The sequence below is a fragment of the Lemur catta genome, chromosome 8 (genome assembly GCF_020740605.2).
Source record: "Lemur catta isolate mLemCat1 chromosome 8, mLemCat1.pri, whole genome shotgun sequence".
NCBI classification, from domain to species: Eukaryota; Metazoa; Chordata; class Mammalia; order Primates; family Lemuridae; genus Lemur; species Lemur catta.
Genome location: NC_059135.1, coordinates 18,714,000 through 18,855,867, shown reverse-complemented (window position 1 = coordinate 18,855,867; position 141,868 = coordinate 18,714,000). Strand labels below are relative to the sequence as shown.

The window sequence follows — 141,868 nt, the reverse complement described above, 5'->3', positions numbered from 1 at the left end:
CTCCTCATCCCGTCCGTCCTTCCTGAGCACCACGACGTTGTAAACAGCTTGGCTTGGAGCAGCAGAATTGATCTTGTCTGTCCCCCTCAGTGGCAGATTTAACACCTGGCCCCCAAATTCTTTGACCCTCCTCCTCCTGAGAGGTGGGATCTGTCTCCCCTCGCCTTGAATCTGTCCTTGTACTTGACAAATGACTACAGTAGAAGAGGTGCTGTGCCAGTTTTGGGGCCCAGGCCTTCAGAAACTGGCAGCTCCCACTTCCTGTTCCTTGGTACACTTGCTCCTGGACCCCAGCCACTGTGCCCAGAGGAAGCCAGCAGAGCCTGCGGGGAGGAGAGGCCCACGTGGAGAGGGGCCGACGCTCCAAGCCCACAGCCCTGGCCAAGCTCCCGGCCGACACCAGCACCAGCGTGCCAGCCTGCGGACAGCCATCCCCGACACCCCAGTCAAGCTGCCCCAGCTGACAGGGTCCAGGGCAGAGATGAGCTGCCCCACCAAGCTCTGCCCAGACTGCAGCTACGTAAGCATAATGAATGACCACCGTTCTTTAAGCCACCAAGTCTTGGGGTGATTTGTTATTCATAATAGAAAACTAACTGGCACACCTGGCTCTGGAGGGCAAGCCTTCAAGCCCCCCAGACGGTTGTATGTATTTTTCTGAGAGTAGCACCTGCCCCAAGCATCCTGCAGACTCTTTTCTCTGGCAAAAGACTCTCAGCCCATCTCTCTGAATGAAGATGATGATTAGCAGGAATTTTATTCCTAGAAGCCCACTCACCCTCCTTTCTCATCTCATTTCTCCTTCACAAATTGTTTTTATCTCCCCTCCTAGTTTTACCTCTTCCTCCTTCCAGCAGATCTTCATCTCGACCTCAGGCTCACGCAGCCCCCCAAAGGATTTCACTGCATGTCTTGGTGGCATCTCAGGGTGTGCACGTGCGTGTGCGCGTGTGTGTGTGTGCGCAAGTGTGTGCACGTGTGTGTAGCTGTGTGCAGAACGCGGTGTTGCAAACACTGCAGGAGGTAGTTGAGACGCTGATCGCTCTGATTGCTCACGGTTGTGGTTCCGTTGGAAACCAGCCATTCTTCTTTTAATATACTTTAAAACTAAGGTTAATCTTTTCTTGTTATACCATTCTACATTTTCCAGATTTTCTACAGTGGATATGAATTGTTTTTGTAATGAGGAAAATAAAATGCATTTCCAGTGCTAACGTTCAAGGTTGACAAGAATTCACATTCTGGTGAATTTCCTTCCAGACTTTCATCTGTACACAGATGTCTGTTGGGTATTTCAGATCGTGCCACAAATGCAGTTCTGGGTCTTGACTTTTCCCTGTACTATATAGTTTGAGTCTCTCTCTCAACAAATATTTCCCCAAATCTAATTTTAATGGCTTTATCATGTCCTAGCATATATAGTGTTCTTCATCACGTTCTACATAAGCAAATTATTTATTTATGTATTTAATTTGTTTAGCAGAATTAATGTGACATTTAGATTGTGATATATATATATATATATATATATGCATGTGCGTGTGTCACATCTTTGCACATAAAGCTCTGAATCTTTAAATTTTTGAGGTTTTTTTTTCACTTTGATTCCTAGAAGTGAACATTCCAGGTTATACACTATAAACTTTTGGGAGGTTCTTGATGTGTAGTACAAAATGGCAGAAACCATCTCTTTTGAAATGTATGCTTGGCTTCGGGAACGATCTCCTCATTGTCTGGGCATCTCTGGCCCTTATATTCCCAGGAAAGGACCAGGGATGTAGGAGCCCAAGGGAAGATGAGACCAGGTGAAGATATGGGAGAAAGTATAATATGTAGACAGCAGGAAAAACACCTTAACTTAGTTTATGAATCTTTGAATGGCTCAAGAGACAGTTTTTGTTTCCCAGCCTAATAAGATGAAGGGGGAGAAGGAACCAGCAGTAGTCACATGGGCAGACACTTTCCATACATGGCCTCATTCAGTCCTCACAAAGACGATCACTTATTATTATTCCTATTCCATCTGTGAGGATATGGGCCCCCAGCGGTTAAATAACACATCCAGGGGCTGTCAGCTGGTAAAGGCAGAGCCCAGGTGGGGGCCCAGGACTGCCTGGCCCCTGCAATGTAGGGGAAGGTGAATGGGCTTGTCATTCCTTCCTCTCCCTGACTCCCTGCCCCAGTTTGCTCTTTCTGCGTTTGAATAGGAGGGAAGTAGAGGAAGATAAGCAGCCCCTTCCCCACTGTCTCAAGATAGGGGATGCCATTCCCCAGAAGTTATTGAATCTCTTTCCCTGTAAAATGTCTAAATCTGGGTGAAGCCTCCTACCCCTCCACCCTGCGTAGATGACCCTTGGTGACCCTGCCGGGCAGAGGCTTTCGTGGGTTGCCGGGGCGTCCTCTGTGGCAGTTCTGACCTGCATTCTTCCAGCACATGTTGTCTAGGAGCATAAGCCCCCAGCTAGCGCAAGGCAGGGAAGGGAGCTGCAGGGAGTCTGGCAGATCAAGGAGTATTAATAATGTGGCCACTGGCTGCTAGGCTGTGCTCTGGGGCTGTGGCAGGGGAGGGGCGCGGAGGGCAGCCCAGGGCAGAGGAATGTGCATGCCACTCTGAACCCTGTGTTTAAACCCTAGCATGCCGCAGGAGGATTGCTCCTTAATCAGAGCTTTGTCCAAACCCTCACTCTCCCAGCCACTAAATTGCCTCTCTTACCCCTTCAGATTTCCTTTGTAAGATTTGTCCTCTGGGGAGCCACCCCAGATGGACCCCACGTGGCTCTGTTTAGATGCCTCATTCCATTTGGGTAGCTTCATCTGGAGGTGACATTCAAGCTATTTAAGAACAGTAAGGATGAGTCTAGTCCTAGTCATCTTAAGGGACAGCCAGCTCTGGAGGCCCCCTGCTGGGGCAAGGGTTAACCCTTTAGCTGCTGGACTTGGAGGAGGTCTGAAGGTGCCAGCGGAGAGAGTGGGTGGACAAGGGCACCAATGGGGCTCAGGGTAGTGGCTATTTCCCAAGGGATTCAGAAGTTTTTCAGTATTTTAGGAACTCGTATGGCTGTACCAGTGCATACTGGTATAGCTCAGGCTCTGCCTAGCTGGGGAAAAATGGAGACCTGTCCATGGTTTCTTAGCATCGTTGCAAGTGTTATCTTTCCTGACCCCTCTGTAGACATGGCCACAGGTCCCTCTTCTTCTGCATCTCCACACAGAGCCTCACATCGGTTTCTGGAGTCACGTCCCAGCAGCTGCCACATTCTAGCTCATCAGGGAGGGGCCCAACACGACCCAAAGCCTGTTCCCAGTTCCGCGGGTGTACGGGTCTCCATCTCCAGTTTCCCCCGCGGCATCTGCGCTTCCTGTTTCCCTCAGGGCAGACAGCCAGTCAGAGGTGGCTGGAAAAAAAAAAGATTGGGTTTTGAGGTGGGTTAAATTTGGGTTAAATTCTATGTGGAAATTTTAAGTTAAGACCTGCAGTCCTCAAGAATGGCGTGGCTGACAACACATTCTCTCTTTCCAGTGGATCTGGTCATTCCTCTCTTTCACGGAGGCAAGACATTGACCCCAGATTCCAGAGCTGGCTCCACCAGCACCAGCTGCATGGCCTTAGGTGAGAACTTCCCCTCTCTGGGCTTTGCTTTCCTCCTCTGCAAAACGAGGATTTGGAGAAGCTCATCTCTCAAACCCATTCAATTTCTAACACGCTTCAGTCCCATGGCTCCCTTCCATGGGTGTCAGCCACTCTTTAACCTTGGGCATAATAGTAAGGATAATAGTAGGATACTTGTGAAGGTTAAATAAGTTTGTACTGGTAAAGTGTTTAGAACGTTATCTATTTTTGCTGCCTCTGGTTCTCTGTAGGCTTCATGAAGGCCGGGATCTTACCTTTATTAAGTGATACCCAAAGCTGTGCATCTTAATCTTTAGTTGAGTAACCCTGTGAGCAGGTTGCCATCGGGGTCTCTATCCTATATTAGGAGGAACAGAACTGCCATCCATTGTGGTTTCACTCTGGGCCAGCCCTGTACCAGCCACTGAACATATATTATCTCATTGAATTCTTGCAACAATGGCAAGAGATAAGTATTATTCTCCCCTTGCTTTACTCCTAAGGAAATGGAAGGAGGATTAAAAAAGATAACAGCCACATAGCTAATAAATAATGGATTATGGAGTCACACCCAGGTCTATGGGACTCCAAAGCCCAGGCCAGAGTGAACAAAATGAATTTCTCTGGAAACACAGCTCACTATCAGCCCAGGCTCTCCCCAGGGTGGAAAGCTGCAGGGTAGATACCTGCATTTGGAGCAGGAAGCCATCCCGGGGTGGAAGGGTGAGCATTTCCCTTAAGGCCATCTCCTTCCTCTTTCAAGCCAGGCTCAAGGTTCCAAACCACAAAGGAAGATGAAAGAACCTTGTTGATGAAGTCCTCTACCCTGGGAAGAAGAAGTTTAAAAAATAAAAAAGAACGAAAAGAAAGAATAGAACAGAGGGAGGGGGGAGAGAACAATCCTTAACAAATATTTTCTGTTAATAAATTCCATTTTGCCTCTAAAATGTTTGCCAACTATCTAAGCAGGAAAAATTTTTCACATACCAGGTCAAACCGTCTCCAAAATGCCTCTCCGGTCTGCCTGCCCACAGTCCCTGTTTCCATAGCCCCCAGGGGACAGCCTCTTGTGGACTCTTGCGGTCCTCCCCCAGGAGGACCTGCCTTTTCCATGAAGGAGATTCAGCGGGATTTAGGCATGCTTTCCTCCCAGTCCTGGGAAAAGGCGACCTCGTGGCCCTACAGGTCATTTCGAGTATCCATCTCCCTTTCCTCTCCTCCCTTCCCCTTTCCTCTCTTTCCCTTCCCTCCTCTCTCTATCTCGCTGAATCACAGCGTAGGAAATTGGTTTCTCCTCTGCTCTCTGGCTTCCCTTTGGGGTCCATCCGCCTCTGCCCAGTGAGGAACAACTCTCTCTTACTCTCTCCTCCCTGCTCTCCCTCCATCTCCCTTTTCCATGCGTCCTTCCTCTTTTCCTTTTTCCTCCCTTACTTGGTTTTGTTGGTTGGGAGAAAAGAGGTTCTCGAACCCTTCATGTGTGTAGTCTTCCCATACCTCCAGCCCTCTGCCTTCATGCATAGATGCAACAAATTTTATAGAGGGCTTCCTGGTGGCTTCCAGTTTTGAAAAGTGCATCGGGCCTCAATATTGGGTTTGGAGACAATTCCAACTGGTGCCAAAGACTCGTTCATTTTGTTTTATTGAATTTGCTTAGGAATAAGATCTCTTGAAGGTCCTGCGGGTAGATTTATGCCAAAACATACACCATTCAGGGACTCCTGAAGCCATCTGGGGAATGTCTGGATGAAAAAGAAAAGCATTTGTCAACATCATTCTGCCAAGCTGGGGAGCAAATGTGGATCTAGTTAAAACTAAAATGAGGAAATGAGGCCAGAGGGTTGATTAGCTTTTCCCCTGGTGGACCATCTTTCTACCTCCAGCTCAACTCTTCCCTTCCTGGAACAGAGAGAGGCCACTTCTACCACACGGCCTTCACGGAGCCCGCCTAGGAGAGTGTGCTCTGCTTGTCACAGAAAGAAGCACGCTTGCTGTCCTATGTCAGACCCTGGGCTCGAGTTATTCTTATTTTTCCCTCTGGTGTACTGTGGAGACTGTTGGAGAGGCTGTGATTTCTTATTCTTTGAGGTCATAGAGTCAGAGCCTTTGGGTGGTCAGGACTTCTCTGGGGTCATGATAACCCCTTGAATAGAGGGCCCAGCCTCTATTCAAGATAGCTCTTCCTTCCCCTCCCTTTCCTTAGCCACTGTTTGTTGACGCTCACCATGCTCCCTGCATGGTGCTAGATGCCGAGGATGCAATGATAAATAAGACAGATTCTTGCCTTGATGAAACTTGCTGTCTGGTGAAGGAGACAGATGCAGGGCACCAGTGTGCATCAGTCAGTGTCGGTAGCAACTATGGCAAGAGCCATGTTTACACTTTCCAATATCTTGTGTTTTGTCCCTTGTCATTAAAAGCTTCATTTTAGCCTAAACTCTTTGACCCTGCGATCTTGCTTCTAGCATCTATCCTTATTTATGTGTGTAATAGCACATATGTGCTATTATAATAATATAATAATATAACGTTTGTTTACAACAGCATTACAGTTGTTAATGTAATGTTTGTAATAGCAAATGACTAGAAATACACATCCCAAGAGTCTGTCAACAGGGTATTGGTTAAATACATATGATATATCCATATAATGAAATTCTATTCAGCTATAAAAAGAAAACAAATACGAGGAAGTTCTTTTGTATACACACGTATGAAATCATCTCCAAGAGGCAGTGTTGAGAGAAGACAGCAAAGTAAAGAACAGGGAGTTTCATGTGTTGGCATTTTTGTAAAGAAAAGAGAAAAGAGTATGAACGTGTGTGTTCATGTTCGGTTGTTTATGTACACAATGTCTCCGGAAGGCCACAGGAAAGGGGAGCTCTTCGGCTATGGGACTGTTCACTGAATCCTCGTTTGTACATTTTTGACTTTTAAGCCTGTAGAGTACTTCTTCAAACATTTTAATTTCACTTTTAAAAAGAAGAACAACAGGGAGAGATGAGGTCAGTGGCAAACTGAATGCCCTCTATATGGTGGGCAGCAGCCGTACCGTTGTACCCAATATTAGTGTGGGCTGATGCAGGTTCCATGTTGCCAGGTCTTTTAATTTTTCAAGAAAAGCTGGAAATAATAATATGTTTGAGAAATCTTCCAATTTAAAAATGTTAGCTCAAAGTAAAAAATAAAAAATCAGGCTAAATGAAGCAGGTCTATGAGCTGTGGCTAGTCTGAGCCCATCCATGTGTGACCCTTGCGGTAGGGACTCCAGGATCCCTTAGGAAGCTACTGTCCTTACCTAGGACAGAGGCAGTGAAGGCCACTTAGGTCAGAGGAGCAGGAGGGCAGGGCAGGAGGGGATGGAGTGGAGGCTGTGTGTGTCTGGGGGCCTGGGGCACCGGGCAGGAGGCAGAAACCACAGGATCTGGTGACAGCTGGCCATAGAGGATAAGGGAGAAAGAGGTGGAAGAGCACTCTGGATTTCAGGCTTGAGTGGTTTGTAGGACGGAGTGGTTTACAGGCAAAATGGAAGGAGAATGGCTCGGAAATCGGGGAGACCTGGATTCTTACCCCTCCTCCACCACTTGGAATAAAAGGAAAATTTTAAAAATCATTAAATGTAGATAGTACTAAATGTAGATTGGTACTAAATAAGATAATGGATGTAAAGTGTTTATAGCACTGGAAACATTAGTTGTCACAGACATTTGCTGTTTTTGGTCGCCACCATCCCTTTTCTCTATTTCCTGCTCTACAACCCCACTTTCCTTACGGTCCATGTGATCTCACTTCACCCCCAAGAGGGAGTGGCAGGAAATCAAGTCTGACCAATGAGTGACCCTCACCCTCTTGGCAACAGTGACAGGTTCAGGGGTGGTCATAGGGCCCAGTCAGACCAATCAGAGCCACTGAGAGTCCGTTCTGGCCCTTCCACTGGCCCGGGCGTGCGGTTGGGGTGGGCTCCTGGCTGCTCCAGCCACCGTCTTGCCACCCCCAGGAGACAGAGTATGAGACGGAGCCCGCCAGGCTGAGCAAGCTGAGAGATGCGGAGAGAGAGCTCAGGCCTGGGAAGGAGTTCATGTCCCTGCATCGTGCCTCAACTCCATTCCCGGTGTTTGCACTTACCCTTGAACCAGTACATCCCCTTTTACCTTGGATACATACGCTTAAACAAACAAACAAATGAACAAACACGAGTGTCCATGGACAGGGCACAGGTAATTGCTAAGCAGGCCACCTGGTGTCTGGTGTTCTGGTGTCCTGAGACTCACCAGCTTCCTTAATCCCCTTGCAGACCCTGCGGGGTGGGAGGCGGCGCAATCATTAGCGGCCGAGCGTTCCTAGTGCCCTCCTGCAACACGGTGTGTCAGCATCGTGGGATGCTTCCCAATTAGTGAAAACGTAGACACACAGTGAAGTGGGAGCCCAGGTGAAAACAAAGCGGACAAAGAGGCTGTCCAGAGACAGACAGGAGTGAGGCCGTGGGAGGGAGGTGGGAAATGGATGTTGTTTCTAGATTCCTGTGTGGGGAAAGCTCTGCAGGGAGGCCTGCGATCCCAGGGCACTGAAGCATGCAGGTCACTGCTGGAACTCGGGGTCTCACATCACATAGGCCCTGTGAGCACTGGAACAACCGCCCCCAGCACATGGCACCTGCAGAGGAACATCGAAGGGGCTGACTTTGCTCAGGCAGGAGAGGTGAGTCTGCGCTGTGTGTGAAGTGTGTGTGAAGGTCCGTCTTCCCATCCAAATGGTCAGGGTGGGGCCCAAGTCCTACTCATCTCAGTGACCTTCATAAGAGCACAGCCTGACACACAGAAAGAGCCAGAATAAAATGTGTTCCACAAGAAACAACTGGAAGAATTCAGTGGACTGTTCTCCTCTTCCTGCAAGAGTGCCCCTGAGCAAGTGGGCTAGATTTGGGACTGGGGAGCTCGCGCAAACCCTGACGTGAAGAAGGAAAGTGGACCTGAGGTCCCTCAGAGAGCTGTCAGTCTTCTGGACTGCTTCTCTCGCTGAGAAATGTTGACAGGGCATTGGGGTTAGTTTCCCCGACACAGGGTCTGCTTGTCATGCTTCCCTGCAGCTGCAGGCACGGCGGCCAGCCTGCAAATTAAAGGGCCATGTTTGGAGGGGAGAGACAGTTGGGTGCCTAGTGGCATCTCAGCCCAGCCACCCTGCCTTCAAGGACCAAAAATGATGAACTCTTTGTCTTGCAGCTGCTGAGACCTTTTACTTGCTATCCAGGCTACACCACTTCTAGATGGTTGCCACGTTACAGCTTCCAAATGGTCTGCCCGCTCCAGCCCTCACTCTCCTCCCACATAGATCCTGGATGGTAGTTGGTAGGATGACAGGAACCCAGGTGCCATGGGACCCCAGCAGAGGGCCGCTTCTGTGGGCTCGCTTCCTCGTCTGTGCACTGAGTATGTGGTGCCACATCGTAGAAGGAAGGTAAGGGGGCTTTGACATGCCTGTTGTGGTCCTTCTTTCAGGAGGAACTTGGACCCAGGTTGGGCTCCAAAGCAAATGCTGAGCAGTGGTTCTCAAACTCCAGGGCACGTTACAATTAGAACGTGGGGGAGAGCTTATTGTGAAAGGTAGATTCCTGGACCCAATCCCAGAAATTCTGATTAGGTTTGAGGCAGGGCCTCATAGTCTATATTTTTAAGAAGTACCTTGAGTGCTTCTTAGACCATGCTTTTTTAGACTGTCTCTGACATTCCTGATAACTCTGACATACTGACATTTCCCCAACTGTTGGTCATTTTCTTTGAGTTAGCAAAAAAGTGTTCATGATCGAGCCTGGATTTTGACTTCTCCCCAAGGTGCAGGCTTCAACTTTTTCTCTATGGGACCAGCTAGTAATAATTGCTGGGGTGTTCGTTTGATAGAAAACACACCTGTTCATGCGGTGATTCTCGATTCAGATGTTTGGAGAGAGGTAGAGTGAAACTGCAATATGGAGTCTAAATAGTTTCCTATGAGCAAAACACCTAAATGTTCTAAATAAGACAGCAGTAAAAAGCATGGGTTAACAGCATGTGTTCTGAGGCCAGTTTGCCTAAGTTTCAAATCTAAACTTTTTCACTTTCCAGCCTCGAGACCTGGGGCAAGTTACTTTACTTCTCCTTGTCCCAGTTTCCTTCTGTGAAAATGGGACTGATAATAATGGCACCTGCCTGCGGGGTGTTGCAGGAGGTAAATGAGTTAACAAGTACAATAAGCACTTAGCACGGTGCCTGGTGCTTATAAATAGGAAATATTACCTGTTATTAACAAAGCCGAGGGCACAAACGTTCCTAAGAGGTAGAAACCAAGAGGGAACTGAAAACTAGAAGAGTGAACACGTGGGCTGTCCCTTGTAGTCACTACAGATCAGTGGTGTTGGTGTTAGAACTGGCCCTGTCTACACAGAGGCTTGAGCCTTAACACTGTTCAGGGACAGGAGCCAAAGTCTGGAGCCTGTGGGAGGTGGTGTGTTAGCACTGAGACTTCAACATAAATCCAGGGCCCTGGAAGGACAATGTCCTTTAAAAAATTGTAGAGCGTAAAGAGTCAATCTCTAGCATAGAGAACTGAGAAGAAAGCATGTTTATCTGGAACTGAGCTCTAGCTCAGGAGGGGAAAATGTCACCCTTAAGAATTCAAAACCACCGGCATGAGTCTTTCATGGGGTTGGGGTTTGAATAGATAGTTTCTGCACAACCTAGAAATCCCTAGGCTAAGAAATAACGTAAAATTTGGTCTGGGCCAATTATGCTCTGTTAGAAGCAAACGGTTTAATTATACTGGTTTCTCCAGATTAAAGCCCTGCTGAACATGAGCTCACAATCTGAAATCATGCAACACTTAAGAAAAAACATGAGCAAAAGTCTGCAGGCCCAACAAACAACAGAATTAGACGTTCCGGAACCTTAGAATATATAACTATCAGAGGAGACCATAAACTAAATGTGTTAAAATGATTAATAATATAAAATAAGGCTTCAAAAACATAAATATCTGGAAAATGAATAACATCAGGCAGATTTTAAAAATAAAACAAATAACACCTTTTCTTAGAAATAAAAAAGTACTGATTAATATTTAAAACTCAATGAACAGGCTAAATAGTAGATTACACATAGTTGAGAAAGAATTAGAAAACCTGGAGATAAATCTAGGAAATTATCCAGATGAAGACCAGAGATGAAAACTCTGAAAGAGATATTAGGAGACACGGAGGATGAAATGAGAAAGTCTAACAAATATGTAAGAGGGGTTCCAGAAAAGAAAATTGGGTGAGGATTGATGAAAGATAAAAATGTTTAGATTCAGGTATCACAATAAACCCCAAACTAGATAAATAAAACCAAAGACTCTTTCAGATACACCATATCTAAGGAGCAGAACACCAAAGACAAAGAGAAACTTTATAAAAGAAACCAGAGAGAAAAGACTGAGACCCATTGCAGCTGAGAATACCATGGGAGAAGCCACAGAGACCACGTGAGTGTCAGTGTTCCCAGGACCTGTGACCTAGGAGTGGAGCCCACACAACGAGGGACCTATGGTGGGTCGGAGGCAAGGTAGATTGAGGGCAGAGGCAGAGGCTGAGATCAAGGATGGCTTCAAACGCAGGCCGAGGGTTTGGATTTGGTATAGAAGGCTGCCGGGAGCTCTTGCATTGTTGCAAGGATCCAATGAGACAAGATAAATAGGCTTGTTAACTAAAAAGCAATTTCCAAAGAATTGTTGTGCAGTGACTGAGTGTGGAAATGAACCTATTCTGGGACTCTTTGTTCTCAACTTCAAACTGCTGTTTTTAGTTTTGTTTTTTTTTTTTTCTCCTTTTCTTTCTTCTTTTCTCTTTTTTTTTTAATTAGCACAGTGAGGTTTTGCAATAATCTAAGAGACTTGAGAAAAGTGTTAAATTAGTTTTGAGCAAATGCTTCTTATTTTACTCTGGATTAAGCATCCTGTGTGCAGTGTTGACATTTTTTGGAAATGGCATAAATTATCCCACTTCTTTTGCCCTCTCTATTGCTTGGTCATATTAGACTGACCCTTCTTCCAATTGAGTCAAACAAAGATATTCTTTGGGGTCTGGGAATATCCCTGAAGACTCTTTATATACAGCTTGGTATTTTTATGTGTTCGCTGTTCTTCTGAGCTGTGTTGACAAATGGAAAGTTGGAAAGGACTTGCTCAAGAAACCCCAGTAAAGAATCAGGCTGCAAGGAATGTGAGTGAATTAGCAGAGGCTTGCCCTGGGGAAGTGAGGAGATGGGCTGGGTACCACTCAGCTCACCCCGTCATCCACCCAAAAGCTTTTATCTTGTTGGTCTGGGCATGAGGACACATCTGGTTTGGGGACAGTCAGGGAGATCTTGTTCTTTCAATATGTTTTTATTGAGTAATGACTGTGGACAGTCACTGTAGTCACTGTTCTAGGGACACTACAGTAACCCAGAAAAAGCCCCTGCTCTCTGAGCTTGGACTCTAGCATGAGATGTAGATAAGCAACTATAATGTAGCTCTAAAAGTGCTAGATAAAGGAGGTGGTATAAACACGCAGTGGGGAGACGTAATGTCTGAGGCTCCAGAGGAATAAACAAGAGTCACTGGGGGAAGGAAGTTCAAAGAACTGTGCATTGTTCAATTTTTCTAGGGCACCAAAATGAGAGGTGAACAGTGAGAAATATTGCTGGAAAATCAGGCAGGAGCCAGACCAGAAGGAGTCCTGTAAGCCATAGTTAGAATAACCCTTGATCTTGAAGACTTTGGGGCCTTGAAGGGTTTTATGCAGAAAAGTAACCCGATCAGATTTTCTTTTTAGAAAGCTCGCCCTGGCTGCTGTCTGGGGATTCCACTAGAGGGGAGAAACGGGACGCAGGGAAACCCATCAGGCAGCTGTTTCAGCAACTGCAGGCAGAACCAGGTGGCAGCAGTGGAGGTGGGACAGGGGAAGATTAAAAAGGTGCTTCTGCAGGAGAATTGGTAGGGCTTGGTGATTGAACGTGGGCTTTGAGGGAGAGAGAGGATGCAGGGCAAGTTCAGGGTCCTGGTTCAAGCATTAGGCAGATGATAGGAGGAAGTTCTCTCCTACGTGGAGACAGAGCTATAATCTATGGCGGAGAAGAACAGATACAACTTAAGGAACATTGGGCCAGCGTCACAGGGTTCACCTGCGTGATCTCACAGGGCACACACTCAGCGGGGACTGGGTGAATGCTCTGCTGGCCATCTTGAAATTTGTAATAATTTTGTCTTTGAACTTACGTTTTGTAAGTAAAGACTGGTAGGATGACAGAGCTTGCTCAGGAGCAGAGCAGAGGAGGTATGTGCAATGTGTGTGTCCTCCATTCCTGTTGCTCCATTCACCTAGAGTGTTTGGGGTGCCCATGGGCACTGAATCCCAGTGGACACACGTGCGTGGCAGTTCAGCAAGACTCCAACGGGTACAAGGTATGTGTGTTCTGGAAGCTGGTGGCGTTGTCTCACTGAACAACTAGAGTCCCTGTTCTTTTTCTCTATCAACATGACCAAGACTGAGTAAGTGGGGTGCTGACTGCCCTGAAGAGCCATGCGCTCCATTCAAATCAGAACTTGTTTCACATGCAGAAAGAAGGCAATGGTGTTCTGAGAAACACAACGACCAAGGCAGCCCCTTAGTCCTGTGGCTTCCCTGCATTGGCCCAACGCCCTGTGCTGCAAATGACACAGAAAGGAAGGGAAGCACAGGGCAACGCTTAGCTCCTTCTCCTTTGAGTCCTTCTTTACTCAGCATTTAATTGAAGGCAGATTTTGAAATGAAATACAAAATTAAAAAAGAGAGAAAAAAGAAATTGAAGGTAGAGGGTGTTGGTAGAATGTGCACTTATCAAAGACACTTGAGTTAAATTTGTGCCATGTTTCTGCTCTTTTGGTAAGAATGAGATACATATGCATGGATGAGCTGCAGTATGCAGACTGGGTAATTTCTGTGGTTCTGCATGTGAGTTAAGGTTCTTATATTTGCATTTAAAACTGACATTGCACAATATAAAAATAAACAGTAAAATTCATGCTAGTTTTTTAAAGTTTTAATTTTTCTTTACTTAGAATGACACTAAATGACATTTTTTAGCAAATATAAACACCACGACAGTGGAAATGCAAAGTGGTATAGCCACTTTGGAAGACAGTTTAGCAGTTTCTTGCAAAGCTAAACATAGTCTTAGCATATGATCCAGCAATTGCACTCCTAGGCATTTATCTAAATGAGCAGAAAACTTATGTCCACATGAAAGCCTGCACATGAATCTTTAAAGCAGCTTTATTCATAATTGCCAAAATTTAGAAGTGACCAAGACATCCCTCAGCATCCATTTGTGAATGAATAAAATTGTGGTGCATCCACATGATGGAATATTATTCAGTGATAAAAAGAAATGAGCTATCCGGGCCGGGTGCGGTGGCTCACGCCTGTAATCCTAGCACTCTGGGAAGCTGAGGCGGGAGGATCACTTGAGACCAGGAGTTTGAGGCTGCTGTGAGCTAGGCTGACGCCACTCTAGCCTGGGCAACAGAGCGAGAGTCAGTCTCAAAAATAAAAAGCCAAAACAACAACAACAACAACAACAACAACAAAATAATGAGCTATCTGGCTACAAAAAGACAGGGGGGAACCTTAAATGCATACTGCTTAGTGACGGAAGCCCATTCTTCACTGTAAAGGTTACATTCTGTATGGTTCCAACTATGTGATATTCTGGAAAAGACAAAACTATAGAGTAAGTTAAAAGATCAGTGGTTTCCAGGAGGGTGAGGAAGAGGAGAGAAATGAATAGGTGGAGCACAGGAGATTTTTGGGGTGGTGAAACTCTCTTCTACATGATACTGTAATGACAGATACATGACATCATGTTATTATGTGCAGTCAAATCCTATAGGGTGTACAGCACAAAGAGTGAGTGTTAATGTAAAATTACGAACTTAGTTAATAATAATGAGTCACTATTGGCTCATCAATTGTAACAAATGTACCGCACCAGTGCAAAAGTGCAGAGGGGGTTTAGGGGAGCTCTCTGTACTTTCTGCTCCTTTTCTTCTATTAAAATATACTCTATTAATTAATAAAAAAGAAAGAAGAAATCTTAGTCCCATGCTGTATTGACTTCTGGGAGAGTGGCTAAGACACTGGTGGTGGAGAAAGTGACAACCACTCTAGAAAGTCCTTAGAGTGACCAATGGCCTCTTTTTCTTGGCTTGAGGACCCTGCTTTGTCAACAAAGAGTGGAGTCAGCCAGGACCCAAGCACATGTCAGCTTCTCCTTTGGGCACCGCCTGGATTTCAGGTGGCTGCTGTCAGGGCTGGTGCTCAGGTGTACATTGTCATGCTCACCCCCTGCCCTCTGCCCTATCTTCCTCTTGCCCCTTTTCAGAATTTAGGAATCATGATTTCCCTCCAAATCTACAAGAAATGAGGAGCGACGTTTCTCCTTGGACAACCAAATGATTGTTAGCATTATCAGAAAAGAGACTTTAGTACCATCTCTGCCACTCACTGGGTGACTTTGAACAAGTTGCTTCCCCTCTCTGGGACTCATTTGACCCACGTGTAAAGGGAACATGGTGTGGAGGGAGGCAAGTGGGGTGATTTTCCAAGAGAGCTACCAAAGAACCCCCATGTGTAGAAAGATGGAAACAGGGCTGCTCTGCGTGCAGCCAGGGAAAGGTGGAGAGGGGTAACCCAGAGTCCCAGCCCACCACTCACCTGTTCTCTTGACCCACTCGTGTCCTGGAGCTCTAGAATTTCTAGAAATCCCAGGGTACCGTGGAGCACAGTTTGAGAACCCCTGATTTGATCCACCTCCGTCATTTTATGAATAGAAGGGCAAAGGACTTGCTCAAGGTCATCAAGAGGTTTGTGGTCATGACGGAATTAAGACCCAGGTCTCTTGACATCTGGTTCAGTGCTCTTTCCCCTGGCTGTTTTGCCCTAGTCCTGTTATGGCCACTCTTTGTTTATTGAGTGGGAAACACCCTACAAGCCCAAACATGAGCTCTGCCCTCTGGGAAAGGAAACAGCAGCCCACACACAAATCATTGCCACTGCCCATGCACCCACCAGCGATGCGATCCTGACAGGTTATTTGTGTTTCTAACCAAGTATGAGATTCCTTAGGTCCCTAGGCCTCTGGTAAGCTCTGTCAGGGTCTTGCATGGACCTCTGGCTCAGAGTTTTAGCGATTGTCCTCGGTGCCAGTGCAGCACTTAGTTATGCACAGGCTTCCATCCGTATAGCCCAGCCCTGTCCTGAGTACTGGTCCTAGCTCTTCAACTATATGCTCTGCTCCATAAGCATGCAGTCCCCCCATGCCTAGTTTGGTGTTCTATACACAGTTGGTGCTTAGTTTAAAGTGCTTAGTTACTCATGCTGCTTTTCAAGGCCATTCAACCTGCTTCTGCTCATGAAATGGGAAGAGGAGCAACGTCAGAAGAGAGTTCCAGAGGCAGGCAAGCTTTTGAACCTGTCAGAAAGGTCAGTGCACCACTTCACCCGGCATGGCAAAAGTGAGAAGGAACTAGGCTGGCAGCCAACGCGAGTGTACTACAAATAGCAGCTACAAGTTTGGAACGTTTACTGTGCTAACCCTGCAGGTGCGTGATCTCCGGGAATGCTAAAAACAACCTAGGATGGACTTATTCTTCTCGTTGTGCAGATGAGGCAGCTCAGAGACTCAGACAAGGCAGGGAACTTGGAAAAAGCTTCAGAACTATAATTAGAACCCAGGTCTCACTGATTCCAAAATCCAAGTTCATAATCTCCGTATCAGGATGACCAAGGGCAATATATAATAATTGGGTTTTGAAAGATCTTATGGGTAGTTTAAAAAGCTTGCATATCATATTTTTTGGCAGTCCTCTGCCCATCTTTAACCTTCAGGCCACCTTGCTGTCTCCTCCTCTTGCAGGCTCCTAAAGAATTTAGGACAGCAAATGAAAGGAGTAGAGAATGTAGAGCCGGCAAATTTATAAACCAGACATGTTAACATGGCCCAGAGATCTCCAGGGAAGGGGGAAGAGGGGTGCTGTCTGAGACATTAACACAGCCAGAGATGGGGTCATGAATACAGAAAATCTGCACAGTTTATCCCAAAGGTCTATAAATCAAGAACATTTTGATCCTACTGATCAGTCCCACAGATCCAGACATGATAAGTAAAATCCTTCCAAGTCCACTTGGGTCTCTGAGTATATAGCAGGGTGGTTGCTCAGGGACCCCGGAGTGTGACAGACCTGAGTTTCATTCCCAGATCCAGACCTGTCACTTATTAGCTGAGGGACATGGGGCAAATTATTAATACTTAAGCCTTTGAACTTTAGTTTGTCATCTAGATCTTGGAAATAATAATATCTGCCTCAGAGAGTTGCAAAAATTAAGAGACTCTGGTTCAGTGCTTAGCATAGTATCTGGCATATTATAAGCTTTCAATAATAGTTGCTGTTATTGTGACTATTGTTAATGTTATCCATGTTCAGCTTCTCATCAAGTCAGAGATAATTTTTTTGACAGCCTAGGGTTTGATAGCTCCCTTTAGGGGCTTGGTCCATCCCTGGGCTCAGACTCCAGTGCAGCAGTTAGTTCTTGCTCTGCCTCGGTCTTTGCACCCATGGGGCCTCCCTGAAGGGCCCTGGTGGAAAGACAATTGCGTAGGCTCTTTCCAAAGATAGATTGGCTGGTAGCTCAGAAGCATAATTACCCAGACCCCAGAACCTCTAACCTTCTTGAAAATTCTTGAAACTACCAGAACATTCAAAACCATCAAACCAGTTCTAAAGTTCTTGCTAGCCTGCAGGCAGCAATAGACTCAAAATACTTGAGCTACACTGTTTTATGGAAACTTAGAAATCATCTGATCCAACCTCTTTCCTTTGGATAGAACCACAGATTATTAGAATTGCAAGGCAATAAATAGCTCCGTGAAGGACTGAGAATGAGACCCAGTCGAGACTTTCTCTGGATCTGGTGGTCTGTAGTCCAAAGCGTCCCAGGCTCCCACAGTTTTCTGGCTACTCCAGTGCGTGGCAGTTGTTCCTGCAGCGAGGCCAGCTGGAGCGCAGCCTCCCCCTCTGTTGTCCCTTTGGCCCTACGACTGATGGACTTGTGGCCCTGTTCATCCCAGGGCACAGGAAGCTCCTCAAGGGCAGGGGACACTGTAGCAACTAGAATCTTAAGATCACATACATGTTTTAGCTGGAAGAAACCTTAGAAATGACCTCATTTCACCCCTTTATTCTACAAATGGGAAGGCAGAGGCTCAGTAAGGAAAAGGGTCATGTTTGTGGTTAACAGTTGCACAGTGGCAGAGCCAGCACCAGAGCCTGGAGTTTTCTGACTGCTTCACTTTTCTATGCCGTTGCACTGCACACCTAGCAGGCTGTCAGTATGCTGATGGCTCATCCATTTTTACCCCTAGCTCAGCCTTCTCCCTACAACTTCTGACTTGTAAATTCTACTTCTGACTCAGCATCTCTACTTGCATAAGGAGCAAACATCCCCATGTGTCCAAAATGGAGCTTGGAGAAGATTGAGTGTATGTGAGCGTGCTTGTGTGGTGTCAGGGGAGGGGAGTAAGTGCTCAGCACACGTTAGCTTGCTATGGGCTAGAAACACTGTCTAGCTAGTCCCGGTGGTGCTAATAGATGACACTGGGTGAAAGAAACCCTGTGTGTTCTCTGTAGCAGATGCCAAGGAGCAAAACTGTCATGTTGGGGAAGTTTCAGAACCAGCCCTTCCTCCTGCACAGATACACAGCCAGCAAGCACTGGAACAAGGAAGAACATCAGGATGTCAACAGAGAGAGAGGGGAAAAAAATATACACACACACACACACACACACACACACACACACACACACACACACACATATATTTAGTGTTGGAAACTGCTTTAACTCTCCTATTGTTGATAGGTTAAGACTGCCATGTTCAATTCCACATAGTATAAAACAAACTACTCTGAAAATTTATTAGGCTAGCTGTTATCTGTTATCAGCTGTTTTATTGTGGCCTCTATAGCCCTCTTTCTTAAAATTCTGATTTTCTTTTTTAAGGACTTTATCCTGTTGGAATGGCCTATATGAAAAAACTGCAAAATGTGGCCCTAAAGGAGAGAATGAAGTAATTCATTATACAAGATCGACCGGCAATTGCACGAGCACCTACCAAATACCAATGTCCTCATTGACACTAAGCTCCCCACTCCTGCAAACGCAATCAACAAATTCAATAGCTTCCTAAGTCAGCGGCAGCGGAACAGGGCGAGCCCCCCAATTTGTTACGGCAGGAAATCACACGTCCAGTGTCCTCAACAGCTGTCCCAATTTGTTCAGACGACAACTCAGCAGGAAGGGTCCCATGACGCGCAGTCCTTTCAGGCATCTTTAAGACGGGAGATTGTGTGTCTCATGAGATAATCCCTCCTTCTCTGATTTCCGCAGCTGAGTTTTTTATGTGCTGTGGGAAAATAATTCAATCAGGAACCGTGTCAAGGTCATCCGTGCGGGCCCTCTAACCATCGGTGGGCTGAAGAGGGGCCGTGGGTGGATGAACTTCTCAGAAAGTCCTCGTGGCCTTTATTCGGTTTCTTTTGTGGGTCCTTATGAAATGGAGCGTGTTGGAACAATTGTATTCCAAGTGTTGTGGAATAGAAATTAAGAATAAAACAGAGAGGGCGAAACGGGAAGCAGAAAAGGCTATGAGGTACAATCAATGTCTTCGTAACAGGGAGGTCACACGCGTCACCATCCACTACTACAGTTTTCTTTTGCTGATCATGCTGTCAGGAAGGGCATCCTCCTTCCTGAAGACATTCTCCTTAGCAGCCTCCAGAGATGAAACTGCTGTTTTCCCGGGAGACATACCCCTCCCGGCTAGACGCTAAAGGTGACTGCCTCATGCCCTAACTGTATTCCCACAGGACCCAGCCTCAGCCATGGAAAAGAATGAACGTGGACATTTACCCTTAAGTAGGGAAAAAAAAGAGAGAAAAAAGCCTGAAAGTCTGTTCTAGTTTGAGAGGAAAGGAATTAACAATGGGGGGAGGGAGGAGAGTCTTGCTGTGATATGATGGACATGCAGGAGGTTGTTTACAAGGTATTTCTTAAAAACGATCTTCCAACAAGCTGCTCGTGTATCTGTTGCTGTGTAATAAGCCACCCCAGAGTTTAGTGGCTTCAAGCCAGCGCTAGTTATTAGTTTTCACAGTTCTGTGGGTTTGCTGTGCAGGTTTTCCGTTGGTCTCACAGGGCTCTGCCCGCTGCAGCTGCATGCAGCAGGCAGGTCTGTGGAGCCAGCTGGGCTTCTCTCCCCACGTCGTCTTCTGTCCTCAAGGAAGCTAGCCCACGCCTCTGCACATGGCAGGGGCAGTGTCCCAGGAGAGTGAAAGCAAAACCTACAATGCACGGTCCCTTAAGAACTAGCCCAGAGGGTCACACAATGTTGTTTCTGCTGAACTCTATGGGTCAAAGCCAGTCACAAGGGCAGCCTAGGTTCAAGGGATAGGAAAATGGACTCTGCTTCTCCGTCGGTGCACCTGGAAGTGATGCAGCAAAGGGCAGTGGGCACAGGCACAGGGAAGGTGTGATTCATCAGCAGCCATTACCACAACAACCCACCCCGTAAGACAATATTAGAGTGTTGGAGCCACCAGGGACCAGGACAGGACCCAGAACTCTTATAGTCCAAGGCTCTTCCCACTAAGCCAGTTATTGCAGGCAATTATTAGTTCTCTTTCAACTTCCAGGAGATTCGAGCACATCATGGTGCTAGATGTGGCCTCCGGCACCAGCCTAGTCAAATGTGGACAACTGCCTTATGCCCTGAGCAAACCTGGCCCCTTCCCACCTTTCCCTGAGCTTCCCACACCATTTTTATACACGTCATAGACTCAAAACAGTCTCCCAAATTTTAACAAGTTGGTGAGGAATTTCCATACTCCTTTTTTATTTCCTGCAGAAAAATTGAATAACCGCAAACACCTCACGGAGGAGGACTTGTCTGGGAGAGCAGCCATTTTTAAAGAAGAGTACATGAAGTCACAAACAGTCACAGCTGATCCCCTTTGCAGTGTCACCGTACTTCCCTAACTAGATATTGAAATTCCAGGAAAAATTCACTGTGCATCATGTTCCAGAAACCAGCTTTGCAAATGGTCTTTTCAGATGTGTACATTTTGTGTATTTCAGCTATATAATATATATTTTCCTCCCTCCTCATCCAGCCCCTGCCCCTAGATTTAATTCATCAGCATTGACAAAAAAGCATCTCTATAAAGTACTTAATTTCAGGTGGTGCAGGGCCAAGACAATCCCCCAGGCCCAGTCTCTCCCCTAGGACAGTAGTTTTCAACTGGGGGTGATTTTGTCACCCCCAGAAAAATTTGTCAATGTCTGCAGCACTTTTTATTGTCATGAGTTGGAGGAGAGGTACTGTAAGCCTCTACTGGGTAGGGGCCAGGGGTGCTGCCCAACATCCTACAATACAGCTCGGAAACAAGGAATGATCTGGTCCAAAATGCCACTAGTGCCACTGTTGAGAAACCTGCTTCAGGAGCTTGTAATTATGACACCGGGGATGGCCTGTTTTATGCTCTGTGGAAACACGATTGCAGATCTCTATTTAAAGCATCGTTTCCCTCCGTTCAAATGTGCTCTAAACTATTTAGAAGAAAAGGAACACAGGAGCACATTTCTGGTAGGGGTTAAGTTATGAAACACAGTTTAGAAAAGAGATTATTTTCCATAGTGATTACACATTCATCACAAAGGAGGGACAACTGAGTACGTTAGGACATAATTGCCAGGTAAATATTTTCCTGACTCCAAAGAGATGTCATGGGGTTTTACTCAGGGATGGGAGAGTTCAGATTAGTTGCCACTTTTCTTCATTTTTCTGGTTCTGATCTGGGGGTAGATACAGCCATCATTGACACAGGATCAAGGTTTTTGAGACCCTTCCTCATTGCTAATAGGAAACTAGCTTCTTCCCCCCAAAAGGCCTGGATTGACAGATAAAATGAGACCAGACAAGGTCTGGACTTATCACTTTCTGAAATACGTAGTTCTGGAATCAAGTCCTTTCTCCCAGGATCCTCTCGGTGATTGTGACCAGTGACCAGGGTTGGCCAGGCGGTGGGCACTTTTATCTCATGGGCCCAGGGACTCAAGCTCAGGGAATTTACGTAACTTGCCTAATGACACGCAACTGGCAAGAACTGACACCAAGGCTCTGAAGCCCCATTTTCTCTCTTCTAGATTGGGTTGCTGTTTTACTAACTTGGTATGCTGGAAAGAGCACTGGATTGGGAGTCAAAAATAACACCAAGTTTTCTGTGACTTTGGGCAGGTATTTTAACATCTCTAGACCTAAGTTTCCTCTGCTGTGAATTGGGAGGGCAACGATGTCTGGTGTGCTCATGGGCCTCAAAATGTCCATGATCATGTTGGATCCAGAGCCCTTGCACTAGGCTTCCAAGAATTCCAGCCTCTTCCATCCACTTGGGTGAGTGGTGGCTGCTGGAAGGAGGAGACAAGGCTGCTGCTGAGTGGGTGGGGGTGAGGGAGAGCAGCTCAGGCTCTCCCTGCCCCAGGCCAAAGAGAGGGTGTGGTGTGGGCATGTCGGGGCCACACAGGACAGGGGACAGGTCGGGGTGATTGTAGCAGCAATAGCAGCAGAATCAAGCTACAGAGAAGCTGGACAAAGCAGAGTCCTGAAGAGCATCATCTTGACTCTTCTTTGGTCTGTGCAAAGTGCCATTCATCCATCCACCCATCCATCTATCAATCAAGCTTTCACTGAATCCAAACTCTGCTCCGAGCACATGGTGGAGAGTTAAAGTTAACTAAGATAAGGTGGATCCCTCCCCTCCTGAGGTTTACTAGTGGGTAGAGGTGTGGGCATCGACAATGTGTCTCCCAGCTCTGCCACTTCCTTGGTAAAGTCTTTCACCTCTCTGTGCCTTGATTTCCCTATCTGTAAAGTTGGAAGAATAATAGTGTCCACATTAAAGGGCTGCTCTGAGGATTCAATGAAATAATTTAGGTAAAGCACTTAGCACAAGACCTGGCACAGAATGAGTGTTCCATAAATGTCAGCTATTGCCATTACTGTGAATTGATGAGGCAGATATGTGAATAGCTAATTGTTAGCTGCCCTGGAGCCCTGCCTGGCAGATGGAGCTCATTGAAGGAAGCTGGAGCATTCAGGCACCAAAGAAGAAAGAAAAGATGACCCAAAAAGCCACTATGGCTGGTATATCTTTTTTCTTTCTTCTTCTTCTTCTTTTTTTTTTTTTTGCTTCCACTTGGACAGAAAAATGAACATATAGAAAAGTCCCCAAGAGAGGAGAATTCAGATGCCACTAAGATGTAGGGAGTACTTATGCAAAGCCAAGCAGGTCCACCCTGTGATCTGCTTTGATCTTTAGAACCAGCCTGAGAGATAGGTATTATCACCTGTGAGCTTCCCAGTGCTGCTGTAACAAAGTACCGCAAACTGGGTGGTTTCAGAAAACAGAGATTATATTTTCTCACAGTTCTGCAGCCCAGAGGTCTGAAATCAGTATCACTTGGCCAAAATCAAGGTGTTGGTAGGTGTATTTGTTTGTTAAGGTTGCCATAACAAAGAACCACAGACTGGGTGACTTAAACGACAGAAACGTATTTTCTCACTGTTCTGGAGGCTAGAAGTCCAAGGTCAAGGTGTTGGAGGGGGCGGTTTCTCTTGAGGGCTTTGTCCTTGGCTTGCAGATGACTGCCTTCTCTCTATGCTGTACTCATGTGGTCTTTCTCCTGTCTGTGCATCCCTGGTGTCTCTTCCTTTTTTTTTTTTTTTGAGACAGAATCTTGCTCTGTCACCCTGGGTAGAGTGCAGTGGTGTCATCATAGCTCACTGCAACCTCAAACTCCTAGGGCTCAAGTGATCCTCCTGCTTCAGGCTCCCGAGTAGCTGGGACTACAGGTGTGCACCATGATACCTGGTTAATTTTTCTATTTTTAGTAGAGACGGGGTCTTGCTCTTGCTCAGGCTGATCTCGAACTCTTGAGCTCAAGTGATCCTCCCGCCTCAGCCTCCCAGAGTGCTAGGATTACAGGCATGAGCCATTGTGCCCCTTCCTCTTCCTCTTCTTATAAGGACATCAGTCCTCCTATTGGATCAGGGCACATCCTAACAGCCTCATCTTAACTCAATCCTATCTTTAAAGACCTTATCTCAGCCAGGCACGGCCATATGAATTTGTGGGGTGGGTACAGTTCAGCCTGTAACAGTAGAAACATGCTCCTTTGAGAGGCCCTAGGAAGAACGGATCCACCTCTTGCAGACTCAGGTGACTACAAGCATTCCTTGACTTGTGGCTGCATGTTGGCCTCTGTGGTCACTTTGGCCTCTCCTCTTCTGTCTGTGTAATTTCCCTCTACCTCCCTCTTACAAGGACATTTGTGATGGCATTTAGGGCCCAACAGGATAATCTCAAGATCCTTAACATAATTGCATCTTCAGAGACCCTTTTTCCAAATAAGGTAACATTCACAGGTTTCAGGGATTAGGACATGGAGATCTTTTGGGGGGCCGTTTTTTAGCCCACTACAGCACCCCATTATACAGATGGGAAAACTGAGGTTCTGTAAGATGAGGCAAACTGCTCACTGTTATGGAGAGAAAACAGGGCTCTGAACTCAATCCACTCCTTCCAGTCCACGTCACTGTGCCCCGGATGAAAGCAGGATGAGAGAAAAAGGGGATGAGCTAAAAAGGGGAGCCGGGGACGACAGCTGCTGCAGGGGACCGTGGGACCAGGGACATACCTGTGGTCAAGCACATTGCTATAAGCAGGGAATGTGACATGAGCCGCACATCTGGAGAAGCTGGATTTATTTTGGAAAATGTCTCAGGTGGAAGGGCCAGGCTGCTGGAAGAGCTCTGAGGAGATTAACCTGGGCAGGCCGCCGCTGGGGACGGTGTTTATTCTGTTCAGGAATGAAGCAGTGGGCACGCGAGAACTTGCCGTGTCTTGTTCACACAGATGCCGGCAGGCAACCAGACACGGGAGGGTGGCGGCTGCACAGTGGTTTGGCCCTGGGCGTGCGGGAGGGGACTGGGCCGGGACTCTGACAGGTGCTTTTCTGTATGACGAAGTAGACGCTTGCTATTGATACAAGCGCAGCAGCAGGTCGGTGGCCGGCTCCCTCAGGTTTGCTGGGGACTTTCCCTGTTTAAGCACTGGAAGTTCCATGTCTCAGCAAACCCCTTTCTCCTGGGCAAACAGAGACTGCTGGTTGCCCTCGCTCCAGCACTCATTTGAGTAAAATGAGTGGCCCCCAGTCCATTTCAGATGGCCAGGCCACGGCCACAGCTCTGCCTCCCAGGCAAAGGGAAAGGGCCCGTCTCTGCAAACTGTCCCCAGACAGGCAAGATAAAAAGAGATGCATTCGCTGGGTATGCACCTGGCTGCCCTGACAGAGACTACAAGAAACAATGCCTTAGATGTGATGGAAGATCATTTCTCTTCCACTTAACAGCCTGGGCTCACACAAGTCAGAGCCAGCGTGGCAGTGCCGCAGAGCTAGAGGACCCGAGTTCCTTCCATCTGGTTGCTGCGCAATCTCCAGGGTACCACCCTTCCGCACATGGCCCGCCACGTGCATGTTCCTCACCGTCCCCTGCCTGCCTTCTCGGCTCCCCCATCTGCCGTGTGAAAAATTCCCTATGTTAAGTTTTCCTACTTAAGTATCTAAGGTGGTTTCTGCTTTCCTAATTAGATGCCAACTGGTACAGTCTGTGACCTGAAAATGACAAGAGCTATAGAGAGAAAATGGGCAAAGGAAGGCCACTGACATACGCATGGCAGACACATCTCAAGAAGGGAGGCCAGAGAGAGGAGCACGGGTGTTTGGTGGCTAAATCTGAGACGGGGGAAACATCTTCCCGTGTTGTCCGTGAACAGGTAGCTCAAGCTGCGTGGAGCTGCAGAGTTTAAACCTGGGTCAAGGCTGCAAAGGTGGGAGTGGGCTCAGGCGGTGGCGGGGCTGAGCGGGCTGAGCAGGGAGGTGGTCGTCAGCAGACTGGCGGAGGAAGCAGGCCATGAAGCTAGCAAGCGTCAGCAAGGGGGCAGGCAGTGCAGCAGCCAGGAGACCCACCCCAGATGTTGGGAAGAGTCTGTAAAGAGAGGCAGCAAGAAGCCCTGGATGGGGAGTAGGTCAGCAGGGGTCATCAGCTTAGGTCCCTGTTATGGGCTGAGTTGTGTCCCCCCACATTTGTAGGCTGAAGTCCTAATGTCAGTATCTCAGAATATCACGATACTTGGTGACAGGGTCATTAAGGAGGTGATGAAGTTAAAATGAGGTCATTATGGTGGGCCCTAATCCAATATGACTGGTGTCCTCATAAGAAGAGATTAGGACACAGAAATGTACAGAGGGACTATGATGTGAAGACCATGTGAAGGCACAGGGGGAAGACGGCCATCTACGGGTCAGGGAGAGAGGCCTCAGAAGAGACCAACACTGCCAATTCCTTGATCTCGGACTTTCAGCCTCCAGAACTGTAAGAAAATCAGTTTCTGTTGTTTATGTCCCCTAGTCTGTGCTATTTGTTGCAGCAGCCCAAGCTGACTGATACAGTCCCTTACTTATCACCACACGTTGAATCCTGCCCAGCAAACTTTTCTGGAAGTATTTTGCCTGATCAAACTTTTTTCTTTTTTCTTTTTTTTCTTTCAAATTTTAAGAAAATTAAAAAATGCATAAAAGTATAAAGACTATTAAATCTTCATATCCTTGTTATGCAGAATTAACAACTGTAAAAAAACTTTTCTTGTTTCCAGAGTTTTTGATAAAATAGTTAAAACATTTCGACCATAGTTAAAGTCTCTTTGTCCACAACCTTAAGCTTTTCCTCTTCTCTCCTTTCTCAGGGGCAATCACTCTCAAGGAACTGATATGAATTCTTTCCATCCGTGTGTCTACGAATAATTTGGTGTCGGTTTATGTGGGTTTTTAATGTTTTGCATTCATGATACATGGATTGCATACCTCAGCTCTACACTTCTGAACATTGTGTTTGATATTTCTGAAAGTATAGCAGGCAAACAATAGGACCAGAGATGATGCCACCTGGTCCAGGGACTAGCAGGGCATTAAATAACATCGAATGGAATAGTGACAAAATTATTCCCTGCAGATTAAGTTAAAGAGACGTCTCAGGGTGGACTAAATATTAAACACTTGCTAATTTCTGTCTCTAACAAACAGAAAGTATAGGCTCTTAGCTTTCAGGAAGCAAAGTTATCTGGCTATATTTTCATACCATTGTCATCTTCCATGTATTTATTTTTATAATTACTTTCTATTTAAGGTGAGTGATATTAGTCTTTCATTTATGACACTAGAATAAAACTACCCTATAAACTCAATTTACATGTGAAAAATTAGGTAGATTTAAATTTAAAATCTTAAGCTAATACAGATGGCATGTGGATGTTGAAAACTGGTGAAGGGTATTAACAGACAGGATTTTGGGAAAAACGGGATATGTCCACGGGCAAGTTGATATTTATATTTATTGAGCACTCTGTCTGCCTCTGGTGCTATAGGATACATTCTGTACATTATTCATTATAATCTCATAACAACCCTGAAGAAGGAATGATTAGTCCCCTTTGGCAAATCAGGAAAATGCAGCCCAGGGGGGTGAGGTAAGTGCCTGAGCCCATGTTTGAACTATCTGATCCAAGACTCCTGTATTCGAGCTACGTTTAATGTCTTGAAGCCTTGGCTGTAACGTGAGGCCTAAAGAACACCCGATCTGGAGAATACAAAGGGCCGTCAAAATAAGGCAAGGATGGGAACGGGCTTTGAAACCTGTGACCTGCTGTCCGGGTGCACAGGGATCCATGCTTGAGTTTGAAGCCCCACTATTGCCATCTTGAGACTCTTAATATTTTTTCTTTAATTGTGTTTGCAAGTACAGTCTAGTGGGTCTATGGTACATGCACAGGAGGCTTGGAGTCGGCTCACCTGTGGTCCACCTCCCACTGTCTCCCTGGGATGGGTTCTCCGCAGCCCACTGTGGCCTCCTCCCCAGCAGTGGCAGTCACCCTCTGCCCAGTGTGTTGGTGGGCCACGTTCACTATTAATCCATTCTGGCCTGGGTGCAGGCACAGACGGCTGGAGTCTGGCATGTTCCCTGTAGTCTCTCATCTGAGGTGACATTGACTGTCCCCCCCCAGACTTGCAATGCTGTGGCTTGTTCAGTGGGCAGCTGAGTATGGGCCTCTCACTCTCCCTCCCCCCGGCACCCTGGCACCCCAGCACCAAGGTTGCCATTCCTGGGGGATTGCCCGTCCGCCATGGTTGAGGCTGCGGCTTGCCCATGGGAAGGACGGATTGACTTCCCTGCCTGGGCTCCTCTTCCCATTTTGCTCTGGGCCCCACACATTATGTAGCTGGCCCTGACTGCAGTACAAGTGGAAGGTGGTGCCCAGTGTGTGTGTGCTGTGTGCATCCCCATGGAAAAGCAGGAATACAAAGGGAAAAGCCAGCAGAGATATGGCAGAGCACATGTGGCAGGCCCAGCTCTCCTCTCAAACCCATCAGCGTGCTACAGGCCCCGTGTGTGCATCTGCAAACTGGGGGGTGTAGGCATGGAGTGGAAATGGAAATATACATGCCCACCCACCTGACATTTTCCATGGGACTCCAGACATCACAGCTTCCCCAGAAACCCAATGATGGACCCCAGGGATGCCAGGTTAGGAATTCCTGGACTGGGAGGTCTGGACAGTAAGGAGCAAACAGCCGGGGAAGGCTGAGAGGGTGGGGACAGGCTGAAATTAAGGTCCCAACCAGACAGAAAAGGACAGCTTGGCGCGGTCTGCGAAAGGGCAAAGTGAAGAAGATGGCGGAGTGTGAAGCTTCCTGGGAAACGAGCAGTCAATTAAAAAGCAAAAAAAGAGGAGAGACAAACAAGGTCAGTCCATCCCCATAGAGCAGAGACTGGTGGGTTAGTGGATAAACCGACGCTGAGAGGCTTGGGAGACTGCGGGAAATGGGAGAACTCCCCAGGCGGAGCTGGCTGGTGAGATGTGTGCGCCAACGGCCCCGGGGGACGTACCCACTTCCACCGTGGGCGTGACAGCTGCTAGCCTGGTCTCTGATGGGCCACTGAGAGGCTGCTGGTGCCAGCTGGCCAAAGCTCTGGAAAGAAAGAGTGGGTAGACACTGGCTCCAAAGAAAGCAGCCCCGGGGCCCTGGGGAGAAGTGAGGAGGGAGGCGAGGAACAGAGGCTTGAAGCGAGTGAGGCAACGGACAGCCTGGCCGAACGCTTGAGCTCAGACAAGGCAGCCGGTGCCTGGGGAAGCGAGCAGCCCAGGGATGCCCACGTGGGGGAGCGGGCAGTCACGAGAAGGGCCAGCGGAGAATGGGAACCTCTGATGTTCATAAGGGATGTGACAAATGAATGTTTTCGTTTGTGGGAGAAGACATGTGAAGACTTGTGTTACACATTTCATAATTTAATTGCATAATTTGTACAAAGTTAAAAACCCACACAAAGCAAGACCAAATGTTATTTGTGGACACTGCAATTGAAAAAGAAGACTCTCCAAGGAGTGGACCAGGCCGGACACATGGGTGGAATTATTTTTTCCAGAGCACAGGCCCCCTCGAGAGCCAGAACCCCGGGTCAGGAAGAGTGTTTGGAATCAGCCCTGGGTTTAAATCTGTCCTCTGCCACTCTGAGCACTGTGATTGCAGTTATTTGAGTTATTTAGATTGCAGTTTCATTGTTCATCAAAAGGAGAAAGTAATAGTTGTCGTGCCTGTGCCACAGGGTGGTTTACAGGCTCCTATGGAAAAAATGTGTGTGTAATAGCTTTGTAAGCTGTAAATCACTTCGAATGCAAGACATTAGTTCTTTGCTCGTTTATTTGTTTATTACCAATCCAAGTACTCCCATTATCCCAGCTAAACATAGTGTTTTCACAAAGTTAAACAGAGTCAAAGGACTATAATAATTCAGTGCACTCTGTCCTTCATTTTATTACTGTTATCAGGGAAACATGGGCTGGGCTGGGGTTTTGTCCAGTCATTCTTGTACTTCTTTATTTTATTGGATCCATCATTCATTCAACTCACAGCGACTGAGACCCCGCTGAGGGCCAGACATCCCACCAGTTACCAGGGGAATGAATGCAACTTTGCTTTTCTTGCAGGAGCTCGTGGGCTAGTGAGGGTTTTATGTCCCACCAATACAAAGGAAGGGACTCTCCCCACTTCCATTCACGCTGGAGCTCATCTAAGTTCTGTTTTAATTTTTGCCAAGCCAAAGCATGTTGTCCTCCCCGTCTCCTATTTCTAAAAAGTGATTTGACTTCTGCCTGGTCCACCGCTGGCTTTCTCCCTTTCAGTTTCCCTGAGACGCACCAGTTTTCTGCTTAATGTGTAAATTAACCCCATCCTTGGAAAGACTACCTTTTTTTTTTTTTTTCAGTTTGTCACAGCTATAGAATATGACACCCTCTCCTTGAGCTGCAAACTCCTTAAGGTCAAAAGTCTTATTTCTCCCAAATTACCCTAGACGCTAAATCCCACGGTTCAAAATATGTTGAAGTGCTGGCCATGGGAGTCTGCCATCGCTCTGGGGGAACCCGATACTCAGGAAGGATGCATCAGCATTTCCCCTTAATCTGGCTGCTTCCTTGGGGTGACTTCGCGGGCCAGAGCTGGGGACATGAAAAGCTGAGTCTCAGCTATGGTCGTGCCCTTTGGAGGTTGACCACAGCCAGCTGGAGGAGATCACCGGGGGTTGTAAGAAGTTCTGCCAGGAAGTGGGGGCCATCTGTCCTTGTGGGACATGGGTACTGTGCCAGGGGAGGGTGCCACAGGCTTCTCGTGGCCACACACTGTGGAGCACCATGGAGACTATACCTAGAAGGAGAGGCAAGTCTTGATGCCCCCTCTAAGGTATTTGCTTAAAAAATTAATCTCCTGGTCACATCCCCATGCCACCTCCTCCCCAGTGGACCTCTCACCCCACTCAGCACCTGTCCCCACTCCCTACTGCGGTTGCCTTCTCTCTAATCCCTGCCATTGCACCGCATCTTTCTTGAGCTTTTGTTTTTTCTTTTTTCTAAGCAAAAACCCTCCCGTGTCTGGTACCTTTCCCACGTGTGCTCAGGCCCATCTACCTTTCAGTTTACCCCAGAGGAACAGGGGCTGTTCTGTCCCTGACGACTTCACCTCCCTCTCCTGAGACAGGAGGACAGCTGGCTCCTGGCTCCTCCATGGTCCCTATTCCGTATTAGCATCTCACCACCATCATCGAAGACCTTTTCTTTGTTGTTGTTCTTTATTGTGGTGAAATACACATAACATAAAATTTACCATTTTGCCTATTTTTACTGGAGTTTGGTTTTACATTGTTGAGTTGTAGGAGTTCTGCACATAATGTGGACATGGATCCCTTATCAGATGTATGATTTGCAATTATTTTCTCCCAATCTGTGGGTTGCCTTTGCACTTCCTTGATAACGTCCTTTGATGCACAAAAAATCTTATTCTTGATGAAATCCAGTTTATCTGGTTTTCTTTTGCTGCCTGTTCTTTGAGTGTCATATCCATACACCACGCTCTGCAACATCTGTATCAGTGATCCATCTATTGTTTTGATATACGAAAGCCATACAAAAAGTGATCTCTTGAGAGCTGGGAGTGGGCTCTAGCTCATTCCCTATAATCTCAATCAATACCCTTCTGAAATCAATGCCCCCCAAATCTAAGAGAAAACAATTGCCATCTTTGCAAACGCAGCTTTAAGCTACATCTGCAAGATGCCCTTTTCACCAGATTGTACCCCTCCTCTCTAAAGGCGCTGGATTCACTGCTACCCTCTGACAGCACAGCTGTCCCGTCGGCTTCTAGGTAAGGCTGAAACTTTGCTCCAGCGCCCATCAGCAGCCGTGTCAGCTCCAACCACACTCTGATTACACCCTCTTTACCCTCCCGCTTCCCTGCCTTAAGTCAACTTTTCATGATCCCTGGGATCTGCCCCAAGACACAGCAGCCCAAGGCAATGGTGGTACATGTGGGTTATAGTTCTGGAACTGAAATTCACTAGCCATGCCACATTGTCCAAGTCACTTCCTCTCTCTTTTCTTCTCAGCTCCTTCACAATTGAAGGAGGCCATTGGATCCAATAATCCTCCATTTCCAGCTCTACAGGTTCATGGTAGTGTTTGCTTTGATACACTCATGACTTGTCCAGACGCCGCAACCACCAACCCATTGCAGGGTCTCCCGCACTTGGGATGTTTTCATCCCCTGACTTCCCGCTGTGCCCTTTTCTGCCCATGCCTGGTCCTAGCTCATCTGACCATCCACATATGGAATCTGCCATTCCCTGGACTCATCTCTCAGATGATGGAGTGTTTCTGGAATCTGACTGGGCCCCAAGTTTTGCTCTGTTTGATCATCACAAATTCACTCCCTTTAGTCTGAGCTGACTGTCATGGTTGTAAGGACTCGTTTCGTGTGTCTTTGAAGAACCATTATCACACACTCCACCTTGTCTACTGCAAACATTTTTTTTTAACCCGAGTTCCCATCACTAGCAGATGCTTTCAGAGCTGGATCCGTATCTTCTCAGCTTGTACCCTTTCCAGGCAAGCTTCCAACTGCCTGCACCTGGCTGCCAGGGCAGCTGTGTCCCCTCTGCCGTGTGCATGGCACTGTCCAGTACTGTGGTCTGCAGGATGTGCCCCTTGGCAGCAGCCCTGAGCCAATGACTGGTGGGAGCTGGTGGATAAATGCCCTGGCTCTCTCACCGTTCTAGAAGGATAATCCTGAAGGGTGTGTTCTGTGCTGTTTCCCAGTGTTCACTGGTGGAGGCTGTGGCTGTCCCCAGCGGGCACAGACCTGAGAGGGCGTCCTTTACTGACCGCCTTCCCTGCCTCACTCACTGACGCCTGTCCTGTTGCTGCTGGAATCAACTCCCAAATGAACTGCTCGTCTCAAATCCTTGTCTCAGAGCCTGCTTTCAGGTACTCAAACCAAAACACCATCTCTCCTCCATCTAGCTCCCCAGAGCCGATAACCCAAGTTTATATGCAGAGCTGTGTAGCCTCACCCACTTGCCTCTGGATTCAAGACTCAAAACTTCCAAATATATCTATTTATCTTAGTTTCAGAAGGGAAGGGTGAGGGAAAGGCCAGGCAACCCCTGTCTACCTTTCCCGGGAGTTGTCCTTTCTGCCTTGCAGGGTCTTGCTCAATCACTCTCTTCTTTCTACTGACATCTTTCTTCTGTCTTTAACCTATTGGGGAAAGAATACAACTTTCCTTAAACCTGACCCATGACCTCTTGACCTTCCCTCCACTCCAAGCTTTTCCTCAAATTGTAAATACTTTTCATTTTCATTTTGGCACCACCGACCCATTCCTCCCCCCTTTGTGACCTGGTTCCCACCCGGGCCACTCTGGGGTGCCACGGCAAGGTCATCCCCGGTGCCTCGTGTTCCAAACCCATTAGTCTCTGCTTGTCCTCATCATCATATTTTTCCTGACTCTTTGTCTTTTCCCCACTTCAACCTGCTTGTCAATTAATATCATAAAGCCCTCTTGTGATCACAGTACCCTTCTGCTTAAAATTCTTCGAGAACTCCTACTGTTAAAAGGATAAAACCCATTTTCCTAATTCTTGCATCTTAAGTCGTCTGTGGATGGTCTCTAATGTTCCAGCTTATCTTGCAAACCTTCCACTGTAGGAACTGGTCTACTGATTAGCCTTAAACTATCTAATATCCATTCTTGCCTCTCAGAGTTCCTTTAGTCCAAGATGCCCTCACTTCTTACTTATTCCTCGTGGCTCCACCCAGGGTCATTTCTTACTCATTTGCAAAGACCTTCCCATTTTTATCCAGCCCTGCTTCCTTATCTAAACTCTCGTGGGTGTTTGTTTGTTGCCTTGGCCTATGCTTCCTTCCTTTCCTTTCCTTTTCTTTTTCCTTTCCTTTCCTTTCCCTCCCCTCTCCTCCCCTCCCCTTCCCTCTCCTCCCCTCCCCTTCCCTCTCCTTCCCTTTCCTTTTCTTTTCTTCTCTTTTTTCTTCGTGCTCTGTTGCCTGGGCTAGAATGTAGTGGTGTCATCGTAGCTCAGTGTAACCTCCAACTCCTGGACTCAAGCTATCCTCCTGCCTCAGCCTCCCAAGTAGCTGAGACCACACTTGTGCACCACCACACCCCACTAATTTTTTATGTTTAAGTAGAGACAGTGTCTTGCTATGTTGCTCAGACTGTTCTCAAACTCCTGGCCTCTAGAGATCCTCCCTCCTCAGCCTCCAAAAATTCTGGGATTACAGGCATGAGCCACTGTGCCCAGCCTTACTTTCCTGTTTTTTTCTTCAAGTGTGTGTGCCCTTTCTCTCCACTGAGACAAGGTCTGTGTATAACCATAGACCCCAATGCGTGGCATTCATGTATGTTTGCTGATGTTGACAAAGATGAAATAGAATGTCTAAGTCAGCCCTGAAGAAGTCACATACTTGCCTTCTTGCACCTCTGCCCCTGGCAGATGGAAGACGGAAGACCTTCTCCCGCCAGAGGTGGCTGGCACACAGTGTGGGGTGTTTATCTTTGGAGCCTCCTCCTGCTTCCCACCTGGAGCATCACTCCGGGTCCCACCTTAGGGTTACTCCGGCACAGCCTGGTCTCAGCCTATTGTTTATGACATCCCTCTGGGGACTTGTGGGAAGGGTGAGCCCCAAATTATCTTTCGATAGACATACCCCAAGGCCCCAAGGGGGAAAGCACTTTGTCCAAGGCCACTGTGCTAATACGTGGCAGAGTCAAGACTAGAACTCATGTCTCCTGCATCCTTTGCTTTCTTGCAGGCCTGGGTGAAAATTCAACCTTACCCTACACAAATGGGAGACTGCGCAGTACCTACAGGGAGACTGCAGCTTTGGAGGCACCTGGGCCTGTCACTTACTAACTCCTTGACCTTGGGAGAATCATTTAATTTTTTAAATGCCAGTTTCCTCCTATACAAAAGTGGGCACAATAGCATCTTCTTCTTCTTCTTCTCTTCTCTCTCTCTCTTTTTTTTTTTTTTAGAAACAGGGTCTTACTCTGTTACCCAGGCTGGAGTGATGACAGCTCACTGCAGCCTCCAACTCCTAGGTTCAAGTGATTCTCCTTCCCCAGTAGGTGGGACTACAGGTGCGCACCACAATGCCCATCTATGTTTTCCTTATTTTTTGTAGAGATGGGGTCTCACTATGTTGTCCAGGCTGGTCTCAAACTCCTGGGCTCAAGTGATCCTCCTGACTCAGCCTCCCTAAGTGCTGGGATCACAGGTGTGAGCCACCATGCCCAGCTGAGATTATTTGAATTCTGCACTAAGGACCTCAGTTTCTTTATGTGTAAAAATGAGGGTAATAATGACTGTACTTTCTTCAAAGAATGAAAGGACATAATAGATATATGGTGTTCAGCACAGTGCCCGGCACATGGCGAACCTTCTGCTATTATGGGTGATCCGCACTGGGTCTGGCACATAAAACACTTCCAGAGAACATTAGTTTCCTTCTTTCCTTTGCAAGCAAATACTGTAAACATGATAATTGGAACCACATTTTAACTATTAGAGAGAGAGAGAGAAATGTTTTCTGGGACTTTAGAACAATTTAGGCAACCACTGTTCCTAAATTCCCAACCCTGTTCTGTTATTTGTATTTGAATTTCTCTCTGCATCAACCTGTGAGCAGCCCCGAGATGGGGCCATGTCTATTCATCTTTGCTTTTCCAACAAGTAAAATGGTATCAGGCACATAGTAGGTGACCAGAAATGTTTGCTGAATCATTGTCATACATTGGCTCTTTAGGGAAAAAAAATGAAAGCATTGCATGTAAAAGGCAATGCAAAGTAGCATGAATATTTACTTGGTGGGGTATAAATACAAGATAATAAAATCCTAGAGTGCTTTCTGTTTGTCAGGTGCTGTTCTGAGTACATGATGGTGCATTTAGTTCTGGCCACAAATCCTACAAGGCATGTGCAATTATTGCCCCCATTTTATGGATGAAGACACTGAGGCACAGAGAGGTTAAGAAACTTGCTGCAGGTTCTGTAACTAGAGAGCAGGAGAACAAGATTGGAATTCAGGTGGCTTGGCTGCAAAGCCTGGTCTTTCAACCACTGTTCTGTACGCCCCTTCCCCTCACAATGAAACACTAAATTGGCCTCGGGTGGTCGTGAGGATTAAATGCATGTAAAGCACAATGCCTAGCACACAGTCGATGCCCGATACTATCAGCTCCTTACCAAAAGCGTCCCACCTACTCACATCGCTCAGGCCATCAGAGACTGGGACATGCCAAGTTTGTAAGGCCAGAGGGATTAATTCTGTCAGAAGTGTTTGCAATAATAGAAGGGTTTCCTTTAAAAAGCATTTTTGCTGACTAATTAACTGAATTCCCCTTGCACCTTATACATCCATGTCTGCACATATAATCCACACCATCTGGCGGTCCAGTCCTTTGTGTCGCTATCTGTCTCCCTGACTGGACACAAGAGACCCGATCGTGCCTCATTAATCTTTCCATTTCCTGCCGTGCCTAGGACCGTGCTTGGCGCAAAATGAGCATTCCATAAATAGTTGTGGAATTGTTGTACTCAATTAAATCGTCACAGTGGAAAAACAGGAATGAAATAGCCCATGAAAAAGTAGAAAGCAATCTGTAACATCATAGCGCCAATGATTTAGAAGATTTTATGCCTCCTTTGCATTAGGCAGACAATACACGTGCAGGGGCGAAAAATGAGAAAATACAGGTCTGCAAAGAGGAAAACGTAGACATCACCTGTGATTCCATTGTCAACATTCTAGTTTGTTTCCTCCCACTTAGGTTTTTGTTCATCTCACCCACTGCTGACCTTATACACAGGCAATTTGTGGGGCAGTGGTCCGTGCACGTGACCTGCTTTCTGGCCATCATTCCCTTAACTTTACTGGGTACAGGTTTGAGTTTGCACCCATGTGTGTGGGGGGATCTTTCCTGTTAACATGAAGTGTAGAGAATTTGGAAAATCAAAAAGCTGGGAATAGAAAAGCAAAATAGAACTTAATTCCAGCACCCAGAGTTAATGTCTGAGTCTCTCCATGTTTGGTCTCTCTCCCTCTCTCTGTCTCTCTCTCTCCAAACACACATACACGAACATGAAAATACATACAACAAAACTGACATTATATATAAATATATATATATATATATATATATCCTTCCCAGCTCTCAGAACTGTGAGAAAAAAAGTTCTATTCTTTAGAAGTTACTCACCCTCAGGTATTTTGTTACAGCAGCACAATGAACTAAGACAGATGGAATGTGTAAGAAGAAGGCTGTGAATCCGTGTAGGGGGCAGGTGGTTTTTGGCATCTGTTTGCCTGGCTTCAGATCTACCACCTAATAGCTGTTTTCATCTAAAATAAGGGGCTATTCATAGTGCCTCCTTCATTCATCATCATCATCATCACTCTGTCAAATTAGGGGCCTGGAATCTCAATAACGCCACAAGAGAAGCTGCTTTGGCACCACTCAGGGAATGGCGTGGGTAGTGGTGGTATTCCTACAGCGTAGAACAGTGGTCCTCAAAGTATGTTTCCCAGGTCAGCTGCATCAGCATCACCTGGGAGCTTAGTAGAAATGCAATTTCTCAGGCCCCACCCCAGACCCGTGGAATCAGAAACTGGGGGGCAGGCCCAGCAATCCGCGTTTTAACAAACCTTTCCGGCGACTCTGACACACACTCAAGGCTGAGAACCACTTCTCAGAATGAGGCAGAAAACTGGTTACCTACAGGCTGGGTCAGGCTCCCAGACATTTTTGCTTGGCCTGCATGATGGTAGAACATTTTGAAATTAGGGGTCTGCATTTAAAATTTTGGAGATTTCACATAAAACCTCAGACTTCCAGCTTCTCCACTGGCTGCAGTGGAGTAGTAGCTGCTGCTTGAGACAGAGCCAGGACTCTCCAGTTTGCCACATTCCTGCCACTCCCTGTTATCACACCTGGCAAGCTTTGCTCATTCCCTGTACCTGTGGGGATGCTGCAACACCTGTTAGGAAACTGTTTATTTAGAGAGGGTGCTAGATGTCATGCAATAGAAGCCCTTCCTTGCACAGAGGAGGATGCAGAATGCCAGAGGGGGGGGTGCATGGGTGCACAGAGAGAGATTGGCCATGGAATTAGAGCCTCTCAGAGCCCCTGGTCATGCCGGCCCAGCCCAGGACTCCGATGTTAAGCCACTAGGATATTTTCAAGGGTGAGACTCTGGATGGTGTAGACCACGTCCCTTTCGCCTTGGAGTTTGGGTGTGAGGAGAGGGCTGGTGAGCTGGTGGAGACGTCTGTTGGTGTCCTCTGCTCTTAACCTGAGCGACGGACAGAGGAGGGGGCATGTACAGACAGACAGCAGGCTCTTTCACGCAAGCAGGCATCCCCTGGACACAGCCCCAGCTAAAGCTGCAAGGAACAAAGCCACCCGGGCCCACTGGCTACAGTGATGATGGCAGCAGCTAAATTCACTTAACCCTCAGCAGGCCGATTATTGACTTCACCGGGCTTTATATCAGGACTGCACTCAGCACTGGAGGAGGAGAGCCCAGAGAGGTGAGAGATGGCCCAGGAAACCCTCCTCCTGTAGACTCTGCCCCGGGGCGGGGCAGCCTTGCCAGGCTGAGCGCCTGCCAGCCCCAGACATCATTCCTCCACCTCCCCCCAGACGGCTTCTCTCCGTGACCTTGCCCTTGAAGAACACTGCTCTGACGCCTGACAGTTTCAAGGACTCCCCTCCAGGTATTCTTTTCAGTTCTTTCTTCCTCAGGCTCCCTCCGGTGTAATCCCTCTCCCCCCTTAGGAATGTCTTTCACTAAGCATTGACCCCAGACTCCTAACTCCACTCCACTTTGTGCTGATTATAAAACGGCAGCCACCCCCACCCCCCCCCCCCGACCTGACCCGACCCTCGCTGCCTCCTTTCCCTCGGCCCCTGCGACTGCCAGGATTTGTAGCGGCTCCCCGCCTTGCGCTTGCCTGGCACCAGGGCACCTTTCTGGCATCCTCCTGCAGGAGGGCCGGGGAGGAAGAGCTGGGCATTGGGATGTGGGAAGAAAGGCCGAGCGTCTCTGTCTCCGTGATTCAGAGGGGGAGGGAAGAGAGAGGAAGGGGTGGACATGGGTGGGGGAGGGGGAAGGGAGGGGGAGGAGAAGGGAGAGGAGGGGAAGGGAGAGGAGGGGGAGGAGAGGGGAGAGGAAGCAGTGTTCACTCAAAGGTCAGAGGGAGCGGGAGTGTTGAAAAGCTTGAAGGGTAGAATTATGGGAAATGGTGATTTAACCTAAAGCAGTGGTTTCAAATTTCCTGGACCTTGACCTGCAGTAAGAAACACATTTTACATCACAACACAGCGTGCTGCTGGGTGCTTGCATAGTGCACACATCCTGAGACTCAAGTTTCACATAAAGATACTACGTGTTAAAATATTAAAATACTAATATTTTCTATTATAGTCTTCCTTTTTTCTATATGCTTATATTTTGTTATATAATTATAATAGTTATTAAACACACATAATATTATAACTATTAAAGTGATTTCACAATCCATTCATGGTTCATAAAAATCACAGATTGAAAAACAATGAATATAGGCAGCTGAGAGTCAATTTATTATTGGCTTCTAAATCTGTGAAATGTGGTTAATAAAGAACAATATTTACACATAAAGATAGCGAACAGATACAGTTCTAAGCACTTTTACATACACTATTTTATTCAGTCTTACTAATCTATGAGGTACTATTATTATTTCCATTTTACAAATGAAGAAACAGACACATTGAGAGTTCATATACCTTTGCTCACGCTGGTAAGTGGCACAACCACGATTCGACCCTGGCAGCCTGACACTGGAGCTATGTTCCAATATTTGGCTACTTCTGCTGTCAGAGAAAAACATTGTCCACTGATACTTGTTAAAGCACAGTTAAGGCAGACGTTATTGAGGACAATCGCCATAGGGACCACTGCAGTGAGACCTTGCGGAGGCTGAGAGATTGGACTGAACTCTGAGTATGGCCCAGGTAAGTGGGAATTTCCAGCCAAGGAGCAGGGTGGGAGTCAGTGCCTGGAAAATTACTACGAAGAAACTTCGGAAGTGAGGGGGATTCTGGTGAAATCGACCTAACGGGATTCTTGCTGAAGACAGGCCAGCTGACCAGACACCACCAGGGGGACGGTGGAGGATGAGGAACCTGATCAGATAATGGGAGGTGGTCAGATACTGAGGATGGGGGGGTTCTTGCTAAACTGATGTAGCAGGCTCTTTGCTAAAATTGGATTTTACAAGGAATTGCACAGATGGGCCTAGCAGGAGATTTAGAAGTCTAACTGAAGTTTGGCCAAGCGAAGAATCTTTGTCACTGCACAAGGTGACCTGTGAACGTTTATTGAATCGTTGGTTCAGAGCTTTGAGCTCAGCGCTCCAGGGTCACAAATGACTGGATGCAGCTCCTGCCACTTCAGGGGTGGCTGTCAGTGGTAACAGGGAGCAGATCAGGAACACAGAAGTGCTGGCATGACAGGACCTGAGGAATCACAGAGTGGGGCAGGAATGATCGCTGAAGCCACCTCACTTCAGATGGGAAACTGAGGCCCTGAGACCCCCAGAGCTGCAGGCTGGACCTGGCAGGAACCCAAGGGCTATAGGCAACTAAATCTGTTCTCTTCCCTCCAGTGGCCTCCTTGCAGGGTTGTAGAAAGCTGAGATGGGTCTCCATCATGAGCTCCTGGAAAGAGAAGGGGGCACATGCCCAGTTCTGCCCCGCTGCCCCCAGCATCTGGCCCCACGCCGGGCACACGCTACCTACTGCTGTAGGCATCACTTAGATCATCCATTTTTTCTTTATCGTGTGGTGCCTTGTCATTTCTCTGCTAGGTTTTTCTTGTGTGTGCCATTTAAATCTTGTATTTTAGTTAATTCTCATTGCATTTGATAGCTTCCCAACTGGCTAGAACTGTAAGCACCTTGCGAATGTGGAGTGCCTGCTTTCTTTACTGCCATACGCTCAATTGCTGTGACAGTGCCTGTCTCATAGGTAGCTGTTCGGTGAATGAATGAACACTGGGGAATCAGATCCTCCACTCCCCAGCTGAAGCACTCCTCCTCCAGTCCTAGCTGAGGCTTCGTGCTCAACACGTGTGTTCTTGTCTCCTTCCTTGGCAGCAAGCTCCTGGGTTGGGAGAGGGAGAGCAAGGACCTCAGAGTTATAACTCGATTGAGCCTGTGGCTGCATTTCAGCCTGTACAATAAATAAAACTGCTTGTCGCCAGGCAGGTCTAGGCTTCCTGGGTCACTTGAGATGACTGCATGCTTGCTCTTCCATTCTTCCCCTGCCCTGCATTTCTCCTGCACCTTTGCCCTCTGGATTCTAGGTAGCAAATTGGCTGATTGAAGGAACGGGTGGGTCATTGGAGGGCCTCCTGGGGGAGAAGCCAGATCACATCCCCTCCTCCTCCTCCTCCTCCTCCTCCTCCTTCTCTTCTGCTCCTTCCGCTTCCTGCCATGCATGTGTCATGTGCAGCCAGGCAGCAGGGTGCGTCTCCTCTGTGGCCCCAGCTCCCTGGGGGCAGCCCCTGCCACGGTGCCGGCTCCTGCTGGATGTAGAATGGCCGGATTTCATAAATAAATCTGTGAAATAAATAAACCAGTGAAATCTGAATTGCAGATAAACCGAAGACGTTTTAAATTAAATTTTTGATTATGATAAAATACACATAACATAAATTTTACCATTTTAATCTTTTTAAAGTGTCCAATTCTGTGTGGCACTTAATACATTCTATACTGATTTTTTTTAAATACTAGCAATGATTCGTTATTTATCTGAAATTCAAATTTAACTGCTGTCCTGTATTTTGTGCAACCATGGACAGCCATTGCTCCTGGGCTCTAGAAAAACACCTTCTCCAGTGGTCCCTCCAGCCCAAGGAGGCTTTTCTAGCCCCTCTGTAACCATTTTACTTCATTGAAGTCTCTGACTTAAAGAGCCCCCAGCCCTCCTGCTTCCCTGGCTGGACCCTGACTGATACAGAGGAGGAGAAATATCCACTCCCCAATCACCCAGAGCCCAGATGTCAAAATAAGGTCCTTGAGTGAGCTGAGCCATGCTCCTGTGGCCTCCCTCCTACCCCAGCCCCAGCCCCACCAGCAACCCCTCTCTCCCCAGTAGCTCCTAATCCTCCTCTTCTCGGCAGGCAGGGCAGGCAGGTGTCTGTGTGGCTCTCAGGTGCGCCCCACCCCCTGCCTAGGGTGACTGGTTCCCCCTGGCGGTGTGCCTGGGTCGCCTGGCCGGCCCCTCCTCCTCCCCCATCTGCCTGCCATCCGCCCACCTGCCTGCCTTCCTCAGGGCTCCTGCCTGGCTGAGCCCTTCCTGTCGCACGTCCGGCACGTCCTCTGCGTCTGCAGGCTCTCCTGCTCCCTCCCCGCCCCCTTTCAGACAAGACAAAGGAAAGAAAAGGGTGGCTCTTGTTGCATTCACTACTTTTATTAATGAACACAAGAACAAAAACAGCTGGCCCTGCAAACATTCCTGCTGAGCTGGGGTGCTGTAAAAGGAGACGACGGAATCCTAGCATTTTGGTTTTGGAAGGGCCTTTAGGAGCAAATTAATCTCATTCCCGTTCAATACAGGGGGCCTCTCCCTAAATCACCAAAACCAGAAACACGGCAGGAGGCAGGAGAATCGGGGAGGTTAACAGTTCAGCCGCTGGAATCCAGACAAGAGGTTCCTTTCAGCACCCGACTCAGTCCTTTCCAGGCGAGTGTGTAGTGAGGTGGATCAGCGCAGTGCTACTCCGTGTGTGTGTGTGTGTGTGTGTGTGTGTGTGTTCTGTGCTGCTCTGGGGACTGTGCTACTGCACCACAATGAGATAAGTACAGAGAGGAAGTAAGCATTCAGAAAGTTCTAGAACAATCTGATATTGCTGCACCTTCCAAATGCCTCATTGTTTGTTTTTTTTTTTTTTCCTAGCAACTCATTGTATGTTTGTATTTTACAAAGGTGTCAATCTGTGATGAACTGAGGGGCAGAAATGGGTCCTTCGCTGGAGGTGACTGGAAAAGCTCTGTTGTGGAGCACAGGCCAGGCACTGAGGCTGGGTTTCAAAAGAGGATGAATGTCCTGAGGCGAGTGAGGTCACCTCTGAATCTCAGTGTCTCCTCTGTCAAATGGGGACAATGGTGGCGCCTACCTCCTGGGACTGTTGTGAGAGTTCTACAAGTGCAGCACGCACTCCGAGTTAATTTTCCTACTGCTTCTTGATTTGAGTTGGCTACACCACCGAGACCACTGTCCACCGACACTCTGGCTGAGAACTGTGGGGACACAGCTGCTATTCCCACTCTTTGTTTGCTGTTGTAGTAATTACTGGTGTTAAAGTTCTCTTCTTTCCGCAGCCACAGTTCTACCCCACCCTCTCTCTTGAATCACAGGACGAAACCTTGGGTTTCTTGGTCAGAATTGGGAAGGGGTCTACCTTAAGGATAGCCCAGGGGCCAGGATGGAGCTAAAGAGGGAAGCCAAGGGCAGCTACTGGGGTCTGAAGAGAAGGTATCAAGCCAGGAGAGGGAAGGGGCACAAAGCCAGAGTCACAAAATAGGCACTAAAGTGGGGACTCCAGAGGGCAGCAGAGACGGACCCATGAGGTATACATGAGGGACAACGGGGCTTGGTTCTGACAGGGAGTCGGCCCACATGCAGCTTTCTCTAAAGTGTAGGGCATGCACCTTCCTGCTGTGCTTCCAGAAGGCTGAAGGTGTTCTCTGACCTCTCGCAACCCCTGTGCACACTTTAACACATCTCCCTCGCTCTAGGAAGGCATGTCACATGGTGGAAGGGAGGCATTACCACACCGTGTCAGCAAGCAGGCAAGTCTCCTGGACTCGAACGACACCTTTGGTCCTGGTGGCACTGTTACACCCCGCCCTGTCTCTCCCTTTCCTTTGTAGAATTCTACTGCAATCCTAAATTCACATCATGCTTACAGGCATGCTGGATGTGCTTTAGACCATGTTTTTCTTTTCTTTTTTGAACTTTGAATTACTTGCCAACATTTTCAAATTGGGAGAATTCATGTAAAAGTCTGGAGAACTGATTTTGCTTTGAAAGCCAGCCACTTTGGCTACATTGGACCTTTGTTCGGGCAAGGCCACAATCAGCTGGAGCTGAGCAGGGGCTGCTCCTTCCAGATGGCGCCTGGACTCTCCTCTTGCCACAGTCCCCACTGCTCCCGATTGTCTGGCTCTTGGCTTCTCTAACTTGCTGCTATTCCACTTCCAGTACATATAGACATTTGGGTTTTCAAACCTTTGTCTAAACTTTGGACTCTTGCTGGGTGTGGTGGCTCACACATGTAGTTCCAGCACTTTGAGAGGCTGAGGTGGGAAGATTGTTTGAGCCCTGGAAATCAAGACCAGCCTGGGCAACATAGCAAGACCTAGTCTCTACAAAAAATAAAAAACCATGTGGGTGTGGTGGCACATGCCTGTAGTCCCAGCCACCCAGACTCCCAGACTTTTCTTGAACCTCTTCCCTTTGATGTCTCCCTATAACTCGCACTCATACTCTCGTCATTTCTCTATGGACATGGCCACAGCTTTCTAACTGGCTTCCCTCACTCTCCTTGGTCCCCTTCAAATCCTTTCTCCCAACATGCATCCTTCCTCCCTGAAATGCAGTTTTGTCCATGTCATTTTTCTGCTTAAAACCTCCAGTGCTGCTCCATCGTGTCGACATGAGAGTTCAAGATTCTCGGTGGAACTTAGAGGTTGCTGTGTGACCCAGCAGTTCCCTACTGCTCCCGCTCCATTTCCCAGCATTCCCGTCTTACCCTGGACCTCCCAGGAACACCAAACCACTAGCAGTTGCTGCAGCACCCCAAGCTCTGTCTGCTTCCATGCCTTTGGCCGTGCCATTCCAATGCCTAGAAAGCCCTTCCCAGCCCAGCCAGCATCTATCTGTCCTCTCAGCTCCATGCCTGAGTCTCCACCGCCTCCAGGAAGTCCTTCCATGCGGAGGCAGGAGCCCGGCCACCTCACCCTGAGGTATCCTCAGCAATGTCCATGCCCTCTGACCCCACATGGCCTCCTGCTTTGTAGGGAGTCAGGTCTTTGAGGACAAGAACAGCATTAGTCTAGCTCATTTTCATATCCCCAAAGCTCAGCCCACAGTAGGGGCTTAATCAATGGAGGATGAATAAATGACTCTCACATCTCTGATTAGAAAGTAACTGTACCTTTCTAATGAAGAGGTGAGTAGGTGATATTGGACAGAACTCTCAGGTGTGCAGCTCCCAACTTTGTGAGGCTGGAGAGTTTCTGCTCGGCATTTGCCTAGAGACAGGCTTGGCTACAAACTCATTTCACCCTATTCCTTCTCCAGGGATTCACACTGAAGTGTCTTTTATTTCTCACCACAGGCGTGGTAACCAAATGACCTGCACTGTCTGGGATCAGCCATTCTGTCTTTGTCCCTATTATGTGCACCTTTACTGTGAGACCACAGGTCCCGACTGAAGGTGTAGGAGCCATGGGCACCCTGCCCACAGTACATGATCCCCCACGCTTTTGGCTTCTTGGAAAGGGAGATTTGCACAGATCAGATGAGAAGACCATGGGAAGCATGGGGTGGAGATGGCAGCAGTGTGTAAGAGTCATTTATTCAGCACTTCATGTGCTACCAGGTCCTGGCGAGGTTCCAGACACAGGGTGGTGAGTGCAGTAGACACAGTTCTTGTGTGCAAGGAGCTTAGGGTCCAGTGTGGGAGACAGACATCCATCAGAGCCTTGCACAAATAAATGTGAAGCTGTAACTGTGAGAAGTGGGGTAGGGAAGCCCACAGAGTTGGTAAGGAGGGTTTGATGCAGCGAGGACAGGCCATCTGACAGTTGAAGGGGCTCGGATAAAGGACTGGAAGAGCTGATGAAGGTGTGGAATGAGGCTAGCCAGACCCCATGCAGGACCTTGCAGGACCTTGCAGGCAGGTCTAAGGCTTAGAGTTTTTATCCTAAGAGCCATGGGAAACCACTGAGGGGTTTTGAGCAGGGTATGAGTTGATCAGATTTGTGTTTGGAAAAGAATCTTCTCTAGCTACAATGTGGCGAGCAGATCAGAGCAAGGTCTTTCTTGCTTTCTCAATAAGGAGGCAGTGAGGAGAAACCTCTCCCGGTGTCTGCCAGTCATTTCTGCTGCCGCCTCCCCATGTAAGCTCCGCTGGGGCAGAGGAGAGTTGTATGGTTGGGCCACCGATCTATCCCCCAAAACTAAAATTGTGTCTGGCATGTAGCAGCTGTACCCCAAGTATGTGTATGCCTCAAAAATTCCCTAGAGCTTCAGGGCAGGTTCATGTCGATCCCAGATCCTTGGTTGGCTAAGCGAGGCATCAGTCATCTTGACTCATTTGACTAACTTGTCCTGAGGCCTAGTGTGCGCTCACGTGGAAGATACAAAGGATCCTGCTGTCGTCTCCAAGGGAAGAAAGACAACAATCAAGGAAGTGGCAGATGCAGGACAACAAGAAGGGCTCCACCGTCTGTGGTACAGAATGATGAGTTTATCAAAAAGGGATCTGTTGGAAGTTCCTTGATCAAGGTCAGTAAAGTCTCGCTTGATACCTGCTTTTGGTAAGCTGCATGACCTTGGGCAGGTCGCTTCAACTTCTCAGAGCCTCCACTTTCCCCATCTGAAAAGTGGGAGTGATTAGAGGTGCTTTGAATTAAATAAAATTAAATAAATTAAATAAAATCATGAAATGAGATCGTTTTTGTAAATCACTTTGCCAGGAGGCTGGCACACAGTGGGCCATCCACCTGTGCCGCGGTTCTGTTTATTCTTCTTATTTCTCCTTCTCCTTCCTATTCTTCCTCTACCTCCTCTCTTGTTGTTGTTGCTGTTGTTATTAATATTATTATTAGCAAGCCAGCCTCCTTGTGTTTCTCCAGAACACGATTATGCATCGTTGAATAAATCTATCCTGCTTCTACCCCCTTAGAAGTATTCAGAGTTGCTCACACGAGAAGCAGCTCCATTGCAGCTTTGGATGGCACATCCTCAGGAAATTAGGTTTGGGCCTGACATTTGAAATCATGGTCTTTATCTCTATCCTCCATGGCTTAATATGTGCAGTGTGTCTGCCTAATCCGAAGTCACTCTGGCCTCTCACTGTATCCTACAAATAGCTGCTTGTGAGAATGGCTGCCCCCCACCAGCCCTTGGGGTGGCCTCCTGCAGGCCCCTTCATAAGGGAGTTTGCATACTCACAGCCTATATTTTAAGTCAAATCATTTGACATAAGCCCTCCAATGGTGGAAAATCTCTGTAGGCATTTTTATGTGAAGTGGAAACAGACAACATTATTTTTATAGAAAGACCCCTCCGGGACCTCACTATCAAATAGAGAAGACCGGGGCAAGTCTGGCATTTGGGTTTCAGAAAAGGCTTAGCGGGGACGGGAGACCCAGGCTGCCAGCTTCCTGGGAAGGTCACATTAATTCTTGCCTTGCATTCAGAGTGGGCTGAGGACACGCCTTCAGGAGACAGGGGCAAACTGAATACAGCTTCTCTTCCATATCCATCCGGGGCAATTTGAACGAGTACCAGGACAGACTGGTGTTGAAATGGCCCCACTAACCTCACGCTATGGCCCAGAAGGGACCAGAACCCAATGGGATGGAGGCAGAGTCATAAACAACTCCACTGGCTACACCACGCTGTGCTTATCTCCGCAAATATTGACTCTGAAGGATCAAACAAGTGGCCAAAGAAAACAATAATATTTTCCCCCAGAGAGAAGGTCCTGTTCCAGACAGCTAGGACCAAGTAGGGTGGGCAGGCAGAAGGCACACGTGCAAGGTGAAGGTCTCCATGCAAGGGCGCTACTCTGGCTCGATGAGTCCCCTCGGAATTGTTACACTCAGGGAAGGAGAAATGGGACTCGGGGTGCCGCCAGGTGGGCCTGAAGAACATCGGGCACTCCGTGTTCTGGGCCTCAGTTTGCAAAGTCAGAGGATTGCTTCAAGAGGCAAATGTCCCCCAGCAAAGACCCAACTTCAGATTTGGCAAACACTGAGTTCCACCCCCTCTTCGGACCACACATACTGCCAAAGACCTTCACCAGCGACTCCACCGAATCCTTAAAAAGCCCCACGAGCTAGTTGTTCTTACCCCATTTTGCAGGAGAGGAAATGGAGGCTGCAAACAGTTTGGTGACTGGCAAAAGAAGTCACATTGTAGGTTACCTGGCAGAGCTGGGATTAGAACCCCCAAATAACTACCTCTAAAGTGTGCTATGCTAGTTCTGGTTGCTTCAGGCTCTGAGATCTCTTTGTGTTACAACTCAAATGCCCCTTACACACTGAAAGTCCAGAGAGCAGGATTCTGGACAAAGAGCAGGAACTGAGGTCATTGATTGGCTGAGCCTCCGGATTGTTTACTATTTTGTAAAGATGTGGATGGAAATAATTATTGATTCCCCATTCTGGCTCCTGGGCAGAAGGCACAATTCGGAAAGTGCTGGCAAGAGGCCCAATGCTGTAACCCAGCCATGTGCGTGTGCGTGTGCGTGTGGCTAGTGGAACAGTGGTAAAAGATTCTTTGTGACTCTCTAAACCTTCTCTTCTGCCCAACCCCCAGACAACGACACCTTAGAGTCCCTTGGCCACTGATTATCATTATAATCTAGCAGAGTCACTACCGACTCTTCTCTAGTGCAGGAAAGGGCTCAATTGTAGAAGGAGGCATTGGGGGAGTGTGGGCGGGGGGTGGGAGGATGAAGATAATAATGATGGAGAAAAAGAGGCAGAGAGAGAGAGAAAGCGAGACCAACCCCAAGATAAGCTACAGCGTGACAGGGAGAAACAACGAAATAAGAGATAGAAATAGTTGCACTGTGACAAGTTGCCTAGAGGAGAGAGAAACACTTCACAGAAAGTGAGCAAGAGAAGTTTCACTGGAGGCGGCAGTGGGAACGATTTCAAGTGGGAAGACAGCGCACACCGGGAGCTGCGGCTGCGAGGGGGTGAGGGGAGGCCATGGAGAGCGCTGGGAGCCACAGAGGGTGCTGGGTGCTGCTTCCCAGGCCCCGAGGCCCTGCCAACCACTGCAGCCTTCAGAAAAGCAGTTTCCAACAGGCACCTGTTGTCCACGGCTGAAACCCAAGGGGGATGTGGGAGAGAGACAAAGGATTCTAGAAAAACCCTCACAACCAAGGAGACAGAGCTCTGATTTCTAACACCTCCTCCAGGAAGCCCTCCCAGCCCACTGTTTAGGCTGCAGAGGTCCCCATGATTCATCTAGAGGCTCACTGTCCCTTGGCTTTGCACTCATAGTTCCATAGAGTTATAATCAGGGTTACAATTCTCTATAGGCTCTTTTATTTGTGTTTTTCCTGTGGGTGTGCATTGTTTCTTTTAATAGCCCGTACATTTCTCTCCTATTTCTGTTATATATCCTTTGCAGTATCTGGTGCAGGGCTCCTGTTCTTTTGGTTACGTACAGCACTCTATTTCTTCCCTGTTATGCTTAAAAAAAAATTCCTATGGTTATGAAATTTTATGCCCTTGTCCTGGCCATGTCTTTTATTAAAAATTCCCTCCTTACTAGCTTTTTATACTTCCATTGCCTCTCATGAGATATTTATTATCTCAGGAAGGCAAAGCAGGCATGATTATTCCCATTTTATAGATGAGGGGACTGAGCCTCAGAGACATGCCTATCATTTACCCTGGCCAAAAGATTAAAATGTTGTCTACATTTTGTACCCACATATGGCACACAAGTTGATTTCAGGTGGTATCCCAAGGAATATCTTTTATTTGACAAGTTATGTGGTTTGTTTTTATGTGTAATAGGAAAAATAGTATCTTAAGCCTATAATTTCAGGGATATTGTTGTTTGCAGTGTTTTTATTTAAAGAAAATAAGTGAATTGATTTAAACATAAATATTGCTAAGGTTGGAGGATCACTTGAGGCCAGGAGTTTGAGGCCAGCCTGGGCAACATGGCAAGACCTCATGTCTAAAAAAACATAAAAATAAAGAATATTAGCCAGGTGTGGTGGGGCATGCCTGTAGTCCCAGCTACCTGGGAGGTGAGGCAGCAGGATGGCTTCAGCCTAGGAGTTTGAGATTGCTGTGAGCTATGATCATGCCACTGCACTCTAGCCTGGGGAACAGAGAGAGACTTCATTTCAAAAAAAAGAAAAAATTCAAGAACTAATAATTGACCAAGATACGGCAAACATTTGGAGGAGGTTCTTAAATGACTGATGTTTGGGAAATACTGTTTAGTGTTAGCTCTGCAGCCAGGGGGAAGCGGTGGGAGTGCCAGCTGCAGTGACCACTGCTTTGGGAGTGAAGCCAAGGACCATCCGATGACCTGAGTGAGGAGCTTCTTTTCACTGGGCAGCAGTTTCTTCCATTCATGCAAAAGGAAACCTCTGAGGCTGCTGACATGTAGACATACTGGGAGAATGGAGTGATCTCTCTGCTATGGGCAAAGCCAGGCAGGAGGGTTGTGGGGAAAGGGGTGAGGGGACAGAGGATCAGGAATTAGAGAAGACCAGTCCCTGCCCTCACCGAGCTTTCCATGTCATCAGGGAGATGGAAGAGATGGGGGTCGGGCACAGAAAGAAACTCAAAGCAACATAAACTCGGATCTTAGGTCAGCTTTGAGGGAGGCTCCACTCCTGGTGTTGGGAGCGACAGAGCGACAGGGCTAGACCAGGCTTGCCTCACTCTGTGGAAGGTGCTCTGCAAGGACTGAACCATGAATCATTTTAGAAGAGAGCCTTCCTCCCACAAGAACATCCCTAATCCTCAAACTGGCCTATAAAGATAAAGAATCTCCAAATTGAGGGTCCTACGTTTCCCCTAGGGGATGATTCTTCGCTACCCCCATCTCCCAGTGGCTCAGTTTCCATACTGGAGTATTTCACCATTTCCCCCCACTACTCAGATGGCCCTCCCTTCCCCCTCTGTCCCGGTGGAGCAGTCGCAGGCACCCCGGCTGGCTTCTGATTGGAGGAGAGAGGCTGTGGTTTAATTACAGAGCAACCGAGAACAAGGCCTGCCTGTCGTCTATACATCCTTCTCCCAGGCGAGAAAGAGTTGGGAGTTGGAAGCATGTTGTACAAACTCATTTCTCACCACCACCCAGCAGCAATTTTGTCAGAGACCAAATGTGCCCACAGCAACTTCTTGCTTTCCACGACTTTGTGCTGGAGCGAGAGATTTTCTGGAAAGGGGAGTTGGGACAATGAGCGCCTCTGGCTGGGGGGAAGGGGAGAGGTCCGTGTGCGCAGCTGGGCACACAGGGTCTGGAACCCGCATTGCAGCACGCCTCTGCCGTGGGCTTGGGTTTCGGCTGTAGGAGGAGCTTGTGTGTGTGTGTGTGAGAGAGAGAGACAGAGAGACACACAGAGAGAGACAGACAGAGGGGCTGTGGGGAGCAGAAGGCAAGCTGAGCAGTGAGCTTGAGATTCCCTATTGCCAGGGACTTGGAAACGCTGGCTGGGTCGCTTCCCATCCTTTATTTGTTTAACTTTACTTTCTTCTCAGTGGCCTCAGGAGGGTGAGGGTGGGGGCAATGGGGAGATGAGATAATGGTGGGGGCCCGAACAAGTTTGCTCAGACAGTATTGTGTGGCTGAGACCCCTTGAGGGAGGGAGGGACAGAGAGAGAAGAGAGAGAGACCCCTGGGAAGAAAGGGGGGATTGAGAGACCAAGTACAACAATACTAAAAGTAAACATGCAGACTCAGAAACAAGAATCCCTTAGAGTCAGAGGGGCCGGAGGGGCCAGCCGTGTGCAATCTTTCTCCAAGTTGACAGTGGCCGGGTCGTGGGGGGAGCAGGGATTTGTTGGGAGGGGGTGGAAGCTGGCAGACAGATTCAGGATTAAGAAGTCTGCTGTGTTTCAGGGGCTTCTCCATCGGAATAAGATGGGCTGTTGTTTGCCAGGACCTGAGAGGTTTATTTAACGATTCCAGATAGAATATCGCCAAACAGATGTAGTCTTGTTCCTCGAAAGAAAAGCTGCAGCAGGGAGGGGGGCGGGCCTGCCCGATGGAGGCAGCAGCTCTGCTCACATTGTCCACAGATGCTGCACCCTGCCTGAGACCTTTCAGGGAAGCCCTGCCTCCTCCTGTCACCTGTGTCCCGAGCCCTCTCCTGCTCTGTGTCGCATCCTGGATGCACGGAGAGGGTCTGCCAGGGTCTGCATTGCCCAGTTGAGATCTCCTCTGGGGTTGCCGGACCGGGAGCACCTCACTGAGGGATTCTGAGAGGGAGCGGGGACGGAGAGGGAAGCTGTGGGACTTGGGGACCCCCCCAAGGCAGCTGACATTTATGGAGCTGGCGTTTCCCACAGGCAACCTACTGATCCCTTAAGGGGACGTGGAGGGGTGCTGGGATGGGGGATGGGCTGGAGGCAGGCTGGGAAGCCGACCTCAGGCTCTGCCTTACCTCCTGGGCACAGACACCTTTGAAAGTCTGCTCTCTAAAACTGAGGGGGCCCTAGCGCAGGGGTCTGCAAACTCCAGCCTGTGGGACCATTCTGGCCTCCAGCTGCTCTTGTAAATAAAATTTTATTGGAACACAGCCATGCTCATTTGTTTGAATATTGTCCTTGGCTGCTTTTGTGGACTAATGGCAGAGTGGAGTCGTTGCGACAGAGACCATATGAAGCCTGCAAAACTTAAAATATTTACCGTAGGGCCCTTTACAGAAAAGGCCTGCCAACTCCTAATCTAGAGAATTCTGGCTGAGGGATGCTTTGCTCAACAGCCCTCCCCTTCAGATGCAAAGGGTCTCAGTGTCCTGGACCCAACAAGGACAACAGCGTTCCCAAAGGGGAGGGAAAAACTTCCCTTTGTAATTTGGTTAATGGGTGGCACCTCTGCCCAGGGCTTGGAGCTCTCTCTATAGAGCTCTTTGTAAAACTGTGGGCCTCAGAGGCTGGGAAGAGTGATGGCCCCGTGGCGGGTGGACTTGTTATTCAGAACGGCCTGCCCCTGGAGAGCAGCAGCTGTCCCCTGCTCCCCAGGGAAGCACCAGCGTTGGAGGAGCAGAGGGCTCATGGGCTGCTCCTTGCCTCCTCGGAACAAGGCCTGGCTTAGTGAGGAGGTGCGGACATTGTGCCCACTGTGCTTTCCAAAGGTGGCCCCAACAGTATCTTCTGTTCCACGTGCAATTTCCCCACCACCCTGAGCAGGGGCCGGCCTTGTGACTGTGCCTCTGGTAGGATGCAGGGGAAATGCTGTGGATGCCAAGAAGCCTTGCAACTTCCATCTGGTGTCTTGGAGCACTCACTCATGGGAAACTCCCTCTCGGAACTCGGCCGCCATGCTCTGAGAAGCCGGGGCCGCGTGGAGAAGCCACATGTAGGTGCTCTCCTTGGCTGGCCGGCTCCGCTCCCAGCCAGCAGCCAGCAGCCCCTGCCGCCAAGCGAGTGGGCAGGCCTCTTGGATGCAGCTCAGCTGGGCCTAAAGACGCTGCCTACTAGAGCCACACGGAAGAGTCCCCATGAAAACTACCCAGCTGGGTCCAGTCAACCCACAGAAGCCCAGAGGAAATGTAAACGACTCTGGTTAGCTGCAGGTGGGGTTCCATTGCTTTGGTCTGGAAAGCTTCCTCTAGTTGTAGGTGGTTTGGGCTTTTCCCTTCTGTGCTTTGGTATCCCCTTTTTAGAGGAGAAACACCACCAACTCCCTAACTGCAAAATATAAACAAAGAAGGGATTTTCTTTTTTGAGCCTACAACATGCCAGGTGCTGAGCTCAAAGAATCCTCACAACTACCCTTTGAGGTGGATGCTCCCATCCAAGTACTAACCGGGCCCCATCCCACTTAGCTTCCAAGGCAAGATTGGGCACACTCAGGGTGGTGGGGCCCTAGACGAGGCAGATACTATCGTCCACGTTCAAGAAAAGAAAATGGAGTCCCAGAAATGCTGAGTGACCAGGTCAAACCCATTCAACAAGCAAGTGGCAAAGTCAGGATGCAAACTCACATCTGTAGTACATGCTTAGATTTTAATTGAAACTGGTAATTCCTAATGCCACTGGGAAAATAATCCCATGAAATAAAAGTACTGAATAATACTTACATAGTACATACAATGGTTTAGGCATTGTTTTTAACTCTTAAGTGCCGAAAATATTAAGTTATTTATATACTCACAACAACCTTATGAGGTAGGTATTATCAGTGTCTCCATTTTATAGAGGAGGAAACTGAGGCATGCAGAGGTTAAGTAACTTGCCCACGTTTACACAGCTAGTAAATGGCTGCTTTAGTCAGGATAGACTGGCCTGTATTCCGATAACAATTAACCCTCCCAAATCTCAGTGACTTAACACGACGAAGGTTTACTTCGTACTGATTTCCTATTCAAGGCAGCCGGCAGGAGGCTCTGTTCTCTACTGCACACAGTCGTCCAGGATCCAGGCTCACAGACACCCTGCCATGTGGTAGCCTCGCCATGTAGAACGTTACGGAGACAGACCCTGAGGAGTCATGCAGGGTTTGTCTCATTGCCTCAGCCTGGAAGGGACACGTCACTCCACCACAGCTCACCAGCCACAACTAGTCTTACAGCTCTGGCTAGGTTGGGCTTCTGTGTGCTCAGGAAGGAAAGAACAGGATACGGGTTCATATTAGCAAGCTCTACCACCGTAGTCGGAGCCAGGGTTTGAGCCTGGGCAGTGTGGCTCCAGAATCCGTGCTTGTAAGCACACTGGACTGCCTCTCTAAGCTACCCTTTCTTTTATCCAGTGTCCAAGAACATGGAGTCCAACCTCCCATTCTTCTGAACTTGCATAAACTTAGAGAACTTGAGTGAAGCACCACAGTGTGCCCAAGGCTCCACACCCCCATATTAGCAGCAGGTCTTAAGGTAGAGTTGTGGTTTCTTGGCTCCCCTAGGGTAGTGGAAAGGTGAGGCTTTACCATACTAGTTGGGAATAGACAGCTCACTTAACTTGTCTGAGTCTCATTTGACACTTAGGAGAATTAAATCACATAACATCCATGAAATTATCCGCACAGACTTAACGGCTGTTAGCTTTGTTCCTTTCTTCCTCTTGTCCCCCCACCTCGCTGCTTGTCACTACAGCCATGCAGACCAGCCGGACCTCTGACTTACAGTAGCAATAAGTTTCTGGGTCCCTATGACCAGTTTCCACACCTTCCTCCAGGCCTCTGAGGACCACCGTGCTCTGATTTCTTCTACTTCATTCTCGCTACACTTCAGCACACTTGCTGGAAGCTCTATGCATCCAGTCCTCCCTTTCCTGCCTTGCTACACTCCAGGTAACAATTCCAGTCCCTTCCCACTCAGCAGTGCCCTTGAACTCCTCCGTCCTCTGCAAACACCTTCCCAGCTTGCTAGAGGGAGGGATGTGGTACTTGCCTCACCTCTCCCAGAAGAACACTCAGTGAACATCCTGTGCTCCTGCCCCTGCCACAGGACATGGGCTCCTCCTCACGTGATAAAAAAGTAGTAACAACAGTATGACCATCTTCAACTGAGGGCTGTGTACCAGGCAGCGTGCTAAGGATTTCACCTTGATTGTTTCATTTACTCTTTGCAGTAACCCTTTAAAGCAGGTACTATTATTATCATCACCTTTTACAGATGAGGAAACTGAGGCTCAGAGAGGTTCAATAACTTGCCCCAAATTACACAGCCAGTGAGTGGAGAGATTGGACTGGAATCAAGGCAGCCTGGACCCCAGGCCCTTCCTCTTGACTCCTCTGCCAGCCTGCAGGCTCACATTCTGATTCTAATTATTTTCTTTTGTGCCCTTTCCATTGGATCACTCTAGGGTCCTCCAACCTGATTCTGCAACTTCTAGAAGACAGAGCCATACAGAAGCCTTATCTAGCATCTGGGAAGAGGCACTTGGTTGAGACTTTCTGAAGGCAAAGATGATGGCAGTGATCAGATCAAGTTGTTGGCCTGGCACTTGAGGCTTGTTCAGAAAATCACCACAAAGCACGCAGCCTCGGCCTTAGTTACAACAGAGCACATTTTTCACTCTTAACCTTTTCCACAGTGATGCTCCTCAGATTTCCATTATGAAGTTTCTAACCGCGAATTTGGGTTGAGAAAAGCCAGAGGTCTTTGACCCTGTTCATTTTGTCTCGGGGCTCTGTGAAGAGGAGGCTGTCCTTGTCTTTACAAATCCCAGGGGAATGTGTAAAAACTAGAGGACATATCCTCTGCTCAAGCAGTGCTTTTATCCTTTTGTGCCTCTTCCCTTCCATTGAAAACAACAACTAAATTAAAACAAAACTCCCCATAATAAAAAAGTGTATGAGCCAGGCGCTGTGGTGTCTGTAGTCTCAGCTACTCAGGAGGCTGAGGTAGGAGGATCTCTTGAGGCCAGGAGTTCGAGGCCACAGTGTGCTATGATTGTGTCCGTGAATAGCCATTTTACTCCAGGCTGGGCAACGTGGTGAGACCCCATCTTTAAAATAGAAGTGTATGATGATTTTAGGTGCTACTGAAGATACTCACTAATGATACATGGGCATGATATTACACGACACTGTATGATGTGATTCCCCTGCAAAATTCCTCCTGTTCTATCATATGGAAAAAAGGTGTGCAACCAGAATGGGTAAACTGAGGAAAGATGGAGGTGCCAGTTGTTGGCAGAGATAGGGAGCAAGTGGAAGCCTCATGTGCTGCTCATAGGAGTATAAATTCATACTTTTACTTGGCAAAACTGTTTGGCTGTATCTATTTAGTATTAGAGCTGAACATATGCATACCCTGTGATCCAGAAATTTCATTCCCATTCAACAACAGAATGGACCAATAAATTGTGGTGCATTCATACTGCAGAATGCTGCCCAGCAATGGGAAGGAATGATCTACAACGACATGAAAAGATATGGGTGAATCTTCCATGCAAAATCTTGGGCAAAAGAAGGCAGGGATATTGTCCATAAAATTGCTCCAGAAAAAAAAGAAGGCAGAGATAAAAAGACTGCATATTGTATGTGCATATTATATGTTTTCATTTATGTAAAATGCAAAAACAGGCAAAACTCAGCCATGCCAGTAGAAGTCAGGATAATGTTTACCCTCGGGGGGTGTGGGTGGTAACTGGCAGTGGCATGACGGGCGCTTCTGCGTGCTATTAATGTTCCTTTTCTTGACCTGGGTGCTGGTTATATGGTATGGTCAATTTGTGAATATTTATCAACTTTATGATATGTGTACTTTTTTGCATGTATATTATGTTTCAATAAAATATTTTTAGAAACAGTCCTTTCCTTCTGATGCCTTAGCGGAGAAAATCTCAGCTTGGGTCTGGCTTGCCTTTAACGCTTCTCTTAGAGTGGCTCATCTTTTTTAACCAGGGGAGAGTGTGCCAACTTCAGAGGCTTCAGCAAGCAACAGTATCCAGCTCGAATCAAATAACATTGTTTTGTTTTCATTGTGTTTATTTTTATGGTTACCATCTATATATGGCCATCGATACTGGGTTTCCATTTGTGGTAGTGACATAAAGTTTATTTTAAAAATGGCCTTAAGTAAAACAAAACAAAAGAACAAATTGACTTACTTTAAAAAAATTACGTAAATAACAGTACAGGTGGTACCTAGTTACGGTAAACCATGTGAGGGTGGGGTTTATGAAACACTGTTCAAATGAGAAACAGCAGGGATTAGGGGGAAGGGTAGGAAAACCAGTCTTAGCCTGTCCCCATCTCTCAACCAGTCCTCACTGCCGGGCACAGACAGGCTCTGAGGCCTAAGGACAGATCCTTTACAGAGGACTCATGAGAAATTCAAAGTAAGGAGTGCTCCAGGAACAATGGTCGGGCAAAGCAAGAGACTAGGAGTGGAGAACCTAGGTTCACTCAGCAAATATCTGCTGAGTGCCTGTGTGCCATTCTAGGCCCTGGGCCTGCAGTAATGGTCAAGTGACCAGTCCTGGAACCCTGGCCAAGACCTTCCACTTCCCTAGGCTTCAATGGCTCGAGGGTGCTCTGTGACTCAAGCCTCCATGGCAGCTGGCCTTTGGGGAGTGGGATTCTGATGCTCCTGGGGTTACAAAAGGCCTTAAAAAGATGGGGTTGTTACTGGTGCATGCGTGTGTGTGTGTGTGTGTGTGTGTGTGTGTGTGTATTTAGGGTGGAGAAGGGTAAAATTGGCTATTAACCTGGGAACTAGGAGAAAAGAATTGGGGTGTGGTCTTCAGACTCATCAGAAAGAGAAATCTAATTGAGTACTTGGCATTTGTCAAGTCAGCATCACTTTGCCTGCTCATCTCCACAGTTCTTGGCTAAAAGATCAAGAACTTTAAAAGGAGGTGGAAAGAGAATGACTCTCAAAAGAGAAGCGAGTAGCTGAACGAATGAATGCCACTCTTAGCCTCTCAACAGACTCTTCACCACCTTTCATCCGCAGCTGCTGGGCATTGCAGCAAAGCCAGAAAGAAAATGAGGGGCCCTTCCAGGAGTGTTTTTAGAGGTCGTACCTTTTATTCACTCAACAAATGTTTACTGAGTGCCTGCTAGGTTCCAGGTGCTATATTCTAGACCCGTGTGCTGTCCAATTGTAACTACTAGTCACGTGGGCCGATTGAGCATTTGAATTTTGGCTAGCTCAAATTGAAATGCGCTATATGAGATACACATCAGAGCTTAAGGATTTAGTATGAAAAAAGGGAATGCTAAATGTTTCATTAATAATTTTTAGTATTGATTACACATTGAAACGATATTTTGGATCTATTGAGTTAAAGTATGTTAACAATGGATACCACCTATTTCTTTTTACTATATTTTAATGGGCTTATTGGAAAATTTAAAATTGCACATGTGGCTCACATTTGCGGTTTGCATTAGATTTCTACTGGACAGCGCCCCTCTACACCTTGTCCCTACTGTGTGGGAGCTCAGTGGGTGGGACCACCAGAAACAAGTGACAAAGCAGGTTCAAAACACAGGGACACACAAAAGTGGAATGATCAGGAGCCTCCTCGGGGCTGTGTGTTTTTACTTCTGTCAGATCTGCACTCTACACAGCTATAGTGATTTCCAGAAGTCTAGCTCTGTCTATTTCACTTCTCTGCTCAAACATGGATGCTGTATCCCCTGCTGCCTGCCAAATTGAGCCATACCTCTATGTGAGTCAACTGGATTTCCTACCTCCCCTGCTGCTCCCTCCAAGCGATCAGCTCTTTGACAGAAGTGGACTGACTTTCTGATCTCCTACCTCACTTTCCCATTCCCGTGTTTTTGCTGTGGCTGGTCCCTCTGCTTGGAGTGCCCTTGCAGTCCCTGCATTTTCCCTGGGAGAATTCCAAGCTTCCACTACAATTCTGACTCACCCAGGAAACTCCTCTGCTCCCCCTACCCATTACCTCTCCAGCGGAATATTTCTCAAAGCTTCTGACTTACCAAACTCTTCCCCGTAACTCTTAGTTTCTTAAGACAAGGAACTTGCCTTCCTAGAGGCATCTAGCTCACCTTCAGAGCCAGGTGGCCACTTAGTTAAGTAGCTGTTGAATAGAACCAAACAGGCTCTGAGCCTTACAGTTAGAAAGAGTGGAGTGGAGGGGTCTGGTGAGGCGGGACGGGGGTGGGGGGGTAGGGAGGTGGCACTGAGATATTGGAAAATTAAACCGGGGCTGGAGGCAGCTTAATGGTTCATCCCTCACCAAAAGAATCTCTCTGACAAGGGTCTTTGTTAGGGTCACAACACAAGATGGGTGATGATTAAGGCTGAGTCCAGGCTGGAAAAATGGGGGTTGGGGCAGCTTGGAAAGAGACTCAGTAAATCAAACGGAACAATGAAGGGAGGCCATAATTGTCCATCTGTATTATTGGAGAAAGCCGTAAATGACCTTCCCCAGAGCGATCTCTCACACCTGGAGGGCTGATCCGACCTCTCCAAGACCCCTGCAGCAGTGTGTTCAGGGATGTCTCCTGCAGCAAATGCCTCGGGATTTGTAGGCGGGGGCCCAAGTTGCTAACGGATTATTTTGGCGGGGCGGAGGAGGGAGGGGTTTGGGGGAGAGGAAGGGAACAGTGCCCGGAAATTGCACTTTAGATTCTCATATATTGTAGTCACGAGCTCCCAGATTTGGGAAACTGCAATGCTCACTAAGAGAGGCTGTTTGCGGATAGCCTGGTCTTAACCGGTCTGAACCTCCGTAAGACCCACCTGATACCAAGTCATTGTCCGAAGCAAAATGTCGGCGGTGGGTGATACCCCAAGGATGGAGGGAGTTGGGGTGATGGGACTGAATCGACTTGAAGGTCAAGACTGTGCCTTATGTCCTTTGTGTTCCCCGGGCAGTTAGCCCGGTACGGCCACATGGGGAGCGCGCGACTAAGTCCTTCCGAACTGAACTGAAAGACAGGAGACAAAAGCACCCGCTCTTCTCCACTCCCAATTCGATCCTACCCCAACCTGCAAGTTATTCTTATGCACCGGAGTCAGGGAGCCAGGGCTAGAGGAGCGTGGAGGGACGCGGCCGGGGTGGAGTAGGGGACCCACAGCGCCGGGAACCCACTGCGGGGTGGGCGAGTGGGCGTGCGCGCATGCACGTGCCGGCGCGCGGGAGTGCCGGGGGAAGGGGGTGGTCTCCAAAAGGGGGAGGGGAGAAGGCAGGGGGCGGGGAGAAGCAGGCCCTTTAGGACCCGGCTGCGGCGGCGGGGGAGGAGAAAGGAGCGGAGGAGGCGGCTCTCGCGCTCGCAGGGCCGTGCCACCTGCCCGCTCGCTCGCCGCCGTCGCGCTCCCCATCGCCAACATGCTGCCGAGACTGAGCGGCTTCGCGCTGCCGCTGCTGCTGTCGCCGCTGCTGCTGCTACTGGGCGCGGGCGGCGGTGGCTGCGGGGCGCGCGCCGAGGTGCTGTTCCGCTGCCCGCCCTGCACGCCCGAGCGCCTGGCCGCCTGCGGGCCCCCGCCCGCCGCGCCGCCCGCCGCGGTGGCCGGGGCGGCCGCCGGCGCTCGTGCGCCCTGCGCGGAGCTCGTCCGGGAGCCGGGCTGCGGCTGCTGCTCGGTGTGCGCCCGGCTGGAGGGCGAGGCGTGCGGCGTCTACACCCCGCGCTGCGCCCAGGGGCTGCGCTGCTATCCCCACCCGGGCTCCGAGCTGCCCCTGCAGGCGCTGGTCATGGGCGAGGGCACTTGCGAGAAGCGCCGGGACGCCGAGTACGGCGCCAGCCCGGAGCAGGTTGCAGGTAAACGCGGGCTGGGACAGCTAGTTGGGAGAAACTTGGAGGGCAGCTGGGGGGCCTGGCTGGCGGCCGCTGGGCAGGGAAGGAGTGTGCGGCGGGACCCCAGGGGCTGTTTTAGGGGGGGAAGTGCGGAGTCCTTGACCCGAGCTGGGGGGACTGCTGAGAGCGGGAACCCGAAAGTCAGGCCCGGGGGGGAGAACTGGAGTTAGACAAACGGAAGAGCCCTGGCTCTTAATTTGGTGGGGATGAATGCGGACAGGGAGGGCACCCCTGTCGCCGTAGTCTTCCCCGGGTGGAACGTACCCCGACTTCTAATCTGGAGGAGGGATTTACTGTGGAGCAGGGCGTTGGTTAGATCTGCGGGAGTGGGAACTTGAAGCTTATGTGGGGCACTGCTTGAGTCGGCGACTGCCGGCCAAGGGTCCTGGTGGGGTCGCTGCTGGGAGGCGGAGGCTGCCGGGTGCCGGCGACACCGGGAGCCTCGGATGAGGAGAGGGCGGCAGGGGGAGGCGCCGGCGCACTGAGGGACCCTTCCTTCTACTGGGGTGGGAGGTGGGAGGAAAGGACTTGTCGGTACTTTGTAGGGTGGGTTGCCTGGGAGAAACGGTGCTATTTTGCATAGAGGGTTCTTGCAACCAGGTTGAAAAGAAAAATAAAAGGGGGCATTTGGGAGACGAGGTGGAGACCCCAGCAGTTGACTTAGTGTAATTTAAGCCCGCTCGCCGGCTCCGATCCCGGGACGGCGACAGCCAGGCTGTGCAGTTTAGCATCTGGGCTCCAGGTCAGAAGGCAGGAGGATGCCGGGGCGGGGGAAGCAGCTGCTCTCACTCCAGCCCGTGTTACACTCCCATCCCCCATCCTGAACTGAGGGACCCTGCCTGTCCGGTAGAAGGGGGACCCTGGGGTTCTTTGTTAAGGGGCCCTCATCCCTCCCCAAAAGTTATCTGAAGGGCACAACCAGGCTCTAGGGAGTTCATTTTTTTTTTTTTTTAATTATGAAAGCCTCCTGCCCCAGTGGTCTGGAGGAAGCTGTAATTATTTTCTTTCCTCTTGGAGACAGTGGTGAAATGTGTCCACTGCCTGCTGCTGTTGTTTAAAAAGCAAGTGAGTCTGATCAAGTTTCTCAAACTTAAAAAAAAAAAAAAAGTGAAAACATTCTTGCCTGCTTCTCGGCTTCTGCGGTCTTTTAACCCCCCCCCCATTCAGTCCTCCCCCCTTCCTCTGGGCTGCTATTGTTTTTTTCCTGTTCTCCTTGAGAATGGAACTAGGGGTCAGAGTTGAAATCTTTCTTCTATTTCTCTGGCACATTTCGCCCTGGAACACAGAGCAAGTTGGGGCTTCCTCTAAGTGGAACCCCCAGTCCCCTTCTTCTGCCTTGCTCGCTTCCTTTTGGAAATTAACCCTTCCCTCCTGCTTCTCTTAGAAAGTAATAAGAAAAAGAAAAAGACCCCCAAAAGTCCCTGCACTGCTGGGCAGGGCGCCCACCCCCCTTTCCTCTTCATCACCCTCCCACCCAGGGTCCACCAGGGCGGTCCTGATCGGTTTCTGAGCTGAACTCTGGCAAACTAAACATCTTCCTCAGCAGAGTGAACTTTTCAAAGGGCCTCTAAGTTCATAGAATCATTTGGATGGTTTGGATATTGACTGTTTTAATAAAGCGTGTGGTGAGTTTCCTTCCTAATGTTTTAGTATTTTTTTTTTTTTCACTCTTCATTCGTTTCACTCTAAGCCGGAAAACCAATTCTCCTGCTTCCCAAATCCCTGAAGCAGGTTAGGGTCTTTAGCCCGGAACAGATGCGGGAACAGATGCGGGGGATGTCCCCCCCTTCACTTTTCCCTGGAGCCCTGGGTAGGGAGGGGTTGTCAGGGGAGCCTGGGGACAATGCGGTGAGTTCATGGGAAGAATGTCACTCTGGATTTTCTGCCTGGTTATGGGACTTCCCTTCCGCCAGCTCGCCCCAGCTGCCTCCTCAGCCTTCTCCTCCCAGTGCCCAGACGCCTTCCGCATTTTTCTCTTGTGCTCCAGCCTGGGGAGAGGGGACATTAAGCAGAAGTTGGGGGTAGGGGGATGGAAGCTCAATGAAAGAAGTGACCAACGTCAGGGGTGCCTGAGACAAGAGTAGGGCTGCGGGGAGAAGAGTTCTTTGGGGAGAAGCCTGGGCTTGCAGGGGTGCAGGGAAGAGAGAGGACAAGGTTGGAGGCTCTTGTGGGGAGAGGGTCTTCGGCTGGGGCAGGGCCTGGCACTGCTGTGTGGAGAGTGCTGGGGTCCCAGTTGAGGGGTGGGGACTGGCCCAGATGAGACCTTAGCACTGAATCCAGCTTTCTCCTACTCTCCTTCTCTCATCTCCTCTCCCCTCCGAAGAATGAGCATCCCCCCCACCCCCAGCCTGCATTCCTCTTTGAGCAGGTTGCTTTTGAGAATTTTAAACATACCCTCTTATTTCGAGGCAGCAAACCCCAGCAGTTCCGGCTTTGCTGTTAGCTCTTTTGTCTTTGTTCCCAGGACTCAGGGGCTGTGCTGCCGGCTTCCTGGGGATGGCAGGGATGCAGGGGTGGGGGTGGGGGTGGGCACATCGGCAGGCAGGCGGTGGAAGAAGTGGGTGATGGTGAGCCTGCATCCATGGGGGTGATGGCTTGGGACTTGTTGGTTCAAAGAAACTGTGAAGTCAGACTAGGGGGCAGGAGTGGGGAGACCTGGAAGAAAAATGGAAGGAGGACCCCATGATCTGCCTGAAGTCGGGACTTTAAAATCATGTGGGTATGTTTGGTGGTGGAGTGGGCAGAAGTGCCTAGAAAGGTCAGGGGAAGAGAAGGGAGCAGGCCTGGGCCAGGCCGGGCCCTTTCAGAATCGAGGCCGGGCTGGACTGGTTCCCTCGGGGTCTCCCCAGCCTCCTTCCCTGCCGCGTACAATGCCGGGGCTTATGCCGAGGGGCGGGGCACCCGAGTGGCCGTCTGGCCCGCTGCACATATAAAGGTGCTATAGAAATGTGCAGTCATTCAAAGTCCCAGGGCAGACAGGCGGGCGGACCGGGAGGCTCTGCATCTGCAGTTGCTGGGGGAGGAGGAAGGGGAGAAGAGGCCAGCACTGATTTACAGTGGTTCAGTGCAGCTTCAAAAAAGAGGGGGAAAAAGCAACGGGACTTCTGGCTCCGAGCACTGCTTTGCATAAATTTGCATAGCGAGTTCAAAGTCGTAAAATAGACTGGGGAAATGAGTGGGACCCACTGTCACTGATTGTTAACACCACTACCTTCCGCCGCCCCTCCCCCCATCTGGACGGCACTCCCGGCACTGGCCCTGCTAAGCTGCTGCCCGAGTCCCCAGGCACCACTGTGCTGGAAGCAGGGGGTGGGGGTGGAGGGCTGCTCCTGGGGGCCCTCTGAGAGACCCGGCAGGAAGTGGCTCTGTGCACCCTGGCCTTGGAGGCGGGGCCGCCAAAGGGGCGTGGCCCGACAGGTTCTGGACGGGGAGGCTCACAGTGTTCCGTCTGCCACTGCTGCCTGGGGCTGCCATTTGCCCATGATGGCCTGGGATTGGAGGAAGTCGCAGAATTGGGTCTTTTTTGCTGGAAGTTTCCCTGCCCACCTTTCGCATATACCCAAAACGATTACTGTGATAGGTCCCTTTGTGTGGTAATAATGAGCCAATTCCTTAAACAAGATATTTGAGGAAGCTTTGAGAAAAAAAAAATCCTATATAACAATGTTAAAGTATCTTACAAATCAGGGCTAAGGAATCCCTGGGTTAGAATAGGTAGTAGAGTCTAGAAGGGAAGAAGAACCCATTCATTGTGGTCATGAGGATCTGTCTGCACCACAGCTCTTGGCCAATAGGGCTATTGAGTTTCCTGGTAGGCACAGGGAAGAGGGAGGCTTAGATGGTTCTCACTGCTATCCTACCTTAGCATTGGGCTTTAAGATAAGATTTTCAGGCAAATCATTACTTTGGGTTAGGCGATCACATGGAAATTACCCTATAAAAATGCCCTGGGTTACCTGAGAGCAGGAGCATGCCCCATCTCACATTATCAGACATTTGAGGGTTTTGAGAGAATCACTATTCTCTGGCCTGGGGATCAGGTTAGCTTCCAGTTGGTTCTCTGCTTGGCAGTTCTCTGCCATAGAAAATAGGACATACAACGGCTAAGTTTTGATAGGAGGAAGTTCTGAAAATTCTTGGCCCTCACGGATTGGAGAACAGGGTAAGTATGTACAGGACCTGGAAGGGCAGGGCAGGGGCTGCGGAAGGGAACGAAGCAGGAGCAGAACGTATGTGGGCCACAGAGCTACACTCACAATTGGTTTTGTTGTTGGTCCTCCTCACGTGCTGCAGCACTGTACCATAAAAAAATAAAAATAATGAAGTTTTTTTTTTTAAGCATCTGTGTATCTGGGGACTGTTTTTTTTAAAGGACTCCACATCCAGGGAGTACCTTTGGTCTCGGCCTCCCTCTCTGTGTTCCCCACGCCCCCTGCCCTTCCCAACTTTCTCCATCCTGTCCCTCGGTCCCTGCAGACTGTGCTCTTCTCTCCCAGCCTTCTCCCTTCCAGCCGCTCCCGCTGCTGGCCCAGCAGGAACACCTGGCTGCTTGCTAGGTAAGACGGGCAGGGCTCAAAAATAGGGAGTGGGAAATATGGTGGCCCCAGCCTTCCTCTGAGTTCCAGTCAGAGGGTTACAATATAGGTGTTTGGAGACTAGAATGTTTGAAAAAATTCAAATCCTTAAATGAGGAGGGGGGTTGACTGGGCTTTGAGGGAGGACTTCAGTAGGCTGGGGAAGGGGAGATTCCCTCCCAGAGGGGTTAGTGCTTGCATTGTTCCCGCTGAGACCAAAGCATGGAAGAGGGGTTGATACATTAATCTACGAGGGGAGCCGGTGACCCAGTTGGCAGATGTTGTAGGCCCCTCTGCTTCTCCTTGCTACCTTTGGCCGGCGTTTTCCTGAGAGGACAGCCAGCTGCCAGGAGATTGGCCGTCCTCCCATCTGTCCTCACCCTATTTATGAGCCAGCTTTTTTGCATGTTTGGCCTCCTGTCTTTCACCATCCCTGCAAGGAAGGCTCTTCCACCTCCGTGTCATGGGTTTGGACAGTGGGCATCAGGGTTACTCTGCAGGTAAGTAAGGAGCAGAGAGACTAACCTGGGTGTCTCTCCTCTGCACCCTTTGCCTCCATGGCTGAGCAGGGGGTTGGGCTGTTGGCAGAAAATAGCTTTTAACCTTGTCAGCCAGAAGTTTTGCTCCTGGCCACCTGCTGTGTGCAGGCAATGTATGGGACACAGCAAACCACTGCCAGATTTGGGTTATGTGGATTCCCTCCACTCCAATGAGAGGCCCACGTCCTAGAGCTTGGGGACTTCAAAAATGCAAGTAGCCAGCATGCAGTGGCCAGTCAAGAGAGACAAGAGGGTGACAGGGCGGCCTCTGTAAGGAGCGGACAGGTAGCAGATGCTGGTGGAAGCAGCCTGGCCTTTGCTGTCACATTGACCTGGGTTCCAGTGCAGACCCATCACCTAAGACCTGAGTGGTAAGTAAGGGCCTTCCACCAATGCCAGGTTTCCTGTCAGTAAAATAAGGATGATGTTATCTCGTTCTTGGAGGACATGTTAGGGTGATTGTAATAATGGAAAGTATTAGTAGGTTCTCATTCATGTTGGCTGCCTTTGTCTTGGCAAGTGGCATCTCCTTTGTCACAGTTAGCTGGCCCTTAAAGGGAAGGCCAAACTGCACACGTCAGGCAAGGCCACTCACTTCGGGAGGTTCAAATCCTGGGTGCCTACCACATACTAGTTACCTGGGGTAAGGGATGTAGTCCCGCTGAGACTCAGTTTCCTTCTCTGTAAATCAGAAATCGATGGGACTGACTTCATCGGATGGCGCCTACGCGGGTATGTATGTAAAGATACGCAGTACGTATAAAACCTAAGTGCTTGTATTTTGGGGATGAGTCACTTGATTTTCATCTTTTCACCTATAAAATGGAAATGCCTGTACCTCTCTGACCTTTCACGGGGCTGTAGTGAGGCCGTTTGTGGAAAGGGTCATGGAACTGTACTTCAAGTGCAGTGTGAGCCCGGTAGACAGTGAGCACGGGGTTGTGGCCGGCAGCCTTGCATCTTTCCTGGGTGATTTAGGCGTGCTCTTTGGGACCCATGTCCAGATGTCTGGGACTGACCGTTCTTGATATGAGAGCTTCTCTCTGCACTGCCTAGAATGGGGGTGGGAGGGACTCCAGTGGACACCTGGGCTCTCATGCCAGCCTTGCTGCTCATTAACAGGTGACACCGGGCTGAGTCTCGCCTTCACCTGGCCAGCAAAGCCAGAGGACCTGGCCTCCCAGCTGTTGGTGTACAGAGCACTGGAGAATCCCCAAGGCCACATCTCAGGGTGGGGGAAGGTACTCTCTGTACAGATGGCCTTCCAGGGGAAACCTGCTAGGACCCAGGGTCAGTGCTAACCAGAGTGGTCCTAACACGGCGGTCCCCAACCTTTTTGGCATCAGCAACCAGTTTGATGGAAGACAATTTTTCCACGGACTGGGGAGGGGGAGGCGGAGCTCAGGTGGTGATGTGAGTGACGGGGGCAGGGGCTGTAAAGACAGATGAAGCTTGCCCCCCACTCACCTCCTGCTGTGTGCCCCCCACTTCCTAAGTTTCATGGAAGACAATTTTTCCACAGATGGGTGACCCAGTCTCTGACACACCGTGGGTTGAGGACCGCAGTCCTAACAGCACGTAGGGTGTGCAGTTGTGCAGTCGTCAAAGTCAAAGGCCTCATGGCACCCATTTCCTGCACCAGGAAAATGGGGCTTTCAAACCTCTGAACCTAGGATGCCAGAATACGATGAACGTGATCCTGGCAAAGAAATTGGATGTTCTTTCCAGAAAAGTGACATTTGCTTGCTACATTGTCTCCAGAATTTACTAACTCTGGAGTAGGGATGCAGCATCTCATTTTGCAGGGGCTCAAGGATCCTGAGCTGGGTTGGGGGGCCGTTTTTGGAGTGCTGGGGTCTTTCCTGATGGCTGGTTCCGTCTGTGGTACTGGGAGGCCCTCTGAGTGGCCGCCTGTCTGTGCACAGTGACGCCGCCTCTGTTCGCTGGCATCTAACGAGGCACAGCTCTGAGAAGGTGGAGAAGGCAGATACTTGAGTCTTTGGGGCCAGTGTGTACTATGCGGAAGCCCAGGACAGTGGGAGCAAAGCATGGTGGGTGTCGCCACTGGGAAGCCCGGATGGATTAGTCCTCCTAGATTCTCTGAGGGCTTTGGTGGTGGTGGGGGGAAGGAAAGGCATCTTTTACAGATGGGGGAGTCCAGGGAAATGTATGGGTTTTCAGGTCCCAGTGTGACTCCACGCATTCCCCCCTCCACCCCTTCCAAGAGCAGGCTGTGAGGGGTGCAGGAGATTTAGTTTTCTCTTCTGGAGAAAGGATCATCTCCCTGTGCCTCTCCTCTTCCTCCTCTTTGTTGTCGTAGTCTTCCTCGTCCTCCTCGTCCTCCTCGTCCTCCTCCTCGTCGTCCTCCTCCTCCTCCTCCTCCTCTACTGCTGACCCCCGGCCCTTCCCTCCCCCTCCTGTGGCCACTCCTATTCCTTGACAAAGCCAGGGAGGATCTTGGCTGGCTCAGCCCCTGGGTGTCAGTCACAACTCAGAGGGAGACCTTGCTCAGAAACCAGCTCCCCCGGAAAGAAATACAGAGTCGACTGTACTCAGGAATTTTTTCCCTTCCCTCTTTTTTGGGGGGAGGAGGGACACTTGGCAGTCCTTGGGGCCCTTCTGGCCGCCAGCCCCACATCTCTTCCTGGCTGTTGGGAGGCAGGGCAGGAGTGAAGTTTGGGGAGAAGGGGGCAGGGGCTGGCAAGCCGCCAGCTGCCGGGCAGAGGAATTGGCCCACAGGCCCTGGGGAAGTTGGCCCGGAGTGAAGCCTGGGGAGGTTTCTAATTAGTGGGTGGGTGAAGGTGTGTCAGCCTGTGTTCATTCAAGGAACTGAGCTCTCCCAGCCAGAAGTGGCAGGGGGAGGGGGCTGAGCCCCGGAAGGCCTGGGTAGGATGGAGGGAGGCAGCAGGAGGAGCCTGCTCGGTATGTGCCATCCTGACCATGTTCTGGCTACAGAAATCCAGGTTGGATTTGGGGTGCAGAGAGTCCTAACCAAAGAGAGTCACCTCAAATGGTAAATGATTAAATAATAGTTAAATGTGCTTTGTTCTAGAGGTTGTCCACGTCTACCAGAAAGCCCAGTGCCCAGTGGTTTTTTTTGTTTTGCATCTTTTCCCCCCCTCAGCTCTGTTTTAGCCTTGGGATTCTTCCCACTTGACAGAGGAAGAAATCAAGGCTGCATTCAGGTTCAAATGCCAAGGTAAATGCAGACCAGAATGCAGTCTGGGTCTCCAGATTCTCACGCCAGTGCTCAGTTCTGTCAGACTCACGCATGCAGGAAAGCAGTGAATTATATACTGCTTCTTGGAAAAGCTCCTTTTCCCTGGGAGGTAGTAATTAAGGCATAACTTCTCAAAAATGTTCCTTTACGCAACTCTCCAGGAAGTTTCTTTTAGGTCCATTGTCTTTACTTCTGGATGGAGGTGCCAAGTTGCCTCTGGATGGTGAACTTGCTTTCTAAAGTGCCTGAGGCCAAGGAAAAATGAAAATGGCAATTCCCCTGTGCCTGTGCCCTGCCCCTGGGACTGCGTGATAAGGCTGTGGGTTTCTGTGGCAGCAGGGCTGGGAGGGGTGTCAGGCAGGATATGGGGGGCCGGGATGGGTTCACTGGAGCCTCAGGCTTTTGAGGTTGGGTGGGGCAGCTGGCATGTGACCGATAGCTCCCCTGAAGTCCTGGGCCCCTGAAGCTCTGGGGTTAAAAGGTCATGGTCAAGGGTCTTTCCTCGAGTGGCTGGATGCCATTCTGGTTGGTTAAGAGCTATGGAGCTAAACAACTGGGCTTTGGTTTTGGCTCAGCCACTGGCTACGTGACTTTGTGCAGCTGCCCTCAAACTATGGGTCTTTTATCAAATGTGAGAGAGGATAAGAAATTATCAACCTCATGTGCTTGCTTGATAATAAAACAAAGTTATGTATACGAACCACGTAGCACAGAAGAAACTCAGATAATGAAATAAGGTAGTGCTGGTTCTGACCCCATCTTTTCATCTCCTGACCTCCGCACACAACAGGAGAATGGCAAGGGCCTGTTTTTAGGTGTTTTCTGATTGGTCATTTTGAGAATACTGTTGGGTGTGGCCTACTCCGTGGGGTGGGGCTCACCTGGACAGCTGCCTTGGCTTTGGAAAGCCTTTAATGGGTCCAGAGGGGAGTCAGTGGTTGAAGGTTTCAGCACAGCCCTGATGCCATTGTCCCTTACTGTGCTGATGGCCACCTGTGGCCCATTTGTGCCCCGGAAGGTTGGACTCTCACTCGAGGCTCTGCTGGTTGGCTCTGGTTTGGTTTGCTGCCACTTAAACCAACAGAACGTGGCCAAGGAAGGCAACGGATGTGACGCAGTATTGTATCAGACAAGATCAGTGAACTTTTAGTTGCAGACAGAGAAAAGCATGGTGACCTATTTAAAAACACTTATTTATATTCAGGACACTTCTTGTGCTGGTTTGAGAGTGTGGCCGGCAATCCTGGACATCTTTGCAGGTTTTAGATTTCTTTTTACATCCTTTGGGTTCAATTTGTCAGGGCTGGAGTGTCTGGGAGCAGTGTTGTTGGGGCGGAGAAGAGGCGGGAAGAAGGGGAGGGTGGTGGGAGAGAGGTTGGGAGGATTCCGTTTTTATTGCTGTCTGGGAGCTGGGTTGTGGGATGGCATCACTGGCACTGAGTGTGGGGACAGCTGTTTGAATGTGGGTCCTGGGAGAGGCAGTGTCCTTCCCATCCCACCTCATGCTTCCCTTTGCTCACTGCCTTTCTTTACCCATAACCACTCTCGCTGATACGAGCCCTGGACGGGGCGGAGAGGCCAGAGGAGCCGGAAAAAGGATTAATGCAATGAAGTTCTCCAGGGCAACTGGTTGGTGCCCTCAGGAGAGTCAGCTTTTCTGATGTGTGAACATTGAGTACACACTGCGTGCAAGCTCAGAGACTGTGTTCAAAAGTGGTCATCGTACCACCTGTAGCACATGCTTTTTGATGTTGGAGGGGGACAAGAAAAGCATTTTAACAAGTTGAACATTATCCAAGAAGAAACCGAGTCAGTAAAGATGGGTGTACATGCTGTACTTAAATAAATGGGTGCCTCTTTTAGCCTTTTGACCAAGGCTTTTGGGAAGATCTTAATGTTAAATAATGAAGTCCCTTTATGGTGAATAAAGTCACAGAGGTTAAGAGAACCAAGTCCAGCAGGTATCTGTTTCTTCACTCTTGGAAAAAGAAAGCACAGTATCTTCCTTCCAAAAAAGTAAATTGAGCACACAGAATGTCTTCTTTTCTCTCCTTTCATTACGTATAAATTTTTTTAAAGCTCTACGAAAGGTAAATCCAAGTTTATGCCTTCAAGAAGCGTCCATCCTTCAGAGGAGGAAGGAGAAGCATGGACCCCAGCTTTTTGCCAGCGGACCAAGGCTAGAGTGCTGTGAGGGAAGTTGAGTCAAATTACTGGGGGACTTGCCCAGCGATGCCTTTCATCGACTTGGTCTCGTGGCCTTGGGACACTTGGAGGCCACATTGTTCATCCGTATTCCTCCTCAAAAAGTTCCTCCTCAACTATACCAGAGGAAGGTTGTGCAATTTCTTCCCATCTGCAATTTATAACTTGTTTTTGTTCTTTCTTATGAAATTCTTGGATGGCTTCTAACCTGGATCTCTCCTGTTTTAGTTTAAGGCTGTTTTCTCTCTGGTCTGTTGCATCGGATATCATTGGCCCACAGGTATCTCCACTGCACCGCACCCTTTGAGCTGCACCAGGGTGAGCTTGTCCCTTGGCTTTCTGTTCTCAGGCCTGAGTCATCTTGGTTCTGCCCTCTCCCCTTCTAGATTCTGTGACCCTCTTCTATTATCTTTGGGTCTTTCCTCTGACTCATTTCTCAGTGCTTCATGGCACAGAGAACTGGCCAGGAGCCCACGGCCAGGTTCCAACTGGCAGGCAGGTGACCCTGGTAACATTGCGTTGGCTACTGAGAGTGGAGGTGAAGTCTGCCATGTCACTATCATTTGGTCCTCTTCCAGCCAGCAGGTTCCAGGGACACCCAAGTTTATTGACACCCCTGCTTGACGAGGAAGGTGAAGGGTGGATGGTGTAAGAGGCAACTTTTTAAAAGAAAATTGTAAAAATGCAGAAAAATACTAAGAACAACACAGTAACACCAGTTTACCACCCAGAACTGTGAGTGGTTGGTATTTTGTCCACTAGCATGCAGTACTTAGTGTTTATCTGTCTTTTTTTTTTCTTTTTAGACAGCCACAGAAGCTGTGAAGTATTTATCTTTCTTAGCTAAACAGATTTATATGCATATATATGGATGACCAATATGCATGTGTTTGTATACGTTGCATCTACATGTGTATGTATGCATGCATATATATGTATATGATGGATGACCAATAATGTCCATGTTCTGTTAAAGTAAATTGAAAATGTACATAAAGATTTCATTCTCTCTCAACATTAGGTTGATCTGTAGAGGTCAGAGCTATTCTTTTTAACTGGTGTGTATTATTCCTTTGCATTACCCTACTGATTTATCCATTCACCTAGTGAAAGACTGAGAAGTCTTTCAGGCTGCTGATAGTTTTTTTGCAACTACAACTAATGCTGTAATGAACATTTTTGTGCGTGTGCCCTTGTGCACATGTAGAGAGAAGCAGAATTGCTGTGTCAGGCACATTCTTCCCATTCCCAAGGCCCCTGGTCCAAGTTTGTACCAAAGCATGCTCTACTCACTTGGGCCTTGGCAACTAGGCCACCTTGCCAGTTTCCCGGATGGCTTTAGTTGAGCCCGGGGAGAAGTCTTTGGGTCCCATGGAAAGGAGTGAAAGCTGATAGTGCTGTTTGCCATCTTGATATCAATTTCTCTGGCTCTTCAAGGACAGCTTGGCTCACAGAGCCCCAGAGGACCTTGGCTGGATTTGAGCATGTTTTTGTTTTCTCAAGCTGTCTGCCTCAGCCCTGACCCTCCCCAGGTCTCTGCAATTCCAGGAATGACCCTGGTGTTTATAAAGCAGCCCTTTAGAGAGCACACAGGCAGGGAGGCTGTAAAGAGGTTGTGCTGTTTCTGCTCACTCAGAGGGAGCCTGAGATGAGACGGCAGCGTGAGGGCATGCTCTAGAAATCTCCATGATGCCTGGCCAAGAAGGGCCCCTCTGCGTGCATCCAAGCCTGCATATGTGTCTGTTTATGTACCCTTGAGTCGATGGGTGGAAAGCTGATGAGGCTGTGTCTTTGCAAAGTGTACACGTGAGGCTGTTCTTGAACAGAAGAGGCATCTTTCTCCCCTCACCAAGTTGTGCTTCCGGAAACTCAGGCAGAAGATTGAGAATCACAGAGGAATGGGGGCCCTGGCAGTGCCAGAGCTTGAGGGGTGTTGTGCAAAATACAGGTTTCTTGGCCTGGCCCAGGCTTGCTGTCTCTGAGTCTCTGGGGCTAGGGTCTAGGACACTATTTTTAGCAAGTCCTTCATAAGATTTTTGATGAACAGCTGTTTGGGAACCATTGACCTACTCTAATTCCCTGAATTTACAGATGAGCACACTGAAATCTGCACAAGTCCAATACCCTGCCTGGCGTCACTCAGAATCTCAGGGATGGTGGTGAAGTCAGGATCAAACCTCGGTCCTCTGGCTTTCTGACCAGCATTGCGCTTCCTACCACGCTAGAATTGCTTGGCCAAGGCTTGGAACTCAAGAGCTGGTGCTCCAAAGGAAATCCAAAAAGAGTTCAGGGTGGCTTGGCATGGGGGGGAGTCATTGGCCACATAGGGGGCTCCCTGCCCACCCTTCATGCTCCATCATCTCCTGTAGGCGTTCCTTCCCCTTGTAAGGGTGGTGGCATGTGCCCATTGGGCTCTCCATGCGACACAGTTCACTGAGCTCTTCAACACCCGGCTGGGTCATATGCCTGTTGTAGCTGCGGGTGTAGGGAGATGGTCCCTGGATGGGAAAGGCCAGTTCTTACACTTGTGCCATCTTACACCTGGGGGACTGGTGGATCTGGAACATCTACAGAGGCTGTTTGCAGTCACTTCTTACCACAAAGGGGAAGCAGAGAGGAGGGACCACCTAATTTTTGAAAACTATGCTGAGGAAGGACTGGGATTTCTCCCAGCACGCGGTGGCATCTGAGAGGTGTCAGGCTTTAGGTGGCTGGCTCCCTTGCAGGAAGCAGGGGCTCAGAGGGTGGAAAGAATGGGAAGGGACTTTGCAGTGAAGCTGGGTGTCCTTGGGGGATAGATGACCCAACAGGGAGAATCTGGAATGTGCCCTGGGTGCCAGCCTACACCACGACAGGCATCCATGCACTGCACGCTATTCTGAATTCCAGCATGAGAGGCCACAGCCACCTCTGACCTTTTGGGAAAAAAAGGCGGAGGAAGACACGTAAACAGTGTCACTCACCCAGAGAGACTAAGGACTTCGGGTTAAACTTTAGCTAAAAAATAACAAATAGGACCCCCTTTCTGACTTCTGCCTACCTCCTCACCCCCAGCATGGCCTTTTGGTGGGCTGTGGTACAAAACATAGTGGCTGCATGCCAGATGGAGTTTGGTGACTGCCATCAGCCGTCTGAAGGGACTGGCTTTGAATTCTCTCCAACCAAAGCTGTTTCCTGTGTGTGTTGGCATGTTTACATATGAGCTCTGCCTCACCTGCACACGCGTGGCAATTACTGGCCACCACCTGTTCTCCCTCCTTCCTTCCCTCCCTCCCTTCCTTCTGTGCACTAAATTCTGTAAAGAAAGTTAAAGTAATAAGACAAATCCATTCTTGCCCACGGACTTCCATCAAATGGCAGAGAGCTTTAATATTTAGCAATATAGAGAATTTATGCAATAAAATCAAGCTTTAGAAGAAATCGGCAAATAGACAGTATTGCAGAATCCCCTCATAACTCATTATTCCATGCATTTGGCCATTCTACAGATCAGACATCACCCACCCTTCCTCTTACATAGCAGATATAGCTTTCATTTACCCATTCAAGAAATAGATTGTCCACACATTTCTTCTAAAGCTTGATTTTGCACACACTGACAGTGATAATAATACTGTATCCTATTTAAACAGCAGCCTTCATTTTAGCAAGATTATTAGTCTTATTTTTCAGACTTGAGAAATTAGAGCTAGGAGAGGTTAAAGGGTTATGATTCACGAGGGAATCAGAAGGGGACGCTGGGATTTGGGGCTCTTGACTGAAACTATTCTCTGCCCATTGGAGTTTGTTAATAAATTGTCCACTGCCAGGGATGCTAGTGGAGAGGTTGTCTATGGAGGAGGAGGAGGAGGAGGGAGGGTGGTGGTCAGTATTTATCCTTTTGTCAAGGCTAAGTGTGTTTTGGGAGAAATTAGCAAAGAAGGAGCCATGCGGTGAGTTCTCTGTCCAGCCAGGGTGGAAGCAGGAAGGTACCAGCCAGCCTTCCTTCTGCTGGCCCGTCACTCAGAGTCTCCTCTTGAAGGCCTGGAATGCTGTCACCTGTTGAAGGAGGTGAGTCCACTGGAGGAATGGTAGGTGCGGGGTTGGGTTAGATCATTTCTGTGGTGCCCCCAGCTCTTAGATTTTAAGGTAAGTATAAGATAGGAGGAGAAGGCTGGAAAATGGTGAGGGTTTCTTCAGAATTGAGAAAAGAAGGAAGACTTGTTGAGCTAGTAGGAAGATGCATGATGGCTTTCAGGAAAGGTCTCATTTTCTCACCAGGCCTGGGCAAGAACTGATGCCGCACACTGCAAGCCAGAAGGACTAGGGGATTGCTTTTAGATTCTTAGGGCTTATTTTTTCTAAGAAAGCTTTAAGGTCTCTCACAGATCAGGAATCACCAATTTCCAAGGGGAGCGTTGAGGTCAAAACATGACACTCGGAGACGGTAAGGTTCTGAGTGTCAGGATCCATGGAACACAAGGGTTTTGATTTGTTGATTAAGGTCATGGATGTTACAATCAAACAAAATTACATTGGGAAAAATGGGCTATATTGAAATTAAGTTTGAAAACCCGGGTATTCATGCATAGAAGTGGACATAAAGCTCTTTCTCCCAGCTAGATTAGGAAAGGGGGAGGGGAGCAAAGGACAGTGTAGGGACCCCATGCTGATTGGGAAGCACCCCTGATGATGCAGAGATGTGTTTGCTGCTGCAGATCCAGATGGGAGACCTTCTTTGTCGTCTGTAACACGGGACAGCTAATCCATTTCCTCTCATTGCACCTGCCTTTCTCATCTCCAGCTCTCCAGGTGTCTAAGGGAGAAAGGTGTGGCAGTACACCTAAGGCAGGGACAGGGGTTCTCCCCTGCTCTCCAGGCCCTCCACTGATGGTACTGGGATTGTCCGCTCCATCATCTCCCCCACTTCTCTTCAGGACAGCTTAACCTTCTGTATATATCATGAAATTCCCTGCCTTGGTGATGACCCATTTCCTCCGGTGCTCCGTAGGGCAGAAGGGCTAACGCTCGTTAATCCATAGGGAAAAGTCTCTTTGGGGGGCCTTGGAGGTCCCTATCAACCATCTGTAAGCCTGGAGCCGTTTCCAATAATGTCATTTGGGTTGCTAAGAACCATTTCTTTTTTTTTTTGAGACAGAGTGTTGCTTTGTTGCCCAGGCTACAGTGAGTGCCGTGGCGTCAGCCCAGCTCACAGCAACCTCAAACTCCTGGGCTTAAGCGATCCTACTGCCTCAGTCTCCCGAGTAGCTGGGACTACAGACATGCACCACCATGCCTGGCTAATTTTTTCTATATATATTTTAGTTGGCTAGATAATTTCTTTCTATTTTTAGTAGAGATGGGGTCTCGCTCTTGCTCAGGCTGGTCTCGAACTCCTGACCTTGAGCCATCCACCCGCCTCGGCCTCCCAGAGTGCTAGGATTACAGGCGTGAGCCACTGCGCCCGGCCTAGAACCATTTCTTATAGTTACCTTTGCACCGTAGCCCACAGAGTTGCATACATAAGTGGTTGCTTAATAAATGTTATTCTGAATGTAACTCTCTCAGGCAGGAAAAAAATGCAACTTGGTATTTTTGTTCTGAGGGCAAATTCCATCTCTAGCTGGAGTTCTACATCTGGAATGTTTTCCCATGGATCGCTCCTGTGGCCTATAAGGGAATATCTGGGAAGAACTTGGTACCGTGTGACGAAGCCCTTGTGTGAGGGTGAGGAGCCGTGTGGGCGCTTTCCTGCTTGGGAGGAAAGGAAAGCAGCTAAGAGCTCACCCGTGTGCTCCTACTGTGTGCCAGGCACGCACCTCATATGCATGCGATGTCTCTCGGAATCCTCCCTGCAGCCCATGGGAGGTGGACGCTGTCTGTCCTCTTGCTACAGATGAGCAGTGGAGGCACAGAGAGCTTAAGAGTTTGTCTAAGGCTGCACAGCTAAGTGGTAGAGCTGGGATTCAGACTCAGGAGGTGAGACTTTGGGGGCTGAATTCTGGAACCTCTTGGGCTGGAAATAGTAACAGGGAATCAGGGCTTTTTTCAGCCTATAATCCTTTCTGATCACCCAGTCAGCTAGTTCCCTTCCCTCCCCTGGGCTTCTACTTTGAGATGTGAAGTTCAGAGCTGGCTGTTGGACTTGGGTCCTGAAGCCCCTTGCAGACGAGGAAACAGATGCTGCACCCCTGTAAGAAGAGCTTGCATCAGCAAACTGGGCCCGTGCATTTCCTGGTCTTATTGGCATGTTCGTGGCAGTGGTGAGGTCAATAAAGGAATGGAACAGGCGGCCCCACGAGGGTGGACAAGCTGACCTTCACTGTAGGGAGGTCGGGACACCTCAGCACAGGAAGCCAGGTCTGTCCTCCTGGGGGACACTGCCTAGCGACTGCTGCCTTCTGGGGCCGGGAGCCAGGATTGCATCGTGACATTTGTGGACCCCGGATACTTTTGCCTCAGTGGGCCCCTTCTGTCACAAAAGCATATTTTAAAACCATGCTTTATAACTGGTTTTATAAATACAAATGTATTAATATTGTATATTAAGACTTTTTGACCTAAAAGTTAATTTTTTTTTTCCGGGCTTAGAAGACTTAAAAGGTTTTCTAGGCCCCTAGGCGCTGTGCCTGTGGTGCCTGGTGGCCAAGCTGGCCTTGCCTGGAGCCCTCAGGCCCCAGTGCACATTCTCTGTGTGGCCCCTCTCTCCCCTCGCTCGTTTCCAGAGTTTGTAGAGCGCCTGTGAGGATTAACCGTTGGATTGACCTCTAGGACTCGGCCAGGGGATGCTTCTTTGGCCATTGAGGGCTTGGGGAGGAGGGAGCTGCAGGCTGCAGGTCCCCAGGGAAGACCCCCGTGCCCTGCCCCAAGAAGCTGTGAACTGGTGTGGCTGCGGACAGAGGGTGGTGAAGGTCTGAGGCGGAGGTGGGGAATATAGTTGAGCTAGACCTGCCGTATGTGGGGCCTGGAGTCATTTCAGCAACGGGCTGGGAATTTCCAGGTCTTGGGAAAGAGCCTGACTCCAGAACAGTGATTCTCAACCTGGAGCGATTTTGCCTCCCAGGTGCCGTTTGGCCATGTATGGAGGCGTCTTTGGTTGTCCCAGCTTGGGGAGGGTGCTAGTGGGCAGAGGCCAGGGATGCAGCTCAACATCTTGCAGTGCACGGGATGGCCCCCTACAACGAAGAATTGTCCGGTCCAGACGTTTAGCAGTGCTGCTGAGGTTGACTGACCCTGATGCCACGGGGTGTTCCAGGCATTGGGTTTGGATGAGCAGAGCCTTCCCAGAAGTTCCAGGTTAGGACTAAAAATGAGCTACCTTTCCTTTCTTCAACCAGAGAACATATAATTATAGCCACAACGGAGACCAGCTGTCTTAACACAAGTCTTGGGCGGGCAGACAAGCCTCTTCCCAAAAGGGCAGAGTCAGGTGAGCTCCTGAGAGTCACAGGCTTCATGCCCACAAAGTGGAAGGTTCCAGAAGTGGTGGCAGTGTGCTGTGCCAGCAGATTCCCAGAGCTGGTGTCTTCTTCAACTACCACGTGAGCAGAACACGGTCTCGAGCCCTGGAAGGGGTGATGAGGTTTCCAGAAATGCTTCTGTGTCTGTCGGCAGGAAGCCAGCCAGGCTGGTGTGGCCGTGAGAGTGATGCCAGGGCTGAGCTCAGGTGCACAGGGCTCGGTGAGGGCACCTGGAGGCTCCCATTTCGTTTTGTCTTTCTCATGTTGGTCCTGGGTGGCTGGGATGGAGGCAAAAGGCTCTTCTCTGGGGCTGGTGGCTGGGTCTGATTAAAACAGTGCAAAAGGACTCACGCCCAGCCTAGGCAGTCGCTGAATCCTCCTTTCCCTGCGGGTGGTGCTGGGCTGCTGGAACAGAATTTCATCAGTTCTTGCTTCCCTTAGGACAAAACCCAGAGCCGCTAGGGAATAACCATTCCAGATAAAAGAATTTTCCAGGTTTCAGAGGTTTACATTGAAATATTTCAAGTGTTATTTTTCTAAAATTCAACAGTTTTGGATAGAAGTCTTTTATAACGCTGAATACATGAAATTTTAAGCCCCTTCCCCTTTCCGATGTCCCATGGTCGTCATCGTGAGCACAAGTCTTGTTTTGGGCTGTCAAATGTAGAAGTCCCCAGGGGTCATCGATGGTGTGGCCTTGTTTGCCATGCAGGGAATGTCCCCAGAGTTCTTGTGTTTGTTTTTTTAGTGTCCTCTTTCCTCCATGCCATTTGATACTTTTTGCCACTGTCCACATGCATTGTTTCTTTCTCCTTTTAATTTTGTTGATTTTCTTCTGTGGTGGCCTCGGAGACCAGGCTCACTGGAGCAATGTTCTTGGAACCATCAAGGTTCTCACATGGTGCTTGTTCCCCCCATCTTGGGTGGAAAATGCCAGGACTTTAAAATGCACAGACATGGTGACAGCTGTTGGGATGCCCAGAGGCCCGTTTTCCTTTGCTTCCTGGTTCTTGGTGGGGTCCACACTGCGGGGTAGCAGGTAACTGACACTACCCTCCTCATCCTCATCATCCAAGGAGTAAGCACCAGCGGCATGGATATAGAATTTCCATGTCCCAGGTTGTATTTTAACTGCTTTGAGTCCAAAATACTCCTAGCAGTTCTCTGAAGTCAGAACTAATATTATTCAACAATTTACAGTTCAGAAAGAGACACAGAGAGGTTGGAAGTGTGCGGGGGAAACACAGGTGATACAGAAAGTGGCAGAGCTGGGATTTAACCTGAGCATGGCCCCTTGACCAGGCTGCTGCCCTGGAGACTGCGTGCCGGGCTCTGAAGAGTGCTGCTCTGTGGCTAGTGGGGACCAGCCAGCATCAGGCCCAGGGGGAGGGAGGGGTGGAGGCAAAGCTGTACTGAATCATTCCGCATGCTGGGGACCGTGCTGGCCACCCCTGGACAGCAGGCACTGCCATAGTGCCACGCCAGGTGCCTACCAGGCCTGGGAGAGGGGAGTGAGTGAGCATCACCCAGCTCACAGCATCCTGGGGGGGGTCTTACAGCCCCCTTCTAAGGTAAGTGCCCAGCAGGGTGGCCACTTGAGCCCACCACACTGTGCCTGGATTCTGAAGGGACTGCCAAATACCAGGTGCCCTTTCTGAAACCCTTGTGTAGAAATATTATATTTTAAGAGTCATTCATTTGTGCTATCAGAGCTGTACGGTTTTCGAAGGCCCATTAAAGAGGCAGAGAAAATATGCAGGATCTGTTGAAAAACACCCCCTCTGCACCCACCAGATCTTGTTGGGACCTGCAGGCGAGCGGCTCTGGGTGGCGTGGTCTGGGGTTGTTTGCTCTGCTGCGTCTCCAAGGGGCCAGGGCCGGGGCTGGGTGGTTGCGTCCCCGCCCTGCTAGAGCTTGCTGGGCTTGTCTCCCTGGTCACAGCTCTGCCGTATGGCTCAGATTCTCTCACCCTCCCCTGGCCGGCCGTGACGCAGCCAGAGTGAGACCGTGGTAGGTGGGGTCCGCTTTCAAGGCCCCTTCACCTGGGGCACACAGTAGGCACACAGTAGGTTTAAGAACAAACACCTTGATGAGGCTTCATGCCCTGCAATGAGCTGAAACTACAGTTGAGGAACTCATAGTTCCTGTTCTTGGGGCTCTCGATGTAAAGGGGTTGAGGGGGATGGACACATAGAAACAAATAAAAGTGTCCATGGGGTAGTGCGGTAGCAGCCTAGGAGCAGAGCACGGTGGGGACTGTGTGGGGGCCAGTTTGGCAATTCGGGGTGACAACAGGGGAGTGCCCAGCAGGGGGTGTTGGCAGCTGGATTCTGGGTGGCCGTGAGGCTCTCTGCCCTCTTACCCCCTCGCCAGACATGCCCCGTGAGCTCTGTGGCGTTAGTGTTTTAAAGCTCACCTAATCGGCACCCTTTGACCATAAATGATGAGCTGCTTAACCTGGGGCTCGTGGGGGGTGAATCTGGGAGGTCCCACCCAGGAAGGACTCAGTCCGTCCCACGGTGAGGTGCATTCCTCTGCGCTCCTCCGCTCTGACCCGGCCTCAGTGGGGAGGGGCAGAACAGAGTGGGTGTCCTTGTCATTTTTCTGGAGTCAGACAGTCTGAATGCAAACCCTGGGCCTGTCACTGTCGGGTTTGTGGCCTTGATCCTGTAACTGGCCTCCGTGAGCCTTGCCGTCTCCCTCTGGGAGGGGCGGGGAGGGTGCTAATGGCCCCAGCTCAGAGTTCCTGCCGAGCTGAAGTTGATGATTCACGTCTCTGCCTAGCACGGGCCCTGGCGTGTGGTCGGCGCTCCTAGGTGCTGGTCATCTCCATCCTTGTCCTTGTTAGGGGTCCGGGTGGCCCCTGGAGGGCTCGTCTCTCCGGGAAGATGGACCTGGAGCTCTTCCCCCCTGTCTCCCGGCAGACAATGGCGATGACTCCGAGGGAGGCCTGGTGGAGAACCACGTGGACGGGACCGTGAACATGCTGGGGGGCGGAAGCAGTGCCGGCCGGAAGCCCCTCAAGTCGGGCATGAAGGAGCTGGCCGTGTTCCGGGAGAAGGTCACGGAGCAGCACCGGCAGATGGGCAAGGGCGGCAAGCACCACCTCGGCCTGGAGGAGCCCAAGAAGCTGCGGCCGCCGCCTGCCAGGGTCAGTGGGGGCCGCGTCGGGGTGGAGGGGTGGGAGTGCGTGGACAGGGAGTCCCAGCCGGGGCGGGTGTCCTGTGTTACCTGTCGGCCAAGCGTTTTTCTGTCCAGTTCTGCCACCAACACGTTCAGTGACCTTTGGGTCAGTCAGCGTCTCTGGCTGTGAGAGGGACTGGACACACTGTGTCTTGAAGTCCCTCCTTGTAAAACCTGCACATTTCTGTCTGGTTCGGGGACACAGGCAAAGGGAAGGCCGGAGGTGACGGTGGGTTCCCTGACGCTGGCTGGCTGTTGCTGGGATGTGCTTCCCTCACTGGCTGCCCCTGTCCCCTTCGCCGCCCAGCTCTGCTCTCCTGGGGCGTGGCCCTGGGTGGGTTACGGGCAGCACTGGAGCTCGGCCACTGGGTTGGGGGATGGCTTCTCTGGAGACGACCACTTGGAGCAGCATTTGCAAGTGGAGCCCATTCTGACTCACGAAAGCCACTGTCACAGGGCGAGGAGAGGAGTGAAAATTCACGTCCATGTGATTTTCTTTGTGAGGGGGAGGTTGGGCACGACAATATGGCAGTGAGATCCCTGGGCTGGGTGTCAGAAGTCCCTCGTCCCACCTACTTGTGTGTGGCCTTGGGAAGGTCCCTTCCCTGTGCATCCAGCACTGGTGTTTGTGGCCCGTTATTCTTACTCCAAGCTTCCTCTGTGCCTGTCTGCCCTCCCAGACCCCCTGCCAGCAGGAATTGGACCAGGTCCTGGAGCGGATCTCCACCATGCGCCTTCCAGACGAGCGGGGCCCTCTGGAGCACCTCTACTCCCTGCACATCCCCAACTGTGACAAGCATGGTCTGTACAACCTCAAACAGGTGAGCGTGGGTGCCTACCCGGGCTGGAGGGGCTCTTCCTCGGCCCCAGACCCTGAGCATACCCGGAGCCCTCTGAGGTCTGAGCTGAGTGGGAGACTCAGACTTCTGTGACCACGGGGATAGGGGTACCAGCTGCCCGGCCGGGGGTGTGGCTTCCCTCTGTGGCCTCAGGTGGGTCAGATGATGACCCCACTCACCCAGCCACCTGGCAGCTGCACGTGGTGTCCAGGTTGGGGGGAGGCTTTTGGAGAGGGGAGGTGGGCTTAAGCCAACGCACCTCAGCTTTCCTGGTGCACCAGCATCGCCTGGAGCTGGTACCTGGCCCGGTAGGTGGGTAGGGACCGAGAGTTTGCAGTTCTCACCAGCTCCCAGGTGATGCTGGTGGTCTGTGGACCCCGCTCTCAGAATCACAGATTTCAATCCTGGCCAAGTAGCCACTCTGTTTTCCAGGTATCTCAGGGAATGGCGAGTCAGGGATGGAGAAATGCCATTGGAAATATTTCTAAAAACTGTAATAGAGCAGTATTATAAGTACAATGGGGAAAATTAAGAAAGTTTACATAAACCACCCAGGAGCCTTTGCCCTCCTCCCCTCACTTTCTGTTCACGTGCCCTTTAATGACCAGTGTGTGTATGCGGGATTTTCCCTGCAGCATTATACTTTACGTAGCCACAGACTTGGCAGTGATCACACGTGGGTCACTTGTCCTGTGTAGCCCACCGTGGCTCCCTCCACCTCCTCGCCCCTTGCATGTGTGCCTTTCCCGTAAGGCAGACAGAGGTGTGAGAGGGCGAAGGGGGCAGACGCTGGAGTCTCCAGCCGTCACCACGGAAGTGCCTGGCTTCGCATCTCAGCTTTGCCTCTCACCAGCTGTGTGACCTTGGGCAAGTTGCCTAACCAGTCTATGCTTCAGCCTCATCTGTGAAGTGGGGATGATAACATATCGGATTTGCAAGGCGTTAGATATAAACCAAGTGAGTAGCCTGTCAGTTGCTCACACAGTGCCTGGCATGTATCGACTTACTGTGACATGAGATTTTTCACCTTACGCTACGGCGAAGATCCAGTACACCGGGTCCTGCACTGGGTGGAACCTCCTTGAGGCGGAGGGCTCCGTCTTTTTGTCTTTGGGCATCCCAGCGCCTTGCTAATCGGAGCGGTCCCTGGGCCAGCAGTATCAGCATCACGTTCGAGCTCGTTAGCCATCAGGATTTCTGGCCCCCCGCAGACCTCCTGCATGGGAATCTACGTTTTAGCAAGTGTCCCCGTGTGCATTTGAGATTGGGAAGCCCCCCTGCAGCGCCAGCTGAGCACAGGGCAGCTGCCCAGCAAGCATGCGGTTGAGGGGAGGAAGGAACCGCTGGCTGCGGGGGTCCTTCACACTCTCTCCTTCTCCCCTTTTCTCCCTAGTGCAAGATGTCTCTGAATGGGCAGCGTGGGGAGTGCTGGTGTGTGAACCCCAACACCGGGAAGCTGATCCAGGGAGCCCCCACCATCCGGGGGGACCCCGAGTGTCATCTCTTCTACAACGAGCAGCAGGAGGCTCGCGGGGTGCACACCCAGCGGATGCAGTAAACCACAGCTGGCCGGTGCCTGGCCCTCGCCCCACCCCTTCTCCAGGCACCGGCAGAAAACGGAGAGTGCTCGGGTGGCGGGTGGTGGGGACCTTCCAGGAGTCTTGACCTGTGTATTTATATTGGCAAGAGACCAGCACCGAGCTCGGCACCCTCCCCTCCCCTGCCCTGCCCCCCCCAGCTGGAGATGCCTGCACCCCGCTTCTTACTTCCCCCTGGAGAGGAAGGGGGTCACAGTAGGGGAGCTGGGGTAAAGCTTTGGGAGGGGAGGAAAAAGAAATTTTTATTTTTGAACCCCTGTGTCTCTTTTGCTTAAAATTAAAGGAAGAAAAAATAAAGTGTGTGTCTCTTGCCTGAGTCTTTGGGGCCTCTCTGGGGACAGGATCCAGAAGCCCACGAAGCCTCCTCCCAGCCAGCTTTTCCTGACTCAGTTTCTCATTCGTAAAATGGGAAGGAGGAAGGGCATCTCCTGAATCTAGACCGGACCCTCCCTCGCAGCCCCTGGGGTCTCCCTGCCTGGACCCTGGGCAAGGCTTTGCAGGGACGGGGTGGTCCTGGGGCGGGGGCAGAGGTGGACACAGGTCTGTCTTCCTCTCTCCCACCTCCAGACGGCACTGCAAAGGGAGACAGGAACGGGATGCATTGGAATTGGGGTTCTCTGGCCGCTGAAAGAAAGGAGAGCTCTGTCCTTGCTAGGGTGAGACATTTCAACTCGGCCCCTAAAGAAAGGGCATGGGGCTGTTGCCTGGCACATTCACAAAGGTGTCACTACTGAGGGTCCAAGTGCTGCTCTCTGAGGGGTGCACATAACTGGCCCCCAGACCAGCAGATGTCAAGTGGAAACGAAGGGCTGTCTGTGAAGGGACACAGGCTGAGGAGCTGTGGAAACTGAGGCACGGGACGTAGGTCCTGTGTCCTAGGCGAAGGTCTACATCAGAGCTCTGCCACCTGTTCTTCGGGCCCCTAAACCCCGGTGAATCCCGGGGGGCTTCCCCTGCTTTGCATGGGCCTTGGGGGAGGGATGCTCAGCTCTTAGGACCCACTGTCCACCCTGTCCCCTCCTCAGCACGCGGCACAGAGCCAGCCCTCTATGTCGAGTCGGAACCTTCTGGCACAGAAACCATCTAGTAAGTCCCAGAGGCAGCGGCACACCTGGGCCTTTACCGGGTCTGAGATGAGCTTGGCTGGAAAGCAAGAATCCCTCAGAAAAGGCACGAGATGAGCTTTCTTGGAGTGCAAGGAAATCAGATCCCCAAGAATAGACAGAGCTCTGCCAAGAGGGAGTGCTCTAGGATGCTCGGGCCAAGGCCAGCGTGTGGCCGGCTGCCCTGAAAGGACATTGATTCAGTTAATCCTCATGAACCCATGAAAGAAGTACCATTATATTATTAGTTCCACTTTACAGATGAGGAAAAGATCCCCGGAAGTGTCCAAACCATCCTGCCCTGGGGCTGGGGGCCCCTGGCTCCAGAGTGTGGCAGCCGCCCACCCCTGAGTTCTGCTGCCCCCGTGGGTGGAAGCAGGATGGAGGCTGGGGGAGAGCCTGGGTGCTCTGGGCACAGGCTGGATCTGGGCCCTGAAGGTGGGCAGCCCCTCCATCGTCCCCTCCGTTCCTGTAAAGAACAGTCAGCACCTGGGGCTGCTGTCTGGGGTGGGGAAGCCGTGCTGGCTCTCCTGGGACACGCAGTGGTCCCCAACCTTGGCCAACACTTGAATCCACAGGGGCACTTAAAAAAAAAACCTGATGTCAGTGTGTCACCCTCCAAGAATCGCATCTAACTGGCCCAGTCAGGGTCTTTTTTTCTTAGGTTCCAAGGTGATTGTGGTCCAGGGAGGAGGCGAGAAGAACGCCGAAGTCAGGACGCCTGGGTTTGGATCCAGTGCTACTACGTCCCACTCCATTGCCCCGGGCCGTGTCACATGCCTTCTCTAAGCCTCAGTTTCCCTCATCTGTCTCATGAGGGTGATTTCAGCCTCAAGTGAGAGGGTGGTGTCAAGGTGACTGTGCGTGGGGAGGTGCTTGGGAAGCCACAGGGCTGTGTAAGATGGGAGGGTTGCCACGGCGTGGCTGGGTCAGCCCTCTGCCAGGCCTCACACACCAGGGTCGCTTGCGCAGACCTTTTCTGTAACGATCTGCAGAGGGCTCCTCCCTGCCATTTCCTGTCCATTGCCCACAGCGCTCTTGTGGTCTAAACAGTGGAAGAGGGGGCTTTTACGGGCGTGTGAGCAGCCCCTCTGCCGTGGCTTTAGCTACAGGAGCCACACTAACTGAAGGATTGTGTGGCCTGGACACCCTTGCTGAGAGGAAGCATCATTGCATCCATGTGGGCAGATGGCTGGTTGGGCAGGGATCTGGAAGCTGTCAAGCAGATCTCTCACCTGGAACTGACCGCGCCTCTTTTAAGTTTAAAAACCTGGCAGGTGACAAATGCCGGGGCCCTACTGCCACCATGTGGTAGCACAGGGAACTGCAGCTGAGCATCCGCTGGGCCTTGGCCAGAGCATCCTTCTTAAGAGTCGTCGTGGAGGGCCCTGCCCCAGATGGCCTGAGTTAGAAGCGCGGGAAGGGACCTGGGAATCTTCATGGAAACATGCCTCCTGTGTTCCTACATTCACCAGGGTAGGGCCGGTGACTCAATTTGTAGGAGCCAGGTCAAAATGAAAACATGCAGCCCCTTGTTCAGAAATTATTAAGAATTTCAAGACAGCGGCAGCAGAGCATTCAGTCAAGCATGGGCCCCGTGGGGCTGCACAGGTTACATGTCCGTGAGGCTGGGCCTTTTCTTACATCCCCTGGAGCTGGACAACCACTGCTGCGGTCGCTGAATCTAGTCAGTGTGTCTCAAATACTAGCTACACATGGTGTGATGGCGCAGAGTGAGCGCGGAAGTGAGGCAGCCTTTGAACACAATCTGGACTCTACTGCTCCTGGGTTATGTGACTTTGGACACGTTTCTAACCTCTATGAACCTCCTTTACTTCACATTTAAATATTGGAGTAACTTCTCGAAGAGTTGCTTTGAGAATATAAAATCATTTCTGTCATACAGTAAGTGCTGCCTAAATACAGTTCTCACTGCATCCCAGGCTCAGTGTCAGAGTGTCAGGATATGAAGATGAAACAGATTGTGGCCTTTGTCCTGAAGGGCTGACATTCTCATGGAAGGAAACAGCCTCAAAACTCAGGGGTGGCCCTCGGTGCCATGGAGCTGTGCCCTCCAGCAGGTGCTGTGGGAGCAAGTGACAGGAATATCTATGCCTGGTGTCCCGGAAGGCGTCTCAGAGGAGGGTGTGAGGGCAAAGGTGTCGGGAGGAAGTAGGAATTAGGGGGAAGGAGTGGGGAAGATGTGCGTGCATGCGTGTGCATGTGTGTGCATGTGTGTGATGTGTGTGCATGTGAAGGTATGTGAGTGTATGTGTGTGGGTGGATTCAGACAGAGGAGCAGGTGTGCAAAGCCTCCAGTCATGAGCTGCACCATGAGCTTGGACACGTGCACGTGGCTGGGGATACGTGCGGTAAAGGGAGGATGCAGGTAGGGGAGCAGCTGAAAAGGAAGCCAGAGCCCAGCAGGAGGGACCTCTGGTGTCTTGCTGAGGGATTGAAACTTTGGACCGAAAGCTAGGAAGGTACCAAGGAAGGAAGTCAGGCAGAGGATGGGCATGATTGGATCCGAGTTTGAAAGTGACCCGTGACAGAGATGTCCAGCGCAGAGGACAAGGCACGGGAGGGGAGTGGGCAGGACGTCCTGCGGGAGGAACTGCAGTGACCCCGGTGAGAAGGGGCACGGCCTGAATGAGGGAGGGCCGGGCAGGTGGACAGAAGGTCAGGTCCGAGGGTTGTGTGTGAGTTCGCTGATTCCTAGGACTTGGTGGCGTACTGGATGTAGGGGGTGACTGTGGAGCGGGACGGATGCTGGGGCTCAGGCTTGGGCACCTGGGTGGGTGTGGTGTCCTCCTCTGGGAGAGGAGGAGGAGGGGGTGAAGGGGGACGAGAAGGAGGAGGAGGGACGGCTTAGTGGGGAAGATGGTGCGTTCAAGTTTTGTTGTTATTGAACTTGTACTTTGTGAAGCCTAAGACAAAATGATAAGAGGCAAAGTGCCCGAGCTTTCAGGGTGAGTTCAGCCTGGGGCACACTGAATTTGAGTTGCCTGAGGGATGCTGGGTGGAGAAGACATCCTTGGGTCCCCTCATTCTCGTCCTGACGTCCAACTCATGGGCAAGTCCCATCAGTGCTGTCTGCAAGCCTCTGTCCATCTCTGTTCCCTTCTGTCCCTGTCCTCTGTCACCAGCACAGAGGGAGAGGGGGTGGTCGAAGGGGGGCAGCAGGTGGGAAGGGGGAGGGGCTGTCCCTTGGGAGCAGAGGAGGGAATGGGACGCAAGGGTGCTTTGGGGGATGATCTTGTTGGGGTTGGGAAGGGCGATGAGGGAGAAGGCAAGGGTTCGCCAGGAGTGAGGGAGGGTGGTGCACCGCGTGGCAGACAGGAAGGGAATGTAGGAGGGAGATGATTGAGGAGGGGGCCCTAATGAGCTGCCCAGGCAGGAACTGGGGCCCGTGGAGCCTCGGGGTCTGTGGGGATGTCGGCCACCTCTGTCTCCCGGCTGTGCCAGTGGGATGCTTACAAGGTGGCGTGCTGTGCGGCTGTGTGAACCAAGAGGGCCATGGGGAGCTCAGGGAAGGGCCTGGGGGAGAAGGGGCCTAAGAGGGAGAGACGTAACAGGGCGACTGAGGCAGCAGTAGGAGGATGCATGGACTGTGCTCTTCAAGCCGCCAAAGGGTTGAAATCAGAGTTGCCATTTCAGTTTCCCTCTTCACTGGGCACAAACAGCAGCGGGGTGTGAGTAGGGGCCGGAGGTAGGATTCACCTCGGCCAGAGGATCCCAGGAGTTCCGAGCTTACAAGACACTGGAATAAGTGACCGAGGAACATTCTAGAAATGCCTTCTTTAAAATGCTTTGCAAGGAGAAGAGACTAATCATTTGCTGAAGGGTAGATTAAGGCCACTTCATTTAATAGCAGCGGCTGAGATTAAACGAGAGTAGTAACAGCAGCATCAGAACAGTGGCTGACCATGGACCGGACGTCGGCAGCCCTAAGCCTCTGCGTGCATGAACTCGCAGGACCTCGCAGCAGCTCTGTAAGGCTTTACCCTCGGGGAAAGGGAGGCGTGAGGAGGTTGAGCAGGGTGCCCTGGGCCAGGCGTCTGCAGCGGTTGGAGAAGGGGCCAGTGGAGTTCTGGGGGCACAGCCTGTCTGGGAGGATCGGGGTCCCCTCTGGAAGGAGCAGGCCCCTCGGCCCTGACCCAGCCTGGGTCCTCTCCCCTTCCCTGCTGGGCTGTGGCCCCTGGAGGGTCCGGGGTGGTCCCTTCACCCCCTGCCTGCCTTCCCTGAGCCCTCGGAGGACGCGACGCAGGCTAACTGAATGCATAGCTTTATTAAATAAATGCTTTGTCATGACAAAAGACAAAGATCAAGGAGTAACATAAATTATAAGTTGAATAAATAGTATACAGCAATCTTCACTTTTTAATAAAACGTGAGATCCTCTGTTTGGTTGTTTTTTATTTATTTCCTTAAGTACAAAATGCTAAACAGGAGCCGAGCTCTTCCGCATTCAGGTGATTTGTTTTTTTCTGCTTTTTTTTTTTCTGTGTGTTTGTCGATTTATTTTTTAATCCTTTCACCAGTAAAGATTATGAGCATTTACTTTATTTTTTTTAAGTTGAAAACAAAAAAAAAAAAAAAAAGAGGAGAGAGTAGAGCTATGGTATGTACGTAAAACTACAAAGAACTACAGTAATATGTGCTGTGGTTATTGCTGTTTTCAAAAAAAGACAAAAGAAAAAAACCAAAACCAAACAACCAGTAGGTAACTCGGAATCTGAAGGAATCTTGTCTGACAACTGTGCTAACCGTGTGCTACTGTGTGGCGGTGGTGGTGCTGCAGATGGGGACCAGGCTGGTGACGGGACCAGAGAAGCGGGGTGTGTGGGCAGGGTGGCCGGGGACCCCCCACCTTCCCTCCCCCATCCAAAAGGAGTTACGGAGGGGAGGCCAGAGTCTATGAAATGGCTAAACTAGATACTCCATTAGAAAACCAAGAAAGTACATTTAAAAAAAAGGAAATAAAAGCCTAAAAGAAAAAAAAAAAGTGGAGAAACAGCGCAAAATAATTCTTGCACTTTAGTGGTTTTAAAAATACAGACAGTACAAGGCCCAGGGTGCCGGCTGGTAAAACCCCCATCCGTTCCCTCGTCAGCCACGTTGCAAAACGGAGCCTCCTTTCTCCTGGAAGCCGAACACTTCCTTTCCGAGACTAGAGGGTTTCTTCTCCTCGACCCTCTCTGCGCCAAAGGTGCCATCCGGGGCTGAGTGGCTGTCGGGGGAGAGGCCCCACCTTGTGTGGGGCGTGGCAGTGGCCAGGGCAGCCCTGTCGCCAACAGTGGGGAGGTGGGGGCGAGGTGTGGGGCCCAGCCCTCCAGCGGAGGCTGGCCCTGCAGGGAGACCCCAGAGCTGGGGGCCCCCCAGGCCTGTGGTGCCCGCCTTCCTCCCGTATGGGGCTGGATGTCACCAGGCCTGACTGTCTGGGCCTGGCCGTCAGAGAAGCTGTCCAGGCTCTTCCTTCCCAGTGCCCTGCTCTGCCTGGCGGGTCGGGGCAGGCTGGGGAAGGAGGGTCAGTCCCGGCTAGGCCTTGCTCAGTCACCCGGCAGTCGCGGGGAAGACAAGGGTACTTTCTCCACTGCTGGAGGGAGGCAGGAGTCGAAAGCAGGTGGGAAGAGACCTTCCACAGGCGGGGGGTGGGCAGCCCTCAGGCCCGGAGTCAATTAGCCCGGGGTCCAAGGCCTCCAGGGCAGCAGATAGTTGGCCACAGGCCGGCCTGGAGTCAAGGAGGTCCCTGCTCAGGCCCTGCATGCTCACGCCATTGCAAACGGCCTCCCCGCACCGGCCAAGGGAGAGCTTCCTTCTCCCTTCGCGACTCCCCGACTCCTTTCCCTGGGCTCAGCCACACCTTCCATTTGGGAGGCTCAGTCTCATCCGTGCACGAAGGTGCAGCTTCTCTAGGGAGGGACCAGCTGCCCAGAGGCACCCCCCCCCCCAGAAGCAGTGGAGACGCGCAGGTCTGGGTCCGCAGGCACGGACGCCCGGTGGAGCTCGCCCCGGCTGCCATCCCCCACCTCACGGCTGACAGCAAACAGCCAGGTGGGGGCAGAGGCCTGCTCAAAGTCCAGCACACACTGGGGGGAGCCCCTCCCAGTCAGGCCCTGGGAGGGGTCGGGGGAGGTTGCAGTTCCTGGCTCAGTCTTTTCTTAGGGGGAGTGGTACCCCAGTATCCACTTGGCAGATCCCAGTAAGATAACTGCTCAAGATCCAGAGACAGAATGGGCAGAAAGAAGAGTGACGGGAAACAGGTTTAGGGTACTGGCCTAAGACATACAGAAATGTGAGACAGGGTTTGGGGACGGCTGTGCAGAGAGATGGGGTGCTCTGACTCAGCAGGTCAAGAAAGTCCTCACGGCTGCCGGCCCATCGGGCCCTTTGTCTCCCGGAGACTGAGCGCCTCTCCCGTCTCCAGCCAGCTGTCTTGTCCGGGGAGTAGGAGACGGCCCCGAGGTCCGTAGTGACGGGTTTGCCATTAGTTGGAATATATTTGCTTCTTTGCTGTCCCTCTTCTTGCTGTACTTGCCCCAGGTTCGGGGCTGGGGGCGGTCTCCACTGTGTCATGGCGTCAGGACAGAGTGGAGAGAGCTGTGTCCACAGCAAGAAAGGGTCTCCTTTGCCAGTGTCCAGGCCCCCTTCCCTGGCAGGGTTTCTCCAGCCTTAGAGGACAGTCCAAGGCCACCCATTGGTTGAGGATGTCAGCGGAGAATGGAACTTTTCTTGGTTCAGAATCTGGCTGCCCAGTGATGGCACCTCTGAAACATGCATTCCCAAAGTGTCCCAGGCCTCTCTTCCATCCACCACCCCGGCGAGGGAGCAGGGGCTGCCAGCACAGGGGACGAGCCTGAAAGACTCTTTGGCCTCCGTCCCTCATTGTGGCTGAAGGTGGGTATCGAGCATGGGTCTCGGCCCTTCAAAAGCACAGCCAGTCTCTACTGATCCTGGTTCCTGTCCAGCTTCTAGCGTCTGGGACCCACCTGCAGCTGTCCAGCTCTGTGTCCCGGCATAAGCTCCTTTCTATCTTACAACCCATCCCCCGCTTTCCCTGTCTCCTTCTTCTATCACCCCAGAAGGCATATAGGGTGGGGAAGCCAAGGAAGCTTCTACCGGTGTTTCTGCAACTTTGCTCCAAAGCTAGAACGGGGCAGTTAGCCCCCGTCCCTCCGCCTACTCTGGCCTGAGCAGTCAAGTTTAGGGTTTCCCTGCACGTGAAACGTTTCTCCGGCCTCTCCCTCTCTGCCCTCTCTCGTTTCAGTCTCTCTCCTGCTCTGCCAGCGTGGAGACCGAGGGAGGCTTCCAAAACACAGGTCCTGCCCCGACGACATGAAAGGGCTGGGGCAGGACCAGGGGGTCACACTGGGACCTGCTGGGCTCCTCTGGCACGGTGTCCAGAGACAGCTACTTCCTGAGGGTTTGAAGACTGCAGTGGGATGTGAGCGGGAGCGAGCGCTGGCCTCACCTGGCTGGGTGGGTACCTGTGAACACCCGCGTGGAGTCATCATCAAATCCCACACTGGCCCCCGCAGAACTGCGTTTGCTGCTCATGGGGAACCCTGACTAGGGGCTGGCAAAACTGGCATTATGGGTTGTGTTGGGAGAACGTGGGTTTCCGTGGTTTCCCCAGAATGAGGAAGCTCCTCAATGCCCCACAGAGCTACTCTGAAAAGTTAACGCAAACCTCCGGAAGAAAGGTAGAAAGAAAGAAAAAAAAAAAGAAATAAAATAGATTTATATGCTATATATGACGATATGCAGCCTTGTAGATAAATACAAGCCCACGTTTTTCTCAGCCTATCCTCCCCCACAGAGGCTGCTGCGCTAGTTGTGAATTGAAGGAAATGAGGGCTGAAACCACAGCTTCAGCATGTTTCTTTTTTTTAAAAGTCACCTTGGAAGGACAAGTCTCTCCAGTACTGGGGTGTGTACGGATTTCTAGAAGTCTGCATGGGGGGTGAGAATGCACACATGCTTAACAATCACGTCTCTGCTTGGGGAACCTAGCTATCTAATGTCACTCAGTCATGAATTTGTTTTGTTTTTAGAGGAATGGAATGTGTTTTAGTTTTTATAAATTTAGGGGCAAGACAACATTCTGTCGGGGTAAGGCCAGGGGTCGAGCTGTCCACACTGCTGGCTGGAGAAGGAGACAGATCTGGGAGAGGCCCTGGCACCACCTGTCTTTTCCTTTCTCTCCCTGACCAATCCAAACTGAGAAAACTCCAAGGTGTCACCAAATGCCACATCTTGGGCTACACCTTCTGGTGCCCAAACTTCTCCCCACTCCAGGCCAGGGCTGGACCCCGGCGCCTTTCCTTCCTGCCCACCTGCTTGCCTTCCTTTTCGTAACTCTACTCATCTGTCCCTCTGTTCCACACAAACGCCTTCTTCCCTGCTCTCCCTCTTGTTCTTCCTCTCGTCCTTCTCTGTTCATTCAACTTGCCTCAAAAAGAAAACTGTTTTAAAGGGGGGGGTCTCCTTAGCTTTTTGCATCATCTCTGTTGTTGCCATTTTCAAAGTTGAGCCCTTGCTAGAGATTCCGAGGTCCTCAGTTTCCTCAAATAGATATAGATATATATGTTTTTTCCCTTAAATGAGATGAAATGAGTGGCGTCCTGGGGTGGAGGGAGTCACTGGCTGGAGCCGGGGCTGGGGGTGGGGGGGGTGGGGGGGCGGGGAGGGGACGCATCACTCAACATTGCTGCTGTCGAAGGTGTGGCACTGAAAGTCCCCGTCCACGTACTCCATGCCCGGCAGCTTCATCCCATACTTGTCCACGCACCAGCAGATGCCACGCTTGCGGCCACGGGAAGGCTTGCACTGGGGTGGGCAGAGCAACAGGCCGTGAGGGTGACTCTCTGCTCCTGCCCACCCTGCCTCTTCCCCACCGCAGGACCGACTCTCATCCCCAGCGAGCTGAGGGGCTAGACCCAGCCTTGGGGGTTTTGGTGTCCCCATGTTGGGGAGGGCCAGGGGAAAATGTGAATTTAGGCAGCCTGTCCTTGGCTAGCTCCTACAATCTCTTTTTTTATTTTTTGAGACAAGGTCTCACTCTGTCACCCAGGCTGGAGTGCAGTGGCGCAATCATGGCTCACCGCAGCCTTGAACTCCTGGGCTCAGTGATCCTCCCACCTCAGCCTCCCCAGTAGCTGGGACTACAGGCGTGAGCCGCCGTGCCTGGCCATGATCTCTTTTTTATGTTATCCACTCGAGTTCCTCCAACTCAGTTCTCTCCAGGGATTTTCGACATTGGAAACTGATCTGATAATGATAATAGTAACGGCAATAATAATATTAGGAGGGGTCACTTGTGGAGACACTTTATCAGACACTACTCAATACTTAGTATAGAGCAGGGAATGTTCTGAGTGCTCCACCCAGATTCCTCATCCTCCGTGAAGTAGGCACTGTTATTCTCTGGAGGCAGAGACATTATTTGACTGGGGAAAGGGGACAGGCCAGTAAGTGGCAGAGCCAAGACTGACCCCCAAGGCTGTCTGGCTCTTAAATTTAGATTAGTGGCACCCCTAAGATGGCATCAGGGTCACCTGGGAACTTGTTAGAGATGCAAAGTCCTCCGAGTCCACCCTAGACCTACCAAAGGAAAGTCGGGGAGTGGTGGGGCCCAGCCACCAGCTGCTGTAACAAGGCCTCCAGGCGACGTTTGAGAGCCATTGCCCACAGGAGAGCCTGGCTGTGAAGGGGCAGGATGGTTTCAGGTGGTACACAAAGAAAACAGGTTTTAACGTCGTGCGTGTGCACACGCACTGTGTGTGTGTACCAGAAAAGCACTGAAGGAGCATAAACAACCTGTGATGTGATACAGTGTTACAAATGAATTCATGTAGGTAAAATGAATGCCTGAAAGGTTCGGTAGATTATAGCACAGGAGGGAATGGGGAACATCATGACTGTGGTATGCGAATAGGTATCTGAGGTTTAGGAAACAATAAATTGTTAATGTAAATACTAAATCGTTAATGGCAGAAATCTTAGGTGTTTGCCCCAAGTGGAGGTTCCTGGCAGGTGCCATTTTGGAGCCCTCTGAACTGGGAGCACGGGGCAGGGATGTACCTGCTTTCTCTTGTAGAATCCCTTGCGGTCACAGTTGGGCAGGTAAACGGCACGGGGCACCATGCGTGGGCTGGCTTTGAGCTCCTGCAGGGAAGCCTCCATGTGTCTGCGGCAGGGGCCCTGTGAGGACAGGAGGGTGAGGGGAGCGGCAGGACCAAGTGGGACCACCCAGGTGTGCAGACGGTGGCTCGGGGGTGGGGGCCGAGGGGTCTCCGGAGGAAAGTCACCACCTTTGGTTCTAATCAGCTGCTACCAAGGATCTTCCCGCCCTCGCACCTGTCACGTGCCCTGGGAGTGTACAAAGCCTGCATTTAGCCAGGTATAGAGCTGCATTTTCCCTTTCGTCTCCCAAGCCACCCACCCGCAGCTTTTCTATTCTGCCGGGTAATGAAGTCCAGAGGTGTCGTCTCCAGATGGTCCATGCTCAGCCTCTGCACTGGACACAGCTCCGGGGCTCGCATGCCTGGTGTGTGCCCTTTCCTGGAGTGAGCACGACCTCTGTTTCCACTCAGGCTAGACAAGCCCTCTGTCCTGACAAATGTAAGCTCTGAGAATTCTCCTAACCTGAGACACCACGGCTGGTGGTAGGTCCTTTGCCAGGTCTAGCCTAAGTACCTCCTGCTGCCCTGAATGCCCATTTAGACGCAGGGAGGAAGCCCAGAAGCCAGTCAGTGGCAGAGGGAGTGAGACGGGGAGTGAATTCCCAAGACACACCTGCTCAGACTCCTGTCTCATCTCAGGCGCAGAGATGACCCGGGGGTGGGCGGTGTTCTCGGCTCCCCCCACAAACTTGGACTGGGTCAGCTTCTTTCTGCGGTCCTTCTTCACGGCCTCGGCCTTCAGCTCCGAGATGCGCGTGTGCTTGGGCCGGAAGATCTTGGGGGAGTAGGTCTCTTCAGCCATCTCCGAGGTGGTGGGCTCCTCGTGCTCGCGCGAGTCTCTCTCTGCGGGGAGAGGGGCCGAGGGTCAGCTGCCCGCGCCCAGGGCCCGGGCTGGGAGGTCAGGGTGGGGGAAGTAACACAGGGTGAAACAGATGGGGTCTCTGCCCTCCTGGAGTTCTCCAGGTGGGGAAAGCAGGGACATGAGAACCAGGAAGAGCTGACGCTCGTATAAGTGGAGGGAAGTTTCTGGAATGCCTGGAGTGGAGCAGAGTTAGTGTAGAGAGGAAGAGTAGGAGAATCTTGGAAGATTGGTAGATGAGGGAGCTGTGGCTGGGGGGGTGGCAGGAAGCAGGAGGGCAAGGGCAGTGGCCCGGGGACGGGCGAGGAGGCGGCTGGAGGTGGGGCCTGGAGGCCTGGGCTGCTGGAGGAAGACAGGCCACAGCCAGGGCGCAGGTCCTCACACTTTCAGAATTGCTGGGCCTTGAGGTGTATTTGGACCTGGAGAACTGGTGGTGGGGGGTCCTGGGGTCTGGAGAGCAGGGTGGTGGGGCCATGGTGAAGCGCAGGACGAAGGGACCTGGGAGATGGGAGAGCCAGAAATGTGGGCCCAGTGGGGAACAGCACAGGGGACGCGCTGGCTCAGACCTGGCACCGAGCTCGGGCCCTGGGAGGCTGGCACGTTGCTCAGCTTCAGCCTGAGAGAGGCCAACAGCTGGCTGGGCCGGGCAGTTATATATAGGAGTGACTTGGTGACAGTCTATACTTAGCTGACTATTGACCTTTAGAGAAGCAGGACTTTGTTCATGTATTTGTTGACCCTCAATTCTACCTGCCTGACCTCTTCTTGGTCCACGGATTTCCAGTAAATTCCTGTCCCACAGACACCCTCCTCTGGGGCCCTTTCTTTTCTCAGCTCCTCAACTACCCCCCAGTCTCAGCAGACCCAGAATGGGGGAGACCTTTGCTGCTCCCAGGTGGGCAGGGTGTGGCCGGGTGCCCCGCGGTGGGACCAGGTGCAGGGGTGTGCAGGAGCAGGGGCCCTGTCTTCACTGCCTCCCTTCCCAAATCCTCAAAAAAGAAAGTGGGGCTTTGGGTGATTCTGAGCACCCAAAATGGGGTGAAGGAAAACCCTATTCGCTACCCCTCGCCTATTCCTGGGAAGGGTGACAACCAGGCACTGGGGATGGGAAGTTGAGGAAGGGGAAGAATTCAAGGAAGTGGCACGGGGTGCAGGGAAGGAGAAGCTTTTTGAGAAGCCTCCATTTCATGCCCCCGGGGAATGCATGGAGCACCCCAGCACTGGCTTCTCTCCTGGCTCAGGATTTGTCAAGTTGAATGAACTAGTTATCTAATCTTTAAAGCCTTGGAAGAAAAGTTCTGTGCCCTGAAGAAGCCTCCAAGGGTTTGCAGAGTTCCTGGAGGTCCGTGGCTGTCACAGGATGGGAAGAGAGGTATTGCTGGAGGGGAAGATGATGAGGAGGAAGCTGGCAGCAAAGCGGTGGACAGACTTTGCCTGAAGTTCAGCATCAGGGTCCTGGTGCCCCTTTTGGGCTTTCGAGCCCTCTTCCCAGCCGGTCGTGATGTCCCTGTGCCCTGACCCTGCTCTGTCAAACCCTGACGTGCCCGGCAGGTGGGTTAGTTAGCAGAGTGACATTTTGGGATAAACCAACTTTTCTTGGTTGTGGGACAGTTTAGGCTGGAGGGGGCTGCACGGGGGAGCAGGGCTGGTTTGGGGACTTGGTGGGTTGCAAGGCCAGGGCTCTGTCATCTGTAACATAGGCCCCAACCTGAGGCTCAGGTCCCAGCGGGGGGAGTGAGGAGGAGACTTGAGACAGTCCACCCAACCTCTCCGGGCCTCACCGGCATTCTGATCCTCAGAAGGCAGCTGGCTGGGCAGGGGAGAGGGCAGGAGACGGTTGCCACTGACAGCTGGAGGTGTTCTGGGATGTGTGGCCCGACTCCTTCCTCAAACAGGATTGTAACCAGAGAGAGTGAGGGAGGCCGGGGAGCAGGCTGGCTGCCGACCAAGGAGTGGAAGAAAGACGAGTGTCTCCTCCTGCGGGCTGCTCCAGCCCAGCCTCGGCCTCGGGAGCCACAGATTGTCACCTCTTCAAGGGGAGAGAGCCCAGGAAGCTACCTCACCCCCAGTGCTGTCCTAGCTTCTGGAATCCTTTCCAAACACCATTTAGTCCATCCTCCTGTGTCTAAGCAGAAACAAGCACATACCCCTATCTCATTGGTGCTCTTTCTAGTTCTTAAAGACATCTGGGATGGGGGTGACACCCGTCCTCTTCTGGCCATCTGTGTTTTTTTTGTGGGGAGTGCTCTGTCCCTTTGGTCAGAGGATGCCATTCTCCAGCTGTCATTTCAGCTTGTTCTCACTCTTTCATCTCTGTACCATGGAAGCAGGGTGCCCACAGCCTGCCCTACACCAGCAGCTCTTCTCAGGACATTCAGATTTGGGGAAGAAGTGCTGGGGTCATCCTTACCCTTGAGCCACCCTTCCTGGAAGGAGGATGGGGCTGTTGACAGTAGCCCAGTCAACCTTGGGGCAAATTTATTTTGATTTCTCTTACTCTTTTCTTTGAAAGTGTTGAGGTATAATCCTGGGGCCAAACAATGATACTAGAAAAAAATGTAAAGTTTGGCATATTCTGGTATCTTTCTTAATTTAAGGAACTCAAAACACTTTTGTAAACCCTGTCTCCTTTGCCGGCCCCATGCAGGCGGCCTCCTGAGGGCAGACCGCCCAGGCTGCAGGCTCCTTGGCTGCTTCTGAAGGGCAGGTTTAAAGTCCCCATGTGCCTCCCGGCTGTTGGTGCCACTTAACCCCGTGAGACCTATTACTTAGGCAGCGGGAGAGTCCAGTATCCAAGATATTAATCAGGGTCTTGTGGCCACCTGCAGGCTCCAGAGAGACAGTGGAAACTTGGATGGGAACCACCGCAGAGCCGCGAAGATTAAAGTGCTGGAAAGTAAGCCCGGGGGCAGGATGCCAGGGCCAGCTAGCCCCACTCAGCTGCTCTATGGCGGAGTCCTAAATGGGCTTTCCATTTTGGCAGGGTTTAAATTTTAGATGAAACAAGAAGGCACAAGCGGACTGCCTACTCCTGAGCTATTTCTTCAGGAGAAGATGAACTGAGGTTGCAGAAGGGATTCAGGTAGCTTACAAGGGAGGACTTCCTGGTGAAGATGGCTCTGCGGATGCACAGAAGGGAAGGAACCTGACCGTGGGCCCCGGAACCTGTTTGACAGACAGGTCAGTACCTCCAGCTGGCCAGCAGATGGCGCGGGAGACTGATGCCCACACACATCATTTTAAAGTCTGGAATTTGTGTGTGTTCCTCTCCAACTTCTCTGGTAATCACTCAAATCCTTTCGCTCTCTTTGTGTGTCTGCCACATGCCTTTAGAGTCAGGAGATGGACAAGCGAGACCTAGAAAGACCCCCGTAGGAAATGTGGAACGCTTAGTATCTTTTTCTGCCCCTGGAAGCTACGGAGGCAGGACCTTTAATTGCATGATATTATCCAACAACAAAAAGGGCATTATCATATTATTCTGATACGTTATTTACCTTCGGGGTGGGAACTGAGCCTGCTCTGGCTTTTGCACTCCACGCCCCCCAGCCCAGGTCCTTCCAAACAGCTCTCTAATGCCTCTAGCCCCTCCTTGGTTCATCCGCCGCTCCCCATTCACGCATGAGGAGCAGCGTCCACAGAGGCACGCACGGGTACACTGGCCTTTCTCCACGGCAACATGAACCCGTGCCTGAGGACTGCGTCATCCTCCATGTCCCAGCAAACACAGAGGGCGTCTGGGTGCAGGCCCAGCTGCTATGAACCCAGCGGCATCCTAGGGTGGGCTGTAGTACCCACAGCACAATTGCACAACATGTACCCTGCCCAAGCTCAGCTGCTGTCTCCAAACCCGCCCTCTCGTGGCTGCTGTGCTCTTGCAAGAGGAAAATTCTTGGCCTGCGGAGGAGGCACGTGCTCTTAGGAAGCGCTCTGACTCCGCCTTGCTTCCTAGTCAGAGCAACCGATAGGTCCAGGTGGGGACCTGCCGCTGCCTAAAATCCAACCTCCCACCCTGGGGCTCTTAGTCACGCCCTGGCACCATTAACAGCCTGCTCCCGGGCTGGTGTTAGTTTCTCACTCTATCTTCTTGGACCTCATAATCAACCATAAGAGAAAAGTGAGTGCCCCAGCTATTGTGACTTGGCTTACAGAAATTGGAGGAACTACCGCATACTTGAAATTCACAACCTAGGAAGAGCATAGGGCTTTGACAGGCCACGTGGACCTGGGGAGATTCTCCAGTCTCTTTTTCTAGCCAGAAGCTGAAATGGGGATCTCCGGAATCTCTCTACAAGGAATGAAAAAAGGAGTTGGGTTTCCTATGGCTCTCATTCTAGCTCCCTCTGGGAATTTAACGCTAAACTTCCTAGAGGCAGAGCTTTGCCATTTATCTTCATTCCTCCAGCAAATGGTATTCAATAAACAATCTTTAAGCGGAGAGATGTGTAAATCTGCCCCAGAGGCAAAGAGAAGTGGGTCTAGAAGTATTTCTGCAGTATAAGCTGGGGCACGTTAGAGCCCAGTGGATGCCTCAGGAGGTTGTCCCATCCGTGCCCCTGCCTCAGAGCATGATGACACTGCCACAGAAGGGTATGGGAGGCAGGCAGGTGGACATCATGGCAGTGGGAAGCCCTGGATATACTGGGCATCTGTCTGACCTAAGGCTGTGCTGTCTACTATGGTAGCAGCTAGCCAATGTGGTTATTGAAATGAATAAATATTAAATAAATTAAAAAATTCAGTTCCTCAGTTGCTCTAGCCAGATTTAAAGTGCTCCATAGCCACATGTGACTAGTGTATACTGTGTGTCACAGTGCAGATCTAGAACGTCATCATCACAGAAAGCTCTACTGGTCCAAGCCTTGGTATAGATGAAAACAGCAAGGCCCAGGCGAGACGCTCCTCAGACCCCTCGCTGCCTTGGCTTGTTCACAGCCAGCCTGCGGCTGCCTGCTCTTTGCTGCAACACAAGGCTTGCAGGAGAATGAAGGATCAGCTGATCACTGTTTACAAAAATGTAAGCCATGTCTCAGTCTCCAGAAGTCCGACTGTTTCCCAGCGGTACATGCCAAATGACTTAGTTGCATGGTGTGTGTGTGAGCATTTGCACAGGGAGAAGAGAGATATCTACTTGTAGACCATGAGATCGAAGGATCCCCGGGCTGCAGAAAGGTCTCCAGAAAGTGAAGGCCCTGGGGAGTCTGCCAACACCAGGTGACGAGGGCTTTGCACGAGTGGGAACCAGTCTCCACTTAAAGAGCTCACCTGGGTGTTCTTCCCTCTGTCTAATCCCATTCCTTCATGCTGCATTAAGAGTACGAGGTCTCCTTCCCTAAGGATGGAGGGAGACAAGGTGACCCACCACCCTCCACTGTGTAGCTATGGCAGGTGGCAAGTTGACACTCCATAGAATGAAAGGCCTAGGTCCCACTTAAATGTGCCCCCCTAGCCAGGGACCAGAGGTAAAGAAAGGCTCCTCATTTTTTCTGAGGACAAACTAGGATTCAGGGCTGTGATTCCAGGGCACATTTCTTGGGTGCTGGGTTGGTGATACCTGTACACGTTGGAAATACATATTTATGCACAACGCCCAAGATGAGCTTCTCCAGGTAGGTTTCTCCAGGAGTTGGCAGGAGAAGCTTGCTCAGGAGAAATGTCTATGTCTGTTCCCCATCACACCCAAAATGAGAAGGTGTTGGCAGGGGGTGGCCCCTGGAGGAAGCGCTGATCTGGCCCGTTTCCAGCGTGACCCATCACGGCCCATTCAGAACATTACAACAGGCAGCCACATTCCTCCAAAGTCTTGGATGAGCAGAATCGGGGGCAGGGAGCGGCAGCTTACACCTCTCTCTGGGGTCCCCTCAGAATAGGGGCTCTGCCAAGGGTCAAACAAGGGAGTCACAGATGTCGATGAAAGCTCAGCCTCTTCCTCTTTGACTCTTTGGGGGGAAGATGGAAAAGTGGGGACAGTGATTCCCTTCTCAGGTGAGGGAGGGGCTTGCTGGTGGCCTCTGTGCTGTCCAATGAGGTGGCATTAACCATACGTGACTGTTGAACACTTGAAATGTGGCCAGTGAGATGGAGGAACCAAATTTTAAAATTTATATAATTTTATTAGTTTCAATTTAAAAACTGATATTCTATTCAGTTATTGGAAAAATTTTAAGTATGTTTGGAATGACTCGAGTAGGTGAATCTATGCTGCCTTATTACAGGTAGAGTATTTTAACTGTAAGTTTTATGAACCCTAAATACAGATCAAATATTTCCAGTGAAAATTTAGTGTCTGCATTGAGATGTGCTGTAAGTGTAAAATGCCAGATTTCAAAGGCTTAATATAAAAGAAAGAATGTAAAGTATCTCATTGTAATTGTCGATTTTGAGCACATGGTAAAATGATAATATTTTGGATATACTGAGTTAAACATATTATTACAATTAACCTAGTCCTTTTTCTATTTTTAAAAAACTTACTAAAAAATGAAAAATTACATATGTGGCTTTTATTAGATTTCCATTGGAAGTGCCATTTTAAAGGATCTGGAAGGAGAGTCTTCTTTGTTGAGGTGACAGAGGGGTGTCACAGTTGTGACAGAACAATCTAAATGTCTCAGGACCACTGGAACCCACATAAAACAACTCCTCAAGTTGGCAGAGGCCGTCTGAGGCTGGGATCGGAGGGTACGTTCAGTGAGGCCCAACTTCAGGATTTGGGAAGGGAAAGTGCCCTGTGTGAGGCTTTCGGCTGAGGGGTCAAACATAAGATAACTTATCAGGAAAAGGGGCTTGTCTGCCTCCTTCGGAAGCATCCTTAAAGGAAGGAGCTGCCACAGCCTCCAGGATGTACTAGGACGGCTCTCAGCACTTCCTTCAGACCGGCTGAAGGCCCTCAGCTGTATTTTGGAAGCCTCTTTCTCCTCTCCTACTGAAAGGCCTTGATATTACCTGCATACGCTCAATAACCTGGTGGCTCTCTTCCTTATCAGCTTTTGCAGGGTATGGTTTTCCTTCTTTCCTCTGAGGCAGAAATCCTCCAGCCACCTCCCTCGCCCCAACCCACCACACCCCCCCTCTGATCTCCACATTCTGCTCACTGGCCGCGTGCGAAGCCTGGGCTGTCGGAGGCAGGTTGCCACGGGACGCAGACCACTTCTGTGCTGCGTCTCCTCCAAGACCACGGGCGCAGCCCAGACACAGCGAGGGCCTGCCTGCCTCCCCACATCAGGAGAGCTCCCTGTCATTCAGGAAATGAGGCCTGGCACGTGGACCTGAAGGTGGGGCTGAACACCACTCCTCACGCCCTCCTTGCCTCCTCACCCAAGCCAGTGGCCTAAGCCAGCCTTGTTTGCAAGACTGTGTACAAAAAGGGACCGAAGTGAGTGTGAAAATAGGAGAGTGTTGCATTCTCCACTTTTGGGCAGCTTCACTCCTTGTGCTACTGCCCCTGAAACAGAGCACCCCCAAGTTGTGGGCTCTTATTTCATGGGACGAGAGCATCTGGTGATGTTTGCCAAAGGCCTCTCAGCCCAGGCCCAGGCAAGAGCCCTAGTGACCAGTGAGAAAGCCAGGAATGGCGGGACACAGAGCTGGAACCCCTAGCAAGAGCTGAGTTCCAGCCCTGTCTCTGCCTCTAACCCTGCAGCCTCATCTTGGGCAAGTGACATCCCACTCGGGGCCTCAGCACCCTCATCCTAAAACGAGGGCCTTGACTGTGATAATCGCTGTGGGCTCCTTCCAGCTTTAACATTCTTTGGCCAATACCTAGACAATTCCTGGAGAGATCTTAGGACCGAGCTAAACTGAGTGGCCAGGCAGGAAAAACAGCCACTTCTCCTCTCACTTCTCTGAATTTATATATATATATAAAAAATATATAAATGATATCATAACAGAAATCATGGAAAGAAATGGAACTGGAAATAAAAGAAGGAATTCTCTAGATCCTGGGGGAGGGGAGTAGAACCCTACAGGGGCTTCCTTCTTTATTTGATAATTTATTTTTGCAAATATGTAATAGGCTTGTTATTGTTCCTTGTTTATTTGATAATTTATTTTTGAAAATATGTAGTCAATCTTAATTGTCTTTAATAGCATGTTCAGATGACAATTTAAGGATAGTGTCTGGGAATTGCAGCTTTTGGACCAACTGTAGTAAAAAGGCAAAACTAAAACTAAACAAAAATCCTGCAAGTTGCTTAGCTTTCTCTTACTGCAACTGGTCCTCTTCCCTTCTGCTCCAGGGCCCTTGCTGGTACCTGGTTGTTTATGGTGTTCTTCCAGTTTCTGGATGCTGTAGGCCTGAAATGTGGTGATCCCTTCTCCAAAGTTTTATTTTCCACACATTAAATATCTTAAAGTCTCATAGGCATTGCTCAGGTACAAAGTAAAACCTTCCTGATAGCTCCTCCCCCATCCCTTAAGGAGACCATGGCTTCTGCAGGGATTCCTGCTCCCATGCCCTCTGCTGTAACCCTCTCGGTGACCTCTGGCTCCTGGGGTCAGCCTGGCCCTCCCACAGCAGCTGCGGTCCCACCTGCCCGCTCAAATCCAGCCCAAGCCCCAGGACCAACTCACAGCTGCTCTGACTTAAAACTCAAGCCCTCAGGAGTGCCTTAGAGTTGGGGGATGGAGATGGGGGAGGGGGGAAGAGTGGGAGGGAGGGCTAAGAAGGGGAAAAAAGAGGAATGGAAAGAAAATGAGCTCTCACTACAGCCAACTGTGCTTGTTCTTCCAGTCTGAGCTGACACAGCAGAAAGAAGGGGGGAGGTGGCAAGAAGAGTTGAGTTAAAGCCCCATCTCTCTTCTTCCCAACTCGGGTTTTGGTTGGCTCAGGGCACAGCCATCCTCTCAAAGACTTGTTTCAGAGGGAGGGGGTGCGGGTGAGAAAGGAATCTGGCTCCTTCAGTTTTCCATGATCTTGCTCAACCCAGACATAAATTTGGCCAATAAACCTAACTCTGGAACTTGACTTCAACATGGCATTTGGACCAGGCTTGGAGTTGAATCCAGGGTGATGGAGGCCAAACCCCTCAAAGAAGCAAAGGCTGAATTCATTTTTATTTAGGCATTTTTTTCCCTTTCTTTTCCAGAGCATATGTTCTGCCCCTCTTTGTCTCTTACTTCTCAATGACGGACCAGAAACCCAGACCCACTGCTCCCTACATCTCAGACTTAATATCTCACCAGCACAGGAGAGACCCCCCAGAACTGGCAAAATTGTTGGGCACCAGCCCCTCAGGCCACAAGGCCCCTTCCCCTAAACGTCGCCCAAAGCAAAGTTCCGTCCTTCCTTGACTCCAGTTCACGGATATTTACCGAGAGCTTGGCCCAATAAATAACTCCGTCTCTCACCTCCCTCCAGCCTCACCCCCCTTTCTATATCTATCTCTGACCCTGAACTGGCCAAAATAAGATGCAGGGCCAGGCGCACTCCCAAGCGGAGCCGACTCCCTCTCCAGTTGCTCAGCAACCGCCTAGCAAAACACGGGTCTCCACCCGCCCTCTCCTCTCCCTCCCAGAAGCTTTGGCTGCCTGCCACCTCACTCTCCTCTGCTCCCGATTTCTGATTCTAGAAATGCACCTTTTGAGGGGTTATATATAAATATATATAACATAGCCCATGTTATATTTAAGTATAGCCTATGTTATATATAAATATATATAACATAGCCTGTATTATAGATAGCGTATGTTATATATAAATATATATAATGTAGCCTATATTGTAGAGACAATATATAAATATACAGTATAGTATTTGGATATATGTATTATATGATATGGTATGATATATACGTGTGCGTATGTATGTATATATATGTTGCAACCGCGGGGGGAGGGCAAATCCATGTCCGCACTGCTCAGATTTTGGTGGGGGAAGTGGGAGGTGGGAGGTGGGAAGTGAATTGGGGAGCAGGAATTTTGGCTAAAGGACCGAAGCCCTGTGTCCATTTCCCTCTCTTTAAGAACTGTCTGTGCACAATCTCTACTTTTTGGGGACCCACCCAACGGTTCTCTAGGTGAAAGGCCCTCTCCAAGGAGCACCCACTTCCACTCCATCTGTCCCGGAGGAAGGCGTGGGCCCCGGTGACGGTGGAGCGCAGCCAACCGGCAACTGCAGTCCGCCAGGCACCTGCTTGAGCCTGGGTGGAGTCGGCGGAAAGTGCCCGGCTGGGGCGGCGGACGGGGCAGGGAGGAGAGTCTGCCTAGGGTCGTCCCAAAGGCACCCTGAATGTGGGGGCTGAGGAAGAGGCCGCAGAGGGTTCTAAAGGGGGCCTTGCTTGGGACAAAAGTGGTGTATGTGTGCGTGTGCGTGTGTGTGTGTGTGTGTGTGTGTGCGTGCGCGCGCGCGCTCGGTAGGCTGAACTGGGCAGTTGGCTGCTCCCTCTGTGCTCGCCTAGCAATTGAGCGCGCGCGTGCGCCCTGCGCGCACACCCTGCAGGCCAGCCACATCACACCAACCGCACGGTGGGACAAATGAAAGTCGGGCCAGAATGCGGCTGCATGATACCTTGCATTCTTTCGATGTGACCGGATGGCTAGCCAGGGCGCTCGCTTCCAAGCCAGGAAATCAATTAATTTTCCTCGGCCTCCCCCCGCCCTGCCCCCGCCGCCGCTCCGGTAAGTTTTTCCAAATCCACACTGACCCAAGATCCAGGCGGGCAGGACCGCCTTTGAAAAGTGGATCTTAATAAAAATAACCCCGCAAACCGGCCCCTGGGGCTCCCGGGGCCTGCACGTCCTTCCCTCTCGCTTTTTGTAGGCTGCAACTCGGGAAACGACTACCTCTAGCAAAGCGGAAGGGGCTGGCGCCTGCGGCAGTGAAAACCTGCAGGGCTTGCGGGGATCCAGGCTGAATGAACTCAGGAAAGCTCTCCTGCCTCTTGGCAAGCGCGGACACAGTCCTCTACTACACCACGGTGTCGGTAGTTTGCACTTAAGAAAACTTACGTTGGGGTGCTCGTGAGTAATGGAAGGGGAAGGGAAGGGAGAGGGGCACTGTTCCAGTAAGAAACTACTCCAAATATTGTTTAGCCAAGTCTTAACTCATTTTGGAGAGAATCAATAACCAGGTTGACGTCTTAGAACCCAGACTTTTGTGTAGTTTATTAAACTTTTAAAAAAAAAACATTTAAAATCACGTAACTTTCTAAAAAGAGACCTAATGTATGGGGACAGAACTGTTCTGATTGAACAAGTAGCTCTGTCAATCAGTTAAACCCTAGACTCCTGGTGCTGAGAATGTGGGGGCGGGGCAACCCGGGGGCGGGGCAACCCGGGGGCCGGGCAAGCGGAGGCGCGGCCCCGGGGCGTGGCTTTCCTGTCTCCGCCCCCTACATTTTGCATTCTGCGTTTCCCGGCCCCTCGTGCACTTACTCCACACCCACTTGTGATCTGGTTTAAGAGATGGGGTTGGAGGGAGATTGCGGAGGGGAAGAGTGCGGGGAAGGGGGTGTGGGTGGGAATCAGCATAGGCGAGGAAGTTGCGATGTCTGAATCTCACACCCCCTTTGGCCTCCCAGCCCTAGGGCCACCTTTCATCCTAGGTAAAATCTGAATTGGGGAGGGAAAAAAGGAATTAGATTCAGGGACGAACACCCGGCACAGAACTCCAAACCCTTCCTTCCCCCCACCCCCGCGCTCCTAAAGTAGTCTTTTTCTTTCTGGGAGGAAATAAAAGGCATTTTGCAGTTAAATACGTTTTGCCATCTACCACAATCAATCATATTAAATCAAAAGCAATGGGTGTGCACGTGGGAGGGGCATCGAGGCCCCCACCCAAAAGGCATTAGGATGTGTGTGTGTGTGTGTGCGTGTGTGTCTAAGGGTGGAGGGATAGAAACGTCTGGAGGCACGGGGGTGGGGGTGCGGGGCTGGGGGCTGGGAGGGACAAAGGTGGAATTAGCTCAGAAGATGGGTAAAGCCTCTCTCTCTAGGCCCCAATTAAAACAATATTTTAACAAAAGAGATTTTTTTTATGTCTGCAAAAAACGTCTGGGGAATGGGGGAGGGAGTTGATAATGTAACACACACGCTTTCAGACTGAAGACTGGGTACCAGGGGATTTGGACCTTGAGACCGAGTAGGAGCTCAGAGTCAGTATTTGGATGGGGTGCGGGGGGGCGGGTAAGGTAGAGGTAGGGAGAAGGAGACGGAGCGAAAACTGGGAGAGAGGCTCGGCTAGACAGCAGCCCAGGGGAACAGGATCGGCTAGGGCTCCAATTCTGAGGTGCAAGGACCCTCCCCACTACTCCTGGGCTACACCCCAGCTCTAAGCCACTTGCTGCGCAAAGCGCGCGGGCCCAGCCCGTCCCGTGTCCCCAGCCCGTGCGCCGCGTTACTGACTGGCACACGGAGCGCGCTCACCGATCTTGGCTTGCTCCCGGTAGCTCTTTTCGTTGAGGCAAACCCCGCGGCCGTGCAGCAGGGCGTGCAGCGGCTTCTCCTCGTCCTGCCGGGGAAGGCAGCGCAGTCCCTGGGCGCAGCGCTCAGTGTAGACGCCGCACGACTGCCCCTCGGCCAGGGCGCAAGTCATGCAGCAGCCGCAGCCCGGCTCCTTGACCAGCTCGCAGCCCAGGGGGCTGGGGGGGCACATGGAGAGGGCTTTCTCGTCGCAGGGCTCGCAGTGCACGAAGGAGCCCAGGCCCTGGGCCGGCCCCGCGCAGGCGGCCAGCAGCAGGAGGACCGCGGTGAGCACCATCTTCTCCGGTCTCCCCTTTATCTCCGGGCGGGGCAGGAGAGCGAGAGTGCAGGGATAAAGGGGCCAAGAGGGCGCCCGGAGAATTTTTTCTTTTTAAATCTCTGGCAGGTAGAGCAGGTGTCCTCCCCCAGACACTTGCAAAACGTGGGGAGAGATGGGAGACTGGGATGCCTGCAAGCAAGTCCCACCTGCAAGGATTAAAACCTAGCAACAGGTTGGGGGAAAAAAGGGCAGCGCTAGGTGCACGCAGAGTGAGCGGAGGCCAGAGAATCCCCCAAGTAGGATCTGGTCAGAATTGTAGGGGAAAACAGCCACGAAATTGTTCACCCCAAAGCAACCACCGAAATAATGAGCTCAGAGGCCGTGGAGATGGGGGTGGGGGGAGAAAAATGGATTTGTCTTCAAAAATTTTGCTTAAAATCTAAAACACACCCCGCTCCTTTCCAACCTCCGGCTGCAGCGGCGCGCGGCTGCCGCGGAACAGGTAAGAGGCTTTGGCTGCAGCCGAGATGGTGGGAGCATATGTTGAAATCAAGAAATTAAAAAAAAAAAAAAGACAAAACCCACCCAAATCCTAACACCTCTTTTCTCCCACTCTGCCACCACCTCTTTGCAATTCGCAGGTTCTGTGTGAAGTCCGGAGAAGGGTGCAAATGGAGGAGAGGGTAGTTAAAAGGAGTAGAAAAAAGAAAAAGCCCACACCGCTCTGCAGCTCTTTCGGAGAGCTCTTTTCCCCGGCAGAAGTTTCCAAAGAGACTACGGGCTCCGGGCGAGCAGGCGCTTTTAAATAGACGGCCGCTGGCTGCCAGCCAGTTTGTAGCTGCAATTTGAGCTCCCCAACACCCAACCCAGGCAAGGATGCCAAGGAGCTTTGCTGAACAAACTCACACGGGGTGGGGGCGGGGAGAGGCCTTCTAGACACAAGGGGGCTCCCCTTCGCTCCCAGCTCTGCGCCCTCCTCCCCCCGGAATGTAGGAAAGGGGCAAGGGGGACAGACTGGGGCTACCGAGCGGGGGAGGAGGCAGAGGGGCGAGTGGAAGAGAGAGTTCTTCGGAGCAGGGTGGACACAATGAGGAGAGGAACTCGGTCTCCCCCTCCCTCCTGTCCCTTAACTGATCAAGGCACCGGGTGGAGGGAGAAGCGTTTTCTTATTAGCCAGCTGAATATATACCGTGCCCAAGAATCTTCCCAAGCTTTGGAAAACGACTGTCTGCTAGTGTCTAAGTTACCATGTAAGGTTTGTGTGTGTGTGCAAGTGTGTGTGTTGGGGGTACCGGTGGTGTAGAATGGCCAGTGATGGCTGGTGAGCTGAATTTTAAAAAAAGAAAGGAAAAGAAGAAAAATTGAATCCCCTCCCCCAAAGTCTGGAGAAGAGGATTTAATCAAAGGTGTTTCTGTTGCTCAGGAGGTGACTGTTTTTGTTCATGTGGTCAAGAGGTGGTCACTTTCCTTCAGCTACATTTTTGGCCAGGGAAGGGGTGTGTGTGTGTGTATGTGTGTGTTGTGTATACTTGCCAGAAGGGGCATTCATACAACAGCCTTGTTGGGAGCAGTGAGTTGCAGAAACTGACACTTTGGAGGAAATGCCTTTAACTCTGAAAACCTTGCCTGTGACCTGAAGTGTCCTTGTGTCTGGGGTTTTTAGAAGGAAGAGCAGTGGCTTGGAGTGATACATACCCTCATGTTGTTTTACAGGACCATTTCTATTGGGCAGGGCCAAATCCCTGGAGGGAATGGGTAACAGACTGGAGGAAGACCTTGTTTCAAGGTTAGTGGGTGCTCACGGGCACATCCCGGGAATATGAGCTGACAGAGCCACAGCACCTGCTCAGAAGAGATCCTGACCAGGAACATTCTCATGCCACCTGAAACCTCAGACAGTCTATGGGGACATTATGGACCCCTTCTTTCTTTAATAAAATGAAAGAAACAAAAGCCTTGAGAGAAGGAAGGTGGTGATTTTAGCTTTTTCTGAAATTGACCTGGGTGGGCCATGGCCCTCGCAGGCAGGTCAGAGAGAAATGACTTAATGTCACTGCCCTGTTGGGAGGACTTGGGGTGAGGCTGTCATGCCTTTTACATTGCTTCTCCTCCCTGGAGCAGTGCTCTAATTTTCCTTTGGAGAAGGGGCTGCATTTCATGAAGTTTGCCACTAGACTGCACCCTTATCTATGATAAGAATTCTTTCTGGAGGATTGCTTTTAAGAAAATATTTTCTCTTGCTAGTTCAGTTTGGGGAGCATCTCACTTTATGCTGTTAATACTCTCAGATCCTGATCTCTCTCTCATGTATCTATTTGCCAAAAGGCACATTTTAAAACAAGGCTAAAGTTTAAAGTTGTGCCTTTGCTTGTATTGCTGGAGGGGTTTTAGGCGTTGGCTGGGAGAGGGAGGAGAACTGTATGCAATGATTTTAAAAAAATAGCAGCAAGGCTCTTTCCAATTGATTTTCCCCTCTGTCAGGGGCTTGGTAAGGTAGGAGCAAATTAATAGTCAAAGCTTTTAAAAATATTTTAGAAGCAAGGAGGATCGGGTATTATTTTCTTATTTGTGACAAGTTCAGACTACAAGAGTGTCAGCAGAGTGTGTAGTGTGTGCTCTGGTCCCTGCTCTGATTTCTTTCTGCACACCTTTAGCAGCGCAGTCCACTCCAGGTACACTGGTAGGATTTGCGATGAATGGGGAAATTGTGTGCTCCTTCCAAAGAAACATGAGTTGCCTAGTGCCAGCCACCCTGTATTCTGAGAGAGGTGGCCTCCAGTGACACTTCTTTTTGTCTAGCTGACTTCCAGTGGCTTGGCAATACAATGTGTGAGGACAGGTAAAAGGAGGAGGGGATGATTCATAGAGAAGAAGAAAAGGGCAGAAAGGAGGGAGGAGGAGAATGTGGTGGGAGTCGCTTTTGGGGCAGGGTGGTAGAGGGGGGCCTTGGAGAGAGGTTACTTTGCAAGACTGAAAATGTTAAGCAACCTTTCTTAATCTCCACTTAGAAATGGCTATGTCATGAGGGATTCAGGGACTGGATTCAGGGACTGGATTCAGGGATTCAGGACTGTCCAAGGGACCTGGGATAGGCTTAGCGGGAGAGCATGCAAGAAAGAAGAATTCACAGTGGCCTGGGATTGTCTAGAGGGATTTCATCCAAAGAGGGAGGACTGGCCAATGGGTTTTGCTTCTGTGAGTCCATATTACTAGATGACAGTAAGTGGGATGGTGTTGGTTCTGTTACTACAGAACTTGGGATGGTGGGGCATACCTATGAGTCTTTCTTGACTCCATTTTCCCCTCCCTTCCACCCTGAAGGCCTAGATCTGTTTGAAATCACTTTTAGAAGACTGCTTCTGAAAAAAAAAAGTAGTTTGCCTCAACCAGGGTAGTTGGGATGGGCTGATTTATTCCTGTCACATACAAATATCAGAGGCCAGGGCCTTCCTTGCTGCCCACTTGCTTTCATTGCCATGAGCTTCCCAACTCTGGCCTAGACGAGCTTTGATACCTTTCAGCCACATCTTTCTTGGAGAAGTAAGAAGTTAAATGTATCCAATTGTGTCCCATTTTTCCAGAGATCACCCCTTTCCTTTCCTTTAAGAGATTCACAGCCTGTTAGAATTAAGTGTCAAGAAGTGCAACAGAGTGACCAATTTGCTCTCTTTTATTTGGACAACTTTCAAAAGGTGGGTAGCAGTTTTATTTTATAAAGCTTCAGAGTCCTTACCTGTGGTCACTTTCTGTGAGTTTCTAGGTGATTTTCATGGTAAGGATGATGCCCAATAACATGGTTTGAGAAAGCTAGACTTTTTCATAGGACACAAAGTATTATGGATTCTTCTGGTTGGGAAGGAAAAATGTCATCTGAGGGCCTTGTCTTCATTCTCTTCTATGCATTGCTCTCACCACTCTCTCAGGCAGGCTTCTCATTTATTCCATTTTAAAGACCTCATGACATTGACTTCAATCCCTTTCCCACAGGCAAACTCATGTCAGACACACTAATGCTGCAGCCTCGTCGGGATTCTAAACTAAGGCACAGCGACCTTCAAGGAAGGAGGACCAGTTGCTCAGGTCCTTCCCTGATCTGGGAAGTTCAGCAGGACCGAGGTCTGTGCAGGGGACAGGCTTCGGGCAGCTTTGCTGTAGTGATGCCGCTGAAGGCTAGGTGGCAGAATAGATACATCATTGAAAACACACCTCCTTCCACGAAGGGACAGAAGCAGAAGTTGGTAGAAGTTTTTAACAATGGGGATGGGGATGTGGGGAAAGCACAAGTGTGGATGGAGGGACGTTTATCAACACGCTGTGGGTCCACTTACATGCTGCCCCAGCCTCAGCACTGCCACTATTCCTGTGACAACACCAATCCAGCCGGAGGTGCAAAATCCTCCAAGTCCTGCCAACAGCTATGTTCACGATTACTTTATCCGGGAGACAAGGTACAAACAGGTCAGAACTTGATGACTTTGGGTTCATCAAAGGATGTCCTTAACCTTCTCGGACCAATAATCAGAGTGTGATCTTTAGCCAAAGTGCATAAAAATTTCCCCTTTAAAAATTTTAAAATGTGAATTATGGTATATTTCAAAACATTCAAAGAACAGAAGATAATATAACAGTATCCTCTACTCCCCATACTCACTCAACACATGTTACCATTTTGCCATCGTTGTTGAAAATTTTGTTAGAAGAGAAATGCAGTGTAACAAGTAGCAGCTCACTTCCTGCTGCGTCCCACCCCGGGCCCTGCCCTTGCCAGAGGTAGCCACTCTCCCAAAATACTTCTGTATCCTTTCTGCACGATGTTTTTCTAAGTTTCACGTGAAATTTCTTATAGAACAGACTTAGAATGATTTTGAGGGTGAAACCAAGTGCCACTTTAGAGTTAATTTTGTTGTGCTGCTTGCAGCAGTGGTAATTTAACTAGTCTATTGACCCTAAGGCTGGCTGTTAAAGGAGCTGGAGCCAGCCATGACTCAGAGTGATTTATATCCCTGTGTGAGCAGTATATAAGTTAATAGTTTTACGGATTGATGTTTAGTAGGATTCCAGACAGATAGGGCAGAACAGGGTGGGCATAAATACTGTTTCTGGTTGGAGCCCTCCTGTCTTCTTGGATCATGGGATCTGGCATGCTCCTCCAGTGGACAGCACGGAAGCTGTGTTTCAATTTTGGAAAATGAGATTAACCAGGAAAAGTGACCTGTTGTGACTTAGAAGACAGTGTTGGTAGGTCCAGGTCTAGGAGGGAGAGAGATGGGGTAGGCATTATAGGAAAGAGGGAATCACATGGAATAAGAGGAGAGAGATAGGATGTTGACTGCTTGAAGCAGATTTAATGTGATGCATTTAAACAGTGAAAAGGCCAAATAAAATCACAGTGCATGGTTGGAATCTAGGTTCCATACAGTTCAGGAAGGAGAAGTGGTAAGAGCTAGCTTACCACTGTGGCTAGCACATAGGGCAAATTTCTGTGAATCAGGAAAAGATGCCCTTCCTCAAGAGACTTTACTTCTGTTTATCAGAAAATTGTTATAAAATATAGATTCTATTAGGAGAAGAAACTAATGCTTCTTCCAGGAAATTGTCATAATGACTGCACAGACTTGTGATGTCTACTCTGAGTAGCGCCACTTAAATGGGACTCTGGCTGTGCAATACAGAGTTTGCACAGCTGTGTGAGGTAGCCCTGGTTGGAAGAGTTGAGCCTGGTTTCTGAACCATCAGGAAACACTGCTTTTCTACTAGTGTGGAAAGGATCTGTCCAGTGACATGATTTGATCCGTTATTGGGGCTGAGGGCTGAACCCTTTCAGAGCAGCTGCCCCTGGCCATGTTCTCAGTGGGACTGACCTAGAGAGGCCATGCTTTCTCATGCCCCCATGTCTTTGCACAAGTGTTCATTCTGACAGGAGTGCTTTCCCCGCTCTGTGCTGACTGGTGGACTTCTAGTCATCACGAAAGACCCAGATGAAATCGTATTTACTTGGGAAGGTTTCGCATGTGATTTCCTAGGGGCACCTCAGTGGTGCCCACAGGGTCCTCTGTGTCCTCATCAGTAAAACAGGGGAAAAATATTGTCTATCTCACGGGGTTGTTCTGGGCCTTGAATGAGATGGTCCATGTAAACCGTGTTAATCAATATTACCTAGTGTAGCCCTGTCTTCCGTATTAGACTGAATGCCTCGAAGGGCCCACGGTCTTCTTCATCTTGGCTTTCCTTACTTCCCTACTTCTTAGCCATGACCCCCTGGTACAGTTCCTAGCACAGAAGGCACTTTAAAAATTGGTTTTGATTGAAAACCAGATTATTATTTGTCTAATTATTATTCCAACATCTTTCTAAATACCCAGGTTTATCTTTGCATCATTTTGCCTGACTGTTGGTAATGTCTACGTTGATGTGTTTCTTTTTTGTTCTCTAATATACTAGTCTTGTCAATCCTATGTGTTTCAAATGTAATTTATGGACTATTTTAAACATTCCAATAGAGCCCTATTGTTGGACTTAAAATATCTTAACTGTAATGTAACATAAGTATGTATAAACATATTAAGGTATAAGTGCTATATACTTATCTCACTGTAAAATCCAACAAATTTGTAAATAAACTCAACCAAAGTTACCCAACAGAATGCAAAATGACAGCATTAATTTGGTGTGTTGGTTGATGTTTGGTTGATGTTTTGTCAAAAATAAATCACTACTCATGTTGTGATTATGGTTTAACTGTTATGGTGCAAGTTTTCTGAGCTTGGCATGCACATGTTTGATGTTCTGTTGGATGATTTAATTTTCCCACTATTTTTTTTTAAAAACAACAGTGGAGTCATGTCTTACATAGTGGTTAGTTTTAAAGTCAGCTTGAAATACAAAAATTGAGTATAATCAGAATTCCCCATGAAAATTCCTTAAATCACTTGCAAAACAAAACAGTACTGCAAAACCTTCACTTTTGTAACATGGCACCATGCCACCCAGCCTTCACTCAGCTCTCACACACTATTTCAGGATCAAGTCTGCTTCTGCTCTTTGGCCTATTAGCAAATGACAATGGAAGTGGTGTTGCTTGGTTCCTATGCCTTTGAAGATGGACAATGTCTTCTAGAGCTGGATTAGAAAGTGGTCATCTGGCTGACCTAGAATGCATTTTATTTTCAAGATTACTAGCAAAATGACACACACACACATACCCTGCTCACAATGCAATTTGCAGAGAATACGCTAGCGTTTCTCTAGTTTGGGAAACATTAGTCTAATCCTTCACTGTCTTTTTCTGTCTTATCCAATATGGCTCCGGACTCAAGGAGATCATGAATGGTATTCAGTTACTGCTACCCTGGTCCAAGGTCACAAATGTCCACTCTTTCTCAATGCAAGGAATATAGACACTTGACCATAAACACAAAGTTGGGTTTATAGTTTCACAGACCCTTGAGCTGACTAGACCTCCAGGAAGCTTATCTGTGAGATTCTGTTCTAATTCCTGGCCATCTTGTAAGACTGTGAACTCACTCAGTTTAACTCAGCAATTACTGCGTCTTAAACAGACTCAGGACTTGTCCTCTGAGAGCTCCTTTCTAGGCTGGACACATAATGACGGGCTGGGATAAGGAATCTTCACACAACTGAATGGCAAGTCTTGGACAAAAACACAAATTAAACAAACATAAATAACATGAACAGTGTGTACTGTTATGGCTGGCATGTGTGTGTATGTATGGCGGGAGGGTATAGTGGAAGTTACATATAGAGATTTCATGGGGCCAGGAGAACTGGCTATCAATTTGTTGGTGAATGAGGAGAGAGGAGGTACCGTATTCAGCATAAACATCATGACGATACAGTCCTTCTGTCTGTATAGACTTAAAAAGGGTAAATGTACCAATTTGATTACCAAGCAGGGGATGGAAACATCTTAACCACAAGCCAATCAAAGGGACAGTTATTTGGAGCTAGGTGAAAGACAGAGTGGAGAGAGATGTGGGATTTACCCAACTGGGGTAGACTGAGTGTGGAGAGTGGATTTCCCTGAGCCCCAAGCTTTGAATGTCACTGTCCTTTTTGATTAAAGCAGCAGTCACTTAACTTTCCTCTGGTTCAATTCATTCTTCTGTAAAATGGGATATGGTACCTATCAATATGTTGTCATGAGGGTTAAATAAGATAATCTGTGCAAATCACTTAGTACACCACCTATTATATAGTGTATTCATTTGCTAGGGCTGCTCTAACAAAGTACCACAAACTGAGTGGCTTAAGCAACAGAAACTGATGGGCTCACAGTTCTGGAGGTTAGAAGTTCAAGACATCAACAGGGCCAAGCTCCCTCTGAAGGTGCCAGGGAAGGATCTGTTCCAACCTCTCTCCCAGCTTCTGGGAGATCCTTGGTTTGTGGCAGCATAACTTCAGTCTTCATGTGGCATTCTCCCCGAGTGTGTGTCTGCATCCAAATTTTCCCTTTTTATAAGGACACCAGCCATGTTGGATTAAGGGTCCACTCTACTCCAGTATGACCTCATCTTAACTAATTACAGCTGCAGCTACCCTATTTCTAAATAAGGGCATGTTCGGAGGTGTGGGGGGTCAGAATGTCAACATATGAATTTTTGGGGAACACAATTCAATCCATAACACCTAGTAACCACTCAAGTGATAGTTATTGTTATTCACTGTATCATCTTTAATCACCTCTACATGGGCATTTTTATAGCCAGAATTTTCAACTCTCTGTTCTCATGGTCTTTCCAAGCCTTGATTGTGCCCAGAGAGAAAGTTCCATGAGAGCAGGCAGTTCAGCTGCTGTGCAAGCCGTTGTGTTGCCCAGTCCCCAGAACAGCCGTGGGCACACAGTGGGCCATCAGTGAATATTTGTGGATGAATGAAGTCTTTTTCTTTCCTTTTTTTCTTTATTTTATTATTATTTTAAAAATTTTAATAGATTTAGGGGGTACAAGTGTACAAATGGAATTTTGTTACATAGACATATTGTTTAGTGGTACAGTCTGGGCTTTTAGTGTACCCGTAACTCAAATAGTGTACATTGTATCCAATAGGTATACACATTTTCTTTTTCTTTTTTCATTTTTTCTTTTGATTGCTCAGTAGCCAGCCTCTCTTCTTTGTTATCTTTTCTAGATTGCCAAAGTATTAAAGGCAAAAGAAACGAAACCAAACATGTTTTAATTTCCTTTGTTGATAACGATTAAATCCTCCCTAATCACTTGCTCTCTCCAGCCGGTTAGGAACCCAACCAGATGGGAAAGAGCCTGGGTAGGGGGAGGTGGTGGTGGTGGGGAGAGTGGCCTGTGTTGGAGAGAGCTGGAGTCCATTCTGTGCATCCACTGGGGGCTGACATAGACCAGGGCTGACCATTTGGAATGAATGGGACTCTACTCTGAGAGTCTGGGAAGAAACCAGTGGGGTCAATATTGGCTCTAGAGGTTGAAAGTCAAGGTCTAAATGAGGAGTTACCAGTGCAGGCTCCAAAGATTTGACCATCTGGATCAGATGGTTCCTGGTCTGGAAATGTGTCTGGAGTTGTCTAAATTTTGGACTCAAGCGGGAACCAGAATGAGAAATGCTCTGTATTCTAGAGATCCAGGGATGAACCGTCATATGCTAAGCTGCTCTGTGGTGGTTGCTGGACCCAGTCCCCACTCCTCCAAAAAAGAAATGATGGAAAACTGAAAGCACACGAAGAACTGCTGATTGCCTGGCATCTTCTGTGTGTGCATATGTATCTCTGTATCCACCTACTTATTTTCTCACAGCTGTGAAACAGAGGTTACAGCCCTGGTGAGACACAGGAAGGATGCTGGCTGGCTGGGGATGGGAGACACATGCACGTGGCTCAAGGGAGCCGGTGGCAGTTAGTTCACTTGTTGCCTGTTGCTACCGTTTGGGACTATGAAGAGAGCATTGGCCCATCTGCCCCTCGCCTTTTTTTTTTTTTTTTTAAGATTTGACTGATTATTTAATCACATTAAAAACCCCTTTTCATTGTGGAGAATTTCAAACAGACACAAAAACAGACAGAATTGTATCATGAACCCACCCCTCAGACTGAACAGCCATCACCCCATGGCTGACTTGCCCGATGCACACAGCTCTCTGTGTGCTCTTCTCTATTCTGGTTGACTGAATTCTAACACATGATGGAAACATGACTCTTCAGCTTCGGGTACAGTATTGTGTTTATGGAGCATCTTTCTCCTTACACCCTGAAAATCCACCCAACGTTCCTGAGTAGTAAGTAGGGAGGCAGATAACTTCCCTCCCTGTTACAGAGGAAGAATTTGGTGATGAATAATGGGTATTTAGGGAAATGTTCACTATTTCAATGTCAATAGTGAAGATTTGTCAGTGGAAGATGAATGACCTTGAGGTTCCAGAATCTGGTTATCTGAGAGGATGGGGTCGGAGGCAGGTGGTCTGGGCAGAGGCTCCAAAGAAAGAGGTAGAGGAAGGAGGTGGGGAGGGCACATTGGGCCAAGCACCTGAGCAAGAGGGCCGGCAGGGCCGGGATGAGCCCGGCAGATGGTACAGATCAGGGGATCATCCACAGCACCCTGGCCACAGCGCAGAGAATTACCGTGCAGCAGAGAGCACCTGCCGGGCTCAGGAGGACAGCCTGGGCTATTCCCTGAAGGGAAAGGGAGGAGCCACCAAGGGGAGCAGAGAAAGAACTGTCGAGCAATGAAAGGAGCCATTGGGGCCCACGTCCCCGCCTTCTTGAACGAGGGACTCTTTTAAGAGAAAGAAGAAAATTATGATAACACTGCTTGCCAACTTGCATTAAAGGTTTGTTGCATGCCAGCCACCTGACGTGCGTTGTGTCATGTCGTCTTCACTACAGCCTTATACAGGAAAACATATTTATTAGCTTCACTGTATCATTGAGGAAACTGAGACACTGACTGGTTTAAAAATCTAGCCCAAGGCCACGCGGCTAGTAAGCAGAAGGGATGGGCTATGAGCTTAGGCGGTTGAGTTGGCAGTCTGCACACTTAACCACCAGGCTAATCCACCAGCCTGGAGAGGGCCCTGGTTGATTTAACACAGTGAAGAACAGTCACTGAGGCCTTAATGAAGGGAAAGTGCGCTGTTTTGCCAACAGGAGAAGTCAACAAAAGCTGCCACCTGGAGTCGTCAGACCAACCAGCCTAAGAGATTCTTCTTGAAGGAGAAAAGAGAGATGGACAGTGGGTAGATCAATGGCTGTCACAGTCAATTTTATGGCAAGTTGACTGGGTTAAGGGATTCTCAGGTAGCTGGTAAAACATTATTTCTGGGTGTGTCTGTGAGGGTGTTTCTGCAATAGATTAACATTTGAGTCCGTGAACTGAGTAAGGATTTGCTGGTGTCATCCAACCCATTGAAGGCCTGGCTAGAACAAGAAGGTGAGGAAGATTGGGTGAATCGGATCTTGCCTTTTCCTGAGCTGGAACACCCACCTCCTCCTGTCCTTGGACATCAGAGCTCCTGGTTCAAAGGGTCCCTCCCCCTGCCCCCAGGCTTAGCCTTTGGCCTTGGACTGGGAGTTACAATTCTGGCTTTCCTGGCCTCTGTAATTTCATGAGCCAATTCCCATCCTAAATCTCCTCTTATCTATCTATGTATCTATATATTTACCTATCTATGTATTTATGTATTTACCCATCCTATTGGTTTTGTTTCTCAGAAAACCCTAACTAATACAATGACCCTAGGAAACCTCAGTTTTCTGCAAAGCGGAGAAGCTGGTGACAGGCAGAGAAGAGGTGAAGGCAGGGGGTGGACGTGGGAAGAGAACTGAAATAGACACTTTTTGGTGAGGGTGAGGGGTGTGGTTTCTGTGCAGGCAGGCAGCTACCTGCTCCTCTGGGTTTCCCAGGAGGAAGGAAGGATGAAGGGCACCTATTTGGCTTGATCATGAAGAGCTGGTCATCATGTCAAGGTGGGAAGAGATCGGGACCCATGCAGACAAATTGGCCTTGCAATAGCTGGGATAAACTGGGCGTGAGGGCAGACTCCTGGCATTGCCAAGAAGTGGCTTAGCATCAGAAAAGCAGGCAGTTACATTCTTTGAGTTTTCTCAGCAGCGGCTGATCTTGGCCACAGAGTGCCAGCACTGGGGAGATGAGTTAAGGCAGGTGGAGGCCTGTCCTCGGTGCCCTGTCCCTCCCTCTGCCAGCTCTGTGGCTGGGGTGCAGGGTGGGAGGAAGGGGGCTGGACTGGAAGCCGGAGGCAGGAGCCCACATCCCTGCCCTACCCCACCTCCTGCCACCACCCGGCAGCTCCAGGTGAGTGTGGAAGGGACAAGGCAGACTCAGTGATGTGGAATCTCTTCACAGAGTGAGGCGCGTCCCAGGCCCAGGGCCACCTGAGCCAGCTCTCCAACCTGTGTTTCAGAGAGGGGTGGCTGGCAGGAGCACGGTGACCCTGCATGTCTGAGCACACCCCTCTGTCTCTCCAGCTCCCAGGATGTGGGGTGCATGTTCGGGAGCTCTGCTCTTTCAGCCTCACCACCTAACGGGGCAGCCACCTATGCCCAAGGCTTGCGATGGCACAAGAGGTTGGGCTAGATGGTGTTTTATCCCCTCAGTTCAGGTCACAATTTGAGGACAGTTGTTTTTGTTGTGGGCTAGAGACTATATATATGAATGTGTATGTACGTATATGTATAAATATGTATATGTGTATAAACCTTCGGAGCAGGACCCTAAGATATCCATGTTTACATTCCACGTGGTCTGTGAAGACCTTGGAGTTGATTCTGAAGTGTCGTGTGTGTCCATTTGTGTGTGTGTGTGTGTGTGTGTGTGTGTGTGTAAGAGAGAGGGCGAGACAGAGAGAGGAAAGAAGGAGAGAGGGACAGAGAGAGACAGATAGAATGGGACACAGAAGAGACTGGGAGAGACAGAGAAAGAGAAGGGGAGAGACAGACTACTCGCATTCATGGGTGGATGGGATAGATAGTGACCATGGTTTTTATCAGATTCTCAGAGTGGTTCCTGTCCCGGGAGTAAGAACTGCTGTTTCTGAGGCTCTATTCTGAGCAGGTATTTCCCCTGAACTCTCAGGGTAGTGGCCACCGCCCCCAACTCCTAACTGAAGTCCAATTACTCAACATGCCTAAACATGAATAAATTTGCTGCCCCCTTTCTAGACTTCTCTCAGTGGGGGTCTGCAACATGAATTGGCTACAGGTAGGTGGGCTTCTGTTAGCTGCGCGATGAGGACAGCAACAGGAAGAGAAAGATGTGGGTTGGTTAGAGCCCTTTGGGAAATGTGGGCAGGACCAATGCTAGTTGAGAAGTTTGGGATACTTTTTAGTAACAGCTTTATTGAAATGTAATTATTCACATGCCATACAATTCAACCATTTAAAATGTACAATTCTATGATTTTTTAGTATATTCATAGAATTGTGCAACTAGCGCCACAATTTAGAAATGTTTTACCACCTCAAAAAGAAGCCCTGAGCTTTTGAGCTATCATCCTGCAACCTCTTCAACAGCCCCCCTGCCCCAGCCCTAAGCAACCACTAATCTAATTTTTGTCTCTATAGATTTGCCTATTCTGGACACTTCATGTAAATGGAATCATAAAATACGGTCTTTTGTGTCTGACTTCTTTCACTTGGCATAATGTTTACAAGACTCCTCCATGTTGTAGCATGTATCAGTACTTCATTTTTATGGCTGAATAATATTCCATTGTATGGATATACCATATTTTGTTTATTCATTTATCAGTTGATTGACATTTGGATTGTTTCTAGTTTTTGGCTACTTAAGAATAATGCTATTACAAACACTTGTATATAAGCTTTTGTGTGGACATATGTTTTCATTTCTCTTGGGTGGTATACTAGGAATTAGATTGCTGGTTCATATGGTAACTCTATGTTTAACTTTTTGAGGCACTGCCAGACTATTTTCTAAGGTACCTGCACTTTTTTTCCCCGTTCTCTGAAGCAGTGCATGAGGTTTCCCATTGTCTACTTTCTCACCAACACTGTTGTGAACTGACTCTGATTACAGTGATCCTACGGGGTGTAAAGTGGTATCCATTGTGATTTTGATTTGCATTCTGCCTGATGACTAATGATGCTGAGCATCTTTTCATGTACTAATTGGGCATTTGTACATTTTCTTTGGAGAGATGTCTATTCAGATCCATTGCCCTTTTAAAAACTGGGTCATCTGTTCATTGTTGAGTTGTATTGAGGTACTCATTGATATATTATTCCATACCTCCATCTACCTTTGTTTGATTAGGTACCAAAACTTCCCAGGTACCTGTGTGCATACCAGCACCATGCTAGATCAAGAGCTCTTACAATGAAGTGGAGGAAAACATAAAAGTTAGCAGAGGTTGTCCTTCGTAACCATGTTTCCCAACTAATTTCCTTTGCTGGGAATGGCTTTACTCTCTTATCTGATAGGGCAACATCTTTTTCTTTTTTTTAAATCAGTGAAGAGCCACCCCAAGCATGATTTCCTTTAGGAAACCTCATCCCCCAGCCAGTTAGCAACATTTATTGAGCATTTGCTATGTTCCAGGCTTTTGAGTCAGGAGCTGTAACACAAGACAGGTGTGGTCCCTGCCCACTCAGAGATTGCAGTGTAGCAAGGAAAATAGGCACTGAACAAATAAACACAGATGTGAGGCCAGCCAAGACAGCCACATGGGGCAAAGGGGACTAGAGCAGGAAGTCATTACGTAGCTGGAGGTGGTCAGGGAAGGTTCACTGGTGTAAGTGACCTACGCATCTCATAGAGATGTTTTTGCCCAGGATCACAGGCCAATTGCTGGAAGTGCTGCTGCCATTATTGTTTGGTGACATTATTGTTAAAGCGACAATAATTAAGGTGACACGGATTGAAAAACTTATGTAGCAGTTTGGTGATAATAACTAGCTCAATCGGACCTCACTTTTTCAACAAACTAGGGGTAGGCTAAAGTAAGAATGAGTTAGGGATGAGACAGAGTTTGAAACACACACACATACCACCTACACTTAAAAAAAATGCAGTGTTACCATTTTTAAGTATATGCTTGAATTGGTTTTCCATGCTGTGTAATAGATTACTGCAAATGTAGAGACTCAAATCAACATGGATTTTTTCTGTTTCTGTAGGCTGGGAGTCGGGCATGGCTTAGCTGGGGCTTTTGCTTAGCACAAGACTGAAATCTGAAATTAGTCTCTGCTCATTTGAGTTTTGGAATTCCTAGGCCCTCTTTTAAAAAGCTTACCTTGTTAGGTCAGGCCCACCCAGGATCACCTACCTTCTGAGTAACTCAAAGTCAACTGCTTAAGGACCTTAATTATATCTGCAAAATCTCTGTACTTTTGCCATGTAAGGTAACATAATCTCAGGAGTGATACCCTATCATCTTTGCCATAATCTAGGGGTCAGAACAAGTTATAGGTCCCACCAACACTCAGGGGGAGGGGATTATTGCAAGAGCGTGGATCACTGGGGTTCATCTGCCTACCACGATGCTAGAAGGTCAATTCCATTTTGGTCCTCAGCTTCCCCACCAGTAAAATAATAGTGCTGAACTGAAGACCTCTACATTCTTGTTTGACTTTAAGCTGGATGATAATGATGGTGATACTAACATTAATACTGACAATATTAATGAAAACAGCATACTAACTGACAGTTATACAATGTTGCTTAATATATGTCAAGCAGTGCACTAGCATTTTACAGGAATTGTCTTATTTAATCCTCACAGCAATCCAAGAGGTAAAATCTGTTCTTATCCTATTTTCCTTTAGGAAATGAGATTTTCTAGATCTGTAGTGTCCAATATAATAGCTACTAGGCACATATGACTACTTAAATTTAAATTGATCAAAATTAAATAAAATTAAAACTTTAGTTCCTCCATCAAATTAGCTACATTTCAAGGGTTCAATAACCTCGTGTGACTAGTGACTACTGTATTGGACAGCATAGATACAGACCCTTTCCATAAATGCAGAAAGTTCTATTGGACAACACTAGTATAGAGGCTGAGTAACATGTCCAAGATTGCACAGGGATCATCTTAGGCCCATGCTAAATCTCAAGCATGGACCCAATTGTCAAGATAGGAAAGACTTAAGAGAAGAAGAAACATTGTTTCCATGATTCTCAAGCTCTGTAGTGTTTCAAAAAAGTCAGAAGAGGCCACCAGCAAATGGACCCAAGTCAGCTGACATTTAATGACAGTCCTTCAGCACCAGGCACTGTGCTTCACTTTGTGCTATCATGTACACAAAGGTGAGTGTGTTCCCTGATTGCAGAGATCTTTACAGTTTTCTACGGGAGATTGGACACAGATATAATAGTTAGCATGAAGCAGCATACAGGTAATGTCTTCAGAGAGATGCAGGCAACAAGCCAGGGGGCCTTAAGACCCACTCGCAGGGCATCCCTGTAACATACACACCTTGATAGGTGTCCTGTGTTTTCTGGCCATGTAAGCACCCCCGTGTCTTTCTGACCATCCTATGACCAACTCCAGGGACGAACATACAGACTATATTATTGCAAAACTGTGCTTTGACATTGGCTGACATCTAGTCAACTCCACAATAGCCAAGCTGCGCAGACCCGCAGTGCAGAAGGCTGACAGCCTCAGTGAAAAATTGGGGTTTTCACTTCTAACATCCAGGGGTTATTGAAAGTGTCAGGGAAGTGAGGCTGGTGGGGGGAGTAGGCTGGCCCAGCCCGCCCCATCTCACCCTGGTGCCTTTGAAGTGTGTTACCTGGCCGGTGAGCTAAGCCACACTTGGCAGGAGGGGCAGGAAGGCTGTGTGGTCTGGCAGCGAGCAGAGCAGAGGGGCAGAGGGACTCAGCTAGAATCTGCCGCTGACTCATAGCACCTCTCCCGCCAGGCATTTCACCATCCCGTCCAGCTGGAAAAGGAGGAAAGGACCCAAGTCGGGATCTCACTGAGAAATCCAGATGTCTTTCACGAGAATAAACAAGGCAGCCCTCCCCTCTCTCTCTGGCCTCTGTTTCTCTGAGTGTGTGTGTGTGTGTTCTAGCTTTGAGCGTTACTCTCTGTCCCCCTCCCTCTTGCCGTCCTTGTGGGTCAGCTTCAGGACTTGATTTCGGCCTCTGCCTCTGTCAGTGTCTTTAGGTATCATTGGATGCCAAAATGTCCCCCCCCACCCCCCCATCCCTCCCCCCGCCCCGTGCCTGTTGGTCGTCCTTTCTAGTTCAAGTGAGGTCTGGGTTTCCGCTGTGTCTTCTGAGTGGCATATATCGGTGGCCTCTGCCCCTCACCCTTGACTACAGGAATGTTGGGAGGTGGGGAGAACAGAAAAAACTCTTGACCTGGCAAAGGCCTTGCAGGGCTCTGGTTCTGTCTGCTGTTGGAGCAACAGCAGGGATTTTTTTTTTTTTTTTTTCATAGACACTTCTGATACAGGAACAAAGAACAACAACAAAAAACCACTCTTTTCAAGTGTGCACTTTTCCATGACCTTGGATTTCATTTTTCTCTGCACCCCATGCATCAGCCCCAGGCTCCCCGGACAGGCCAAACGGCTTCTGCTTTTCTACAATGCATCCTTCCTATTTACTCAGGAAAAAGAAAATCCATTTACCTCCCTCTGGCCTTCCTTTTCCGTCCTATTCTTCCTCATTCAGGGTGGTTTGGGGAGTGGATTGACTTTTATCGTCTGCATTTCCCTGGACTCCGTTTGCAGAGGGAGAGCTTTGTTCCCCGTCTGACTCTGCCTGAACACACACCGGATAGGAGCCGCGCAGGCCTGAGCTGGGCCACGGCGCCTCCGCCAATTAGCCGAGTGACCTTGGTGAGCTGCAGTTTTGAGCTTCAGTGTTCCTGACTTGCAAAATGGAAATAATTTAGCCCACTGTGCAGGGCTGGTAGGAATGCTAAACAGAATAACAGATGTAAAATTCTTAGCCTACTGCTCCATAAATGGATGGGCTTCCGACCTGAAGTTCCGATTCTTCATATTCATTGTGGATAGTGGACAGTGTTTTTCTTTTAAAGATAACCTTGGCTGTTCCTCTCAGTGTGTTCCTCTTTCCCTTCTGTCCCGGGCCTGATGGTTACTGCCTGCTTCTCCTGTTCATGGGTAGTGAGCCTCAGTGCTTTGATTCCTCCGTCCCATCACAGTGACTGCTTGTGGTGGGACACCCGATCCCAGCAGGGCCCACCCATGGTTGAGGCTGAGACAGTTAGATTCTCTCCTTTGTAACCGTGAATGGAAGGCACAGAAGGAAGGAGCAGTTGGTGGTGGTCGTGGGAGCTGAGAAGTCTTAGGAAGCTGGGATATTGGAACAAGGACAAGATGAACAAATGTTCAGGAGCAAGTGAAGAGGATGGAACCAAGTGAGGAATGACCCTGGGTCACAAAGGCTCTTGGCTGTCCTGTTCCAGGGTCCCAGGACACCTTCTCATGACTTCATGCCATTTTTGGTGCCCTCTTAACAACCCCTCCCTTCCCTTGTACTCGTTGGAGAGGGTTTTTGTTCTTTGCAACCCAAAGAGCCTTTTCTTAGAATATCTTCATGGATTTCCTGATTTTTGAGTGGTGCTTGGCTGTCACAGAAGTCCTCTTCTTTCATCTTGAAGAGTTTTGGGATCACGTGTCTTCATGAAATGTCGATTCTGCAAGACGCTGCATGGAAAGAGTTTGTTCTACTGTCGGGTTTTATGCCGGACATCCTTCTGTCTTAGGAAACACCTGCAGTGTCAAACACTGCTCTTCTTGCTGCAGTTTGAGCCCTTCTTCCCATTATTCCTTTTATGTCCCCTGGGAGCCCCATAGCTCCATCTTTTTTCTCTAAATTGGTTGGGTTTTAGGAGACCAGAAATCTTTTTTTCCCCCGTGGATCCTAAAGACTCTGAGTTTCTCCAGGGAGAGCTCCTGGAGACAGAAAATCTGTTTTGAAAGCTTAAAACCATATCTTACCCTTGCAAGATGCCTGATGTTTTGGGTCTCTACCCTAGCCTTTTGAGATTTTGTCGTACATTCATAGACATCATCTCTTCGGTCCTCCTGACAATCCCTGGCTGGTTAAGTGAATCCATTCTACCAACCTGGAGATGGAAGCCCAGAGGAAGACTGGCTGTCAGTGTGGGTCTCTGAGGCAAGTTAGCTTTGGGAACCTGGGGAGAATGCCTCCTTCCCCCACTATCCCAGGCCGGCTGCCAGGCTGTCAGCTAGAGACCTGAGCTCTGGGCAGAGCTCATTTTGGAGTGAGGCAGAGAAACATGAGGGAGTCTTGTTCACACATGCCCAGCAAGGGAAAAGCCCCAAGGGGGATATTTCAAGGAGTCTTACCAGGGACTGGGGAAACCTTGTCTCCTCTGTGCTCAGAGAGAGAGCCCACTAACTTGGAAAATGCCCAGCTCTCCAGGCCGTGTGCAGGGAAGGGACCTAGGGATGTCCTGAGAGCCTGGCTCCATAGTTATGGTCCATCTCTATGGGTACAGTGTTGGGGAAATTCGCAATGTGCACAAAACACTCTTTTAGTCCTTTAGCAACCGATTGCTAAGATAGAACCACCACTGACCTGGACGTCTCTGTGATGTTACCTTAGAAACTAGAAACAGCAATCTAAGCCACTTGTTTGATTTTTCTCTAGCATGTGGGAATTAAACTTTTTACATAAGCCCGTTCTTTTAGCCTTTTCTTAACCCAAACTTCCTCTCCCAGGATTGCTGTGGAGGGAGAATTTAGAATGGGTGAGGTAAGAACCTTTAGGGATGCTAAAGGTCTTTGACATTTGGAAAGTGTGAGCACCCTACTCCTATCCTTTGAGTCGCTGACCACATTCCTGAGTGGGATCAAGAGTAAGGCATGTGGTGGGAGCCTGAAAAAAGCCCGCTGCTCCCGAGGTCCTGAGCCCTGGATAGTTTTCAGATGACTATAGGAGAATAGGGCAAATTCGTGATGGATCAAGGTTCACGTTCACAGGCAGAGTGTCTACGAGGGCTTAGGTGAGAGTACCTCTGTAGGGGATCTACAGGTAGGTGCTTTAGGGTTAGAGAAGCTGGATAAAACCCGGGATGTCCAGTTAAATTTGAATCTCAGATAAACAAATAAATTTTAGTAGAAGTATGTCCCACTCAGTATTTGTGACATATTAAAAATTATTTGTTGTTTGTCAAAAATTCAAATTTAATTGAGTGTCCTGTATTTTTCCTTGTTAGCTCTGGCGACTCTGCCCGGGTGAGCACAAACCCCCAGCGTGTTCAGGACGCTGTGCAGGCGGCGCGCACGCGTGTCTGTACCCAGGAAGTGGGCTACCAAAGCCAATGGGAAGGGTGTGCGTGGAAAAGTGCATCTGTATCTTAAGTGGAAACAATATCTGGGTCAGAGGTCATTTCAGTGTTTTTATTTTTTGTGTTTTTGAATGATTCCACAATTATTAATTTTTCTGTTTCCAAACATTTCTCAAGTCCTTGGAGATCCTTGGAGAATTCCAAAGGCCCTCCCGAAACTTGACCGATTGATCTTCTTAATTAAATTTCCCCACCGGGCCATTGGAAGAATGAGCTCACTGGGATTGTCAGCGTCATATGTGATCTTTCCCCTTTCTTTGTGTCATTATTTAGGACCTCTCTCCCGCGCTCCTCTTTCTTCTCTCTGACGAGCCACCGAGGAGATAAAATATGAAGACAGAAGCCGTAGGAGCCTAGGCGTGGTTGGGAAAAATAAATCAAGTCTTAGAGGTTCCAGGGCAAGAGAGAGGGAGCATCCAGCAAGGGCTTTGTGGGCGCGGCGAGGAAAGGCTCCGGGCTGGGACTCAGGCAAATCTGGCTGCGGTTGAGTCAGTCCTCAGCAGGTCTCCAGCGGAAGGCTCCCACAGCTGGCTCGGGGCTGTGCAGGGGAGTGGCAAGGGAGGGCTGCTAGCCCCAGGCTGAATCCTGGAGGCAGCCGGCAGCACCACAGGTTGCAACAGACTCCAAAATGTTGCCCAGAGCTCTTTGGTTGCCCTGGAATGGGGGTGTAATCTCAATGGCCAGTCTGGGTGTCTGAGTCTTTTTGTTCAAGGCAGATCCACCACTGCTTGATGCTGGTTGTCAGAAGACTTGACTGGGATCAAGTAGTGTTAAGCGCAGGACAGAGGGGCGGCAGCAGGCTGGAAGCGGGTTTCCAGCTCTGGCATGGACTCCCCGTTTGCCTGGTAGGACGCATACTCTGGAACCAAGTGTTCCCGTGGCATCACGCACCAGCGTCACTCCCGTCCTCCTTGGCCACCTTCTCTGCAGAGACACGGATCCCAGCTCTCATGCCCAGGAGCCCACACTGCAGAGAGGGGCCTCCGGGCCAGCGGAGGCTGTTCAGCCCCACCAGTGTCTCTTTGCCAAGACCAAGACAATATACCTGGCTCTAGATTCTGGAAAACTTGGGTTTGGTCAACCTGGAGACTCAACCTGTTAGTGCAAGCAGGAGGGCAAGATTTCTGCTGGCTTCCCAGTGCCTGCAGCTTACTGGCCCACTCAGGCACCAGCCAGTTCTCTGCTGACCCTGCCAAGGCATTTTCCTTCTCTTTGCCACACTTTGAACTCCCACTTAGCTAAGGGTCACAAACAAATATATCCCTTTGGCCTCCGTTTCCTCGTTCATAAGGTGGGTGGCACCTCCTCCATCCCTCAGCCTCAAACTAGGACATCTGCCTGAAGCCCACGCTGAGTTAGATTAGATGTATCATCAAGAACCTCTTGGGGTTGTCCCTGATGTTCCCATTTTCTTAAATCTGGGTACTCATAAGATTTAATCCTTGGGAATGTCAAGAGTTTACTGAACGTCCAAGTGTTGATAGTGTGTTGTCTCGGGTTGCTGGGACAATGGATTATCTTAAGTGTCGTCTTTGTACCTTTATGCGTGAGTGTGCCTTCTGTGTACAGTGAGCAATAAACATCGCTCTTAAAGACGGTGGCGAGAGGAGCCATGTGGGCCATTCTGTCGCCTGTTTCTCAAGGCTGCTGACGGGTGAGCGATGGTTTTGTGTAAAGTAAGGAGGCAAAGGTTTGAGTCTGTGGCCTCTGGGAGGTCCCTGCGGCAGGTCACTGTCAGTCTGCGCTCAGTGCACGCAGCCAGCCCACACCTGTCTGAGGGGCCTGTCGCCAGGAGCTGAAGGAGGAGGAAGAAGAGGAGAAGACACGGAGAAGGGAGAATGGAGGAGGAGAGAGAGAGGAGGGTGAAGGAGAAAACCGCACCGTCACGAAAAGTTCGAAACCCTCTTTTCAACTTTTCCCTTATAATTAGTTGGTGCAGCTGGATAGGAAAAGTTCTGGGTGAGTCACAGCTTGTTGGGCTCCAGTCCCCAAGATGCATGAGGCTGGCTGGGAGAAGGCTCAGTTCTCAGTGGCTCCTCCTTCCTCTTTGTCTTTTTGTTTTAATTCCCTGCCTGGGAGGGGCGTGTGAAGGGTTTGAAACTGTTTAGTGTCCTCAGCCAGGAAGCCTATCCCCCAGGGCCAGCCGGAGATGCTGGGAAGCGCTTGGGTGAAGCAGGCTTCTCTCCGCCAGTGATCCCGGCCCAGCTCCTCAAAGGTCTTGGGGGGAGCAGGGGAGAAAGTCCTGAAGGAGGAAGGAGGGGCTGGGCTCCGGCAGGGGCAAGTGCAGTCTGGTCGGATCCCCTTGGGCAGGGAGCCTCTTAGAATCCCAGGTTTTTCACGTGGGCATCTGCTGCCTTTCAGCATTGCAGCGCCCCTGCAACAAGGGCAATTTCCTTGGACCGTGGGCCCCTGAGGCAGAGTGCCTGCATGGCCTAGGGGAGAAAGCAGGCCCTCCAAAGTCAGAGGACTAGCTTTGAAGCCTGAGTCTCTGCTTACCACCTGCAGAACCTGCAGCGAGTTACTTAATTTCTCTGTCTCAATTTACTCATCTGGCAAATGGGCATAATGGTACTGCACCTCCCTAAGAAGGCTGCCTAGCGTAGCTCCAGGCACATGACAAGCAGAGATATCACCTTCAGTTATGGTGGCAACTTCTGTTACTATTTCTATTGAAGGAGACCTCATGGGTTTTGTTTAAGGACAGGGCACATCTGCCTTCTTGTCTCACTCAGAGCCCTGCTGCAGCACGAAGGACGAGATTCTGCGCCAGTGAGCACGTGCAGCTGTAAGCAGTTGGTGTGGCCCCGGAGGCAGAGGTGCTGCCTTTGCACTGAACCCGAGCGGGCCACGGGCCTGGAAGTGGCTGCACGTGGCACAGAGGGGGCCTGTGGGTGCTCCTGCCGGCAGTGCTCCTGGCCCAGCAATTGTTCTTCCCTCCCCAGCCAATCAGCTGTGTCTGGCACTGAGCTCTCACTTTTGCCGTTGCTCCTGAGTCGTATCACCCAGACGAGCAGCAAAAGTCACAGGAGAACACAGAGATTTTTCAGTGTCATCCATCTGTTATAAGGGACTCTTCCCTGCAGGTGTGCCTGGCCCAAACCATACCAACAGGTCTCTTATACTGAGAGTCTACGATGTGCCGAGCACACTCCATGGCTCAGCTCTCGTCTTCACAGCCGCTCTGCAGGTAACATTCCCACTTCATGGGTGATCGACTGACACTTAGTGAATTTAAGCTACTGCCTCCCCCTCTCTCGGACACTCGCTCTGGGGACCAGATGCCGCGGCGTGCACACCCTCAAGCAGCTCTGCAGAGAGGCTCACGTGGCGAGTAACTGAGGCCCTTTCCGGCAACCAGCACCATGTGCCAGCCGTGTGGGTGAGCCACCTTGGAAGTAGGTTCCCAGGATGGCAGGTCCCCAGGCCGGCAGGCCCAGCTGACTTCTGGACTGCAACTTCATGGCAGACCCGGAGCCCAAACCACCCAACTGGGGCACTTCCAAATTTCTGACCCACAGAAGCTGTGAGATAATAAATGTTTATTTTTTGTTTGCAGTCACAAATTCTTGGAGCAATTTGTTATGCACCCAGAGAAGATGAATACAAGGCTCAAGTTCTAGAAATCTGGACAGGTTTTGCTTTGGGCTTTGCTAGTCAGGCCTGGACCCTCTGAGGCCCCCAAGACATTCCAGCAGGTTAGCCTCCCAGCCCTGGAACAATTCAGAGTGTTCCTTACCCCTGAGCCACTTCCCACAAAGAACCTTTCATCTAGTGTTCCTCTGTTCTAAAACCATCAATGGCTCCCTAGTGCCCATGAATGACTGGAGCCTGAACTCCTTAGTCCCATCACATTTCTTGTGGCTCCTCAGGCAGACCCTTCCCGCCCGGTCAGACCAAGTGCTCGCTGCTGCTGCATCTCTTCTCGGTCCACTCGCAGGCATGGTTCTCCCCTGGTCAGTTGCAAATGAATGAACGACTACAGAACAGGAATCTGCTAGGCACCAGGTGCCAGCGATGGACGCTTTCACATGTGGCATCTCAACTTTCACAACAAGCTGTTTTTATAGATAAGGAAACTGAGGTTAAATGGCTTGCCCAAAGTCCCAGGGGAAATACATGACGGAGCCAGTCCTTGGGCCCTGTTCAATCCTGTGGCTTTAAGTTCAGTATTTTTCCACTGCACCATATTATACCCGACTAACATTTCTATGGAATTTTACAGTTTATAAAGCCCCTGGTTATTCATCATTTTTATTGCGCCTTGCAGCCCAGTGAGATAGATGGAGCAAGAGTTGCTTATCCCATTTTGCAGAGGAGACAAGAAAAAGGATTGCCCTCCTGGGGACAAGTGTCCAAGCTGGGATTTCCAGCCTGGACCTCTGCCTCCAGACCCGCTGCTCCTCCTTCTGCCTTCTCTTTGCATCTCTCCCTAAAGCTACCATAGATTATTGCATCTTACGGATACTTGATGTGTATGTGTTGGCAGACTGGTTAATTTTTTCATGTATTCTTCAGTAAGCTGTGCAAAAGGGGCCAAATGTCTAGAGAAATGTTTATAATGACTAACTGAGACTAACTTTAGAAAAGAACTTAAAAAGGCATAGCAGAAAGGCACAAGGGCAGACTCCAGAGGGAACTTTATGATACACAGGGCTGCTGGTCACTGACATTGCACAAGGAAACCGTGGCATTACCTACGCTGGACAATCTCCAAAGGTGGCCCACACTTGTCTGGAACAAAGGAAGTCTTGTTGATCCTTAGGGGCAGGGTGACAGGCAGAGTGAGCCATGGGGGGCCCATGACTTGATGATGGGGATGTCATTGTTACCGAAGTCTCAGAAGCAGAGCAGAGAGGAGAAGGAAGGTTGTGTCGTTTTCATCTTTCGGGCACTTCCTGTCCCTGATGTTCAGCACTTCAGTTGATGAAGAAGCTCTTCTAGAAAGAGGCTCTTTGAGAACCAAGTCATATAGGTCCAGGCTTTTTGGGCTTGTAGGAGGCCTCACAGGTCTTCCTGCCCATGCACCTGACTTTAGACTCTGACCAGAGCACTCTGGTAGTCACTTAATACATATTTGCTGAAGGATTAAGTGGATGATACACAAAAGAATAGCTGTGGCTTTCTCCGGTCTCTGCAGGACTCCAATCATACTGAGCTTTGTCTTGGACACTCATTTCAGTCCAGACTGTCCTGTGCTGTCAGGGACTCCTTCTGCCCTCTAACCCCACCCGAACTCAGTCCAGTGGACTCTTGTCCTATCCCCTGTGGATCTAGCCCATGACTGGCCACCCCCAGCCTGCAATCATCTTGACCTGGTGTCTTGAGCCCCTTTTTATTCAGACTCAGAGTAAGAGATGAGAAGACACTCAGGACGTCACAGAGAGCAACCTGGCTGCAGGGAGGCCTTGTGCACTGGGCTTTCTGTGGTTAAAACAGCCCTGCAGAGTCCACCCTGGGCTGTGTGTGGACGAGTGGTGATGGTGAGGGGGCCTGTCTAGGTCACAGGCCACGTGGACCGGCACCAAGGCTTCCATCTGGGAGCCAGGGGATGTGGGTAAATCGAGGACCTGCCACACATGAGAGGACAAGCATGACCTTGAACAAGTTCTTCCCACGGTGGGCCCCAGGATCCTCACAAAAATGAGGGGGTTGGAGTCCTTCATTTCCTCTCCCACTTAACAGTTTTTTCCTGAGCACCTACTTGTGCCAGGCACTTTGGTGATACAGCAGTGAACAAAATGCAGTGCCTACCACCATGGGCACATCTGGAGCAGAAACAGTTAAAAACCAAACAAAGCAACAAGCAGGTAGGGAACAGATGTAATGTCAGAAGAGATGAGCGTGGTGAAGGTAAATCCAGGAAGGTGAGTGGGACAAGGTGACAGGCCCACCTTAGAGAAGGTGGCCATAGAAGCTGTCTCCCAAGAGGTGACATTTGAGCAGAGACCTGGATGAAGGAGGGGCAGGCCACACGTGAATCTGAAGGAGTGGATCCTCAGCAAAGGAATAGCAAGTGCTAGGCCGTTAGAGAGGAACCTGTTTGGTGTATTTGAGAAACAGCAAGGAGGCCAGATAGGGACAGAGAATGGAGAAGTAGCCAGGAGCTGGGGCCATTGTAAGAATGCTGGATGGTTTCCTGAGCGAATGCAGAAGCCACAGGAGCACTGAGAACAAGGAAATGGCATGGTCTGACTTGTGTGTTAAAAGGATAAGTTGATCCCCAACTTCTACAGCTATAGGCGTCTTTCAGCCTGAGGCCAAGCAGGCTGGCTTAGCAGAGGAGGGGGCGGGATAGTCCCAAAGCCAGGTCCTGCCTGGGAGGCAGACTGCACACTGTGCCAGGACAGACCGACGGAACTTGCCTGCACGTGTCTCATCCTGACACTGTACCTGAACCTCAGCCCAGGACCTCACTGGCATGCGGGAACACAGCGTTAGCTGAGAAAGTAGCCCCTGTCCCCCGAGGAGGCCCTTAGTAGCTGCGAGGTTGGAGTGTGGGATACCAGCTTAGGGGTTAGATGTTTGATGTCTCTGCCACTCCCAAATGATATGTTCTTCTCTCTTTAAAATTTCCTTCCTCTTTTTCCTCCCTCTGCCTTTTAATTCCATCTTTATTGATTCTTTGGTTTAGCTCCCTTTTCTTCCTTATCTGCCCATCCCCCCAAGGGTTGCACAGTATCTCCTAAGAATCAGAAGCTTATTAAGCAAATACTAACAAGACGGGATCTCTGGCCCGTAGAGAAGCCGACACTTGCCTTGGGTCTCCAAACTAGACAGCTGCAGAGTCTGTCCTTGAAGCCAGGTAGTGTGATTCCAGAGTCCTGCTTGGACACCTCCGTCTTTTTGTCCCTCCGACGATGTAGGCACAGGCAAAGCACTCTGGGGACTCGACAGGGAGCGGCTGGCCCAGACCTCGGGGGTCCCCGGCTCTCGGGGAGTCTTCTCAGAGCAGGGGGCATTTGAAAGAGGTTTTGAGAGGAGAGATGTAGTGGGCAGGAAGGGGCCAAAGAGGATTGGGAAAAATCTGTGCTGTGTTTGGGGAGAATCTAGTCACTTATCTAAATCAAATACCAAACGGGATTACCTCAGTGGAAAAATCAGACAAACTGGTTGTTTGACCCAATCCTGTAGTTTTTGTTTTGTTTTCAAGGACCTGCCACTAAATAAACAGAATAAATACAGATAATTTTCAGGTAATAAATGAGATTAAATATTTATGTTATGTTCAGGTCAAAGGGTAAATAAAATGCAGGGGGAGGGAAGGAAGGGAAGGTTGGGGTCAGGGAGAGGGAATTTCCTGTTTAGGCAGAATGGTGTCTGGCCTCTCAGTGACATTTGATCCCGGAGAGGAAAAAAAAAAGCTTAGGAAGCCCGGGTGAAAGGGCCCAAAAGGCTCCACTGCACTGGAAAGCCACCTCTCCAGTCTCCTGTTCTCTTTCCTAGAAATGGTTCGTTGTGAAGAATGTTAAGGTATAGAAGGATGCAAAGAGAAGTTGTTCTGAGTCATAATGATATCTGGTACTTACACCACACCTTTGTGGAGCTCCAAATGCTGTGGGGAAATGATGTCATTAATTCCTCGTAACCTCATCCCTGCCTCCCTTCCCCCCAAACCTTTCCCTCCCATCACTACCTAGAGATGTCACAGCTTCTGTGATGGGGACAGACACTCCAGGGGGATCTGCTGGGATGTTGGGCTTCTGGGGCTCGGGTCTCAGGGCTCTACTGTCTTTGCTCCTCTTTAATCTCAGGGCTGCAAAAGAACACTAGTGTCCACTTGCCTGCTCTGAGGACCTCGTGCTAACCCTACTGGAAATAAGGCAGTCTCCACCTTTTCTAAAAATCTCCAGAAAACAAAACACATGACCTTCCTGGAAAGTTTAGCAGAGCCCTAATATAGTAAGAAAGTGCTTGATACCTAACTCAAATTTCTTCAGCTATAGTGGAGCCCTGTTCTTTTTGGTCGTGTCCATAGTTGGCACAAAGAACAGATATCTTGTCTCCACCACTTCAAGGAGCCCATGGAACCTTCTCTTTCCAATCTGGTGAGGACGATACACAGGAAAAAGTGCTGCTGTTTTAAAATTTGGGGACACCGTGTCTGTGGGCTTTAATATTTCAGTGCTTATTCACCAGTCTCCTTTGGATTTTCAATGGGAAACAAAGGAAGGGGAAGCGAAAGGAAAGATAAATTAGGCCAGGGAATTTGGGAAGGCCATGCAAAGACTCTTGAGCTTTGAAAATTAGGAGAAAGGTGATTGGTATTCAGCTGGAGAATAGAATTTCTTGTCTAAAACAGTAGTTTCAAAGGAAAACTATCCTAGTTTTTTTCTGACATGCAAACTCGCTTCTTGGTCTCCCCGACTGGGTCTCTGTCCTATTGTCTCCCTCTCCCATTATCACCCCTCTCTTCTCCTCTCCCTGAGCTGTTCCTGAGCTGTTCTCACCACCTCTGCAATCACTTCTCTGGTTTCTTGGCTCAGATGTCCTCCAGGCACACTGGGAAGAATCACCGTTCACTGGTCCCTGATAGTCAAGGATGAAGAGAATGGAACTAAGTTCCAACAGGTTCCCAGAGCTCAGGCCTCTCGTTTCCGCCTTCCTCCTACCTGAGATTTTGGCATCCATCATTCTTGACAGTTGCTTGCATGGCGAGGCTTTTTCCAAATTTGTCCATCCCAGGTGCTCTAGCAGGAGGGTGACTTGCCTGCAGGATATCGACAAATCTGGACGTCTCTCTTGACATGTGCACCTGCAGCACTGAACACAAAATTAGACATCGCACATAAATTAGACATCGCCCATTAAACTTGCAGTTGTTTATTCCAACAGCTCACCCCATCGCGCCCCAGCCCTCCCCAACGCCACCATGGCAAGAATGCAGCAGCGTGATTTCGTGCTCTGTCCCACAGAAAGACAGTCATATTAATGGATGATAGCAATCCTCCCAGGCCCCTCGGTTCTCCCGAAATGTCAATTCTTGTAGATCTAAAAAGAACAACTAAAGATGTTACATAGTTTATTCTATTTCCAGCCAATGTTTCCTTCAGGTATTCTCAGGAAGGGCTTTGTAAGTGATTTTTCTTAGAAATGACCACAGGAGACTCTATAATCCTTGGGTTACCTATTCTAGTCCTTTGTACTCTGATGGTTTGGTAAAGTTTCATAATTATTAGGAGCACTTGTGTACTGGCTGCTGAGCGTTCATTTTCTCTTTTTTTTTTTTTTCTGGTAACACCACCCAAATTTTATATGGTGAAATTACACACAGGTGCAGTCTTGGTCTCAGTAGGTGATTTGTCCACGGCCGAAGCTATGCCAGCTGGATTTTCTTCTTCCTTGAGACTTAGTGAAAGTGAAGAAGCAGCTGAGCCACACTGGTGTGTCCGAGTGGGGTCCTGAGCACACTGGGCTTCTCTGCTCCACAGATACCTGCCCTGCTCTGCCTGGTCTTCCCAAACCCAGAGACCAGCTTTTCCTCTGGTCCTGTGAACCACCTATGTCAGCCCCAGATAATGTTCATTTCTCAAGTGGGCTTTGTTTTTGTTTGTGTGGTTTGGCATTTTTTTTTCTTTCCTTCTTCAAGACTGCCAGCATTAATGCCATTTGCTCCTAACTAAAGAATCTTATTTAACCGTATGCTTATACTGTCCCTGGACGAGAATATTCACACCTATGGCTTCAACATACCATCCATATACTGAAATTAAAAAAAATCTTATTTTAAGCACCGATTCTTCTCCACCAGGAGGTATATAGACATGTCTCACAGCCAAAGCCCAGATAATTTTTTAGCATATACTAGGTATTAATTGCCATGCTGAGAACTAGAGGTTTAACAGCAGGCCCTTCTGTCCCTTGGGGAGCTACGGTCTAGTGTGGCACAGAGAAGTCAGCTCTCCCTCCCGACAAGGGTGCCATGTGTTGTGCCTGCGGGAGCCCAGGAGGTATTGGGGAAACCAAGGAAGACACCCAACCCCAGCTAAGGGGTTCAGGAAAGGCTTGCTCCAGGAGATACTATCCAGGAAGAACCTACAGCGGAATTAGAGTTAACCAGGTGAGCAGGGGAGAGGTGGTTAATTCTGTCAGTGTCTGGCTCTCATGGCCTTGTTTACTTGCTTGTTGTCTGAAGTGCCCTCACTTCCTGCTGGGATAAGTGGTGCTATGAGAGGAACGAGCTTGTCTGTTCACTCCCGTACCCTCAGGAAGAGAGCCTAACACCTCGTCAATGCTGAGAAGGTTCTGCACAAGCATGTTCTGAATAAGGGTCATCTTGTCCAGACACCTCCTGGGGGGCCCTGGTAGGTAGGTCTCACCTCTGCTTTCTCTGCCTCATGCCTCGGCCCCAGCCATGTGGGAGGCTAGTGGTTCCCAAGCCCGCCCTGCTGTTTCAGACTCCAAGTCTGTACCTGAGGCCTGCAGAGCTCTCTCGTCCCTCCTTGGCCTGGCCGGCCTCTGCCATCTTTCACAGCTCCCTTTTCACATCACTGCAAACATCCCCCTGCCCCCACCCCATGGGGCATGCGATCCACTTGCTCGCCCTTGCCCCTGAGGCTCCCTGTCTGCCACCCGCGAGGTTGGCCTCTTGGCCACCCCGGCAGCCCCAGGCTGGAGGCCACGTGAGCTGTGGGCTCCCTGGCTGCCTCTCTGCAGGCTCCGTGCCAGGAGCCATGAGAGGCACAGCTGGGCGTGGGGTGCAGAGAAGATAAAGACTTTCTTCTGGTCTGTCACTGCGGATGGTTTTCCTTCCTGCCTCCTCCCTGCCGTCGTCTCCTGGAGCTCTGGGACTTTGGGAATGAGCAGTAGCTCCATTGTTGGCAAGGGCTGGGTGAGGGCAGGTCTAACAAGATGACAAGGATGACTGCTGTCACTGCCACTGCCACTGACATTACTGGGTGTGTCTCAGGTTCTGCACACTTTAGCGAGTGCTTTGTAAAGTCATCTCACTTAATCCCCACGGTAACCTTCTAAGATAGGTACTGTTACTGTGCCCATGGTACAGATGAGGAAACTGGGCTTAGGAAGGTTAGTTACTGGGAATCAGGGGTGGGGTAGGAGCTGGAGCCCGACACTCTCAACTGCCGCCTGTGCTCCTAACGTCACCAGCCTGCCTGCCCTGGCACTGAGCTGGGATAGGGCTGGGGAACGCGGCGGGAGCACCTTGGTGCCATCCCTTCCCATCTGTACCATGGGTTGGCGTTTTCTGGGCTGTGACGTTGGGTACATGCATTCTTCTTTTCGTCTGCCTTCCCCTGGTGTCTCGCCACGTGTACTCATTCTTCTCCCTCCCTCGGTTATGATCTGCCCAGTGGTTTCCCAAGCCCTGTGAAGGCGTTTGGGAAACCTCATGTAGAAGAGACCTTGCCAAGTCTTCCCCAAATAGTCCCCTGCCTCTGCAAGCCCCTTGCAGGCCCCGAGCTGTGTAGGCGTGTGGCTTTCTGAAGGTCTGGCTGGAGTGGGATCTCCCAGCACCCTCGTCCTCAGCCCTGACTGCCGTGAGCAGGTGGGGTTCTCCTCTCAGGCGGGCGTGCTCCCAAGCGGCTTGAGACCCGGGGCCTCTCTGTGCACCTGGAGCCTCCGGCAGCCGTCAGCTCTCAAGTGTGAACACACCCCTTTCCACATTTCCAGCCTCTGCTGATTGCCAAGGCCAGGCCTACCTGGAGCTCAGGTGTGACTCTAGCATTGGGCCTGTGCGCCCGCTCTCTCCCCACCTGCTACTTTATCAGCCCGAGTAATCACAGGATCATAGTGTTAGCCATAGATTAGATTTCAGTGAGAGTTTCTCTAACCTAATTTTCTCATTTTACAGATGAGGAAATGGAGGCCTAAGAAAGGTTAGAGATGTAATCAAGTTCACAGCGTTAGCAGAAGTTTGTTTTCTTTGGAAATACTGCTTGGAGGAACGGATCGAGTATTCTAAAAGAGCTTCTACTGGGCTGCGTTATTCTGATGAGAGGCTGAGCCCCAGTGGGCGTGAGAGAGGGCGGAGTGAGTGTCATGGACATCGTGGCTTGGATACCCACCCTGTTCTACATCCTGGGATTGTTCAGGGCATCTGTCCTGCATGCGGATGACATGTGCAGAGAGGTTTGCCTAATATCCTTCCAAGCATCTGTTAATAGTATGGGCTCTTTGGGGAACCAGCAAG

At 49.8% G+C, this 141,868-nt stretch overlaps 2 protein-coding genes across 2 annotated transcripts; one reads left to right on the top strand and one right to left on the bottom strand.

Annotated features, from left to right (window-relative positions):
• The first annotated feature begins 60,402 nt into the window (after positions 1-60,402).
• Positions 60,403-84,870, top strand: IGFBP2 (insulin like growth factor binding protein 2). The gene is made up of 4 exons (XM_045558906.1): positions 60,403-60,940; positions 81,878-82,104; positions 82,817-82,957; positions 84,369-84,870. The coding sequence occupies exons 1-4, from the start codon at positions 60,511-60,513 to the stop codon at positions 84,531-84,533; spliced, it is 963 nt and encodes a 320-aa protein (XP_045414862.1). The 5' UTR covers positions 60,403-60,510; the 3' UTR covers positions 84,534-84,870.
• Positions 84,871-94,237: 9,367 nt separating this feature from the next.
• IGFBP5 (insulin like growth factor binding protein 5) lies at positions 94,238-110,217 on the bottom strand. Its single transcript, XM_045559051.1, has 4 exons — positions 109,086-110,217; positions 96,474-96,703; positions 95,760-95,879; positions 94,238-94,505 (listed from the first exon to the last, which is right to left on the bottom strand). Exons 1-4 carry the CDS (start codon positions 109,417-109,419, stop codon positions 94,374-94,376), a joined length of 816 nt encoding a protein of 271 aa, XP_045415007.1. The 5' UTR covers positions 109,420-110,217; the 3' UTR covers positions 94,238-94,373.
• Between the last annotated feature and the right edge of the window lie 31,651 nt (positions 110,218-141,868).

Bases quoted from the DNA above. Each gene is read 5' to 3' on its own strand.
- IGFBP2 (XM_045558906.1), top strand. From the start codon at position 60,511: ATGCTGCCGAGACTGAGCGGCTTCGCGCTGCCGCTGCTGCTGTCGCCG. The intron at 60,941-81,877 runs GTAAACGCGGGC...GTCTCCCGGCAG, and splicing joins CAGCCCGGAGCAGGTTGCAG to ACAATGGCGATGACTCCGAG. The intron at 82,105-82,816 runs GTCAGTGGGGGC...CTGCCCTCCCAG, and splicing joins TGCGGCCGCCGCCTGCCAGG to ACCCCCTGCCAGCAGGAATT.
- IGFBP5 (XM_045559051.1), bottom strand. From the start codon at position 109,419: ATGGTGCTCACCGCGGTCCTCCTGCTGCTGGCCGCCTGCGCGGGGCCG. The intron at 95,880-96,473 runs GTGTGTCTTGGG...CTGTCCTCACAG, and splicing joins TGAGACAGGAGTCTGAGCAG to GGCCCCTGCCGCAGACACAT. The intron at 94,506-95,759 runs GTACATCCCTGC...TGCCCACCCCAG, and splicing joins GATTCTACAAGAGAAAGCAG to TGCAAGCCTTCCCGTGGCCG.